This window comes from Chenopodium album, chromosome 24 (genome assembly GCF_948465745.1).
Source record: "Chenopodium album chromosome 24, dcCheAlbu1.1, whole genome shotgun sequence".
Classification (NCBI taxonomy): Eukaryota; Viridiplantae; Streptophyta; class Magnoliopsida; order Caryophyllales; family Amaranthaceae; genus Chenopodium; species Chenopodium album.
This window is the reverse complement of record NC_137857.1, coordinates 38325355-38469533: the sequence shown is the minus strand read 5'-3', so window position 1 is coordinate 38469533 and position 144179 is coordinate 38325355. Positions and strand designations below refer to the sequence as shown.

Sequence of the window (144179 nt, the reverse complement as noted above, 5' to 3'; positions counted from 1 at the left end):
GAATAAGAGTGGGTGGTTTTTTTTGGTGAATTTTGAACGTGGTGTATATAAGGGAGTTAGTAAAATTAAAGTGAGGTGCGTTTTTTTTTCGCTTTTTTTGTGGGAGGAGGGTGAATCATGTTTGGATGTTAATTGTAACCGTGTATGTTCCTCGTGATACTCCGTATATTGTTGATGCGGTGTTACCATGTGACTTTGACCATAAATTAATGAGTATTTTACATACGTACTACTTGTATTTAAAAGTTGAAATAAACTAAAATGTTGATTATGTTCATCAATTAGACAATTTGACAAGAGTCTGGCTACCTAACTTATATTGGAAGGGCGGATTTTAATCATTCCATTTATTTGGGATGTGAATCGAACGCCTCTTACTAAGTTACAAGGGTGGAAGGATCCACTAAGCCAACTGTAGCTCGACCGGCTAAATAACATGGTTCATGACTTCATGTACCTTTGTAAATTAAATACGTATATTAATGTTATATGTTTATTACTAATACATACCATGTGTGTAGTTTTTACAAAATAGGGTAATGTGCATTATGTGATTTCAAATTTTACAAGGTATTAAGAAAAAAAAAAATACATAGAGTCGAGTATATTAAATTAGGTGCATTCGGATACAAGGAATACATAACGGCTTGTCACTAGGTACAATAAAATTTTAAAAATGTTATGGATAGATTGTACGAGTAAATGTAAAAAAATAATAAATAAATAAATAAAAGGTGGGTTTATTTTGGAGGAGGTGTGGTGGGTCAAAGGAGGTGAACTTGTTAGTAGAGTAGAATGGGAGTGTGTTTGTTTGGTTTGATGAGACGATTCACGAGGTGTCGTTGATGATATCAAAGGGTTGATGTTTGATGTTTGTTTTATGTTCCCAATTCTTGGAAGCTCGTAATTACCAACTTCTTTTTGGAAACATGGTTACTTTACAAGGGTAATAAATTAGATACCGAGGAGCATTTCTACTTTGCCTAGTTTTTACTCACTTGAGTAATATTTTCTTTTGTACTCCCAAGTTTTATGGTCAATCTCCGTTTTTACCTTTCACATCATACATCTATCTTATTGTACTTTTTTTTTTTAATTATTGTTAATTTAGGAAGATATTCAACTTCTTTTGATTCGACTTATACATGTAATATACTACTCCAATACAACGTACATTCAACTTAAGATACTCTGTATCATATTTTTGTCTTGCAAAAATAACATTAAAAAAAAAACCCATATTTATTCAATTGAAACAATCATTTTTTTTTTAAAGTAAGAAAGCAAATATGAAGCCCTCTTTACAACAGGGATTCCTAATGTAAGAGCATGAACATCAATAAGAAAAAAAAAAAAAAAAAAAAGAAAAAGAAGAAGATATATATCCTTTTAGCTATAGATCATTATTGATACTCGAGTGACTAAAAAGATCCATATTGATGCTCAAATAGCTAAAACTATCCTTGTTTTTTCAAAAAATAAAAAAGGAATGATAGATTCAGGAAACTAATCCTCAACCCCTATGTCAAAATTTTGATTATTTTTATGTCTTTTTTTTAAAAAAAATAATTAATTATTAACTATATTAATTGGAGAGTAAATATATGGTGGGATATATGTAAATAAGAGAAATGTAGAAAAGGATCTTCATTGATATTGGAAAAATAAAACAAAGAGGATGTGAAAAGAATTGAGATAATCGGTAGTGAATCCTAGTGATATGAAGGAAATAGAGTATAATGTGTCAAAATGGGTGAGAAAATGGAAATGTGTATATGTATACTCACCACTGTTCATGCTCTAGATCTCTAATTGAAACTGCAGTTTTTTTTTTTTTAATGCAAATTTGCGATGTATTGCATTTGATAGATTGATAGAGTATAAAACATATAAGGGCCTGTTCTCTTACGTTGAAATTCAGTTTAGTTCAGTTCAGTTCAGTTCAGTTCAGCTGAGTTCAGTTCAGTTCAGTTCAGCTCAATTCAGTTCAGTTCAGTTCAGTTCAGCTCCTAATTTCCTTCTCTTATAAAATATTCATTTCAGTTCAGTTCAGTTCAGCTGAGTTCAGTTCAGTTCAGTTCAGTTCAGCTGAGTTCAGTTCAGTTCAGTTCAGTTCAGCTGAGTTCAGTCAATGAGAACAGACCCTAATAAATTGCAATGAGGAGGTAGATGAGATTCGAATATGTAACTCTTGTGTCACGTTAACTCTGATACCATGTTAGGGCCTGTTCTCTTCAGATTATTTTTAGTTTAGTTCAGTTCAGCTCCAATAAGTTCAGTTTAGTTCAATTCAGCTCCAATAAGTTCAGTTCAATTTTTATCTTATTTTTATTCTCTCATAAAATATTCAGCTCAATTCAGTCAATCTGAACAGACCTTTAGTGGACCAGTTTAACCATAATTAGCTTGATGGTTGAGGCTTAAGAATATGTTTTATATCTATCAGCATTATAGTAGTAGTTCATACAGTATTATTTTAATTACATTATAAAAATACTTCTTGTTTATAAAAGTGAAATATGGTCAAACTAATAAACAAACTTATATAAGTTCACAAACATAAATAAATCGAACACAAAAATGATTTCACGATTAAATGCAACTTGAACTTCTTTTTAAAACAAATTAAATACTTTAATAAAAAAAAGTTGGTTAGTAAATTCAGTGACAAGAGCAAGGAAACGTAGATGAATTAGCATGATTGTAAGGCTAGTGGGGTCATAAAAGAGAGAAAACGTTGAAGAAGTAGAGACAGTAGTACAAAGCAGATGCCTGTAAAAAAACTTGTGATGAATCTACAAAATAAGCGTGATCTGATAGCTTGTGTAAAGAAGATGACTGACTAGTGAAATAGTAGCAGTTACAGCATATACATTTGAATCTAATGGCCTCCAACGCACATTTCATGCCGCATTATGTATAGATTAGACTCTATTCCACTATACTCCCAGCTACCTCCTGTTTTGTTATGATGCATATTGCATGCATTTCATGCCCTCTTTCATGTTCGCCACAGTATTCCGTCTGTTTCTTAAAGACTTTTCATTAGCTAGTTTGTAATTGGACTTTCAATAATAGACTTACTCGTTTTCAGTTTAGTTGGTGTGGTCCCTACGATTCTTTATATCTTAATTACTGTCTCAAATATAAATTACTACGAGTGATAAATCTACGTACTAGTCAATACAACTCTTAATAAAGTGAAAATTGAGAATTAGTCAAACTTTAACCGGAGAGTAGATGTATTATTTGTGGGTGATTTAAAGTATTTAAAGACACATAACAATAACAATAACAGCATGCATATCATTTTGCCTAGCTAGTTTGGCTTTTTTTGTGAGAAAGCATGTAAATGCGTTTTGATTGTGTCATGTCTCTCCTTTTTCATGATCTTGTTTTTGGTTTACTCTATACATGCATAAAAAAACAGGAAAAAGTAAATGTGTTTGTATACTGTTATGAGTAACATATTTATCTTGCTTACATAATTACACTACTCATGTTTTTTTTTCATGTATGATTTCTCATTAGAGTAAAATTTACGAAATCATGCTATATGAAATATTATGTATCCTCCCTACTTAATTAACTTAAACCCCACCACCGTAACAGTGTTGATTACAATATCTTGGACAAATATTTTTGTTTCTTTTCTAAAAAATGATGTAAATAAAAAAAACTAAAATTAAAAAAAAAAAGTCAGGACTAGCATACTCGGATTACATTACAAGTGCGATTATGATTTGTGTTTTTGTGATGTCAATTAACAAAAGGCTAAGCTTAATGCGATCTCCTAAACTTGAATTTTATTACATTTTTTACAAGTGATAGGAATGAGTGTGTAACTCGTATATAATATTAACCCATATATTTTGGGATGCGATGGCAATAAGGGGAGTAGCCCTTAGCCTTATATTATAGTGGTAACTCTTGAATTCTTTCAATGTGGGATTTCATTACCACTACACTCCCCCTTTTAGTGTCTTTAGTGTAGGACAAGAAGAATGCTCACATGTGGGTTGTTCATGGGCTCAACAGACTCATTGCATGCTTACTCTAAAGCTCAGTCTAAGGTCCGACACACACAACAACATGTCATATCGTGTCGTGACTCAGTCCGACCCTATCTAGTGCTATCTTTATTCAGCAATACATTATCCATAGGATTAACCAAACATATCTCTACACATTAAAGAGTACTCCGTATTGTCCCCGTAGCTAAATGTAGAAACCCAAAGTGACCCGAAACACGTAGGAATGGCATTTGGTATCTTCATTAGCATGGGTTAGATTTTACAGTGGCGAGTGAGTGGAGTGACACTGCCAGCCAAAGCCAGAGTATGCAAGTTTAGAGTAAACAAACAAATTCAGTGAAAGATGACAAAAAGTGAGATGCACGTGCTTTCTAAGCTACCTGACAACCCTTCTCTTTTTATTTCTTTTTTACTTTTTTAAAAATTTTATGATGGAAGACAATTCAAAGTAGGATATTCGATGAAGATTTATCAGTGATGAATCGATAGATAGATGTCTCATTGCTTGCTTGGGAAATCCTAATTGCATTCAATATTTCAAGTGTTACCAACAGATCAAGTGTTGCACCGCCAAAAGGGATTTTCCGCCAAATTTACCAATGCTCTACTTTTTTTATTGTACAAATAACGAAATAAGTGAACATTTTATATCGGCAATTACTAGTACGGAGTATTTCAATATCTTTAATCAAAACTCGTAACAATAATGGATGTTATGTTTTTTTTGATACAACAATAACGGATGTTAATGTAATGGTATTCTTAAAATGACTACCACCATATACACTCATTTTTTTTTTTTTTTTTTTTGAACGGTACCACCATATATACTTTATCATTTTTAATAAGTAGACCAACAAACAAAAGTCAAAAACCAACTTATCAAAATTGAGTACTCATATATTGGTATAAATACTATTGTAGAATTACTTATTAAAAATTTTATTTTATGATATATTAAAAAGATGGTTAAAGTTATATAAAAAAGAAAGTAAAAAAAAAAAAAAAAAAAAAAAAAACATTGATCTTAGAACCGAAGGAGTATTATAAAAGAATATTTAAAAAACAGTCAAAGCATATTAAGGGCCTGTTCTCATTGACTGAACTCAGTTGAGCTGAACTGAACTCAGCTGAACTGAACTGAACTGAAATGAATATTTTATAAGAGAAGGAAATTAGGAGCTGAACTGAACTGAACTGAATTGAGCTGAACTGAACTGAACTCAGCTGAACTGAACTGAACTGAATTTCAACGTAAGAGAACATGCCCTAATTATTATGGAACAAAGGAAATATAATACTTTTATCATATTTTAATTCGCGTTCTTTCATTCCTCTTTGAGGCTTTCACACTAGTGTTTTTTGTTTTGTTTTGTTTTTTTTACATGCTCTTCTTTAAGGGCTTGTTCTGATTAACTGAACCGAACTGATTGGAGCTGAGTTGAAAAAAATTGTTTATGGGAAAAGAAAATTAAGAGTTGAACTGAACTAAACTGAAATGAAATTAAGCTGAAGTGATGAAGGCCCTTTTAGGCCTCCAGGAGTAGACCATATTAATCGCACCTACAACTATCAATTACCGGCCTGACTTGACTCTAACGCGAATTTGCCCCGATCCAAATAACCCGATCTCAACCCAATTTGACCCATATATCATATTTTGACAAATGATATTATATTTTTACGCTATTTGAGATCAGTGCAACTCAAAATATAACCCGACCTGATGACCTAATAATTAAATTGACATTTAGGGTCTGTTCTCATTGACTGAACTCAGCTGAACTGAACTGAACTGAACTGAACTCAGCTGAACTGAACTGAAATGAATATAATATTTTATAAGAGAAGGAAATTAGGAGCTGAACTGAACTGAACTGAACTGAGCTGAGCTGAACTGAACTGAACTGTACTGAACTGAACTGAACTCAGCTGAACTGAACTGAACTGAATTTCAACGTAAGAGAACAGACCCTTAGTAGGATAAAATGCATATTGTTATTAGTATATTCATGAATCTAAGCTCTGGATAATCAAAACATTAAACCTACCTTCAATAGGACAATAGGCCATCAATCTTTGAAGTAAAGCATCCAAAATTAAGATAGACATATTTTACGTTGCAGGAATATGCAAAACGTGACAATTAGTTAGTAGTACTCTTAGTAGTATTTAAGTACAATTATAGATTAGTGCCTATACCGCTATTCTTATGTTAGCTTTGCTTTTAAGATTAATTTTATCTCTTGAAAGGCTAATCTATACCAATAGATCTAGCTAATAATAGATACGGAGTAGTTTTCATAACATGATCCAACATTCCATCCACAATGCACCCAAACTAGAGATTCACTTCAAAAAGGCATCATATCTACCAAGTTACTTGAAATAATACCAATATGATGAACATTGTAGTAGATAATTCATGCATATATCATGCCACAAATTTGCTAGTGGTCATATAGATAGCTGGTCTATCAAATAATAGGTATTTATCTAGCATAACCTCTCACAAGGTTATAAGAACTTTACAAGATGACCAAAGAGGTTCACATGTGGGACAGTGTGGGTTGTTCATGAGCTCAACACTCCCCCTCACATGTGAGCCGTCCACAATTTTTGGCCCAGTATATATACTTTAGCCATTAATGCCCCAATCGTGAGATCGTGAACTTGACTCTGATACCATGTTAAACAGGTCTGGGCCACACCTGTCATAACTGTCCACTTTATACGACCAAGGAGGTTCAACTTAAAACCATATGGCAATGAGGGGAGTAGCCCCTTAGCCTTATATAGTGGTGTAACTCTTGAATTCTTTCAATGTGGGATTCCATATAGTGGTGGTAACTCTTGAATTCTTTCAATGTGGGATTCCATTACCACTACACTCTCCCTCTAGTCTTTTAGTGTGGGACAAGAGAATGCTTACATGTGGGTTGTTCATGGACTCAACACCCTCTCCGACAAATTCAAACTCAAAATTGATATCTAGGTTTGTGCTTCAGCTTTAACAACCCAGTTACAAAGGGAAAAAAAAAAAATGAATGTATCATATATCCTATTCTTATAAACTAAGAGGATAGATGACTAACATATAAGTTAATATGTTGCTCGTCCTATCACAAATTGTTGTTCATATTAAAGCCTATTTACTTTATACATGGTTAAAATTTCTTTTGGTGTTGGCTTAATTGGCCCAGTAAAGATTTAACAATTATATCGTCATGATGCCTCTTCTTTTTTATCTTCCAATATCTCACTCATTCACTCACATGATCACATAAATCTTAGCTTAATGGGTGCTCTTTATTTTTAGCAACAATGTGATCTTAATATCAAGTGCATTATAAATTATCTATTTCTTAACTCTAATTAAACCAAAAAAAGGAGCCCATCTACACATAGAATATTCCCTAATGATTTCCTACGCACATCTTTGTGACATTTGATAATATAAAGATGTAAGCATCAACTAATAAAGCATAGCAAAGCACTAAGCACCAACCCATTAGAGATTTAGAGTGATCATCTACTCCAGCATTAAAATTAAAATTTAGCAAAGAAATGAATATAAAAACTATAGTATATAATTTTATATACGAGGCAGCGGTTGACCGTATACTTTGCAAGATTAGGAGTTAATTAATTGGACCTACAACCAAGATATTTGGGGTCCATAACAATGCTTTATTGCAAGCTTGCTTTGAGGCAATAAGATGAAGATCTAGCCAATAATTTAAGTCCTCTTAAAAAAAAAAAAAAAAAAAAAAAGGGTTGTAATTTGGGTAAAAAAAAAAAAGGTGTAAATTTGTTTGGGTGATGCCAACCCATTTGAACTTGTCTCCATACCTCAATCATCATTATTCCTATCTCATGGCTTGGATTCCATGGCTCTTCAACTACTAGTGATATGTTGTGGATCAGGCATCAATATACTAACATTAATCTATCTATACTTTAGTATTTAAAAACTATAACCAAGAAACTAAGAAAGACACATGTCCTCATCCATTCTATTACACTTCTCTAACCAAAGTGCCACATGTCTTCTTACACTATTAATTTTTTATTGCACCATTTTTTTTTTAATTCTTTCATTAAACTTATACTTAGTCTTTCATACACACTTCATCTCTTCATCTTAATCTCTCCCCTTTAATTCAACCTTTTCCTATTCTCTCTTTAATTTTAGCCCTTCCACCTTCTATTTAAGCTTCTTTTTCGATTAAAGTTCCATAATTTTAATTTCTTTAATCATGTTTCCGATTACATATTATACCCTATAATGACTTACTGAATACAATTTTATATGAATAACCTGTGCATTGCACGGACTAGAAGACTAGTTATAGTGAATAGCGATACTCATATTATGATTTACCGTTGTCATATCAATGATCGGTGATATTAGTTGTAAATAATACACAGTATAAAGTATAGTGAATAGCGATTCTCATATTATTATCCAAGTCGGATTTTTCATGTATTCTAAACTAGCAATTATTTTATTTTACGGTCTTACCCTTCCTTCTAGAGGATTTGCCGGAGTGACGTGATAAGTCTGATAACTACTTGAAGTGCAACCAAACATTTATATTCCTAAAATATTTTCTTACAACTCTTTCAAGGAGGAATTTTCCAACTTTCACACTACTTTCTCTTTGTTCATGACAAGCTCTCTGTAAATGATTGATGAGTAGACTTGGAAAGACCGCAAAAAAGGATTTTTCCTCTAAATGAATACTTTTTTAGTCATTTGGTCTACTGTCTACACTTTGAATTAGTTAACAGTAAAAAACTAAAAATGATTATATTAGGCCTTGTTGAGGGTACCTCTTCTTGCTAGTTGTCAAAGTATTTTTTATCGCTATATATCATTTATTTATACGTAAAAATATTATTATTCGTTAAAACTAGCAATTGAATTATAAGATAACACTCATAACAGATAGTAACATTTTACTTTGCTAAAAAAAATTACCTTAATTACCTATCTACCTCCCAAAGGTACGTATTTTTTTTTAAGCTTCCTCGTGTAACTTTTATCACAAGAGAGGCATGTGACTACATGCAAGGTTACAACTCACATGAGCGTGAGGTTTTTGTGATTTATGGGATTAATCTTCATTTGTAAAAGCAAGGTAAATTTTCTAAATAAGTATTGACTTTTTCACATTTTGCTGAACTAATAAGAACTAACTTTGATAACTAACTCATAATCTAGTAATTAAAGGAAACCTATTCTTAAATTTTTAAAGATTACCATAAATAATTATGGCAGGTAACAACGTAACACCATGAAACAAGAAGATGTAGCCAGCAACCTAAATTTTTTTATTTTAATTATTTAACATTTTTCTTAACTAATAAATTAATATAGTACATATTTTTACTACTATGGATGTATATTATTCAGAAGCAGCTTACCAAATGATGATTATATAGTATACAAAATCAATAAATTAATTTAAAAATTGAAGATGATCTTTTTAGACCAAACTTTTGGACCATATGCTTAAGTTGGACCCTTGTTACACCTAATGCTAAGGAAGGTTCTATAATTAATATGTGTGCTTTTTAGTTAGTGAAATGAAATTATTAAAAGGGTTGTTTTTTTCTTCTTTGAAGTCACTAGACTAGACATAGTTTAGTGGCTTGATTTGATAGGCTTAGTTAAACGGTATGAAAATAACGTGTGATTAAATCCAAAATAGTGTTCAAAGCTAAACTTTGTCTTCATATTAAATACCACTAGTACAATAATCAAAGAAACAAGAGGAAGCTGAGATGCAGAAACCTTAGGCTTTAGCTAATCAAGGCCCACTCTTTAATAATAAAGATTGTAATTACTCCGTAGTATACACAACACACTGTTTCTTTGTGGATTTTTCTCATTCAAGCTAAGCTAATATGTACTCTTTATTATAGTAATCATGTTGAGAATGACAAATAATATGATAAATAATTTAAGGAAATTTTACATTAAACCACCTTTTATAACACTTTTATTGCAAGAAACCACCTTATAAAATTTTTTTCGCAAATACACACCTTAATTGTAAAATTTTTTGCAATTACACACCTTTCCCCGGAAAAAGGCCTTTGACTTGGTCTTCAGGGGTTGACCCGACCACGTGCGTGTCACGTGTCCCCCTAAAACCACTAATCCTCACTTTCCCTCCTTATTTCAATCTAATCTCTCTCTCTTTCTAACTGTTTCTCTCTCCTCTTATTACCCCGACCCTGTTCTTCGACATTGCTCAAAATTGAAGACATTGTTGCTCAAATTTCTCAGCGAATTCTCCAAGGAACTTCAATTGGCCCAGATAAGTATGTCTAAATTGCTTCTAGTTGCTTGAATTTGCTGAAATTAGGGTTTACTTCGATCGAATCCGAAAATTAGGGTTAATAATTGGGGGTTTTTTTTCGATTTCTTTGCAGCATGGATTTCAAAGGCCAGAAGTGTTTTTGCGGCATTCCTATAGGTCTTAGCACCTCATGGACGCATGAGAACCCTGGGAGAAAGTTTAAAGCATGCAAATTCTACAACTTCGAGACAGGGCATAGGGGTTGTAATTTTTTTGAGTGGATTGATGAGGATATTCTTGATTGGCAAAGAGATGTGACTAACATGCTATTGGCTGAGAAGCACAGACTAACAACTGATCTGAGGCTGTTACAGGAAAAGATGGATTGCTGCAACCATGAGAAACAAAGGTTGGCTGAACAATTGGAAAGGATAGAGAAGAAGCAATGGAAGCAACAGGACAAAGCCAAAGCTTCACAAAGATTGCAGACAGATCAGCTTGGAGTAATGGTTGCAGCATGTGTTATTGTTTCTGTTGTTGTTATTCTAGTTGTTGTTAAGTTGTTTGGTTAGGATTTGGTCATGGAATGATATGTTAGGTTGTATGAAATCAAAGCCATTGCATTTGGCTAACACTACTGTAATGTGTTGACCTTGATTAGGTCTTTTGAATGAAATGCAATCAAATGCACTCTATTTATTATTTGCTTTGTATTGTTTCAATTTTTTGAGCAAAATTTCATATGTTTGTTAATGAAATACCATAGACAAATTTGGTACTGGTTTGAATAAACACAAAAGGGGTGTAATTGTAGTGTTTACAAAAGAGCAAAAACTTGCTTAGTTTACTGACAAAAACAAGTACACTGAGTACACCAAACCATACCTAAGACATCATAAGCTAAACAAAAACAAGTAAACTAACTACATGTTATTCATGAACTCTTGCCTTGAGATAATGGAGCAGGATTGGAAGAAGCTTGGGATGATTGCACAGTCTGAGAACTTGACAGCAAGACAGCCATTGAAGAGGTTTTCTTTGATTTTTTTGGGTGCTGTTGCTTTGTTGTTTAAGTTGTAGTTGGTGCTGCTGCCTTTGCTTTTGCAGCTCTGGTTTTTGGTTGGGTTGCAGCCTTAGGTGGTCCTTGTTTTCTTCCCTTTGGTGGTGCTGTGCTTGCAGATGCTGTAGTGGTTGTTCTGGGTGCTACTGGTGCTGTTGTTGTTGTTGATACTGACTGACTACCAGCAGTTCCAGTTCCATCTCCACCAACCTGGGAAATAACTTGCTGGGAGGGTCCTGGTGTTGTCCATGTCTGACTAGAAGCTGGAGGTCTCCCTCCCTTGCTTAATGACTGAGGCATAGGGTCATTTTTGCACTTTGTTCTGTAGTGCCCAAGGCCACCACAATTAGAGCATTTGTTGCTTTTTTTTTGCCCTTTTCACCAACTCCCTTTCTTTATCTTCTCCTGGTTCTTTTTTCCTTTTCTTTTTGCTTGGTCTTCCTGCCATCTTTTTGTAAGGAGGGGGTAAAGGTTTGGGTAATGGTTGCACCTCCCACTGCCTAAAACCAGGCATAGCTTTGAACATGGGTGCATTGAAGGAGTTATGTCTTCGATAAGTGCAATTACTAGATATATCAAGGATCACTATTATGGAGATAATAAGTTCGTTCTTTTGGGGCGTCATCCTCTGTTGCTAGACTATGAGAGATGATCTTTGGACTAGTCAAATAGTCCAAAGCCCTTTAGAATGGATCCTATATTGGTCACACACAAGGGTATTGGGTTAAGCAAGTAAGAGGCCCATTAATGGGCCTCATGAGCAATTAACTAATCATGAATTGGATTGGGCTAGCATAGTTAGATTGGAATTAGGTTTTGGGCTTTTGACATGGGCTCTTATTTAGAGATGAGATCTATAAATAAGATCCATGCCTAGGGTTTGCAGCAAGCAGTCATAATTCACACACAGTGAATTTTGACATCAAGGCAACCAGTCCCAAAACCCTAATCCTCTCTCACATTCACGGCTCTCACTCCTCCCCCCTTTGGACTCACGGCCGGCCACCCCTTGGTGGCGCGTGTGGTGGTTCGTGGTGGTTCTTGGTTAGTATGTCGCTCTTCTCCATAGAAGGTCAATTGAAGGTTTCAATTGCAACTAACTAGAATTAGTGGAGGTCTTAATCTGTGCCCGTGGACCAAGTAGAGAAATCACGCTTGAGGTTCTTTATCTCCCCTTGTTCTTGCTCGATCGCACGTGGAATCACGCTTCAAAGGTACAATTATTTGTTCTTTATGTGTTATGCATTAGATCCTTGGATTAGGTACTGTATGAATATGATTCATGTTTATTTTCGCTGCGTAGTACCTATAAACTCCTACAGTGGTATCAGTTAGCCTATTGCATTTACGCATATTGCCAATAATTCTTTGATAGTCCACAATTTTAATTCAATTAGGAGGGAGAATAATTAATTATGGTTCAATCTTTATATTAAATGGAGATTTAATTTTTGGAATATGATTAAATATGATTTAATTGCTCAAATGTTCTGGTAAAATCCGAATTAAGCCCTAGTATTTTCGAAAATTTTAATTGAAATATAGCCCTAAAATTTTGATTTTTGTGCTTAATTTTGATTATTTTCGAATATTTATGCTTCATATTTTAATTAGATTGATTATATACATAAATATGATTTTTTGTATAATCAATAATTTGATTTAAAAGTTAAATTAAATTTTAATTAATTTTATGAAGAACCCTAGATTTGAAATTGAATTATGAATTTGATTTCAAAATTGAATTAGGCATAAAAGTTATGTTTTAATTCAAAAGACCTAATTTAATTTAATTTTGCAAAAGTTGTTTAATTAGATTAAATATCTCAAAAAGAAAAAAGGATTCAATCTTGGGAAGGGGCAGCCGTGGCTGGGTGGCCGAACCACCGTTAGGTGGGCCACGGCGGCTGCCAGTAGGTCGGAAAGGGTGCGCGAGTGAGGGCGGTGGCAACATGCGGCAGCAGGCGGTGCAACTGTTGCACTGCCGCAAGCTACAGCCTGCAGTCTGCTGGTGGCTGGGCTCCGGCCTAGCCGCGACGGACGCCAACAACCCTCGGTGAACAGACGCAGGTGGCAGGGCGCAGAACTCAGGTGGCTGGAACGGTTCTCGGCTAGCTACAGGTTGATGTCGTGGCTGGGATTCGTTCCTGGCTGCGGTTGTGCGTTGGTTGGGGCTTCCTGACTGACGCACAATGTGCGTGGTTCAGCTGCTTCGTTGGCTGGGGATTACTCCCTGGCTGACGTGGCAGCAGTTTTAATTTCAAAAAAAAAAAAATGTTTTTTATTAAATTATTTTGTTTTAAAGGTAATTCAAAATAAAATATGATTTTATTTTGGATAAAATCAAATTTCAAAAGTTGGTTTTTAATAATTATCCTTAATTAAGGTTGTTAATTTTGGATAGGATTTGTTAGAATAATTTGAGAATATTCCAAAAAGATAAAGATTGATTTAAATAATGTTATTATCCCATAATTATTTTTGGATATAATTGATTTAAAATATTGTGATTGGCTAGTAATTAGGATAGAATTTCCTAACTTTGTTAGGATAATCTTTGAGGATAAATATGATTTATCTTTTAAGATTAAAATAAGATTTGATTCTATCTCATGACTAATTTAGAATATATGATATTTCATTGATGATCATGAATAATATATGATATTATCTAATTACATTAATTAAAATATGAGATATTTAGATGCCATGTTTCCTTAATTGTGAACATTCGATGTTGTAGTTTAGGAAAGCATGATGAGTGATTTATTATGTGGCAATTTTATAATATATGATGTTGTTTATTGCTATATAAGGACTAGTATGGCCCAGTAGATTGCTAAATACGATCTGCGCATCGTGATGTATTTTTGTAATCTTAGTACGGTCTACGTACCGATAAAGTATTTTGTAATTTTATTTTATTTTATTTAAGTAGTAGATAGAATAGAGTAGAATTACAGGTTGCAGTTAATCCAAGAAGTCCATGAAGTGAAAGCCCAAAGGAGCAAGATGGATGCGATCCATGATGATTCAAGTGGGAGCATTTACTTTATTAGTTTTCTTAGGATTAGGGGCCATGCTATGTCTTATTTATGCATTCAGTATTTTATGCATATTAGATTTTATTGATGTTTTGTGATAATGCGCTAGAGTTCACTATTTAATCACAACATAATAAATCTAGATCCCAGTAATATTGATGCAGCTTTTCCAATTAAATACCCGACGAAAACCTTGATCGTTTGTGATGGGTCGGCCTCAGCAGAGCATCATAATATATCTTGGGGAAGTGGGGGTAGATCACGTTCTACACTTTTAATTGGTTATATTCAACAAGGTTACCTAAAGATCAGTTTAGAACCTTGAAGCTAAGGGTAATAATTAAACATGTGATGGTTAATTATTCAACCAAGAGTTACAAGAGTTGTAATCAGTAAAGAGTTTACTCACCTTGAAAATGTAATGGTTGATGGCAGGGCCTCAGTCCGGTTAATTATTGCACGAATAAAGGATCTTGGAATCACTTAATTCAAGTTGGGATCACTTAAATTGAATAGAGTGTTTTAAAGTTACCAATTTAATTCGCTTTTGGTACTTTAAATTTAATAAACATAATTGAATTTTGCGTTTACTTATAAGTAACATGTCGTTCTAATTTTATTATTATATATAATCTCCTCGATTGAAAATAAAGTTGAGAAACGTTCTCAAAAGGTTTAAAAGATAATCCATAAACCTGTATTCCAATTTTGCTAAGATTGTTCTAAAAGGCAAGTTTTAGAAATTCATGTCACATGTCTAAGGTTGGTTTTATTCAAAATTTTTGAGTAAAATACCAACACATCTTCATTTTGAAAAATGTTTCAAGGGATATAATGAGATGAGAGGTACAAACCCTCCAAAAGACAAGTATAAAAATCCAATAAAATCTCTTATCCTCAATATGATTGAATATAAGAAAGTGATTGAAAATCTCTATGATCAAAAGTTGATCAAATGACAATATTCTTCATCTACTTTATATAGAGTTTAATACTTGATTAAACTCAAATATAAATAATGATAGAATAGACTTAGCAAAATCATGAAAAGTGCTTAAAGTAGTTGAGCAAGGTAACATTTTGAACCTAAGAGAAATGTTCTAAGTGGCTCAAAAGGAAAGGTTTAGGAATATATGAGGATTGCATTAAGATGTTATAGGCCAAGAAATGCAAACAAGTTGCTACTTCTCAAACCTAGAACTACTTATATGCTAAAAGTTGTTATGAACAACAAATGTTTCAAATTAAATGGACCAATTCCAATTGATTAGAAACTACCTCATATAGTTTGAAGGTAAAAGAATGGAAATGTTCCAATTTAAGAAGTATACTATAGAAATTAATTTAGCATATTGCTACTTCTTGGACATATGATGTCTTGTTTAGATCACTCATTGCACAATCTGGTTGAACTAAAGGAAGAATTTAGCTAAATGAGGAATAAATCTACAAGTTTAGAAGCAAATTTTGCTACTTCACAAGTAGAATCTACAAGTTTGGAAGCAAAAGTTGCAACTTTACAAGTAGAACCTATATTTCACCTTACCTTGGTATTGGCTAGAATTAAATAAATGTTATTCATTCTTGCCATTATCAAAACACCATTCAATGTTAGTAATGACTAAGCATCGAAGATTCAAAAACGTGGAATAAATGTTATTCTATGCTTCATTGAGTCATAATGTGTTTTGAATTGCTAAATAGGTTTAAAGTTCTATATGATAGAAATAGTTAAACCATTTATATATATATATAACTTGTCTCTAAAATGTCAATTAATTCGAATGAAAATGAACATTGCATGCGAAAGATCCAAAGGGATGGACTTTCAATATCATTAGATTGTGAATCTATTGATATATGTAAATATCATTCTAATTTGAAATTTTGACTAAGTCACCATTTAGAGAAATGATGATGTGAACTCGAGGTTGAATACATATCGATGTAAGAAAGCCAAAGGTTCAAAGGTTAGAGACGACAATGAAACTTCATTTGTGATATGACTACTTGTGCTTAGTTGAAACACAAGGGTGAAAATTTTGAAATGTTCAAAATGTTCAGTATGAAGTTCAGTATCAACTTGACAAGATAATGATTACACTACAATATGATTGTAATTGTGAAAATTTAAGTCAAGACATGTACTTGGCAACACATTCAAAATATTGCAATATGATCGTAATAATGAGAATTTAAGCCAAGACCTTGATAAACATCCAAGAGTTGTGAAATCGTTTTACAACAAACTCCGAAAGAAAACCTTGTGAAGTGTTTATGAAGGAAGCTATCAATCTATATGAGATATATTTTGATAATGGATGTAAATTACCTATCTTCCAACCATTGTTCAAGGGATATACTTTTAAGATAAGCTACAAAACTAAACAAAAAATTACATAGGTCAAATCAGAATGTAGCAAACGCTTCATATGTGATATGGTTAAGAAAAGTTCTTATAATGTTTTTCTACAAAGCAAGGAATAAAACATGTATTAAACCGTTTGATGCACGTTCGATTCCTATATAGAGCATGGGGTACTACTACACAACCATACTTAGCACAAAATGTTTGTTGCTCAAGTAGGTGCCCTTATGGAAATTGTTCCAAAAGGTCAAGTGGGAGTAGTGTAAATCTCAAAAGAGTTCGAGAAAAGCAACAAACAAACATGGTTCAAAACCATGATTGGTTCACCCTATGCTAAATATGCCTCCTCAAAAGGTAAGTGGGAGTATAAGAACCTCGAAAAGTTCGAGAGCCTTGAAAGAGTTCAAGAAAAGTGATTTCGAAAATCTCGAAGAAATTTGAGAAGTTATCGAATAAAAGCAACAATATGAGCATGATTCACCTCATGTTACGAATGACAACGCGTGGTCTCATTAAGTGTAATGGGATTAATAACCATGTGTCGAAGGTAGTACATTCCAAGTACACATCCTCTATTGTCGTTTCTCATTGAAAACTAAACAAAGTTGTTGTATGAGTTTCAATTGTTGCATCAAACCCACAATGAGACTAGCATAAGTAAAACTTAGCTAAAGGAATATGATTTCATATTGACTAAGAGTTCTAAAATATTTATTTTGGAACATGATGATTATGCAAGTAATAAGGATGATTTGACGAGTTATAACTCCAAGTGGTTTAAAACCATGAAATCTGAAATAGATTCTAAGTCTGTAAGCAAGTGTATGACACTTGAGTAATTTGCCTAAATTGGGTGAAACCCAATATAAGCAAAGCAGACAAGAAAGAAAAACGTTTTCTAACTAAAGCAAAGACTTGTTAAGGGATTCAACAAATTCTTAGTATGACTATGACTGCGATGAAACCTTTACATTAGTCATGTTGCAAAGATCTATTAAAGATATTTTAGTGATTTTTACCTTATAAGATTTGGTAGATGGATTTCAAAACACTTTCTTGAAATTGTTCATGAAATAAGATTTGTATATGATACAATCAAAAGTTTGGAGATCCAATAATCCTAGGGATGCATAAAAGATCCATAATGGATTGAAGTTAGCATCAGGGAGTTAATGTTCTTAATTTTGTGAGTTAATCAAATCGTTTGATGTTCTCGTAAAATGAAGAAAAGGTCTTGTATGTACAAGATGTTTAGTGGGAGCTATGAAGTCTTCTTGGTCTAGTACAAAGAGCGATTATTTGTTTCTTGAATAGTCAAGTAATGGTTAATGCATTTTGTATGAAAACCTTGGAGAAGAAGATGAGTACATTTGGGATTCAAGATCTATATAGATAGGTCTCGAAGGATGTTTGAGTTTTGGTTAAGAAGCTTATATTGATAAGATTCTTATTAGGTTCAACATTATATTGAAAAGAGTTTCAATCCCTTGTAACATGGCACATTGCTTAATGATTCAATACTTTAAGAAAGGTTGATGAAATTAAGATTTTGAGTGATGATCCTTATGCAATTTGCAAAGGATGCATCATGCATGTCATGGACTATACTCGTCTATTTGGTTCACGTGTTTTAAAGAAAAAGTGATGATAGATTTCAATCGAAATCCAATGTAACGTTGGAATACAAATTAGAAATTCCTAAGTTCTTTGCGAAAGGGCGAAGGAAAATTCTTAGTGTATGAAGATGAAAATGATTATAAGGTTTAGAAATTGCAAAGTTCATGTTTATGAGAATGTCTCATGAACTCTACTTACTGAACCCCTTCCACGACCAAGGTATGAGAGTCATACTAAGGTTTTTGGATTGAAGCAAGTTATGTAATTTTAGTTGTGTATGTTTTGAGAAAGCATATTACAAATGTAAATACATTAGCTTGCAGAATTATGTTTATCAATTGAAACAAAGTTTCAATCTTATTTAATCGTGGTTTCAAGATTAAATAAAATGTCCAAAATAATTATGAATTGATGGGCTCACTAGGTTGATGACCTTTTGAATGAAACCCCACAGGTGAACTAAATTCATATATTATTTAAGTTCCTAGTTCGGAATCATTAAACTGGACATAAATGACTTCTAATAATGGACTAGCATGTTAAGATTGATTGGATAGCGCAGTTTCATGGGCTATAGGAGCGTAGTGATGCTCGGTCAATCACATGGATATGCATGAATGATGCATGATCGAACTATAGACCTACTTTGAAGTTCAAGTATAGAGCTTCCGGATATATTAGTGGATTCCTTTGACATGAGTGGAACATTGATCTCATTCAATGGATGTTATAACTGTGGTACATTCAAACGTCTGCCCGTAACTGGAGATTATAAAGGGTGTTTCCCGGTTATTTCAGAAGTTGAGTGGGAGCTTTGGTTGCCACAAGATTGGATTGAGTCTACCTATTTAATTAGGAATGTGTCTTGGCCCCTTGAAGAGGGAGACTTCAGAAAATGCATGGCCGTGCTCAAATGTGTTACATAGTAACCATTTGTTTTGTAATTCTAACTCAGATTTCAAGAAACGATTTGTAGATTAATATGATCACGACATAAGATGCAATCATATTATCAAATCGACACACATTGACTTAAGGAATTTGAATATTGCGCACTTGTCTCAGACAAGTGGGAGATTGAAGGAGTTATGTCTTCGATAAGTGCAATTACTAGATATATCAAGGATCACTATTATGGAGATAATAAGTTCGTTCTTTTGGGGCGTCATCCTCTGTTGCTAGACTATGAGAGATGATCTTTGGACTAGTCAAATAGTCCAAAGCCCTTTAGAATGGATCCTATATTGGTCACACACAAGGGTATTGGGTTAAGCAAGTAAGAGGCCCATTAATGGGCCTCATGAGCAATTAACTAATCATGAATTGGATTGGGCTAGCATAGTTAGATTGGAATTAGGTTTTGGGCTTTTTACATGGGCTATTATTTAGAGATGAGATCTATAAATAAGATCCATGCCTAGGGTTTGCAGCAAGCAGTCATAATTCACACACAGTGAATTTTGACATCAAGGCAACCAGTCCCAAAACCCTAATCCTCTCTCACATTCACGGCTCTCACTCCTCCCCCCTTTGGACTCACGGCCGGCCACCCCTTGGTGGCGCGTGTGGTGGTTCGTGGTGGTTCTTGGTTAGTATGTCGCTCTTCTCCATAGAAAGTCAATTGAAGGTTTCAATTACAACTAACTAGAATTAGTGGAGGTCTTAATCTGTGCCCGTGGACCAAGTAGAGGAATCACGATTGAGGTTCTTTATCTCCCCTTGTTCTTGCTCGATCGCACGTGGAATCACGCTTCAAAGGTACAATTATTTGTTCTTTATGTGTTATGCATTAGATCCTTGGATTAGGTACTGTATGAATATGATTCATGTTTATTTTCGCTGCGTAGTACCTATAAACTCCTACATGCATATGATGCACTGTAAGTGCTCACATGGTATGCAGGGTGCACAAAATCCTCATATTGAAGCCTCCTCTTCACAATACATGCCAATGCATGCCAACAAGGAATTCCTAATAAGCTCCACCTATAGCACCCACACTCCTTAATCTGCAAATTGACAACATAGGTGTCATCTTCATCATCCACCTCAAACTCATGTAAATCTGCCTGATTCACTCTCATACTTGACACCTTCAGCATACCTCTCTCAATCATCTTTACAACAGAAGGCATAATCAAGCCTTGAAACTTTTGCAACCCATCTCTTTTCATACAACACCTCTTCATTACATACCTCCTTATCCACTCCATAAGGGATATGATTGGTTTAGTTCTTGCCTCTCTCAAAACATTGTTAAAACTCTCACAACAGTTTTTTAGAAGCATACCAGATTTGCTTCTAGTGGTGAAAGCATGCCTTGACCAGTTTTGAGGTGGAATTGCTTGCAAGTATGTGAATGCCTCTGTGTTTATCTTCTTAATAGCTTTCATGTGTTGCTCAAAATGATGCTGATACATAAAATGGGATGCAATTAGGCACAGGACACTAGGGAACAAACATAACCACCACTATCTCACTGTAAATGTAGTTGTTTACCTTAGTGGATGACCTTGCAGCCTTCCAAAAGTGTTCTATGTATATCTCACCAGGAAATTTGGTTTTGAAGTTAGACCATATGTGTCTACAACAAAACCTTATATCTGCATTAGGCACTACAGATTTGAATGCATCCAACAATCCCTACAGCAAACAAAGCAAAGGAAAACAGCAAACTTTAGCAATTCAATACAGCAGATGAATACAGCAAAGTAACAGCAAATGAATAAGGTATTAGCATAATACCTTCTGTCTGTCACTCATGTAGGTCAGAGATTCATTCTCATGCACCCATGTCACTGACTGAGCAACTGATTCAATGTCTTTGATCAGAAGTTCAAGAAACCACTTCCAAGTATCAGCATTCTCTGTCTCAACTACAGCCCAAGCTACTGGGAATATATTATTATTCCCATCTTTTCCCACTGCTGTCAGTAATATACTAGGATAAGGGCCCTTCAAATGTGCCCCATCAACTCCCAAAATAGCCTGCAGCCAGCCATAAACCCCTCCTTACAAGGCTGTAGGCATATGTACATCCTTTGGAACAGAGGTGGTGGATTTTCTATGCTTACAACTTTAACTATTTTTGTACTGCCAGGGTTATATTTGCAAATAGCTGATGCATAATCCTATACCCTTTCATACTCTACTGCTGCATCACCAAACAACATTCTGAGGGCAAGTTGTTTGGCTCTCCAAGCTTTATGATACCCTATCTCAGCTTGTACTTCTCTTGTTGCTCTGCTAATGAAAGCTTTCATCTTCATGGTTGGATCATCTCTCCATGCATCTAAATATCTTTCAGCAAGATATAAAGAGCTCACTTTTGGATTCACATGTTGATACCCACAAATGTGTTCTGGTCTAAAACTCTTAATCTGAAAGCTGTCCTCACCTTTTACTTTCCTGCAATGAATCCTAAATCTACACTTCCTTTGCACCCCACACACACACTTGTACAACTTCCTATTTTTCTGCCATGGACATTCACACCTCTTTGCACAGTAGGCAGTCACTCTCAGCTTAGTGTTGTGCAAATAGTAGTAGTCATAGCCATTCTCAATGGCATGATACCTCAAGGCTTTTCTAAAACATGTGTTTGATGGAAATTTAAGGCCAAATTTGAGGTCTATTTTTTGTTTGAAATCAACTTCTGGGTTGAATATGGGGTACTCTACTCCCTCATCATCAGATCCAACTTCTCTCACCACCTCACCATCACTATCATTAAGGTCAGCATCATCTTCCACCTCATTAAGGTCCTCTTCATCACCCTCTTCCTCTATATCCTCTGCATTTAACTGCACTGCTATCTCTCTACACCCCCCTAAACTTTGCAACACCCTCTCACTGATTCCAGCCCCAACATTTTCAGCAAATAAGTCATCATCATTCTTGTCTTCACAATCATCATCACTCAAAATGGCATCAAATTGCTCACTGTCACTCCCCTCATCAGTACTCTCTTGCTCATCAGTCTCAGGTATGATGGGTAAATCCCTCACTGGTACATCAATTAAACATGAAACAGGTTGCTTACCTTTTTTTTGAGAGACAGTAGGGAGTTTTTCTCTTCTGGGTGGGGGTGTTAGTTTTCTGCTGGGAATGTGAGTGTTTTGAAGCAAAACTGAAGTGTTATCTTCAGATCTAGGGTTTGGATAGGAATCTTTGGTAAATGGGGCCCCCACACCTTTTGAATGTGCCTCACCTAAATCAGCTACTGCTGACTCACCAAAATTACTCACCCAACCTGCTGACTCACCTAACTCAGCCCCACCTCCTGCTGACTCACCTAACTCTTGCCCACCTCCTGTTGACTCACCCAAACAAATTACTGAGTCACTCCTACCTGATGACTCATCTTTAGTAAAGGTCCCAACACTAGAAACATGAGAATCTGTATAAAACCCCACCCCTGGTCCATACCTAAGTTTAGCCTGTTCTAAAGCTAAGTCTTTGGGGGGATGGTACAAGTACAGAATGTACCATTTATCTCTTTCTTTTGACTCCAAAAAATCTGGTATATCATCATCACTTAAGATTTGTTTTCTGCCAAAGTATAAAGTACACCCTTTCCTCCTATACCAAATCTCTCCAACCTCAGCATATCCTAACTCACTTTTTATCCAATGCACAAATTCAAAATAGCACACTTCAGACACATTAGGATGTAAGCTCAGTCCATAGAAATTGCTTTTCCCCTTCTCACATGTTGTTTTTCCCCTTTTAGTAACAAATTCACCACCATACATAAGCCTAATATTAATTGGATCCATAAATTTATACCAAGGCTCAAAAATATTTATCCTACCATTAATCCTGATACAAAAACAAACAAATATACCAATTTCAATGTCCCAACAAACAAAACACACAACTTAAAATACATATCATACAAAACACAAAACAAACACTAATTCCCAGAAAATTAATTAAGAAATTTAAAAACAACAAATTATCCAACCCACAACTAACACTAATCACATATACTACAATAAACAAGCGCATGCATGTGATTTCCCAACAATCAATCCCACTTTAACATAAACAATTTCAATTTTTTAAACCCTAACATTATAAAAATCGAAAATTGTACCTTGGTTTTTGAATGATGTAGTATCTGGTCCCACACTACTCCTTCTTGATGATGACGACGCAGCAGAGGTCCTTTTTTTACCCATGGCAGAAAGCGATGACATCCAATTAGCAGAGAGTACAAAATCCAATTGAAAAAAAAAGAAGGAGAGAGAAAATGAGAACTTACTTTCACCTGCCCAGCAATTTAACTCGAACCAGCATTCAATTCGTGGCAGCCATGGCAGAGCAGCAAAAAATTAATGAGGAGAGGAGGAAGAAATCGACTTTAATTTGAGGGGGGGAAAGCACAGTACAGAAGGAGAGAGAAAGAGAGGGAAAAAAAGGGGTAAATTGTCTTGGAGGGAAATTTTGGGTAAAATTAGAGGAGAGAGAAAGGGAAAGTGAGGATTAGTGGTTTTAGGGGGACACGTGACACACAAGTGGTCGGGTCAACCCCTGAAAACCAAGTCAAAGGCCTTTTTCCGGGGAAAGGTGTGTAATTGCAAAAAATTTTACAATTAAGGTGTGTATTTGCGAAAAAAATTTTATAAGGTGGTTTCTTGCAATAAAAGTGTTATAAAAGGTGGTTTAATGTAAAATTTCCATAATTTAATAAATCAAACACCGCCTCATTTGTTCTGGAATAATTTAATATTTAATTTTTTTTACTTATAAATTAATTACTTGTCTATTATATAAATCATACGTTAGTTTTGAGTGAATTAATAAGTGGAGAATAAAAGAAAAGAAAGTTAGTAGAAGGATAACGAGGACTTAATTTTAGTTCAAAAATATCAAGTTGAAAGTTACATGAAGTCATGATTATGATATGTTATTGTGAGGTTATTTTACTTAAAATGATCATGTATGGAAAAAAATGTGCAAGTAGAAATAATTTAATTCAAGATAAATACAAGTAATAGATAATTATTGAACTTTTTTTTTTAATAACATAAGGAGTAATATCAAGAGGAGTTCACCCCAACATGTAGTAAACCATGAAATATACAAATAAGGCTTGACGTATCTCTAACCTAACCCAATACTTCATCCCTAATACGAGTTGATTTTACTAATTTAAGAGAAAGTTGAATGGACTCAAATCGAACTTATCGATATACATTATCCTTTTATATATATATATATATATATATATATATATATATATATATATATATATATATATATATATATATATATATTTATGTAATTTTTTGTGCGATGAATCTCTGGTCTGCACATAATAGTCTAATAGATAAATGTTTAATTATACAATTATTTACTTAACTTAATTAGATATGTATATTCAAATCCCGAAATTAGTAAATTATACTATATAAACAATAGGAGTGACAAATTGAGAAAATACACACTTTGATCCTACATAAGAAAACAAGATTATGTTATGACTCAATAAGTCATAATAGTATATACTTATCTATCATTTTCTAAATCGTGGAATAATTAATTAAAAATTGTTATAAAATATGTTAATAATGGATGGTCATTATAGCTTGTAAATATCACTTTTATGACTATCTTAAGTATGGTTGTAATAGCACCCTTGTAATCCTCCTTTGTCATTAGGTCACATTAACCCTCTCATGAATGGACTCTTCATTGTCCATATAGGTTACAATGTTCTATCATGTATATATATAGGTGACTAATGAAATGGATGAATATAGACAACACAATTACCATCTATCTATCTCTCTTTCTTATATTCTTCTTTTCCCTTTATTTTATAATACGTTATCAGCACCATTGCTTTAGTTATCGGTAATCGGAGAAAACATTAATCAAACAATATAACGAGAGGATCATAATATTGCTGACGAAATATACACTACTTTGTACACATTTTTTTTTCTTCTCTCGTTGAGTGAAATATGTCGAATCTTGCCAAGCTTGAATTTGTGGCCCTTGATATTACCGGAAAGAATTATTTATCATGGGTGTTAGATGCTGAAATACACCTAGATGCTAAAGGGCTTGGTCAAACAATCAAAGAGGCTAATAAGGCAACAGCTCAAGATAAGGCTAAAGCCATGATTTTCCTTTGTCATCACCTCCATGAAGGGCTCAAAAATGAATATTTAACTGTGAAAGATCCACAAATCCTTTGGAGTAATCTAAAGGAAAGGTATGACCACCAAAAAACAGTGATACTCCCTAGAGCTCGTTATGAATGGTTGAATTTGAGATTACAAGATTTTAAATCTGTTAGTGAATATAACTCAGCTATGTTTAAAATAACTTCTCAATTGAAATTATGTGGAGAAAATATTACTGATGCAGAAATGCTTGAAAAGACATACTCCACTTTCCATGCTAATAATATTGTCCTGCAGACACAATATAGAGAAAAAGGTTTTAAAAAATATTCTGAATTAATATCTTGTCTTCTTGTGGCTGAGCAAAATAACGAGCTGTTAATGAAAAATCATGAATCACGTCCTACTGGCTCTACTCCATTCCCTGAAGCGAATGTGACAACCGGCCCATAACGGGAAAGAAACAAAAAACAGAGACTATTCCAGTAGTAGTGGTCGAGGTAGAGGTCGTGGTCGCGGTCGTGGCCAATGGCGTGGTCACGGTCGTGGGCGTGGTTTTAGTGGATATGGTAGAGGTCGTGGAGGTCATTACACAAATTATCATTCCCACCAGAAGTGGGAACGTAGGGATGATAAAGAAAAAAATGAGACCAATATATGTTACCGTTGTGGAGGAAAAGGCCATTGGTCTCGGGTTTGTAGAACTCCAAAGCATCTTATTGAACTTTATCAAGAATCATTAAAGAAAGGAAAGAAAGTTGAGGCAAACCTTGTTCTTGAAGATGGTGAAGGTGATTTTGATTTTGGCAATGCAAATCATTTCGATGTTGCTAATTTCCTTACTTCCTCGGAAGGGAATAATTTTGATTTCGGCAGTACAACTCATTTAGAAGTTGGTGATTTCTTCAATGCCCCGGAAGGGAATAATTAAATTTATATTATTTTATGTCAACTTTAAGTATTAGACTTTTTATAGTTATTTACTTATGTTATTTTCTATGGTTGTAATAAGGACTTTATATGCTTTATGAATTTATGAAATATTTGGGTGTTTTTATTGAATTATTTATTTTATCATCTTTATTTTTATGCTTTAACATTTTGACATATATTTTATTTCATGAAGAACATGGATATTACTCAAGTTCAGTTTGCTATGAATGGTGAAGAATTATGTCTTGCTGATAGTGCAACTACTCATACAATACTTAGAAATAAAAAATACTTCTCTACATTAATGATGAAAAGGATTAATGTGAGTACTATATCGGGTAGTACAAATATTATTGAGGGCTCCGGAAGAGCCACTATAAAATTGCCTTGGGGAACTGAAATTAAAATAATTGATGCTTTATACTCCCCATTGTCTCAAAGAAATTTATTAAGTTTTAAGGATATTCGCAACAATGGCTATCATATTGAGACAATCAATGAAGAAAATAGCGAATTCCTTCAAATCACAAAAATAACTCAAGGCACAAAACATGTTTTGGAGAAACTCTCTACATTCTCTAGTGGTTTGTACTACACAAAAATCAATACTATTGAAACTCATGCTATAGTAAACCAGAAGTTTACTGATAATTTTGTTGTTTGGCATGACCGGTTAGGCCATCCCGGTTCAATAATGATGCGAAAAATAATTACGAATTCCTGTGGACATTCTTTGAAGAGCCAGCAGATTCTTAATAATAATTTTTCATGTGCTGCTTGCTCAGTAGGCAAGTTAATAATTCGCCCATCACCAGCTAAAATTAATTTTGAATCAGTTAGTTTTCTGGAACGTATACAAGGAGATATTTGTGGGCCCATACATCCCTCATGTGGACCATTTAGATATTTTATGGTTTTAATTGATGCATCAACTAGATGGTCACATGTGTCCTTGTTATCAACTCGTAACCTGGCGTTTGCGAGATTACTTGCCCAATTGATTAAGTTACGGGCACATTTTCTAGATACTCCTATTAAGACTATTCGGCTTGATAATGCTGGTGAATTTACATCTCAAGCTTTCAATGATTATTGCATGTCCATTGGGATAAATGTTGAACATCCTGTAGCACATGTTCATACACAAAATGGTCTGGCTGAGTCATTAATTAAACGTCTTCAGTTAATTGCTAGACCATTGCTTATGAAATCCAATCTCCCAATTTCTGCTTGGGGACATGCAATATTACATGCAGCAGCACTAATTCGCATTAGGCCAACAAGTTATCATAAGTTCTCCCCATTACAATTGGTTTATGGTCAGGAACCAAATATTTCCCATCTAAGAATTTTTGGATGTGCGGTTTATGTTCCAATAGCTCCACCACAACGCTCTAAAATGGGTCCTCAAAGGAGGTTGGGAATATATGTTGGGTTTGAATCCCCGTCAATAATTAAATATCTTGAGCCCATAACATGGGATTTATTTACGGCTCGTTTTGCAGATTGTCATTTTAACGAGTCACTTTTCCCAACATTAGGGGGAGAAAAAAAAGAGCTGGAAAAGGAAATTAAATGGAATGAATTATCATTATCCAATCTTGATCCTCGAACTAAACAATGTGAACTGGAAGTTCAAAAGATAATTCATTTACAAAGTTTAGCGAATCAATTGCCAGACTCGTTTGCTGACCCAAAAAGAGTGACCAAGTCACATATTCCAGCTGTAAATGCTCCATTTAAAATAGATGTCCCGGAAGGACAAAATAAATTTGCTAATGAGTCTAAACCACGTCAGAAACGTGGAAGACCAATAGGTTCCAAAGATAAGAATCCTCGGAAAAGAAAAGGAGCATTGATTGATGATGGTCAAATTGAGGAAACAATTTCCGAAGGATCTCCAGAAGAGAATTTAGACATGATACAGGAAGAAATTCAGGTACCTGATAATGAAGAAATTTCAACAAATTATATCATGTCTGGAATTACATGGAACCGAAATCAAATCGACGTCGATGATGTTTTTGCATGCAATGTAGCATTAGATGTCATGGATAATAATGAGGATCATGAACCAAAATCCATTGAAGAATGTAGACAAAGAAATGATTGGCCAAAATGGAAAGAAGCAATTGAAGCAGAATTAAAATCTCTTGGAATAAGAAAAGTATTCGGACCTGTAGTCCGTACACCTGAAGGTGTAAAGCCAGTGGGATATAAATGGGTCTTTGTGTGAAAGAGAAATGAAAAGGGTGAAGTTGTAAGATATAAGGCACGCTTAGTTGCACAAGGATTCTCACAAAGACCTGGTATTGATTATGAGGAGACATATTCTCCTGTGGTGGATGCAACTACTTTTAGATTTTTGATTAGTCTGGCAATAAGAGAATGACTTGACTTACGTTTGATGGATGTAGTCACAGCTTATTTATATGGCCCACTGGATAATGACATTTACATGAAGCTCCCAGAAGGATTCAAACTGCCAGAAGCAGCAAAAACTAGTTCTCGAGAACATTTTTGTATTAAATTGAACAAATCTCTTTATGGATTGAAACAATCTGGGCGTATGTGGTATAACCGTCTAAGTGAGTATTTGTTAAAAGAAGGTTATAAGAATGATCCTATCAGCCCATGTATTTTTATAAAGAAATTTGGATCGGGATTTGTTATAATTGCAGTGTATGTTGATGATTTGAATATCATTGGAACTCCTGAAGAGATTTCAGTGACTGTCAATTATTTAAAGAAAGAGTTCGAAATGAAAGATCTTGGAAAGACAAAATTCTGCTTGGGGTTACAAATAGAGCACCTAGAGAATGGAATCCTTGTGCATCAATCAACATACATAGAAAAGGTTCTTAAAAGATTCTCTATGGATACAGCACATCCATTGAGTATCCCTATGGTTGTAAGATCACTTGAAGTAGATAAAGATCCATTCCGACCTCGGGAAAATGATGAAGAGATTCTTGGTCCTGAAGTACCATATCTTAGTGCAATTGGAGCGCTAATGTACCTTGCAAGTCATACACGACCTGATATATCATTTTCAGTTAATTTATTAGCAAGGTTTAGTTCATGTCCAACTCGGAGGCATTGGAATGGGATCAAACATTTACTTCGTTATCTTCAAGGTACGAAGGATATGGGTTTATTTTTCCCAAAGTTGTCCAAAGAAAATTTGATTGGTTTTGCAGATGCAGGTTATTTATCTGATCCTCATAATGGTCGATCACAAACTGTATATGTGTTCACATATGGTGGTACTGCCATTTCTTGGTGTTCCATGAAACAAACCATTGCAGCTACTTCTTCCAATCATTCTGAGATTTTAGCAATTCACGAGGCTAGTCGTGAATGTGTATGGTTAAGGTCGGTAATTCAACACATAAAAGAGGTTTGTGGTTTATCATCTGGGAAGGAGGCACCGACAACTTTATATGAGGATAATGCAGCTTGTATTGCTCAACTTAAGGAAGGATACATCAAAGGCGACAGAACAAAGCACATCTTACCCAAATTTTTCTTCACTCATGATCTTTAGAAGAATGGAGATATAAATGTATTGCAGATTCGTTCAAGTGATAATTTAGCAGACTTATTCACTAAGGCTCTTCCGACAGCAACATTTAAAAAGTTAGTTTATCGTATTGGATTGCGTCGTCTCAAAGATCTTCAGTGATATAATAATGAGGGGGAGTAATTGCGCGCTGCACTCTTTTTCCCTTATCCATGGTTTTTTCCCACAGGGTTTTTCCTGGAAAGGTTTTTAATGAGGCAGCATATATGCGCATTACATCTATTTTAGATAATAACCATCCAAGGGGGAGTGTTATAAAATATGTTAATAATGGATGGTCATTATAGCTTGTAAATATCACTTTTATGACTATCTTAAGTATGGTTGTAATAGCACCCTTGTAATCCTCCTTTGTCATTAGGTCACATTAACCCTCTCATGAATGGACTCTTCATTGTCCATATAGGTTACAATGTTCTATCATGTATATATATAGGTGACTAATGAAATGGATGAATATAGACAACACAATTACCATCTATCTATCTCTTTCTTATATTCTTCTTTTCCCTTTATTTTATAATAAAAATAGACATGTTTTCCTACTAAAATGTTCTAGAAGCTTTTTAATTTGCTAAAATCAATGATGTTTCTACCGACAATCAAGTCCTAACTGTAAAAACATACGAAGTATATAGTCTTATTATTGTTGCAAGTGTGACTGTGTGAAAGTTCTGCTACAATTCTACAAATGCTTTAGATGGAATTCTTCCGGTTTTAAGATTTGTTCTCTTAGCTAGATTCATCACCTTAACATATAGGTTGTTATTTTTTTCAGAATCCAATTAAATCAGATTAGATTTGAAATGTTTTGACCAAACTAAAACACATCATCTAATTGGAATTTTGTTTAGTTTATCATCAAATATCCGAAATTTCCTTAATAAAATCATGAAAAACATATAGATATTTGAAAAACTACTCATTAAGAATAATCTAACAAATCCCTCACTTGATGATATTGCGCTTCATATATATATATTACATACAAAATACAATCCGAACGGCTTTAGTTAAATCAAGTGGTATAAAAAATAAAATAAAAAACTAACCACAACCAGTAGTAGAAGAATTCTGACCAAATGAGAATAGGTACTAAAAAACTTAAACCAAAACATTTTATTTCAATAAAAAGAGTAAAGATTAATCTAATTACTATATTATGATAGCAATAGCTAATATACAAAGGGGGAGTTTGATTATATTTGAGTGGATTGTAAATCTAGGTTTGATATTTATGCTTGTTGATGTAATATTTGATAATTGACGTCTTTAATTTTAAATAAGTAATATTGTATAAAATGTTGGAACTATTGATACATAACAATAAGACACTGACAAAAATCTTTAGCAACACATTTTTAATAATTAATTTAAGAAAACTCTTTCAGAATTAAATTTATAAATCACTTAAAATAAATTATCACATCAATATTTAATTATACTTTGTAAAATTTAAATTAACAACATATATAATTTGTTGATACGGATAGTATGTACATCAAAGGTATACCTTATATAATTTATCCAGTGAGAAAATTCAATAGACACTAACCAATTGATAGTTTGTGTACATAGTTCGTATGTGGTTTAAAATTAAGCCAATAATTATCCATATACTACTCAAAGAGAGACAAGAAAGACGTCAAAATTGGCTTCATTGCTAAACTAATTAGTGGTTGCTTTCTACCATATCATATATGTGCATGTTGTTGTCCAAAAGAATACGAATCTTTATATAGAATAACATATGGTAAAATAGAATTTGAAATCCAAATAAAATAAACATTATTTTGTGATTTTGGGAGCAAAAAGATAAAAATAAAGTAAGGTGTGAATAATTAGAACGTACGTGTTCTAGAACTGAGACTAGATGAGGCTCCCTATATATGGTTTTGCCTAAGCTTTTGGAATTTTCTTGCTGAAATAAAGCTAATTTTGATGTGGAAATATGAAAGAGACAATAGACTTTAGGTTGACAAAGTCTAAACGAAATTGCTACTTATTGAGAGTGTCCTTGTGTCATTTTCATTGCTTTGGCCTTTTTTCTACTTCACTCTTTTTTCCTATGGACTGTGGATTATTGTGGTCTATGCCTTCAATTCACTGAATTTTATACTTTTTATAGCTTTCTAATTGTCTCCTGCCTTTTACTATGCAAATAGGCATATAGAAATTAGTTATACCGCAATTATAGATAATTGATGAGATTTAGTAAAGAATTGTAAAGGCTGAGAGTGCAATTACAAATAATGGATTGGATTTAGTAAAGAATCGAAAAGGTCGAGTTAGAGCGCAGTTATAAATAATGAGTGAGATTTACTGAGGAATCGTAAAGGTTGAGTTAGAGCGTAATTGTAAAAAATGGGAAAGATTTACTATAGAACATAAAAGCTGTAAACTCAAGTTAATTTCTCGTTTCCGTAAGGTTGTCTTTGCCAAATTGTCACTTTAGGTTAACTGATTAAAATTTCTCTATTTCTATTTTTAATTTAAGTCCCCATTATTTTATTTTTTTTTTTAAAAAACAAGCAGCGAATATCACTAAATAAGATCGATTTCCGCCAAAGTTGTAAGGCTTTGAGGAAAAGGACCAAGAGATACAAACTCATCACAACCCCTTGCATCCCAACGTGCTACATTATGTGCTAAGGTATTACCCGCTCGCTTGACATGGGAGATAGAAAAATAGCTAAAATAGGAGGACAAAGTAACAATATCATTATAAAGGAAAAAAACAGGGGAGAAGCCAACTAGCTTGTTCTTGACTGCCTTCACCACACTGATTGCATCACTCTCCAACTGCACTTTGTCATAGCCGACAGGCATACACCTGGAACAGCTCTAGCCACAACCTTCCCAGCATACTCATTGCTCTCACGCACGAAGTTTACCCACCCCCTAGCAATTTCAACAGCATTAAAAGAAGCTTGTTCAAAAATACCTTTGTTCCTGCAATGCCATGAAGCCCACGCTAACGCAGCCATAATAACAAGCTCACCCCTCGCAACATTTTTAGACATCCATAGAAAACGCTCCAGGAAGCTCGTTGTTGGGGCGGACTGAATCTGAGCACTATATGGGCTAGCATCCCATATCTCCTTTGCTGCTGTACACTCGAAAGTAGCGTGGATAATTGATTCTTCAGGAGAGTTGCAAATAGAACAAGACTTATCAGTTACAATGTGACGGTAGAACAAGCGTTCTTTCACTGATAGAAAGCCTTTGCAAGCCCTCCATAGAGAGTGCTTGAGCTTTGGGGGGCATACCAATGACCAAATAAGACGCCACACAGCATCCATATCCACCAAATTCGCAGAGCTTTGCAATTTTTTACACAACCAGTAGCCTGACTTAACATTGTACACACCATCCTTTGTTGGCCACCAATACATCTTGTCTGGTGGTCGAGAGTTTGACAACGGAATGGTGAGTATCATGGCCCTTTCATCTTCATTAAAGCTGCTGGCAATCACATTCATATCCCACGAATTGGAATGGTGGTCAATTAAGTCAATTACCCTCATGTCAGGATCACTAGTATTATTCGGGGTGGGAACAAGCGCTGATGTATTACCTGGCAGCCACGCGTCACTCCATACACTGATATCGCTGCCATTGCCAACCCTCCATTTGAGACCATCTAGTAAAAGTTCCTTTGCTCTCCACATGCTCCTCCACGCATAACTCGGATCGTACCCCACATTCGCCTTCAAAACATCACAATTTTTGAAGTATTTTGCCTTCAGAATAGAGTGTATGATAGTCCCCGGATTATGGTGAAGCCTCCACAACTGTTTTGCAAGTAAAGCCTTATTGAAGCATTTGAGGTCGCGAAAACCTAAACCTCCAGCAGCCTTTGGTTGGCATAATAAATCCCACCGTTGCCAATGTAGTTTACTTGCACCCTCCGTTGACCCCCACCAAAAACGAGCAAGCATGGAGTGTAATTCATCAATAAGGCCATCCGGGAGCTTAAAAATGCTCATCATATACGTTGGTATCGCTTGAGCCACTGCTTTAATCAACACTTCCTTACCCGGTCTCGATAACAGCTTCTCTTTCCACCCTTGTAATTTTTTCCACAAACGTTCCTTCAACCCTGCAAAAATAGCTTTCTTCGACCTCCCAATAATAGTTGGCAAACCCAAGTACTTCTCATGCCTTTCAACCTCCCGGACACCTAAAATATCAATAATTTCTTGCCTCCGACATTGACGCACCTTTTTGCTACAAAATACCTCTGTCTTGCTAAGATTAACTTTCTGACCCGATGCTATTTCGTATTTGCTAATAATATTAGCAATAGTTGAGCATTCTTGCGGAGTGGCTCTAGCAAAGAGTATGCTGTCATCAGCAAAAAATAAGTGAGATACCCGGGGAGCAGATCTACAAATTCTGGCACCATGGATGAGATTTGCATTTGCCGCCTTGGTTATCAGAGTAGAGAAAGCATCCGCACATAACAGAAATAAGTACGGAGAAATGGGGTCACCTTGCCGCAACCCCCTCGATGGAACCACAGAACCAGAAATCCGACCATTTATCTTGAAAGCAAACGACACACTATTAATGCAGGATATAACACGGTGAATCCAATTAGTCGAAAAACCCAGTTTCATCATCACTTGTTCCAAAAACACCCACTCAACCCGATCATAAGCCTTACTCATGTCTAATTTCAGAGCAATATTACCATCCTTCCCTTCCCCTCCTCTCTTCATAGCATGAAAAATTTCAAAAGCTATAATAGCATTATCAGTGATAAGTCGCTGAGGGACAAAAGCACTCTGATTCGGTGAAATAATGTCACCCAAAATTTTTTTCAATTTATTTGCCATCACTTTAGACACAATTTTATAAATGACATTACAACAACTGATAGGTCTAAATTCCGAAATCTGTTTTGGATCATCACATTTCGGAATCAGCACTACACATGTGTTATTAACACCTGCAATATCAATCTCCCCCCTCCACCAACTCTGAACATAAGCAACTATCTCCGAACCCACAATATGCCAAAATTTCTGAAAAAATAAAGCATGCATGCTGTCAGGGCCCGGGGCCTTACTTGGGTGCATTTGAAACAACGCTTCCTTCACCTCATCACCTGTTGGTTCCAAATCCAGTTCCACATTCATCTCTGGTGTAACCATCTGCTCGAGGCCTTCCATTGCTCCCTGAAACCCAGTAGGCGAACTAGTGGCGAACAAGTTAGAAAAATACGCCTCAATAAGCCGTTCAATATCGACACGCTCCCCCTTCCATTCGCCATTATCATCAACAAGACCCCTAATTCTGTTACGTGCTTTTCGTTGGCTAGCTTTATGGTGAAAATACTTCGTGTTTTTGTCCCCATCACGTAACTCATTCGCACGAGCTCTCATGAACCAATACGATTCCTCCATCAAGTACAACGAGTCAAGCTGAGTAGCTAATTCACCACACCTCCGAAGCTTATCACCATCCATCGCCCCCTCTTTTAGCAATTTCATCTCTTCTTCCGCATCTTTTATTTTTTTCTTTACAGCACCAAAAGTTAAGGCAGCCCAGCTAGCTAACCTTTCACCACACACAGCAATTTTTTGGGGCATACCCATATCAGCCGCACCCAACCACGCCCCTTGCACCACACTCCCACACTCCTCCTTCGCAAGCCAATATTGTTCAAATTTAAAACCCGTACCCCCCCTGTCTATAGAACCACAATTCTTAGTAGAGAGCACAATAAGAGCATGATCCGGCTTCAAGATTGGTAAATGTCGCACCACATAATCTGGAAACAGTCTACACCAATCGGCAGTTGCAAGAAAACGGTCAAGTCGTTCTCGAACCAATGTAGACATAGAGTTCCCTCTTTCCCAAGTATAAATACTACCTTTGAAGCCAAGGTCACGAAGAGCACATGTGTCCATAGCCTCACGGAAAGCATCCATAAGACTCTCCCTTCTCGGAGCACCACCCTCCTTTTCCGACAAACTCACAATCTCATTAAAGTCCCCGAACATAACACAAGGGAGATCATTTTCAGCTTTTAATTGAGACATAAGGGCCCACGTTTTATGTTTATTCGCTTGTTCCGGCCATCCATAAATTCCCATAGCACGCCAAAGGGGATTTTTGTTGTCATCAAGCACATTGACATAGAAGTGATGAAGAGAAAAAGAAACAATATCAATGCTAGCATCATTCCACCATAACCCCACACCTCCCGAACTACCAACACTACTTAGACAGATACCATTCATATAACCACAACGATTTCTGATTTTATTAAGAATACTTTCATGAACTTTAGTCTCCATTACAAAGACAATATTCGGCCTCTCCCTCCAACAAAGATCTTGGAGGGTCCTAACTGACCTCGGGTTGCCAAGCCCGAAGCAGTTCCAGCTCAAGATTTTCATTGTTTTTCGAGGGCTTGGTTATCCCCAAGACCCTCTACTTTAGACATTACATTACAATCAACAGTAGGAACAATACATTTTGACTTTTTATTCCCCTCACCACTACCCATGTCCATATGGACATCAGACAACAAGTCACTTTTTCTTTTTCCATTATTACCACTACACCCCACCTCAGTCATACAAGCATCATAATTGTTACCTACATTCTCACGGACAATTCTCTGCCAAGTAGCAGACTGTTTAGTATTTGGCGCAGGCACTATGGAAGGAGTTGGCAGGACTGTCGACATAGGTGGGTCAAGAACAGCAGCAACATCAGCCTCCTCTCTACTTGGAGCATTTGGGCATTGGATATGACGGGGCCTCAACACAGCCTTGTTGCTCCCGGGATCAGTCACAACCATCAACGCGGCTTCTCTAGCTTTAGGAGATACCATAGTCGAGCCTTGTGGGGAGTTGAACAGCAGCTTACGCGCAGCACTAGGAGGGCCAAGCCGGATTGCTTTAGGGTCATTATATTGAGGTCTCCGCAGCACTTTACCACGAGTCAAATTCTCCATCCAAGATCTCTCATTCTCACGCTCAATATCATTATTGCGAGAGCGCTGGAGTGGTGAGGCTGAGAGGAAGGGGCCATATTGAAACACCACACCCCCATCACCCCCATTATCTTCAAAGAACGGGCACTCCCTGTCAGCATGACCGAGCCTCCCACAATAAAAGCAGAAACCCCCGAGACGTTCGTACTTAAAGCCCACCCATTTTGTGGCACCACCCCCTATAGTAATCTTCATCCCCCTTCGAAGCGGCTTATCAACATCAATCAGCGCTTTGACTCGCACAAATTTTTCCCATCCAAGTGGATCAGAGTTATCGAACTCCAAAAAACCACCCAGACTATCCCCAACTTCCTTAGCAAATTTCACATTACGTCGGCTAAAGGGAACATCCAGCAGTCTAATCCAGAACGGGGAGAATTGGAAACATACTTCCGACGGTTGATCATCTCCATTAAGCTCTTGGAGAAGCAATAACTGGTTATCAAACGCCCACGGCCTTCCATCCAAGACCTTCTCCTTATCAGCAATATCAAAGAACTGGAACACAAATAAGTTTGTTTCGATCATTCGAATAGCAACATTTCCCGTCAATCGCCAGAGGTTCTTCAAAACCCTTTTCATCGCATCAGTATTGAACGTTTTCTTGGTCAATAATTTCCCCACCAAGGAAAGATCAATTTGAGTTTTCGAGATCCCATCATCAGGTTCAACCAAATCACCGCCATACACCTTATTCTCATCCTCAGTCAGGCAAAGTCTCTCCCAATATTTCACCAATTCGTCAGCCATCAGGAAAAGCACTATCACCAGAAGAAAATCAAGCAAAAGAGGGCAAGAAAGCACAGAAAATCAGGGCAAAAACACAACGAAGAGATCACTAGAAACGAAACCCTAGCAGAGACTCACGAACCCTACACGAGGGACTTTTATGTATTCAATTTTTTAAGTCCCCATTATTTAATCACTTGCACGTACTCTAAAATTATAAAATTGACTAAAGTAGCCTTATCAACTTGCAAATATTTTTCCTTAATACTTCCTCATTTTTTACTTGCAACACTTTTACTTTAGTACTTTATTATTTATTGTTAAAAATAAATATAATCATGTGAAATCTTGTAAGATACATCTCGATTTATACTTTCATAATACACACTTTTTTAATGATTTGGAAATTTGAAATATAAGTGATTGAAATAATGTCGAATTAATTGGCAAGCATAAAATAAGAAGTGTTACGAGTAAAAAAAAATTAATTAAAAAAAAAGTACTTATTTAGTAGGAATTTAGGATACGTCAACTACAACCACAACCACTATCATAAGAGATTATTGGTATATCGATAAAAGTCCTATAATGACCCTTCAACATTAAAGCCCAATTTAACCCTATCCATAAAAAAAAATAAAGATTAAAAAGAGAGAGAGAGAGAGAGAGAGAGAGAGAGAGAGAGAAGGGTCAAGAACTCATGAGTTAAGACCCTTTAATATGTGACCCGACCCTTTTAATTGGACAAACCTATCCAATAACCTCCTCTAGATGGTGGTGGACTGGTGGTATGTGGTTGTCAGGCTCATGATCGAGTTGATGGCGCTTGGTTGGCTTGTTGTGATGATGCGTGGTTGGCATGGGCAAGGAACCGGGGATGATGGCCTGGTGAGGTTTGTTAGGGGGTAATGGATGGTAACGTACATTATGGTAATTAATTGTTCGATCACATAAATTCTATGCATGTCATATAAAAGTGTAGCAACTATTTTGACACGGCGAGATTACCAATTAAGTATCATGTTGATAATCTCCTATGGTCTTCCTTAAGCAAAGAGTCCTAATTAGCGGAAAGTTAGGCAATCAATCATATAATAGATACTGGTAGGAAGCATCAAGCATGAAAATGAAAGGGAACAACCATCACATACAATGTTTGGGACAATTCATAATTATGATGACAAAGAAAAAAGAGAACAAGCATAAAAATTGAATCCTAAAATTCTATAAGGAACAAAACCTATAAGCATACGAATTTGTGCAAAAAGGGCCTTGCTACTCACTAGTACTACCAAAAATGAATAGCAATTGGCCCATTTATCATACTGTAACACTTTTATGGAATTATATGAAATGATGAAAATTAGTGATTTTTATTTTGGAGAAAAAGCACTACTCTTTAAGGGTTAGGACCTACATACTTATGGCACCTTTTCTTTTTATTTTTTAGCTCAAATCATTGATGGTGAATATATTGTCAAGACAAAATGATTTTACATTTCTGAATTTTAGGTAAGCATGATATAGAGAGCCAGGCAACCCTTAAGAAGCATTTGCAATTTTGTTTAGAGATGAAAAAAAATCTAAACAAATGCGGAACTCAGTGGCGGATCCAGAAATAATATTTAACGGGGTCAAAATGCATTTGATAAATATTTATGGGGTCATTCAGTTAAAAATATAGGTAATTTTTATATATATAAAAAAAAAATTAATAAGAATTTTTTTTTTTAAATATTCAAGTGGGGTCAAGGGACCCCACTAAATGTCCCTCAATCCGCCACTGACGGAACTGTAAGGTTGCTACGTATATAACACTTCGTATTTTCCAAAACTACAAAACTTATTCATACGTTGTGTAATTAGAAAAACAAATCCCTTGTCATGCTATCTAATAAGGTTATTATTGTTAATTACACATGTTGTTTGTTAAATAACATATGTTCGCCAAAAAACCTAATCCGGTTTTCTAAATTTCAAGAGATACCGAAGGAGCAAAACAGTTACACCAATTATTTGATTGCCATCTAATTAAAAAGAGTAAAACCTAAGCAAAGTACGTAGCATAATATATGTGGTTAAATTGTTAATAATAAAGTTCAAAAGATCAAGAACCTTTTACCTCCCTAAGTGAAAAATGTAGCAAAATTTCACTTTCGGTGAGTTGAGCGTGTAATATTCTAGCTGGGAAGATTTTGCTTTGCGTTCAAGCATTCTCAATTTGTACTGTCATTGATTCAGGATTTATATCATCATAAATATGTAATAACTTCAAATCTTCAATATATTAATCATGGGTGCAACCTTTCTTATTGTAAAATTTAACCTGTGATTAATTTTGTTGATCAAACAATTCATACAGGATTAAAGGGTAATTACTTTCGTGTCAACGAAATTGATTGGGCGGCTTAACTGATTAGTAGTCTAACCACATGTCAACCAATGTCATTTCGTATGAAAACAACGCTGTAATATGAATAAGATGATAATAACATTAGATAAGACAATTTTTTGGCAAATTACTGTAGCAATGAGATTTTAATTAGTTAGTTAGTTGTCGATTAATTAGGCCACTTATATTAATTGCCTTCAAAAACTAGTTTATTTGGATTGTTTGATCAGTTGACTAGTAAGGTTGGTTGTATAAGTTGTTTTGAGTATGTTGTTAATACGAGTCCAAATATATCAGGTTGAGTGGTTGACTATTTATCTTTGGGTAAATTAACATGTTATGGGCAACCTTTCCAATTTTATGTTTGATGAGAAGATATTTATTGATTTCTATCATAAATAAGAGATATCCACCGACCGACAACTACCAAATACAATTACAATTTAGTCTGATTGGATTAATTAAAACTTGAGGAGTTTTTGACAAAATTGTAAGAGATTGATAGTATATACGTTGTACTCGTGTAAAATAACCTTTGTGATTGAATTTATGAACATACAAAATACAACAAATACATTATTTATACTACCTCCGTTACATATTAGTTGCAACTTTGGGCAATATTTGTGAGAGATAAAATATTCCAAAGTTGCAACTAATATGTAATGGAGGTAGTATAAAACTAATAAATTCTACTAGTAACAAACATAAGTTAGAAGCAGCGAGGAGTAGGCAGCAAAAAACCTAACTTGTGAAACTACAATCAAATGTACGTTAGGAGTTGTTTAGCGATTTAGTATATCATTAATTATATTTGAAAATATAATATGACTAACAAGAATCCCCAAGTTCCATGTATTTCTAAAGATGAAACATGAGTAACGTATAAATTGTACTAGTACATAATTTCTACTTAGTTTATAATAAAGTCAAGATTCATTTCCTAACATCTAAAACTTTTTGAACTAAATAATTCTCCTATTGACGATCCAAGTGGGATAGAATGGCTAGTATTGATCTGCAATTTTGGATAATTGGACATATTCAAAGTTTGCTTTAATTATAGTATCCTATAAATTAGTTTGTTGAATTGTCAAGTTTGGAATAAATTAAAAGGGTTTTAACACATTGTTATAAAGAATGATTATGTCGAAATATTGATATGGAGTATCATAATAAGCAATGGCTAATAAATTTGGTCGTCTATAATTCAAAAAGGTTGCTATTGCCTATTCCTTGCTTGGTTGGACTTATACACTTAAACAATGAGGAAGAAACATTGAGAAATGGATAAAACATTCAAAACATTTCCTAAAGTGCGTGGTATTAATTTGGGAATGTATGCCTAAATCACGCATCAATCAGTGCAGTTAATGCTCTTTTTAATGTGATATTTCCACTTTTAGTTATTTTATCCAACGCTTCAGAACGTTCATTAGCATTTACCTTTAATAAATTTGACTAATTTTTTATTCATTATATGACATATGTCATAAACTACGACACATATAATTAATACTGAGTAATAATTACTACTCTGTATTATAGCATACCTTTTAATTATCTCACTCAATAGCTTATCTCATATCAAAGTATGTCTAATGACTTATGAGGGCTGCTATTAGGGGGAATTGGGCAGATTTTGAAGTTGATGGAAGCTTCTTCATTTTTAAAATTCAAAAAGAGGTTAGGAACTACTGTATGAAATAAAGGGAATTTTTTAGCAGCATTCGAAAATTCTTCGATCAGGAAATTGTTACAACCTATTGTCGGGAGGAGCATCACATCAATTTGGGTTTAATCAATCAAGTCTTTTTTAACTTATGGTAAAATTACCTGTAATCAAATTTTCACCCTTTTCTGTTAGCTATGAGCATGGATGTGCGACTTGAACATGTACAGGCAGTACAGATCATGTTTTACTAAAGTGGTCACTCACGATCAGTGTGATATTCCATCCATTTTTAAAGATTGTCTCATATCCTAAAAATAAATATCATTAAAAAAAAATTGCTCCATACCTGTAAATTTGTGCACTTGCAACTTTGCAAGAGTTGCAACCACTAGCTCTCTTTATAATCGGAATTTGAAGCAATCTCTTACAGATAAAGGGAGTATTTAACCATCTAAAAAGATTGTTTTTTAAAAATTGTGAACACATTCCCTCTCTTGATATATGCCTATATGGCGGATTCATTAGTAATATTTACCTTTAAAAATTATGGGTTTTTCTATTATTATTATTTTTATTTAATGTTTAGAAAGCCATAACGGCAATTGATAAAAATCTATGCTGAAATCACTTAAAATCGGAAGGAAAACTCTAACTATTTGACTACTTGAGCTATCCTTCGCATTTAAAAAAAGTTGGACAAATTAATTTTGTACGTGGAGAGTTATCTAGTACAGTACTGTATATGGTAGAGAAATTGGGAGTTTAAAAAATCAAAAAGGCCATAATACTTTGCAGTAAGACAAATTATAGTACATCAGTTGCAGCCCAAAGAAAATATTATTGGGTAATAAAGCCCATAGTACTTTTAAGCAAGCGTTTCTTTTTATCAGTCCATTTTTGTATGGTCTAACCATCCAAATCCAAGACATGGAAATAACGTTAGTTATTCATAAATTGGGAACTAGCTTACATTTAATATGTTCAATGTTTAAAGTCAAATGATGTCTAAATTCAAGTTCTTGCAGTTGCAAGCAGTGCATGAACTAGACTTTTTCTTCTTCTTCAATTGTAATACGAAATCTTTTGCCAGCCCTAAGTATACTTGAATAAACATAGATAAACGTCACCCGTCAAATAAATAAAAATTAAACGCCAATTGATCCTTATGGTAGCAAGTATTCTTTGAATTTCAAAAATGCACCACAATTTGCAAAAATTCTTCTAATGCTACCATAATAATTGTCAAAGTTCAAAAAAAAATTACTATTGGGGGTCAAGAACACAAGCTAGGAGCATGTCATCCGTTATGTAACTTTGAAATGAAAAGGTCAGTATCACTTCAAATACAAACTCAATTTTCATATTTCTTGCCATCACTTAAATATATTGCCATTAATCACTTATTAAATTAACCCAAATGTGCCATAATTCTGTTAAAAAATCATGAAAATTAAGAGCAAGCAAACCAAGATTAAGAGAAGAGTGAAGATGTCAAACTCCGAGCCTTTCCTCGATGATAATGAAGTTTTATCAGATACAATGATAAGGAGAAAGGGAAGACATGAAATTCTTAGTCAGACATTACAAGGCACAACAAACTTAGCCAATCTACTACCAACAGGAACTATCTTAACCTTCCAGCTTCTTTCTCCTGTTTTCACCAATCGAGGTGATTGCGACCATGTAAACGTCGTGATGGCTTCCACCTTTCTCGCGCTCTGTGCATTATCGGTGTTTATTCTCTGCTTCACTGACAGCTTTAGAGACAGACGTGGAAATATCTCTTATGGCTTCGCAACCTTTAATGGTCTGTGGCTGGTAGATTCTGAGGTACCTCTATCACCACGGCTGGCTTCCAGGTACCGTCTGAGAGTCCTGGATTTTGTGCACGGTTTCACATCAGTATTTGTTTTCACAGCAATTGCACTGTCTGAAAACAATACAGTTAGATGTTTTTTCCCATCACCATCAAGAGATTTGCAGCAGATACTCACCGCACTTCCCGTTGGAATTGGATTCGCCTCGAGTTTCTTGTTTGTTTTGTTTCCCACACAGCGCCATGGAATTGGTTATTCCTTCCATGCCAAATGATTTCTCTTGCTTGACATTAATCTGGTTTCTTGAATGCCCTTTCTGCTGCTATCCCCAGAGCTTCCAAATTTTGTAATTTCGGAACTTTAGTGTAAAACTCATGTAACAAGGTTAGACTAAAGAAATCTTGATTACTGTTAGGCAAAGATGATGATGATTAGAAGATAATCAATTAATCATTAACTTCCTCCGCTCTTCATTAATTGCATGAATCCATAATTAGGAGGCATTTTAAAAATAAACTTACTTTTGTTTATTATTATCCACTATTTCATTTATTTTCCAGCTCATAACTTTTATGTAATCGTAATCTCCTGTTAAATGAGTGTATACAACAACACATTTATGTAAGTCTCTCAAATGGTATATTCTTTTAGGCCTATGACATTTTTTTTAACTTGAAATCAAAGTTGGTAAAACATTCAGATTTCTTATGAGTACATAACGTATTTTTCCAAGAAAGTAAAATAAAAATCAATAAAATCGTCTCACTAATTAAAAAGTCAACGATAGACTCAAATAGTAAAACGGAATAATCCAATTCATAAAAGAAAACATGATTTAACACAATTCTCACTAATTTGGGATGGGATGGCTAAAATGATACAAGCATCCAAATAAATACAAACATACGCCAATATAAATGACGTCCCACAAAGGCACAAAGTAGGCATACAAAAAAGGAGCCGTTACGTTATAAACAAAATCAACAACACAAAAGGGATACAATCTTTATAAAAAATTATACTCTAAATCGTCTACTGTATTAAGCAAGTTACTCTAGACGTTTTAGAATAAAAGCAACACACCCACACAAACAAAAAAAAAATATATTATAAATGCAAACAAAACAACACAACTGATTTTTAGGAAAACATACCGTGCAAGGGATGAAAGTAATGGACAAACCATTATAAAATTTTAGGTTCTAAAATAGCCAAAAAGAGTTCGGTCTAGTGGTACGATTCCCGCCCTTACTGGATTTGGTGGTGAAAATTATCCCCAACACCCCCCCCCCCCTCTCCTTCCATCCTACAAAAATGGACTGAATTGACCTGCAAAGAGTATGGACTAGTAGAGACGCAGGACCCTTGTACCATCCCAAAAATGATAATTCAGTATCTACTACGTGTATACATGATTTTCATGTCTTAAGCAATAAGAATTCCAAAAATCTTCTTAATGAGCCTTATCAATATTACTAAATCATCAATACTTAACTTGACCCAAAACAGAATTTTCAAGAAGAAAAAATAAATTCGCAAACAGGTAATATCATACTTAGTACTTCGTATATCTAAAACATTTACGGCATCTGGTGATCACATGCTATAAGGAACCACCATAAGTTATCATTATTAATAAACCACTCTTTCAGGCCAAAATTAAAGGGTTACTTAAATCCAAGAGAGGATAAATTATCATCACAAAGTTTAAGCTAGCTGATATACAACCATGCAAGTAACTTTATCCAGAAGTTGCAATCAGCAACAAATTAAGTAGAAAATTAGGTTGAACTCCAAACACCAGACAAGAAATGGATGAGATATATCTAAAAGCAACCCTTAATTGTGGTTTACTATAAACTTTGGCAGAAAATATCCCTTTCAGATGCTCTATAATTAACATAATAGAATTTTCCAGCAGTTGCAAAAAAGATGCAATGGTTATACACAAAACATTGAAATAAGTCGAAGTCAAAGCAATCTCCCAAAATGTGTGCCCTCTCATCTTTTAGACCGGTATCAAATTAAGAAATGCATCGTTGCTCTTATAGTTTCATAACTGTAAACAATGGATATCTTTATTAACTAAATTACAGGAGCAACTTTCCCATGATTCTAATAAAGTAAGCTTTACCTCAAATATAACTTAGTTTCTTCTTTCTTGCAAGGCATTACTAACCAGCCCTCCCATTCCTTTTGCTCTACTCAATGCAATTATTAGCCATCCTCCCCCTCTTATATAGCAGTCAGCCTCTCAAAGACCTGTAAAAAGCAGAACAGAGAGCAATCAGAAGAAAGATCAAGAAAGCGAGACATGGATGTCAATGCAATTAGTGAGCAAGCTCATCAGAGTGATGAAGAGCAAAAGGTTCCCCTCCTCCGAGATATACCTTCTACAGGGGACAGAAATCCAATACAAGCAGCCATCAGCCAGACATTTCAGAGCACGGCTCACTTGGCCAATTTACTACCAACTGGAACAGTTATGGCCTTTCAGCTTCTCGCACCAGTTTTCACAAATCAGGGTGAATGCGACCCAGTGAGCCGAACGATGACTTCCATCCTAATTGCTCTTTGTGGGTTGTCATCATTCCTACTAAGCTTCACTGACTGCTTCAAGGATAACGATGGGAAAATCTATTATGGGTTTGCCACTTTCAACGGACTGTGGGTGATAGATGGGCCAGCAACTATTCCATCCCAGCTTGCTGCCAAATACCGGCTTCGGTTCATAGATTTTCTGCATGCTTTCATGTCAGTATTGGTTTTTGCAGCAATTGCCTTATTTGACAAGAATACGGTTCAATGCTTCTATCCAACGCCATCAAAAGAGACCCGGGAAATTCTTACAGCACTACCTGTAGGAATAGGAGTACTTTGCAGTATGCTGTTTGTAGCATTCCCTACCCAACGCCATGGGATAGGTTTCCCCGTAACTGCTAATTGATCATTTGATGTAACACGGTCGTCTTACACATGTTCTTCTGTGACTAATTTCCAAATTGTATATCTTCAATGTGCATTATATTGTAATTGTATATAACTCCAGCTGCTTCTCTATCTCCATTGACCCTATAAAATATTCACATAAGATCAATTCATCCTATTACAGCTTTTATCATTGTTAAGAAATTACTACAGGAAAATTCATAAATTGTTCAAAATAGAAAGGTATCACAAGATTCCTAGTGCTATGAACAAAAACTGGGAAATAAAGAGGAAATTAAAAGTTATAATCTATACTAGGAAAAACCAATGAAAAATAACACAGCAATATATTTCTTTTTGTGTAGGAGGCCCTAAATAATTAATATCATTTCATGAATACAAAGGATACTAGCACAGCCATAAGATGATTTCACACCTCTTAGCTCTAGTCACATTCATTTGCATTCAGATCTCAGAATATTAAAAAATCAAGCATTTCTACTTTGACATGGTCTCATTTTTAAAGTATATGTCATACATTTAGTGCTGATAACATACCTTAATATTCTGAGCATTGGAACTAACAAAAACTACCAGACTAAGGTATATTTTGCACCAGATCTCATGCTGTAGTTCAAAACTGACTTTGTCAAATTAAATAATCCTTACAACTAAAAAGATGTATTGAAAAAACAGTCAAGACATAGATTCACAGTAGTACCCTGGAAAGAACTGAAAGAAAACAGACCTGTAAATAGCAACCCACCTTGCAGGAGATATCCCTTCAATCAAGATCATTGTTGAAAGGCAAAAGCTACTAACAAGGAGAGCCATCAAAACTTTAACCCACTGAACTACTACATACTTAGTCTTGAACCTTTATATTTCATAGGTATTTTTATCTACAGATAACTTCAAGCTCATCAATATTCTGTACCAACAGCATGTGAAAGCTTTCAATGGTCTCCAACATCTTTCTTTGATCAAGAAAACCTCTTAAGATAGTCTTCCATATCTCCTCATCTGGTAGACAACCATCACAAACCATCTCAGCAAGAATGCGGCAAACATTTTGCATGTCTCCTTTCTTGCAGAAGCCTTTGATAAGAGAACTAAACACTTCAGGTTCAACAGATAGACACCTGGTTCTCATACTTAGGTACACATGAAATGCTCGATTGAGATCAACCACACAAAGTCCTTTTATGACAACAGCATGAGTCCTAACATGAGTACTCCAAGTTAACCTATTGGGTGAGATTCCTGCAAGGACCATTTCATCGAGGAAATTGGCTGCCTCCCGGAACTTGCCCAAGTCAGAGAAACCACTAATGATCTTAGCATACAGTGCAGCATCAGGTTTAAGACCTTGAAGTTTCATTCTGTCAAAAAGTTTTACAGCTTCACAAAGATTCCCATCTTTGCAAAGTCCAGGAATTAGAGTGCTATAAGTAATCATGTTGGGAGAAAGACGTCCGTGAAGCATCTTGTCCAGTAGATCTAGCGCATGTAAGGATCGTCCATGCTTGCAAAGACCATCCATCAATGCACTGTAGGTAAATACATTTGGCTTAATGTCTTTGCTTCTCATTTCCTCAAACAAAGTCAGAGCATCACCTAACTTTTCAGTTTTGCACAGACCATGCATCAGAGTAGTGTACGTAACAACGGTGGGTAGGCAACCCTTTGTCTCCATTTCTCTAAAAAGTTCATTTGCTTCATCAACTCTTCCACATTTACACAACCCACTAATCAATGTGCCATAAGTGTAAGAATCTGGAGGGCACTGACGATGTGGCATTTCACGAAATATATTAATTGCAGCACCAATTGTATCACTGCTCTTACAAAGGGCTTTAATCAAGATGTTAAGAGAAACAACAGATGGTGGAATACCCTTTTTCTTCATGTAACGGTAAAATCTCATGGCCATCTTTAAATGGTTTTCATCAACAAGAATGGAAAAGATAGTGATGTAAGTCTTCTCAGTGAGTTCGCATTCATATCCTTTCGCGTTCTTAAAAATCCTAACAGCCTCCAATGGCTTATGAACTCGACCATATCCTCGACAAATGGAGAGGATTATATCTTCATTAACCTGACACTTCTCTTCCTTCATTTTGTCAAGAAGCTCCTCTGCAGGTCTAAACTGATTCGCAGAGACTAATCTAGATATCATACGCCCAAAAGTAGTGTGGTCATGTTTAAAGCCATTTTTGTACTCAGCTGTTGCCGAATCAAATATTGCAATAGCCTTAGACAAGTCTTTTTCAGCTCGAATTAGCTGTTCCACCTGTGATGTCGTAATCTTCTTAGACCACTTCAATGCCGCCTTAGTTCCCATGATTGCAACTATTCAAGATCAACCAAACTCATATCACGGCTCAAGTCGTTCTACATAAAATTAAGTCCAACAACATGTAACATAACCTGCAGAAACGGAGAATGACACACTGATAACTGATTCAAATCCTTTCCGATATCTTTGACAAAAAGTCGGCATATGCATTCACTAGGTATTCGATAAACCAATTACAACAGTTAATTGTTTTTAGCTGTATACATAAATTTACAGTCAAATTCCAAGCACATTATGCATACATAACAACAAGCAGACCCGTCCCTAAGCCGAAAGGGCGGTCGCGATGGTACAGGGAAAAATAAGGTCATAAACAACAGCTTGTAACACATTAGCAATTACATTCGAAACAATTATCAAATCAAGCTCGAAACATCGCATAATAATCATCTTGCTTACAAATTAAGATAAATTGCACATTGCAACATGCTAGCAACATAATCGATAGTACAATAATAATCATTCGTAAGTTCAGCAATTATAACCAATAGTTCAACAATCGACATTAGAGGAACCCTAAATTGACAATATTGCTATTAAATTAACGATGAATTCTAGATTGTGAAAATGATATTTGATGATTTGGAAAAGAATAATATAAATGAATAAATAAAACACTTACCTTAGAGGCTGCTTCAATGGAGGAGAGGAAGCTCAGAAGCTGCTTCAATGGAGGAGAGGAAGAGAGGTGAGTGTAGAAGTGAGAAGCTCTAAAGGAGAAAAAAAAAATTAAATTGAAAACGGAGGAAGAAGATTTATGACACGCATACATGGAGTACTATCCACCGTCAGATCTAAGGTTATGCTCAATGAAATTTCTATGGTACACTTACAAACCCCGAAGAACATCGCACATAAGTATAAAGAACACGAATAAAAAAAATATTACCTTCAGTCCAAATTACTCGCAACTTTGAGTACTTCCTCCGTTAACTATTAATTGCAATATATACTATAAATGGATGCTAACTATTATATGCAACAAATGTTTTCTTTTCTTTTTAGGTAATCATTTCTCTCTATCTCTCTCCTCATCACATGCACCCAACTTTTTCTCTCTCCATTTTACTCCCACAAACAAATTTTGCCTAGGAGTCCGCAAACACCCCCTTTGTTGCAAATAATAGTTAACGGAGGAAGTATTATTTGTGAGATATAAAATATTTAAAAGTTGCGAGTAATTTGAACCGGAGGTAGTATTACATTCATTCATAAAATAACGCAATCACAATATGTTTTTTGAGTTTGATCATTAGGTTACTTTGAATTTTCTTAATAGTAACATCAATCAATCAATAAAAAGACATACAATATCTGCACAAAATAAATATTTGAATTTGCATAATATATTGAATCAAATAAGGAAATGTTCATATAAACTCTATGTAAATCTAACATCGTGAAATATCTCCCCTTATTGTTGGAATATAGAACACTTTTGAGGAGACTATCTAATAATTTGTTGTAGCCGTTTGGGTTTTCATCTTAAAGTATTCTAGAAATTAATAAAATTTACGATTCCACATAAACTCTTCGCCAATGAGCAGTTCACGATATCAAAGCAAATCCCTCAAAGTATATCCTATAGAAAAAGAAAACCTTATCATTTAAGGGAGAAAGCTCTCTTAGAAGAATTAGAGTTGTTACAAACCTAAAAACAAACAATATTAAAGAGACAAACACGCAAGAACAAAAATTTAAGCTTTTCACAAGTTATTACAAAAAGTAGGTTATAAAGTATTTATTATAAGAAGCGTGAAAGATGAGCTAGAAACAACCTGGGAAGCAAGGTTGTGAGCTTGCGCAGGCCTGGGTTGCTCAAAGCTTCAGCAGCATCGTGCGCTCATAACTCGACCCCATGTGCGCCGACCAAGAGGGTATCTTCCCCTAGAGTAATGATCATGCATGAGGGCGCAAATCCTCGTGATAGTCACCAATCATAATAGATTCAAAATAACACTTTTGTGGGTCAACACCACACGGTTTGAAAGCGCAAAAGCTAGAACTTGGAGCATGCCATTTTCTTGCCTTGTGAACTTTTCAAATGCTATGAGCTTGCGCCAAGAGCCTCTTCCAACCCAGAAAGCCACCATGATCAAGTCTCGAGCCTCGTCTAATACCTACAAACAACAAGAAAAGAGGGAAAAGATTAAAATAACCACAAAAGTGAACGAAAACACAAAATAAGTAAGATTAAAGAAACTAATGAACAAAACTAAGCAATTATATTAAGAAAGAAAGCTATAAAAGGAAGGGAAAAACAACCTAAAACACTACTAAATGTGTGCTATATTAATGACACTCAATACATTACTAACATGTGATTTAAAAAAAACATGGATTTCTTCTATTATCAATAAGCAAATGTTATATAAAAGTTAACATATATTTGAATAACAAACGTTGAAATGGTATAAAACACAAAATAATGTAGAGCAATTTATGTAAATTGCTTTTTTTGTTTTTTGTTTTTGACAAAAAGAAATTGTGTTGAACTAAATGTGTAAACTGATGTAAAACAGAGAAAGACTCTATTTGATAGTAGCGTTTGAGGTAGTGGGTAACGTTTTGACCAATCAAAACAATACTAGAAAAAACAATAAGGGTGTTTTTGGCAAAGTAGCGGTTCAAGTAGCGGTAGAGTTTAGGTAGCTTTTCTTAAACGTTGAAACTAGTACGAGTAGCATTTATAAGTAGCGGGTATCATTTGTCCAAGTATCATTGTTTATTTTTTAAACAATATGTAAACGCTACTTTTGCCAAACACTTGTAATTTGAACCGTTTCTTTGATAGCTAAACTCTAGCCACTGCTAATTGACAGCTACTCGCTACTGTAATATCTACCCGCTACTTAATCGCTTAAAGTTATCTGCTACTACTAGTTTTGCCAAAGTAAGAAGGTAGCAAATTATGTTGGACCTTGTCTGTGTCCTCCATGCTCCAGCAAATTTTGTTCCCTAAGGGCCTGTTCATATTTACTTAATTGAGTTGAACTGAACTGAACTGAACTGATTGGAGCTGAACTGAACTGAACTGATTGGAACTGAACTGATTGGAACTGAACTGAATTGAGCTGAAATGAATATTTTATGTGAGAGGGAAATTAAGAGCTAAACTGAACTGAACTGAACTGATTGGAACTGAACTGAACTGAACTGAAATTAAGTAAATGTGAACAGGCCCTAATTTTTTTTCCCTCAACCTATGTAAATGAGTGTAGTTCCATCACATTTTTTTTTTTGTTTTTTTATTTATTATTTTTTTAAAGCGCATGCGCGCGCGCACACACATATATATATTTATTTATTTATTAACGATAGCTGAGCTGCCTGAGCATTTAAAGTATACTCCCTCTACTTTCTTTTATCATGATCTTTGTTATTGATATTTTATAAGCACACATTTAAGATAAACATATTCAATGAAGCACTTGAATGAAAATATAAAAAGCTAATAATATAAGACTATACATCGATCAAATGGGAATCATACAGAACCATACAACATAAATTGTTCCTTTTATATATTTATCAAACCAATAATTTTAATTTGCCATGTATTAAAATATCTACTTGTATAAGAAATCTAAATCAGCAATAAAATGGAAATAAATAGATCAATAAAATTAATACGTCGTATGATTGTATAACAAAACACATCAGTTGCATCACATTTACAAAGACACCATGTTCATATACGGAGTATTATACAACGAGTTTAGGGCCTGTTCTGATTGACTGAAATCAACTGAACTGAACTGAGCTGAGCTGAACAAACTGAGCTGAGCTGAGCTGAACTAAACTGAACTGAACTGAACTGAACTTATTAATTAGTGATTTTTAACTACGGATTAGTGCTCTTTGATTATATATTACTATACCTATGTGTATATTATTATTATTATTAATTATTATTATTATTATTAATTATTATTATTATTATTATTATTATAATTAATTATTGATTATTATTATTAGTATTATTGTTATTATTATTATTATTATTTATTCATGATTATTATTATTATTTATTGATAAAAATAATAATAATAATAATAATAATTAATTATTATTCTTATTATTATTAGTATTATTATTATTATTATTATTATTTGTTGTTTTTGTCGTCGTTGTAATAAGAGCTTAAAAGAATGAAATTTGGCTTTATATCATTAGCAATATCATTAGACATAAGAGTTGAACTGAACTGAACTGAACTGAACTGAACTGAACTGAATTTCAACGGAAGAGAACAGGCCCTTAATAATAACACAAATATCCTACTACGAAGTTGACGTTCACATGACTGAATTAATTTTTTGTTTGGCCATTTACTTCTTTTAAACTAATTTTTTGTTTTCCTTCTAAACAAAATTCATCTTATATACAACAATCAAATCACAACCAAAAAAAAAAAAAACATTAGATAAGGAAATTGAAAAAAAACAAGAATTCAAAAATTATGATTGGACAAGAATCATACAATCACAAGACAAAACAATCCACACCACTCACTCACTATAGAGTGAGCTTGGATAAGGTTATCACGAACATCCCGCCATCTTTCATCCTTTCCATTTTCTTCATCCAAACACACCCTTATTCTCCACAAGATCCTCTACACTCCATCCTACCTTCCATTTCCCTGCTCCCTTAATCTCAACCGTCCATTTCTCAATCAAAACCCATCAATGGGTCCCTTAATGACGGTCCATTTTAATTAACATGAGTTTGGGTGTACATGATAATAGATTTCATAAAATCAAAACAAAATATCAACCGCTAGTTTTAAGCTTTGTTTGGATTCCAATGCTTTAAAAAACTCAACTCCACAAACTTCGCCATATATTCATATTCATTATAATTTCTAGTGTTAGTTTTTTGCTGAATTGTTCCCTGTCTACTATGGAGTCGCGAGTATTGTCGCGCACTACGGCGATCGCCGCCCTCCCGAAGCTATTCCGGCCATCGAGAGAGGCGGCGAGTTTGGGTGTCCCCACCGGGGTGAAGACGCCGGTTGGATTGATTAAGGATGGTGGGAGTTTGACATGGGGAAGGCAGCTTAGGCCGGTTTTGTTGTTTGACCCGGTTCAATCCGGTTCAGTTTGTGGTGCTACTAGGAGGGAGAAGACAGCGGTTCAGCCGTGTCGTGCCGCTAGTGGCTCTTCCGGGTGAGGTTCGTTTGAATTCGTTCTGATCCGGTTTGTGTCGGGTTGTCGTGTTGGACTAATTTGTTTTTTTTTTTTTTTTAATGATCAGGGAAGCTAAGGTTGGGTTTTTTGAGAAGTATCCGGCTCTTGTCACCGGTTTTTTCTTCTTTATGTGGTATGCATTGCATTATTTTTGTGTTTTTCATTAGTGTTACTGTGTTGTTACGGTTCATTTTAATTAATGTTGCTAATGTTTGGTAGTAGGAATAAAGTGATGTTATTATCCGAAATTGATCAATCTCACACACTTATATCAGTCATATATATGTTACGTGTATTAAGCAATATTACTATTTATGTATGTGAGATGGATCAATCGTGTTTTGCTTATATTAGTGATTATGTTTATTTTAGGATAATAATATTCAATTGGGATATGAGAATGGAACTTATGACCAAACCTTGGTACTTTGGAGCATAGAAGTGATTCTCTTTTCTTAAAAAGTGTGTAAGCTATCCTTGAATAATCTTGAATAAAATACAACCTCAAATAATTAGTCAATTTTATTTGATATCTTGGTTACATTATCAAAAACATTTTATACAGTATTTTATCTAACTTTGGCTATAATTGAAGAATACGGAGTATTTATTATTTTGATCAAAAGAAGTACAAATACTTGTATATCTCTACTTAATGAAAATTAATTAAGGTTTTTTTTAGTTAGTCTCTAACAAAACAAATTTGAAGTACTGGTATTAGTTAAATTTAAGTACGTTCTTAAATTAAGAAATAGAAATAATTTGATGTACGGAGTACTTAAAATAATAAAATACAAATTTTACAATAATTTAAGTGGCAGACAGGCCAGAAACTTGCTGGTCTGGCCGGTAGTATCCAAGTTTTCAAAGCTTTCTTACTTTATTCGACAACTAGTTTTCGGCAAGAATCGTGCACATTTGCAGAAATACGCCATTTTGGCAAGTCAAAACGTATTTTGAACTCAATTCCTATTAATTGAATAAGTTAAATCTTATTACCCATGTAATTACAAATACAAATTTTTGTATGCGGCTGGTCACATACGGATACGGCATGGGTTACTTTACTTACTTGTAGGGTGTTACTATAGGATATTATTGTTTTGGTCAGGGGATAATAGTAGGGTGTTGCCGGTAAGAAGAGATGCAAGAGATTGTCTCTAGTACTGATTGTGTTGCATAATTGCTAGTTTAGTAGTATCTCATTATCAGGTAGCTTATTGGAATCCATTTCAACTTTCAGGAAGCATAACTCATGTTTCCAGTGCACATTTTGATTCTTCAATAATTTAACTTAATTTGCAAAAGTTAGAATGGAATATTTCACCTTTTCAATTTCTACAACAGTCTGGTCAATTTGTAACTTTGATAAATGATGCTAAAAAAGAAGTAAAATGGTTTACTTTTAAATCTCTTGTTATTGTTGTTTTGTAACATGCGACAGAGTTGCAATAATTTATTTTTTTTTATTTTTTATTTTTTATTTTGTTTTATTGTGCTCCACATAGTGATGTGCCTAAATCAATTTTAGTGTGCCAAAATCATTTTCCTTTTTAAGGCGGACCTTACGCTAAACTATACAAGTCAGACTTGTCTAAAGCTTGCTATTCATAATTCTTTGTAAGATTATATAGGGCCAACATTTATATCTTTCTCCCGTGTGTAGGTACTTCTTGAACGTCATATTCAACATACTTAACAAGAAGATCTACAATTACTTCCCATATCCTTAGTAAGAATTCCTGCCCTTATTTCTTGTTAATTTTTGTAAATATCTGTAACATTTTCTTGGCCATAAGTGAGTTGTGACTAAGATATATTTGTGGTGTTGCAGCTTCGTGTCGGTGATCCATTTATTTGTTGGTGTGGTGTACTGTTTGGTTAGCTGGAGTGTGGGCCTTCCAAAACGTGCTGTAAGTGAATTTCTCCACAAAAAGCCCATTTACTTTCTTTTTTCAGTCCAAGTAGCCCAAATGTCCAATATATTTGGTGGTGCATATTGTTTCTTTTCTTCGCTATGAAATTTCTGCCACTACTTTTCTTTCTTCTAGGCTCCATAGCTTGTGCATAATCATGTTTGCCTGGACATTTAGTTACTTGTGTGGATTTTGTTACTACCTCCATCCAAAGATGTGTTCACTAACTGTAAACATGTAATTAAGTAAAAACAAAAAATTACTCGGCGGATATTGGCTCTTTAGGGCCTGTTCTCTTTAGCTTAATTTCGTTTGAGTTCAGTTCAGTTCACTTTTTAATTTCCTTCTCATATAAACAATTCATTTCAGCTCTATTCAATTCAGTTCAGTCCAGCTCCAATCAGTTCAGTTCAGTAGAGTAAATCATAACAAGCCCTTAATCGAGATATTTTAATTCGAATGAAAACATAAAAAATAATAAATTGGTTGTTCTTCAGTAAGAGCTACAATCCATAGTGTTTTAGGCTCTATTCTTGTAAGGTTACTAGCAAATGAAGTAATTTGCATAAAAATTAGATTATCATAAGCTGCATAGAGTAATCATGTGAATCTCTGCTTAATATTGACCATGAAATTTTCAGAAAGATATCCACCATTCTAACATGAGAAATTTTGGATATGTTTGTAGCCTATCGACTCAAACCTTCTGAAGTTGCTCATTCCAGTTGCAGTATGTCATGCGGTAGGCCATGTTACCAGCAATGTCTCTTTTGCTGCTGTTGCGGTTTCTTTCACCCACACTATTAAAGGTGACACTTTGACTCTAATTTCCATTGGGCAAGCAGTACGCTACAATCCTTCCGTATATTGTCTTATCAACTTCTGAACTACCAGTTTGGATCTATATTATCTGTTGTGATCAGCCGGTCTTTAGAATGGACACTGGTTGTGTAAAGTGTAACTATGTTTGTATTTATAGTCTATAATTCTTAATATGTGCTTCTCTTTGCTATCATGCAGCCCTAGAGCCCTTTTTCAATGCTGCTGCTTCTCAATTCGTGCTCGGACAGTCTATCCCCATTACTCTCTGGCTCTCCTTGGCTCCAGTTGTGATTGGTAGGTATCTCTTCTTGGCTATCATCTTCATTCTGTTAAAAACGGGAAGGGTAAAGTTACTACTTACTATGTAGTAGTGAGCTCTCTTGACTTGAAGATTTTGGTTGCCGATTTTGTATTGGATAAATATGAAGTAAAAGATAAATTACATAAACTCATGCATAAAACTTTTGCAAAAATACCATGTAAAAAATAGCAAGTAAGAAGTACAAGGATACTACATTATTACATAGTTGACAGATACCCCTTGCGGCTTTATCCAATGAAATCTTGTATACAAACTCTTACGAATGGTAACTTGTTGAGTGCAGGTGTTTCCATGGCTTCCTTGACTGAGTTATCATTCAACTGGCTTGGCTTCATCAGCGCTATGATTTCAAATATTTCCTTCACCTACAGGAGTATCTACTCAAAGAAGGCCATGGTTATGCTTCTCTTGCAACTTCTTCCATCTGCATTTGGCTTTCGCTTCCTAAGAAATTAGTCTTTTTGGCTTTCGCTTCCTAACAATTTTGCTCTCCTTTTTCAGACTGATATGGACAGTACTAATCTGTATGCCTACATTTCCATAATTGCTCTTTTTGTCTGCCTTCCCCCTGCAATAATTGTAAGTACACTGATTTTGTTCTTCTTTTGATAATATTGCGAGTTCTATCATTCTAATTGTCGTTTTTTGTTCATGTTTGCTATGTATGATATATCCAGGTCGAGGGTCCTCAACTTATCAAGCATGGTTTCAGTGATGCCATTGCAAAAGTGGGGATGACCAAATTCATATCAGACCTCTTCTGGGTTGGAATGTTTTACCACCTCTACAACCAGGTCCATTTTCGTCATCTTCTCTTTTTATTTTCAGTTACTTACATTATTTTCATGCTAACAAAGATATTTGACCTCTTTCCTGTTTGCAGCTAGCTACCAACACCTTGGAGAGGGTAGCACCACTTACCCATGCAGTTGGCAACGTTTTGAAACGAGTGTTTGTCATTGGATTTTCCATCATCGCCTTTGGTAATTATCACTTTCAAACCATTTTCTCTGTATCATTTATTTCTTTGGGGAGAAAATGTCTTCTCGGTGATTTACATGTTTCCCCTTGCAGGCAACAAGATTTCAACACAAACCGCCATTGGAACAAGCATTGCTATTGCCGGTGTAGCCATGTATTCTTTCATTAAGGCCAAAATGGAAGAAGAGAAACGAGTAAGACACACTTAACAGTTTAATGTCAAAAATCGCTACCCTGTAATGGCATTCAGACATTTAGTTAACACGATTTGAAATTGTCGTTTGCAGCAAATGAAGACCACTTGAGTAGAATGACTTGGCCCGAAACTGCATTTTCTTGGAAGGTGCTGTAGATTTGATAATTTTCCTTCCTGAAAAGGAGAACAACAAAAAAAATGTTGTAAAATTAATTTTTTTTCGTGTCAATTTATTCGATTTGGAGAATGAACCATTGCCAATCTGTAATCTTCTTGTATTCAATAATAAGCATATATCGTACTGTCTTTGGTCTCTCAACTCGAGGCAAGTGTTTGATTGGGCATTAGAGAAGCAGCATATTGTTATGGTTATCTTAGGAGATTTTGAAAGGTTAATCACATTACAGGTTACCCTGAATCATGGTGTATTCTGATGGTTAAATACTTGAATCATTATATACTTGAATCTTAGGAGTTGAACATTCTCTAGTTTGTTAAAAGTAAGTTTAAAAGGGTTAAACAAAAGAGCTGAGCTCGACTTTCTCAAACTTGAGCTCAAATTTATTCTCCCAAACGATATGAATCATTTAATAGGGAGACGATTTTTGCTTAAGAATTGGAAGTTGATGGCCTCATTAACCTATAAAAAAATAATTATTAATCCAAAATTCGCTATTGAACATATTGCATAGCTACAAACCCAAGAAGCATATTTTGATTTGAAGTGTAGCTTTTAACCAAAAAATATAAATTTAACCAAGAAAACAGTAACTATTGATTAGAAATTCATATATTCAAGTATTTACTAGATAATTTATGCAATTATTTCAACTTTTCAATAACTTAAATATGGAGTATATCATATTTACGTATATATTTAGGTATTCTCAAGAAAATTACAAACAAGCAAGAATGAATTTCCAAACGAACTGTTAGCAGGCCTAAATGAGTCGATACATAGTTACTTGAGTTAGGGCCTGTTCACATTTACTGAACTGAGCTGAACTGAATTGAACTGATTGGAGCTGAACTGAACGGAATATTTTATGAGAGAAGAAAATTAGGAGCTACACTAAACTGAACTGATTGGAGCTGAACTGAACTGAAATTAAGTATATGTGAACAGGCCCTTAGACTTGTTTAGTAACCGTCCTAAGACTCCTAACCGAGCCTAAACATCCATACACAAGGTCATATAGCGAGTTAGTGCAAGATTTGACCAAATTTTAACTAGACTTAATTTACATTCCTACGTCGGCTACGTGACTGTGAGATGACAATTGAAGAGGGGATTCTCTCAAATCAGTCCTATGAGATTTGACCCCTAGACCTTAGGGATACGAGGTGGAGCAAATGTCATTACTCCATTACCTCAACCTCAGTTTGCGACTTGATTAACCTTGCAAGATAATCAAGGAAATAAACTCGTACTCGGTATTCTTTTTACCCCGTATTTGTTTTTCATAACGAGAAGAACAGAATTGAGAGGGAAGTGGGAAGTCAAGACTTGAAGAGTAGCAGCAAAGTGGCAATGGCGATGACCTCACCGACGGCGTACCTCGCAATCGCATTCTTCCTCTCTCTCTCTTCACCTCTCTTCTCCTCTTCCAATGCTGCCACTGTTGATCTCACTCATCCTCAATTTCAAAATCACCAAATTTGCTCAAATTCTGACACTAATTTGGAATGCGAAATCCAGGATATGAAGCTCAAAATTGCTCGATTAGGTATCTCTTCTCGATTTCTTCGTAATTTAACAATTTTCTTCAGTGCTGATTATTACAGTGTAATTTCGACTATATATATGTGTTTTTGATTGAGATTAATCTGAAAATTTTCCGTAACTTTGATTTGATTTGTGAGTAATTATAAATTATTGAAAATATGTGCATTATTGATTGAATTGGTGTTGTTAAATGGCATAGTAAATCGCAATGTAATGTACAAGTACTTCGTAAATTGGCTTATAATTGAAAATTGATTCTTAATAGTGATATTTGATGTTGCAGTCATATTGTAAAATGATTTAATTTCTTGCAACAGAAGAAAATTGAGAAATGACTAAGATTTTGAGTAGAAAGTAGAATAAGAATAGCTAAATTCTCTTGTAATTTGGCGTTTATGCTGATTTCTGATTACTTTGCTTGAATAACAGCTGACATTTGTCTGCAATTTTGTCGATTCTAAAACTGATTTGAATCCAAATGAGCAATGTTAAATTGATGATATAATTACTCCGTAATAAAATTATGTAGTCGTATATGATGATTCAAAATTCTCTGTGTTTCTTTTTCCTGTTATTACAAACCATTGATAATATTTTGCTAGACTGATAGAATAGATAAACCTGCTGATTGTCTTGGTTCAAGGCTTTAACCAAAGATGGTTTGAAACGGATTATAGAAGGCCGCAATCTTTTTGCAAATTGCGTTGATAAGGCTTATCTCTTTTCCTCAGCTTAAAGTTTGAATAGATTAAATCTGTTGTGCCTTTTTGTGTGCTGATTTATTATGTTTTTCTTATGTTTGTGGTCACTTTGTTACATTGGTATATAAATTATTGCAAAACTTGGAATTTTCATCATTTATCGTTGTTTTAACTTTTAAGTTCAAATTTGCTTGACAATTTGGTTATTATTCCTTGCAGTCATTTTAATTACTCCAGATATTTGTCGTTAAAGATATCTACTCATCTATGTTGTGGATCAATATTGCTACAGAACATTTAAGTGAGATGACTGGCCAAGAACTTGACAGTAAAAGCCTTCTCATTGGGAATTGTGAGATGAAAATTGAGGAGCTTAGCCGTACTATACAACACCTGGAGTCTGATTTGTCCAACTTAAAGGTCAGCAGCTTCGTACCTTTTTCCATGATCTGGAAGTTGTCAGTTGTCATTCCCTTTGCTCCAAAATAAATGTTGTGTTAGATTGTTAGCCACTTAGCCAATCTTTTGATCCAAATGTTTGTTACTTTACAGTCTACAATGCATCGTTACATGTGATTTTTTATTTAACATCAATAGAAGATTGTAGGTCATTTCATGATATCAATGTAATATTAGACACCACTTTATCATGCTAATGCATTTTTAACTAGATTGAACTGTATTCCTTACAAGTGTATGAGATTAGAGGAGTATATCATTTACACATCTGCATTATTGAGTTTGATTGGCTATACAAATATAGATATACCCATGTTGTCTTTGCGAAGTTAGGAGGAAAGGGGAAAAGAGGTGAGAAAGCCATGATACGCCAATACAAATGTTTATAATGTGATAACACTTGTATAAGTTTTTATGATTTCGTAATATGCTACATCAAGTTCACATGATTTGTGAACTTACCCATGCGCCATGCCTAACCAAATTAAAGTGCCTGAAGTGATAATTATTCTAGAGACTTTCCAACTATGTTGATGAGCTCGTTAACATTGCAAAGAGCTTCTTGATATTTCGATGATTGAATGGCATCTAATAATCAAGTTCAGGCGCATTTAAAATTAGAACTATCAGGGGATTGAAAACTAAGCTTATTTTCATAACTGTTCTAGCTACAGCTTCAACAAATTAAAGTGGAAGGATCAATATGCAGCTTAGCAGTATCTTGTTGGATTAGTACTTTTACTTGTAGCTTGTTTCCTCTGCCTTGGCTTGGTCATTTACAGTGATTAGCTAGCCATATCTTCTAGATTGCTCTTTTTTTACGGAGCTTTTCAGCTATAGTCTTAGCTTTCTATGTTTTCACTGCTTTTGGTTCTCATGGTTGGCACCTTAGCTGTGAAAGAAATATTTCCAGGAAATGGATTGCTTCCATCTGTGTTATACCTTGGCTGTGGATGGCAAAAAGGTGACTTTTGTATGGAAGATGCTCTCCTACATTTTTGGAGTGACTGGTGTTATTCTTCTACTTTTAGAGTTCTCCTTCTAGAGAGAATGAATACATTTGATATTTTTATTTCCCTCAAGTTAATTCATAAAAATTAAATCGCATCACTGTGAACGTAATTGTGTGCATATTTTAAAAGCTAATATTGACATTAGCGCTTTAGGATTGAGCATTATAGTATATCGTAAATATATATGGTAAAGTTTTCCAAATAATTTAAAAGAGTAAACCTACTTACATCTCCAAGAAGAAGACAAGGAAAACAAAATCCTATTGTGCTTTTTTCATTTACACTGTCTGTAATGCAATCAAATTATCATATACCATCTCAACCAGCCTTCTTTATTTCAGCAATGGGTTGTCAATTTAGCTATGTCAACTATTGACTAGAGAATGAATATTAGTTATGCTAATAAAATCTGCAAGTACATAAATGGATTCATTTTTATGCACATCCCAGTGTATATTCTTGGTTGTTTTCTGCACATATCATCCACAGACCAAACAAGAACGACACAAATGTTCCAACAAAAATCAAGACTGTTTGCTCTGTAGATAAAGTGATTTTCTCTTGTAACAAATTGATGCATTTTTACCACTAGTTCATTATGCAAGTGTTTTTGGATGTGGGTTATCTGTTAATGAGGCTGGACAGTGGTTCAAGGGTCTCAGTTATCATGTATGATTGATAGAGGCGGCAAAATTTTCATGCGAGCCAGGATTTTTGTACCCTCCAAAATTTGAGTGTGAAAGTTGTTTTGATGGGATAGACTATAGAGCCCTGATAGCGAGAGAAAGGCAAAATGCCAAGAGCATGAAACCTAATAGAGAATGTATTTTAGTCATGATAATAAAATCTACAGTACATAAAGTGGGTTCGTTTTTATGCATATCCAAATGTGTATTCTTGGTTGTTTTCTGCACATGTCATCCTTCATTGTTTAGTTGATATAAAAGATCGTTATGAGTGTTGACTATTTTTTTGGCATAAAACTTTGCCGAATAATTATGACCTATGGAAGCCTTTATTTGTTTCATTTTGTCTTATGTGATTCAATGTTTACTAATTCGTACTGTATTAATGATAAAATAAGCTGGTAGCATTGGTGTTCGGATGGGTGTAAAGTTTATCATCTTTACTCATTTTGTAAGATTTTTTGCAGGATGCGCCAGACTATGAGGAAATGATAAAGTTGCTTGAAGAACAGGTATGCTAAAGTTTTTTGGTTTGGTGCCTTTTATATTGGTTTTTCCTTTTAATGATTTATTGAAAACATTGAAAGGGAATAAATTCCACTACATTTATTCACTTGGGCATCCTTAGGTACGAGAGTTGGAGGCTGTCGTGAGAAGAAATGACTTGAACATCAGTCAATTGAAAGTCAGGGTTAAGGATGACAAGAGATTAGTGGAATCGCTTGCTTCAAAAGTTGAATTGGTAAGGCATAAGCTAGAACAGAGTAATTTCATCAATGCATGCAACTGAAATGTTCTCTGAGACTGTATAGTCACTTTTGTAAAAGTAAAAATTCCGTCTGTCACATTGACATGAAAAGTTCATCCCGAGTAAGTCATATGCAGGTTTTATAGAATGAAAGCAAAGTTAAGAAGAAAATTTAATGAACAGTACTGCCCAATCTAGCAAGTAAGTCTTATTGATTTTCACATAATACAAAATGCTTAAAACACTAGTATTTTCTGCCTGCAAATTGTCGTACATTCCATGTGTGCCAACAGGATCTGATTTAATTTTAATTGTTTTTCTAGCATGCTGCCCATGCAAGATATTATACAGTTTGTTTGTGACCTCTTAGGTTCTTATTGATGGTATATTCCAAAATACTTGTCAGTATCCTAAAGTTACAATGCTTCTGAGATTGTCCTCCTTTCGTAAATCATGTATGGAGTATATGCCTTGTTGTTACTGATTAACTGTTGAAATTGTTACGCTATTATCGTACATTTCCTGGGTGCCAACAGGTTTTTTGTTCGTGTTTTTAGTAAACAGTATGCCGTATCAGCTATTTCATTCCTAGCCTCATCTAATGAGCTCTGTTTCACAGATGGCAAAAATCGTCCCAGAACTCTGGTTTCATGTTCAAAAGCTTGAACAGGCTCGCGAAGTCATAGAAGTATCTCTCACCTACTGAAGTCAATGCTTTCTGCTCACTATTATCTTTTATGCTGCCTACTGAGTTTATAACTTTTGGCAGAGAAGAACAGGGGAGCTACGACGGCACTTACGCAATGAAAGATGTTTATTCTTTAAGGTTGTAGCTATGCACGTTTTTGAACTTTTTGTTTGATTCTTTCTCCCCCTCCCCACCCCCCTTCCTCTTTTCTGTGAAAGTTTTATATGTTAAATGTGTAGTGCTTAGTGATTTAAATGGCAGCTTCCCTTTGACTACTACTATATGTTTTACATGTTTTACATTTCCTTAGTTAACCTTTCTGCATCTCTTGTAGTTTATTAACAAATTACCTGGTAGAAGATATCATGATATGCTAGTTGCCTACTCTTCAGAAGCTATAAACCTACTAAGAAGATCATATACAGCTATCAAAAAGTATCACCATCAGGTTTGTCATCTCTTATTCACTCTGTGGCCCCCTTTTTTTCCCCCTTTTTTGTTTGGGGGTGCGGGTTGGGAAGGGTGGGGAGGAGATCTTTCGGAATTGCTTGTTGATGCTTTGGCGTGAGTGTTTTTTTTTTTTTTTTTTTTTTTTTTTTTTTTTTTTGTTAAAATATGCCTTGATTTGTTTGCTTCTATAAATAAATTTAATCATCAATATAGTTGATGGAAATCAATTCGATCAATCAAAAGTTACTTAGTTCAATCAAACAAAATTCATACGAGAATAGCAGATCTTACATGGGAACTAGTTACATTGTGTGATCTCCGGGCTAATTTCCTGAGGTTTTGACCTAGCCTATTCCATGATTTTATTTCACTCAAGATCAATATAACATCTTGCTTGTTGGTGGAGATAGCTAACACATTGTTAGTGAAGCATGTTTATCTTGTTCTTTGTTTATGTTCCTTGCATCTGTCACAACAGCAATCCTTAAAGCTAAACTACTTGTTTGTGGACTTATAATGACTCAACTTACATAGCTTTTCCTTGCTATCATTCACAAACATCTCTTGTACAGTTTCCCTAGAAAGATAATGCAAGGCAAGCCCTTTGTCACAAAATTCAAGAGGTGATTAGGATTTTTGGCTAGCAATTTCTTCACTGCAGGTACCTCTGCCTGCTGATAATGATTCAAATTTAGCATTTTCAGAATATTTATTCATATCAAGCCATAGGGACATGGTTTACCTAAAACATAGTACCCCTATTAAGCATAATTTATTTTTTCTGTAGGACCTAAACCATGTGGCCTGGTGTTGGGAGTAGTATCTTACAATCTTACATCCAACTTTCATCTTGAAATGAGGATTTGATTCTTATTTGATGTGGGGATATTTCCCCAATCTTTTACTCCCCAGTTCCCACCTCATGACATCAGATGTCGTCCTAGTTCCTACTTTATCTCTTAATTTTTGGTCATCTATTTTGATTTTCGACAGTACAGAGAATGAAATGCAAAACAAGTAAACTAGAAAAAGGTGTGACATAGCTCCAATCACTCTTCTAGTACTTATCAACATAGCTCCCTTGATTTTCTCTAACTACAGTAATTTGGACCCTCTGCTCTGCTATTTTATTTACCCTTTAGTCTGGCAGAAGCTATTATAACAGTTTTTCATTATAAGTGAGACAATATCTCATCTTTTCAATGATAGGTGAGCTCACCAAATGGACTTGCTATGACTTTTAAGTGCAATAGTCTCTTAAATAGCAATGTCGGATTAGAGGCTTATCTCTTATGAAGTATGTTATAGTCTGCCAAATCACTAAAGCTTTATGGCCTATCATTTAGCAAGGCATGATCAAAGAATTACTAGATTGGTTTTTATTGAGCTATACATCAAAGTATGTAACTTTTGATCTGGTTGAAGCTTACATCTCATAATAAGGCAATATGAGCTAATGTGATTTATGTCCAAAATTAAAATTATGCATGAAAAGCATGCTGTGTTTGACATTAGATTGAATAATTGAACTCTGATATATTTCAGGCTTTCTTGTTGGGTTTAGGATACTAATGAATTCTGGGTTCTGGTTTGAGGCTAGTTCTGTCACTCTATGCTTCTGTCACATATTGTGTATAATGGTGATAAAGTAGTAAAGTCAATGTTGATGAGATTTGACCAGAAAATCAGATTCAGCTTATTATTCTGTAATGGAGGAAAATTCACTATGCTTTTTCTCTTGCCTATTTGGATCCTTATTCAGGGATTTTACGCTCTTGGCAGTTGTTAGACAGTAGCCAGGCACGCTTATAGCCTTAGCGTGATGTATACCTGAACTGTGCATGCTTTCCTACTGCTTTCTTGACATTGAGCTTAACGTATACTATATATAGTTGTGTGCTTATTGCTAATAGATATGCTTATAGTTGCAAGGTTTTATCAGACAAAAGATGGAGATAAATGATTTTACTGCTGTTTTTGCCAGTGAAGAGTTGGTGTTCTATCTGGTAAGTTAACATACTTTACTAATGGACTCTTAATAAACAAGTCGTCTCATAATTGAACTGATATTTTTGAGTTGACTTATTCCAGGTGTCTGTTGTATTTGTATTTCCTACCATTCTTGCTCTGAGATGGTTGTTATCAGTGTTTTTCTCTCTGGTAAGTTTATGACGAGCCTGGATTTTTACAATTCTTTCTCGTGATTGAGCTGAAGCAAATCTCGAGTTTGCTTATCGACTTATCGTAGGCATCTTCTGTGGCTGTTTTCCTGCTTACACTTGCCTTGAGCGTGTTGTCGTTGGTGCCCTTTCTGGTAAGTCAAATGTGGATCTTCTTGTCTGGTGAATACTCTCTCGTAAAGTCATAATTAAGCTGGAAGCTGATCTTAAGTTGGATTTAATACAGGTTTCTGCTCTAGCTGTTTTCTACCTCTTGTTTGCTTTGAGATGATTGTTGTCACACTGACAATAACTAAGAACAATGCACATACAAAAGAACCCTAGAAGAAATGAGACAGTTTTGGCGTTGATAATACGTGATTCAGGATTATAGATTGTAGGCTAAATATATCATTACTGCTATACGCGAAATTTTAGAGTAACAATGTTAATGTGCAGACTATTACAGATTGTGCAGTGTTTTGCAAAACATGTTCTCGTGATTATCATATTGTGGCGGTTGTCTTCAGTTTGTCTCAGCGCATGGAACACGAGTAACATTACTAGGAGGAAGCCTTTTGCAAGCTTATTAGTTATTAGATAAGAAAGCTGCGAAAAAGAAAAATATGGATTATGTCAGTCTGTTCGGCTTGCCTTTTCACTTTTCTTCTTGTTTCAGGTATCATTCTTTTTACGGTTTCTTCAACCCTCCTGGGCTATTGAAGAAATCTAATTAATGAAAAGCTTCAACAAATTTTACTTGGTCCTTTAGTGATCTATCCAAGTTTTTAGTTCAAAATATGAAGTACTTATAAGCGTGCAAGTTTAGTAAGCACTAGCTCAATATCAAGCTTATTAGAATTTAGAAGACCCTATTCAATTCAATCAAGTATAAAAAAGTATCTGACATGTTTGGGGTAAGAAATTTCAGACATAAGGACAATGAAATGTGGACGCAAATGAGACGGAACGACACTAATGGAACACATTCCTAATTTTAGAATACTCTACTCGAATTGCAACTATATCGTAAAAATACTTATGCATACATTTTAAGCTAACTTGATTGTCAATCTTGTTAAAATGGTATTTGAAGTCTATTTGTAGCACATATTCTTCTTTATGTTTAATTAATTTCTACATTTTCTATGGTTTTGTGGTTAAAGATGATTGAAGCATCTAAGTGAGCATCGAAGTATAATGTAAGGATTTCATGCCCTCATCTAAATGTCGAGTGTCCAACATGGATACAAAATAGAGTCGAAATAACATACTTTGACATGACACAATGTATAGTATTAGCACGACATACATATCAAGTAGTACGGGCCGGGCTTGGCTTATCCAACCATAAGACATACACGGTGGCCACGACTGCGCGAGGCATAGCCCAAAGCCATCTTACACTTAACTAATGAGTAATGACTACAAGATTAGACGTATGGAACAAAAAATTCAAACCAATACTCTCACTTACTACTTTCATTCTAGCTATCTTTCAAAACAACAAAAATGGAGGATACAACATGGGAGCAAAAAATTGTAGCCCTAACACACATCTTAACAAACCCAACAACAAACCCATCACTCCATTCTCAATACTTGATTGCTAACCAAATCCCCTGTTATCTAAACTGGGATTACCCACCTTTACTCTGCCCCAAATACCAAAACAACCCAACATTCAACTTTAAATGGAGTTTCTCTCTCTTCCTTAAAAGATTAAGGGCACCCCCTATTTCTTGGAGGTCAAAGTGCCCTTACAGTCAACCCCCACCTCTGATTTTGGCCAAAGGAGTTGAAGAAGCTAAATGGGATGATGAAAGTAAAAGATTGTATTTCAGGAAAAGATTGTTTAGAAAGAAGATATTGAGTGAAGTTAATCCTTTGATTCCAATTTTGGTTCCTAATATCTTGTTGGTTTGGGTCCTCTTTTGGGGTCCGATTCCTCTCGATGATCCTTGAAGGTGTTTGATAATGTTGGTTGATGAAACTTTTTTTTTTTTTTTTCCCTTTGTTTTTGTGTATGTGGTGGAGAAAGTCTCTTGATTATGTTGATAATGTTGAGTTGTTGACAACTTGCACATTTCAATGCATGAGGACTCTATCTAGAAGGAATAATAACAATATTTATGTTTTTAATCAAGTAATTAGTTTTTCAAATATGTTTACAAGTTGGTCTCTATCAAATTCCATTTCACAAACTTTTAAATAAAACGGATGTTCAGTAAATTACTGAACATCTGTTATAAAGTGACAATAAAATGTGCAAAAGTTACACTAAAACGCACAAAAGTTACCGTGACATATATAAGAGTTATTTATGTTCCATTGATAAATTTGATAAAAGTGACACTAAATTTGACAAAAGTGTACCCGATGTACAATAAATTACTAAAAATTGGGTGTATACAAAAGTTTTCCATTGTATTTTATCGGTTATTTCTTCATCATAGTTACCGAGTTACGTAAATGTTAGGCCATTGTATTGAATTAAATTTCTTATCATAAACACATACCAAAATGACCGAAGCCCAATAGTCACCACTCCTTTTTCTTTACTAAACAATTTAACTCACTTTCCTCTTAATTAGCCCATTAGCACCTCATTACTCATTAAGTCATTAGTCATTTGTGGGATGTGCCAAATTCCTAAACAATTGAACCGAATATACAGTTTATCGTTTATGCAGGCAACTGAACCAAACTACTAGGATTAGGAACGAATTATTGAGAGGTATCTTGTGTACATAAAAATTATGCCTTAATTATTATTAAGAAGAGATATCATGCATGTATCTCTTGGTATCTTGGTCATTGTGATATCATAAGTTAATATTGTGTGAATACCATTGATATTATTCTTAGTAATCGTAAATGTGTATCTTAATAACTTCATACAATCTTAGTGATTATTATGATATACTAAAACTCCTATTGTATTATTTGATAGATATAATCAAGCTTTCGGTCAAAGGGCAAATTCTAAGATAAGTTTTTTTTTTTTTTTTTTTGAGTTGATCTTTATTCTAAGATAAGTTATTTTGTCTATTTGTGCACATTTATCATGAACGGTTACGCCGTTCCATTATTCTCTAATCATGACTTACACAGCGGAGCTTTGAAAACGGGTTTTCTTGAAAACCAACCTCAATTCTACCATATTTGTATACAAGTAACAAGCAATCAAAATAAAGCTTTTTTAAGGGTCTGTTCTGATTTACTGAATTGAATATTTTATGAGAGTAGTCAATTAGGAACTGAACTGCAGAAGAGAACATGCCCTAACTCTACAAGATATTAATCCCAAACTTTGGCGATTGTTGTATACTTGAAACAACTAGAAATGCTGTTGTCAAAAAAAAAAAAAAAAAGAAACAACTAGAAATAATATGATAGGTTGAATCAACATCACCAAAATCACTTTTTATTAGGGGGCTAGGGGCTCTCTTATAGGAAAAGTACGAAAAAGTACTGCAATTTCACTTTGTATTAATCTTCTTTGTATGTTAAGCAACAAATTAATGCAATCATACCCTCCGCTCATCACGCAAGAACTTTGCACACAATCCAAGACAAGAAAAATAAGAGGTTGGTTGTGCAAAGGGTTAGTAAAAGTTAGTAACCCTCTATAATTTGGGTCATCAATCACACATATATATTTTTTGTCCACCGAATAAAAAATAAATCACTCCTTCATTCAAGCAGAGAAATATTTCAAAAAGGAAAGACTTTTTTAGCATTGAGTAGTAATGATAATTTAATTAGTAATGATGAATTAATTTTCAATACTACTAATAAATATAGTATATCTTGTATATAAGTAATCTTGTATAGTTTAGTATTGTTTTGACAATGACTAAAGTAAATCGTTTTGTTTAATACTTCCATGCATTCATTATTTGTTGGTTAGTTAAAAGCTGTTGAAAGATTAGGTTTTGAAATATTGCATTGTTGAAGGGTTGATGAACTAAAATCTGATAAACACACATGACACTGTACTGTGATAGTCCAATATATCTAAATCCCATGGTATGGTACATGTCAAGCTAATTACTCCGTAAAATATATTTGTGTTGATATAAATTCGTACTCTTACCTTTTGCGCTACATAATTTTTTATGTGAAATAAAAAGCACTGCCACCGATCCAATAATAAAAAGCTACTCTAATGGCAAGCTAATTGTCAAATTAGTTTGCCATGCTACCTAAGATTGCAAAGCTATTATTCCTTCTAGCTAATTCATACCACAATGGTTAGGCTAATTAACATTTAGATTTTTCAGTTTTATTTTTTAAATAATTAGTATTTTACTAGAGACAATTATTTCTAAGCTAATTAGCTTAGCTAAGCTAATTTGCTTGGCATTAGCTTGACCAAGCTAATTATTAAATATACTCCAATGGTTGGGCTATTAGCTTGAAAATTATTTAAATTGCAAGCTAGTCCCTAAAAGCAACCATTGGAAGTAGTGATATCTTGATTAATATTATGGTGTAGATAATGGATTGTTTTTTATTTTTTACAAGGTAGTAAATGGATTATTAATGACTTCGCTGTCCGTTAATTAATGGGCCATTATAAGTAGTGACTTTTATTTTATGGAGATAACATATGATCGAGAGTTATTGGCGCACCCATCCACTATTCTTAGCACTCATTGGGAAAATGTTGGTACGTGGAGTATGCCTAATTCCATAACACCATGCTTTATGTGTACTCAATATTCAACGCCTTATTTATTTGGTAGTCCGATTTTTACCTGCTCAGCTCTGTTTTTTCCTCAATAACAGAACAAAAAGAGGACAGAAAATGTTGAAATCAATGATGTAATTTCATACTCGTACTAGTATAATATAGAGTCTATATCACTTTTCTCATGTGTTTGTCAATCCACAATTCACGCATTATGGATTTTTTATTTTTTAAAAAAGTGGTACTTAAAGTAATTATTTGTCCTTGGAAGGTTTTAATAAGCTATATTAAAAATATTTTAAAATGGTTCATTATTAGAGATAATTTCTACTACTCGGATAATGTTGCGGAAATTGCCATAATTAAGATGTGTGAAAAAGTTATGTATATTGTAAATGTCAACTAGCTTAGTTGCTTAAAGTTTAAGGGGTGATACATACTCAAAGCATGAAATCGAATTATTTCTACGGGCCTGTTCTCATCCATTTATTTTCAGTTGAGTTCAGCTCTAATAAGTTCAGTTCAGCTCCTAATTTCCTTCTCTTATAAAATATTCATTTAAGTTTAGTGCAGTTCAGTTCAGCTCTAATAAGTTCAGTTCAGTTCTATTCAGTTCAGTCAATGAGAACAGGCCCCAAATCATTGCCTTTGTGGCTCATTTATACGAAATCACGGAGTACCATAAACTAGGGATGTTTAACAATAAGACTTAACAAATCAACGCTGTATACTCGCCAACTCATATTATCAACCATAAATTCCCACAATGAATATGATTTGCAAATGCAGGATCAAGAATGATACATTGATCCTTACAAGTAATTTTTAATCCTATGAGTAGAAAGACAATTAATGATTTCCATTTTGGCATATACTTGTATGGAACCCTATATACATAGACCAATACACTACGTGCATTATTCTATTCTCTCCAAAAAAGGACAAAAACAATTCTTATGTTGGTTTAACTTATGTGTATAGATTATCTTACTTCATTATACTAACCAAGAAAGGACATACACTATACTTGATGTACACAATGCTCAATGTTCGTAACGTAATAATCAATTCCGGAAAAACTAATTAGAATTGTAATTTATACTTATTACGTTGGTTGTTATAGTTTGCATTGCCATAGCGTATGGGGCTAGCCATCATTAACAATTAATAGGAGTCGTTTAGTTAGCCTTTTAGTTATGTATAATTGGGTAATACAAAGTAAGATAACGCATATACTGTATTCAATATGAATGAAACAGAATCACAAGAACACTTTAAAAATATTATGAAAAGAAATGTATTTTCTAATTTAAAGAACTTTCTTCATATTTATTTCTTCATATTTATATAAAAATTATGTTTGTGTCACAAAAAAAAAAAAAAAAGTTTGTCAAAAATATTCTTGAAAGATTCTACCAAGTACCAATGAGGAAATTTACTTTGTTTATGCACCATTGCACTAATATTTTAGTAGAATAGATTGGAAAAGATAGTGTTCTTAAGTTGAATATACAATATTATTCATTTAGCCAAATATACAAATAAAGAAAATTGTTTATACTTTAATTTTTACTTAGGGCATGTAGTGATGATACAATAGGATGTGGGAGGGATGAGTTTGGTTTAACTTTTCCTGTTGCTAATTAGCTAGCCTTGTCAGGGTAAAACTTTAAAAGATTAGTAAATTAGTACAAAAGTAGCTTAACTACTGAAAGTAATTATGCAAACCAAGTGAATAAGTGATGGGCTTTGCAGGGTTAAGCGCATGAGTCACGTGACTTTCATTTCATACCCAACATTATAAATTATTTTCTACCACTAGTTAAGTCACCAAAGAACAACTCTAATCGGCTAATATACCGGATTGATTACCGGGTATCTTAATATATTATACGGAGTATCAGATATTAAGATATCGGATAGCTAAATGGTTAACACAATCCTCAAATCAAATTCTCACAATCAATTATATTGGCTATCAAATTAAGTAGAGATAATTCATGAATATATATTTTAACACAATTAGAGGATCCTTTTTTATTAAATTCCTATATTTGTCAATTCCTAAAGATATCCACCAATTAAATTTGATTGTTGGATATTGACTTTTTTACTTTACTTGTTTTTATTTGAAATTTGAGCACAATAACCATAAACCAAAGAGAAAACTTTCCAGTACAGTAAATTATTTTTTTTTCAAATTATTTGATAAATTGATTTTTAAGTGAACCGAAAAGCCACATTGCAAACATGTATTTTGGCTGATATATGAAAATACAAAAAACAATTAAGAAAATCTACCAAAAAAAAGCCATTTATCAATTTATGTACTAACCAATTACTTTCATTCAAATTTAACTTTATCACCATCTCAGTCTCAACGTAAGCCATTAAAACACAATTAATACTCATCATCAGTCAGTCATAGTTAGATTAAAATTCACTTAATTATTATATATAAATATATAATAAGACTTAATAACACTACTAATAAAGTTTTTTTTTTTTTTTTTTTTAAAAAAAATCCATTATTCTTGTATGAAATGGAGAAAAATTTTAAGCATGCTCGCAATCATGACCCATTTTGTCTTCCCAAATGGACAAATTATATTGAAGACAGATCTTACCCACCCAATTTTAGGGAAAAAAAGAAAAAGAAAAAAAAAAAAAAAATTGTACAAAAAGAAAAAGACAACCAAAAAAAAAGAATAAAAAGGAAAAAAGAAAAAGTGTAAACTAAGGCTCTATATAAAGGGCTTTTAGACCATCAAAGTCTTATTAAGCCACTAAACCCTACTTCTTCTCAATTTTGAGCCACTTTCACTCATGGCTTCCTCACCAAAATTTGTGTGCCTCTTTTTTCTTCTTACAATCTTAGTTTGCTCAATCCAAACCTATGCTAGAGATAGCCAATTCTTTAGCAAGGTTACTCGAAACCGCGACGATGCCACCACCACCACAACCATCAACCCAAACACTAACAACAATTATTTCACCACCAACAACAAAGTAGATGATTTTGTACCATTAAACAAGCAAGAAAAGAAAGATGAACAACCCGTTTTCCTCCCACAAACCTCCGAAACCGGTTACGGCCTATACGGGCACGAAACCGGCCTAGATGCCCCTTCTACCACCACCACCACCACCCCAAATACCTTGTACAACATGGATGAAAACAACAACCAAAAGTACGAGAATTTCAACAACTACTACAAGAACAGCAACAATGAAAATAATTATGAGAAGAATTACACACCCGAGTTGAAGGGTTTATCCGGTACTACCTACACCGAAAAGACTCCAATGTCATACAACAATTTTAACGATGAAGGTAAGTACTACGAAAACAACAACAACAATGAAAATAATTTCAATTTCATGAACAACAACAATGAGTATCAACATGAGAAGAATTACGAGCCGGAGTCGAAAGGATTGAGTTACAACAACGGTAAGTACTATGGTGCATCATTTAGGTACAATAACGGTGCGGTGGAGAAACAAGGAATGAGTGATACAAGGTTCGTTGAAAATGGAAAGTATTTCTATGATGTTAATGCTGAAAATAATAATAATGGTGGAAAATATTACTACGATGTTGATAATGTTGAGAATAAGTATACTAATGGAAACAAAGAGACTAATTATTACGAAGATGTTTACAACAACAACAGGTTCTTCAATGGAAATGGCATGCAAGAGGAGTTTGATTTTGATCAACCTTAATTAGATTAGATTATATTATAAAGTATGATTTAATCTTCTTTACATGGATGGTTAAGGTTTATGTTTATGTATGTTATTTGGGGTTAATTAAGCATAGATGATATGATACTTTTTTTTATATATAATTATGGAGCTTATTGTAAGATTATGAAAATTATGTTGGTCTTTATTTAAGTTTTTCCATGTTTTGTGGGTTGTGGATAGTTTATTTCATGCTGAAACAAAGTTGAGTGTGAAAGTGAAAGTGAAGTTGTATGGTTTAAATATTTTAATTAATGTATATTTTTGTTCAAAATATGTTGTTGCTCTTCTTTTTATGTACTTAGCCATATAGTCAAGATAATCTTACTTTAGAAAAAATAAGGGAAAAAAAGTCATGAAAGTTTGTGGCATATAAAAAAGTAATGACTAGCTACTTGACTAGTATGTACTAAGCTAGCTTTGTACCATAATGAATTTGTTTAATGTTGAATTTTCCGACTCTATGCCTAAGTATTAGACGTACACGGTACACGTATGGCTTTACCTTTTATAATTCTCACGAATATGCGATGTTGAGTTACTCATCCATATTTGGCACTTTGGTGAAGTATTGAATTTTATGTGGGCATGGAGTAGTAGGAATGATGAATCCATTTGGTAATATTATTATGTTATACTCAAAGAAAGTAATTATAATGGTAGTTGTGTGATTAAGGCAAAAGCAATAGTAGAAATTGATTGCTTTGATATTTCAACGAACCAAATCACATCTTCAAATGGCAAAATGGAATACTGTTATATTTCATCCAATAAAAGTAGGAAGCTAATAATAAGAAATCATCTTATTTTGGTTACAAAATATTATGAGTCTTCCTTACGTGATCATGAATCTTGATAATATTCTTACGACTTTTTACAGTACAAATTATATCTTATAAATTTTATATTAGGAAAATATAAATTAATGTTTTTATTGTGTATGTGTTTAAAAGTTTATATGAAATCTTTTATGTTTAGAAAAGTGTGAAAATAATCAGAAATTCCTATATTAAGAATTGTGATCTTCAAAATAATTTCTAGACTATTTTAATTGCTTATGAAATATATAATGTTCTAATATCTCTAATTAAAAAAGTGAAATTTATTGTTGGCGTACATTAAAGAAAATATTGATAATTGATATTGACATATTGTTGATGTACACTAAAATTTTGTACACAAAAAAGCTTGAGCAGTATTGATAATTGATGTTTGTATGTAATAACTCTAGTTTATTTTCTATTTTTTTTCTTTTGATACATTAGGAATCCCCCTCGTGAAGAGGGCTTCCTAATGAGTATTTAATTTTTCTTATCTATTTTTTTTTTTTTCCAAAAGAATGTATTGATAATTGATTAATTGATCAATGTTTAATCAAAATTCTTATGGAGTACAAGTTAGTGCATAAAAAACATATAACATGCAATACTTGACTAAAGATAATATCGTGTTTGCAGCAATGTCAAAATTACTCACTAATGAACCTTGCACTAGTTGTCCCCCACTATTTATGCAATGGGCAAAATTATGTACAGATGTACTCCGTGCCTCCGTAACATGTTTGTATGCCAAATTGGACTGTTTAAAATACTTGCATGGTGGGGCTTTGAATTTTTTTTTATATACATTCGAATGTTAGTGTATTCAAGGTAATTTTTGCTAAATTAATAATTAAATAAATAATACGAAGTAGTAATCATCAAAATGAACAAAATATATCATATGTCTAGATGTATATAAAAAGGCTATCCGGCTGTGCCTATGTATAAGAAATTTAAAAAATAAAGTATTAATAAAATGTTTTCATTAATTACACTAATTTGTGCATGATTTTGTCATTCATTTCTGAACTAATATGTAGGGCCTGTTCTCATTGACTGAACTCAGCTGAACTGAACTTAAATGTGAACTGAACTTAAATGAATATTTTATAAGAGAAAAAAATTAGGAGCCGAACTGAACTGAACTGAACTGAATTTCAACGTATGAGAACAAGCTCGTAGTATCAAATAAGAAAAGATATTTAATGCATATTTGTAACTCTAAAGGCTATATATAACATTAGGGTCTGTTCTCTTCAACTTATTTTCAATTTTCTCCTCCCATAAATTAATATTTAGTTTAGTAGATCAAAACAGGCCCTTAATGCATTACTCATAAAAAAAATATCCGAGTTGAAAACAAATTTCGCCTAAATCTACTGTAGAGTATTCTTTATAACTCTCTTTAAAACAGAAAACAACAAAATGTCAATACGGTCCACCTCATGCTCCAAAGTTTAAAAAATCCGATTAAAATATCATCTCTAATTAACTTCATTGTGATTTAAGGAACATAGCAAATTCCCTACAATGGTCAATGTGGGGATTTATCTTTAATCCCCGTGATTGGCGGACCAACTTTTAAACTGTCCTTTTGACTTACAATCAAAAATATTCTTTTGTTTACTTGCATAACACATTGCATTTGATAAAGACGAGTTGGGGGAAGGACCCTAATATTGGTCACCTAAGCTAGTTTCCACTTCTTCTTATTTATTTATTTATTTAATTATATATTTAATTATTTAGTATTATTTTTTATTTGGGGGAGGGAGGATCCTAAGAAAGGGAGGTATGTGTATGTCAATGACTATATAATTAAAGGTGCCATATCCTTATTAGTGAGTAGTGAGTACGTACTATATGAGTTGTGCTTTACATAATTAGTCAATGTCCCTCACCACTATTATTAATTTTGTTGTCTAAGCAATTTGATGCATAGCATAATTATGATACTCCTTGTTTGTTTCTTCTCTTACAATTTATCTTTCGTTGATATATATGTAGGTTAGGCATTGTTTGGGAATCTATTGTTGGTTGTATGCTATTGATTGATTCACAATTTCACATGATTTGTTTGATCAACTGATAGTAACGGCAATATTGTATGGGTTATTTAGCTTTAGTTGTTATCATACAAGTAATTTAGTTATTTGATTTGGTATTTCATATGATCAATGGTGATTGTTATTGTTTATGTATATAATACAAACAATGTTAAATTTTGAAATAATATGAAATGTCACAAGTGGATTTACAATGGGTTTCAACACTCTCCATTACTTGTGAGTGTCCTAGAAATTCAGAGTTAACTGATGGAAAGACCATATCAATAATCCTCTTAGGGGCTGGACATTCTGTCAAGGTAAATCTTTATCGAGTAGGTATTAAATACCCTATTTAGAAGAGATCAAGAGACCCATAAACATGCTGGACTCTAATACCATGTTAAACTTTGAGTGATTATGAAATGGGTCTGGACAACCGAACAATGAGGAGGAGAGTTTAGTCCACAAATACAACCCAAGAAGATTCCATATACTAAAAGGGTAAAACCAATTGGTTTTTTTTTTTAGGTGTTCCACCCAGTTCACCATTTGGGCTAATCCGGATTCGGGATCAGCTCTGGATGATTAGGTTCCAGTCCCAATGTAGAACACTCACAAGTGGATTTCAATGGGTTTCAACAAACAATGTATGTATCAAACAACCAAAAACTAAATAATTAGTAAATATAAATTTCAATCATCAAAATTGTAGTTCACTTATAATAATATAATGCATTAAATAGATGAGCAATGTATGAACTAAGTTCACCTCCTCTAACACATGGGCTTAAAACTTAAATTAACAGAATTGGGGAGACCTCTATTATGCATGCATTTGGCCTCGAGCTTCGAATCATTAAGAATATGTATATATCAAATTAGCAATACATATTAACGGTATGTTCTAGAAGACGAGTTGCCGTGGAGACAGGGCAGACAGCAATGAAACTCAAAGTTGTTAGGTCAAAATAACCATTAAGTTCTAAGTAGATCTTGTTCAAATGGATGGAATTTATATAGCAAAGACAAGTAATTTCAGTGAATAAATGTTATCCAATGCAAAAGAGATGCTAGTTTGAGTTTCATCGAAGCAGAAGCGCGATGCACGATTATTTAAGCCAAATGCTTATAGTGAGAACAAAAACATCCAATGGCGATTACAATCAATTCAATGGCCATCTGCTTGTTCTAATAACAATTTTACTCGTTTATTCCACGAAAAGTTTTAGCTGTGATATATGATCAAAATTGTTATACGGAGTAGGAAACATTCAATTACATTGCTACATATTACAAGATATATTATGTATGAAAATTACTAAATGCAAGTTTAGACAAGTAGATAAGCATTATGTCTTATGAATATATAGATGTTACAAGTCTTATTTTTTTTCATTTGCTTGGTTATTAACAGAATCAAAACTAATGAGTTCTGCCAATGTGTGATGTGTTAAAAGTAATTTTAACCTTTGGACTTTGTTTTTAAGACTTAAAAGTAAGCCAATGTCTGATGTGTTAGGCCTGTTAACCTTAGGACTTTGTTTTTGGGCTTATTGTTGTTAATGTTGAAATTGTCAGATCTCTTGTTACTTTGTTACTATCATATCATGCAATGCATTGAAGATTGGTTCAATTCTTTTGATGAGCTAGTATTGCCACATACATTGAAGATTGGTTCTCCTCGGAAATTGATTTTGACATACTTTCATGTGAGAAGAGTATATCTGTATATCGTGTTTTTGTAGTGGGTGTTCCAAAATTTATATTTGGTGTACCAAAATCATTTTCCGTTCTCCTCACCGTATTCTTTCTTATTTTCAAACCTAATAATTTCACATTCCCAAAATTCAAATAAAATAAGAGTTAATAATTTGGCTAAGGTAATTAATATAAGGGTTCAATAGTTCCAATAAAAGGCAAAGTGAAAAAAAGGTCCAATAAGATAATACTTCCTCCATTTCTCACTAAAATTGCAACAAGTTTCATTTCACATTTGTCAATTTCAATCATTAATATATTTAACTATTAATAAGTATAAATTATGAAAGTATAAATTGAGGTGTATCTAACACAACCACACATGACTATATTTTTACTTAACTGTAATAATATAAATTAGTCAAAATAAAGTATATAGTGTGAAAGTGTTGCAATTTTAGTGAAGCATAAAAGTATGATATAAGATAAGGATTGATAAGTTCGTATAAGATAATATATGTGTTGTTAAGTTTATAAGGTTAATAGGATAATACAATTAAATTACATATGTAGAGAACAATACTATGTTATTTTTGGTTGGTAAGGAGAAAGGCCTACCGGATCGGAACCTCTCACAAGTCCTCCCATACTAAGTCAGAGAACTATGCCATGCATTCCGCAGTAAAGTAAAGAAAACATTAAAAATTACACGTATAGATTGTAAAACTTTTCTTTTTTCCTTTTAAGGCTTTATCAAAATCAAATTGAAGCAAATGACAAGTGATGACTCTAGTACCATAATTATACCCAAATAAAAACACCATGAAACTTCTGGAATGACCCATTATAGAAGCATGTAGAAGTGTAGAACTCAACCCAAATTTGTAGGTGCTACTTCTTTCAGTGTTGCATACACAACACAAACACACTCCCTTTTTCACTGTTTTTCCCTTGAAACCAAAAAAAAACACAAAAACAAAAAAAAACCTCTGCTTGACTCATTCCTCAACCAAATATAAACCTCACGCTTTACACTTTCTCTCTCCTCATCGGAAAACCACTCACTCTATTTCTCTTTCTGTCTCCTCCGGCACCCGCCAAAACGACGTCGTCGCCCGGCGTGGTTCCGCCGTTTTCCGGCAACTCATATGGCCATTTCACCTTCATGGGCTGCTCAGTGGGGCGTTCGCCCCGTACTTATGTCAGGAAATTCAATGGATACTAAATTCTTCGCAACATTTTCAACTTGGTGAGCACTTTAATTCTATACATTTCATGGAGAAACAATTAATTGTTGTAATTCTATAATTTTATGGGTTATGATGTTGATATGCTACTGTTTTAATGTGAGACTGTATTATTTGTATATGTTTTTTTAATTGGAGAAGCAATTGTTAAAAACTTTGAAGTATATCTGTTGGCCTAGGAGACTAGGCATTTAAAGTTTCATATTATGTAGCGAAATCGGATATGTACTTCGTAGATGGAATTAGTTATGCGTTTCAAGTACTGTGTCGGATTTTCGATACTTGGACATGGATATGACGTTTGAATTGGGGAATAAAATAGCTAAGTCGGACATTTGGACATGTATCAGACACCGGAGTCTATGTAAGATAGATTTTATTCTTGATGATTTCTAGGATGTCCATGTCTAAAAATATTGCCAAATTAATGTTAATGGGCATGGAACCTTTTTTTTCATCATCATTAAAAAAAAGTCTTAAGAATGAGGATTAGAATGAGGGTTCCAATGCGTTGATAGACAAAAGGAGAAGGATGTGGAGGCCGACGTGTGTGTTTGATAGAAAAAAGGAAGAGCCGAAGAGGATATGGAGGCCTAAACTGGGAAAAAAACTATAGGGAGAAGTAAGAAGTAAAGAAGTTCATTTCTTTTTTTAGGGGGAGGGGTAACCAGGTAAGTACTTTGGTGGCGGTGGTGATTTGAAACAAAGTTGATTGGAGGGAGTTAATATTGATTTGAAGAAACTCAATTTACAGGAGCAGGCGTATAGCTCGAGTGTAGTAATGTAGTGAATGATGAATAGAGGGAGAGGATCTTCGTTGGCGACCAGTAGAGATAGTTGGGACTTGGGAGCCATAATTAGATTTATTTGATTATGTTATTTTATGTATGATGCCAAAGATACTTTAAATCAGAGATGGACAATGCACCTTTACATGTGTGTTATTCTCAGTTTCTCGTTAAAATTATATGATCTGATCCTATAATTTTGTACTTGAAAGTGATATATTGGCTGCCTTATTGTTGTCTTTGCAGTGGACCTAGCAAGACAAGAGCGATTCATTCCCTGAGTTCCAGCATTTTTTCCCCAGAACCAGTGCATTTATTATTTAACGTGAATTCAGCTCGAAGTCCATGCCAGAAAAGGGGTTTCCGTTTCATTGTTAGGGCTGAGTCTGTGAGTATCTCATTCCAAATTCTGTATTTCTTGTCTTCTTTGCTATTATGTTTCTGTTCGTTTTATTTTTATGAATATGTGTGTACTCATACACGTGTATATACAGGACTACTACTCAATCCTAGGAGTCTCACGGAATGCCAGCAAATCAGAAATAAAAAGTGGTGAGTTACTTTTTCGCTTCATGACTCTATATCATCAATGATGTTTTTAATTAGAAAGATTCTGAATTTACTATGATGCTCATAATAAGGTAAGAATATTTGTATTCATCAAAATTTATTCTCTTGACCACGAGCTGTGCCGCACAGTCATATTATACCCTTGTAATAATGACAATTGTTGGAATGTGAAACTCTTGTAAATGCAGATTCATTCTTAAAAATAAGCTTACATAGGAGAGACTAATTTGGTTTTACTCTAATTAAGAATATGCAATATAATTTTATATGAATGGATAGGGGCTGTTTTGCAAATTTCATGAGAATATTGAAATTTAAATTGATAACAAGGCAATTGAAGGAATGACATACAGACTACCTAAACCAAAGAGGTATCATATCAGAAATTCTTGTACATGTAGATTCATTCTTGTAATAAGCCTAAGAGCCTATTCTCTTCGGATTATTTTCAGTTCAGTTCCAATAAGTTCAGTTCTTAATTTCCTTCTCTCATAAAATATTCAATTTAATTTAGCTCAGCTCCAATAAGTTCAGTTCAGTCAATTAGAACAGGCCCTAAGTAGGAGACTAATTTTAGTTTTACAATGTTATGCTAATTTTGAATGTGCAATAGTTGACCTGCTTTACGACTGAGAAGTACAAGGGATGAAGGGACTTATTTTTTGTGAGAAGATAGTAGGAGCAACAGCTTTCTTACCCCTAGCTTGGGAGACTGGATATGGTAGAGGATGGGACCTCTACAATTTTAGCTAACTATCCTGCAAACCAGTGAACATATTTCCACATTTTAAAGAGTTGTCAAAGTAGATGAATGCATACATTCTGTGCAAATTATGATAGGTTGTAAATAGGTGGTCTTGTTAGGAAAGTTGTAGGTCTTGGATGCAGAGTCTTTTGGATATTACTTTGGTACCAGATTAATCACGGTTGTGGGCTTAAGACCAATTTTCTTAATGTGCTTAGTTGATTCTTTTGTGGAAGTTCTGCCACACCAAAGGGACAGGCATTCTAATTATGTAGGTGAGGTGAAACAAAGATACCCAGGTTTAGCACTGGATCTCTGTTATTTCACCTTTTGTGGAAATTCTGCCATACCAAAGGGACAAGCCTTCTAGCTCTAACTATATAGGTGAGGTGAAACAAAGTTTATGTAACCCAAGTTTAGCTCTGGATCTCTATTAGTTCGCCTTTTGTGGAAATTCTGCAATACCAAAGGGACAAACCTTCTAACTATGTAGGTAAGGTGAAACAAAGAGTTTATGTAACCCCTGGATCTTATCTTGTTGTCAGATACCTTCTTGTAAAATCTTACTAGTGAGCTTTGTTGGATAAATTCTGTTAGTGAGCTTTGTTGGATAAAATGAGTTAGAGGCATTGAGGCTGTCTTTTTATTGGAAGTAATTGTCTATCATAGATGTTTTAAGCTGCTCATGAAGAATGTGACCCCCACTTTGGATTTTTGTTAGTGTCAATTTACTTTTGGTCTCTGCTGTCTTTATCTCTTAAGAAGCGAGTCTTTGAAACGTGACAATTGGTTTTCAGTGTATGTATTTGATGAAAATAGGATTGTCTATGAAATTGGTCAACAGACACTTGTTCACAATCATAGCAGATACGGAGTAGTTTTTTGCCAAAGAACTATGTTATACACCCTCCATTTTTTTAAAAGCTAAACTTGCTATTTTTATCCGTTATTTTTTGAAAGCTACACTTCCCCTTTTTTGGAAATCCCTTACAATTTAATAATATATCTTTACCCACTAATGTCCCTGCTCTTTCTTACTTGATCATTTCTCACTCCTCCAATTGTCCCCATTCCCTTTCACACCACTTTACTTTTCAATATAATAATAATAATAATAATAATAATAATAATAATTATTATTATTATTATTATTATTTTATCTACCCCACTAACATCTTATTTTATTAAACCCCTTAAAACTCCGCGCAATTACAACCCTAGCTTTTAAAAAAAACGGAGTATTTTCTTTTGCTTTTGCAAGTAGTCAGAATGGAATATCAGCTTTTTATTTATCAAGAATAAAGTCATTGCCATTGATCCTTATTTGAACAAGTCATGTACCTTATGGGTTTTTCATTTCAATATTTTATTTTTTGATGGGTTATTTCAGGGAGATAAAAATATATTGAAAGGCTTTATTATCCAAGTTTTGTTTTGTGATCCTGATCTGTTATAATGTTCATACCCCATGCTTATATATTGAATTTTTCCTTCAAGGGTTACAATTATTTCCCTATAAGGAACTAATTTTGTTTTGTGTTCAGCTTATCGCAAGCTTGCAAGGAGTTGCCATCCTGATGTTAACAAGTGAGTTTATTCTTCCCATAATTGTTTTCCTACACATGCTCTCCATCTCACTATGATTGCAGGTGATATAATATTGTTATGTTTTGAGTAATTATTTAGTATTTTGGCTTTTCTGTAAGTCTAATGCTGTTTATGGTTCAGTGTGCCTGTTGCATTTTTATTTTTATTATTATTAGTTTTGTGCTTTGAATGTTAATTTGTTATTGTCAGCTCAAATTTTATAATCATCACATTGCATCATTAAGGGTAATTGGGAGATAGAGTTTAGCCTGTCCCCGTAAAAGTTGTTTGAATGTTTTCGTTTGAAGTAGATCAGCTTTCTCTTTAATACTACTCTCACAAGAAGCATCCTTGCTGATTGTAATTCTTGCCTTGCAACTTCAGAGTTCCTCACAAGCATAGGTGAATTTTGTTGTAATAACCTGCCTGTTCTGTTTGAATCCTAAAGGCTTTCATTAATTTACTTTGGCCAGTCTTCTAAAGTTTTGTTGGGAAAATGTGATTTTACAGCAGCCACACCTTTGTTGTAGGCGTAGACAAATTGCTGTTTAATTTGGTCCACGTTGTTCCTTCTGGATTCTAATCAGTCTATTACTTTTGACTAAAGAACCTTTCATATGAAGCAGGGATTGGACATATGATTATGGAGTGAAACTCTTATGGTCTTGTGAACTGTGAAGTTTCTCTCTCTCTCTCTCTCTCTCTTGATGAATATGATGATGGGTGTTCCCGAAGCCCATATTTAACATGATATAGGGCCATGCACCTTGGTTTTAAAAGGCGCAAGGCGCACCAAGGCGCAAATGGTCCTTGCAGCCTAGGTGCGAGGCGCAAGGCGAAGGCTAAGGCACGCACCTTTTGTATGCAAGGCGCATGTATTTATATATTTATTTCAAATTATATTTTACTTTGATTGTACTTGATACCATTTAAAAAGATTCATAATAAATTAAATAATGATATATGTATATCTAAGGTAGTCTGAATTTGAAAAAATGTCCACCATTCTTCAAAGTATAACTTAAACCTTAATTATTTTCCTTGAGGCGCAAAGGCACACCTTACCCAAGGCGCTTTGAGGCGCGCGCCTTCCGTAGGTGTCTGAGCCTCGACTAGCTAAAGCCCATTTCCCAGAGCCTAGGCCCGAGGCGCGGTTTTTAAAACCAAGCCGTGCACATGATAAGGACCTTCAGTGGCTACTCCTATTGCCATATGGTTTTGAGTTTTTGACTATGTGAGACACCCCCCCCCCTTTTTTTTTTGAGGTTGAGTTATAAGTTTAACTACCAAACTAATATATGAAAACAAGTCTAAAGAATTGAAGAACGCTAAACAATATGATGCAAAAACTAGAAAAAAGAGATCAAGGTATAAATGAGGTAACCAAACAGTGTACAACCACTGATTTAATCAAGGAAAAACCAATTAAAAGGTGAATTTTATTCCAATGTCATATGACAATGGGTTTTGTTGATAAAGATCAAGGTTAAGCTAGGGCAGATGCTGCAAGGTGTTTCCATAGCCCTCTTCTTATGAAGTCTGGAGCAGTCATCTCACCCTGATTGTTTCCACTTCACTTTCTCTTCAATGGCTCCAAGCTTGGGTCTTCATTCTAGTTCCACAATGCGATGCTTTTATAAGACATCGTATAATAAAGACTCACACAAGTTCACAAGGAGGCATGCAAGATAGGTAGGGAATCAAGGGTATAAATTGTCCAAACTCGTGCAAAACACAACAAGGGCTTACAAAATAACCTAATTAAAGAATCCACATTAAAAACAAATTATATGGGCACAAACTCATGAGAAAGAGGCCAAATCAAGGGTATAAAGCAATGTTATAAGTGGTCTTAAAGCCCACTTATCAGGTAGTTAGCAAATTGAAGCAGATTGTCACCTAATTTAAGAATTAAAGTCTGATTGTCTGAATGCTTTAGGTATTTGGGCTTTAATCAAGTAGTGCAGTATCTTGTGGGATTGGAGGTGCGGTACAAGGCCTGTGATGGGACACTGATGTCTCGATAAGGCCAACTCAACACAACTGAGGAACGGTACTGGGATTGAAACTAGTTTGAACTTTCAAGCATCCTTTTTTGTCTTTCTTAATGATTTGGGATCATCTGTGAGGAGCATAAATAATGTTGTGTGGTCATCCAACACCTAATGACTGTGTGACCTTTGCCTTGTTGAGACTCAGGAAGTCAGGAGTGGCACCCTTAGCTATACCTGCTGCTGATGTATGTCTCAATATACATGACAAAGTCACAACTTAATCCTGTTGATGCTGACATACCTCACTGATCTTGTGTTCCTTTTTTTAAAGCTCTGATAATGCTGATGATACATGCTACTGATTTTCTATCCTCCCTCTATACATGGAAGTTATATACGATTTTCATAAATATTTCCTTCTCTTACCAAGGATGTTAATCATACCCTGATTTGTGGTTCATGGCTTCATGCCATTGGCATGTTCAACTGTTTGTTGATCTTATTAAACCGATTGGTCTCAAAAAGATAGTTTACTTGAACATTTGTTTCAGGTGTTCCTTTCTTGTAAGTTAATCTTGTGTAGTTGTGTGCCTTTGAGTTGTGAACAAGTTTGATTTTCTTTCTTTGCTTTATATAGGGATCCTGGAGCAGAGCAGAAATTCAAAGATATCAGCAATGCGTATGAGGTATGTATGCCAACTATTGCATAATTTATTTTGCCACCCTTCATTTGTCATGTTATCTAGTTGTTGCAAATTTTCTTTAAGCCACTTATATGTTAAGAGATTTACTGATCTTAATAGACACAACCCCGATGAAGGGCATCCCAGTATTTATGGAAGGAAACAGCCATGTAATACCCACCTGGCCACCTGTGAGGCTGGGGGGGAATGAGAGTTATACAATCAACCTCATGGCTGGAAGATGGGAGCTCAATTATGATGCTTGTTTGAGCCACTTTGATTGTTATAGTCTCCCACTTCAAAAATTAAGCTGACAATTAACCAAATGTGTAGGTCTTGTCAGATGATGAGAAACGGTCTATATATGACAGATATGGGGAGGCTGGCCTTAAAGGAGCTGCAAGTGGCGGTCCAGGGGTAAGTTATATTTTAAACATTTCATTGATTTAGTTTTGTGGCTGTAGTTCTGAAAATTTTACAATTTCCAACAGGATTTCACCAACCCCTTCGACCTATTTGAGTCTATATTTGACCTTGGGGGAATGGGGGGAATGGGAGGAAGAGGCAATAGAAACCGGGCCACTGAAGGTGAAGACCAGGTTTACAATCTGGTGCTGAATTTCAAAGAAGCCATCTTTGGTATTGAGAAGGATATTGACGTAAGCCGTCTGGAGACCTGTGGTACTTGCAATGGATCAGGTGCCAAACCTGGTACCCAGCCAACCAAATGCAGCACATGTGGCGGCCAAGGGCAGGTCATATCTGCAGCACGTACTCCCCTTGGGGTGTTCCAACAAGTGTCCACTTGCTCGGCCTGTGGTGGGACTGGGGAAAATTCAACTCCTTGTAATACCTGCAATGGTGATGGACGGGTGAGAAAATCTAAGCGCATCAGCCTGAAGGTTCCTGCTGGTGTTGATGCAGGCAGCAGACTGAGAGTTCGTGGAGAAGGTAATGCTGGAAGGAGAGGTGGGCCTCCTGGAGACCTCTTTGTGGCTATTGATGTCATCCCTGATTCTGTGTTGAAACGGGACGATACAAATATTCTCTACTCCTGCAAGGTTTCTTACATCGATGCCATCCTTGGGACAACACTGAAGGTCCCAACTGTGGACGGGACAGTAGATCTGAAAATACCGCCTGGCACACAGCCTGGGACAACATTGGTTATGTCTAAAAAAGGTGTGCCAATGTTGAACAAACCCAACATTAGAGGAGATCAGTTGGTCAGAGTGCAAGTTGAAATTCCAAAGCGTCTTAGCGATGATGAAAGGAAGCTTGTTGAGGAACTTGCTAATCTAAATAAAGGTAAGGCTCCCAGCACAGCCAACAGTAGAAGATAGCTGAAATGATAAAAGCTAGGAAAGTTATTCTTGTGTTGATGGTGTTTTTGCTCGATTTCCCCCTATTTGATTGATCTCATGTTGCAAGTACAAGTGTACAACTGTACAAGCCCAGAAATTTATCCCCTTGCCCTATGTTCTTAGCTGAAATAGTTGGAATGGGGATATATCCCGAGGCAGATATAATTGTATGACATGTATGTATGGTACAAACTTTTTAGAGGAGGAAACAACTTAGGTAATATACCTCATTTTCTTTATCTTAAGCCACAGCTTTTTGTTTCCAGTTTTTCTGAGCTTGCTGGGAATACTGTAAATCATTGGTGCAATTAGCGATAATCACTGGTGTAATGCTCTCTTATGAGCAAATAACAGCTGCAAATATTAGCAATTTATACCTTATTCTGGAGTGATGAACATGTTCTCATGCCTTTCATTTCATCCTTTTAATAATTTTATTAGCAATTTATCAATTTCATGAACTTTCCAAGTACTGAAACATGCAACCCTTTCGGAACGAAGTCAGATACAGTAACATGCTATGTTTGAGTACCGTTGCTGAGAGTTTACTGTGCTAATCTAAGTAGAACAATATCACAACCCCTTTATACCATCAGTAAATGAAATATAAAAGGAAAAAAGGGAGGTATTTTAGAATACCTCTTCTATGGTTTTAAACCATTGCTTTTTAGAGAGGAGAGACAGAGAGGTGGTACCAATGCTTGATCCCTGGACCTAGACTTCAGAGGTTTCATTCTCTTACCACTGGTCCACAAGGAAAGCTGGTGTAAGCTACGTTACAGATTTAAACTTAAAAAGTTTCAGTTTTGTACAGATGACATGCATTGAGGTTTTTTTTTTTTTTTTTTTTTTTTTTTTTTTTTTTTTTTTTTTTTTTACTTAGATATTCATAACAATGAATTTAAGTAAAAAAAACACCTTCCCTTTTGCTTGAAGATGTGAATATAAATAATAAGAAGAAGAAAACAAACATTGATAATGTATTTTCTTTAATGGGGAGGGAACCTTTTATGTATCAAGGTCTTTTGGTCTAGCATTTGCAAATTAATTGAAATGAAAACAAAGTCTTACCTCCAAGTCTCCGGTCCTTTACCTGGTGAAATTCGAACCTTAGTCTCTCGATACCCAAACTTGGGAAAATTCAATTTAAACCTCAAAAGGTCAAACCTGGCCTATAGGATAAAGGTCAACCATAATGAAATTTGTTTAAGGTATAAAGAGAGAACGAACAAGACTTGATCTCATATTTTGATATCATTATGATCAATTGTATTGATAAATTAAATTAGTAATTTTATCAAATGTCCTTAAATAAAGCTAATACTATCAAATGACTCAGTAATTAGTCCAATGCAAGTGAATTATTGATAGCTAATAAGGTCATAATTTACAATTAGACCCTACCTTTTTTTCCCTAAGAACTGATCATTGAAGAGGTATTTGTACAGGTAGGTTACCTTTACGTGCCGCAAGAAATATGGTGATGCATTAAACAGTCTCATTAATAATCCTTAATGAGCGCATTTAATATGAACTTTCTATGTTCATTTGGGTCCGACACATGCCACATGCAACTGAATCTATTCCATTTTTTTATTATTTGGATGAAAGGAGATCTAATTGATTTGCTTAGGATAGTGCCCTGATTGGCTAAGAAATTTTATGCTCGTATATAGTATGATTTTAATATGAAATCACTAATTTATATACAATTGATAATAAGTCGTACACTGTGGAATATCTTACACACACATTGTCATCTGATTCAAGAAATTGAATTTGAATTATCACTAACTATTTGTGATCTTGCATAACTTTTTATTAATGAGCCAAACCTATACTAAACTAAACACACTATACTAATCTAATCCGAGGGGCACTAGCTAACTGCACTTACACAATAAAACATACTACTATAAAAACAACATGAATGCTTTTTTAAAAAAATAAAATTAAAAAACACGCACCCAAATTCTAAAGAAGCTAGACAAGTTTTGACATAATTAAGAAACCTTAAGTTTTTAAAATATTAGAGAGGAAATGGTGAAGGCGAGTGAGTGGCTACGTTTTTCTTAGTTGGTTATTTTTAGTTAAGCCTCTTTTTTATTGTAACATTAAATAATACTTCGTAGTAATCAGTAAATACTACGTATAAAGTTATAAAAGTATCCTAATTTAATTAATTATTCAGGAAAGAATATCCGGAGTACATTTCTATTACACTAATTAGATAAATTCATAAAAACGAATGAAATACACTATTTTAATACGTGATAACTTTAAGTGAGTAAAACACCGATCCACCAATCTTCATACTCGATTGCAAGATTAAACCTTATATATGTAATCATAGATATTCAATTCCTCATCCCCTAACTCCTATTCAAATCTAAAAAATATAATATGACCATCCAATAAAACTTATGGATTCAGACCGGTACACTACACAAATCACGTATAATAATGTCGGCACAAAATAATACGAGTAGATCTTAAATATGAATGCATGGCATGGGTGTGAACGTGTGTTACTGTGATCTACTCGTTTATATAATCTCCATTTCTAAAAGGGTTGTACTGTATTTTTAAGTGTTGTATAATTGGCTTGATGTAATGTAAGAAAATTATTGGTTAAATTAAACTGAAACTGGTATAGATTCTTCCGCATTTGCATGCCACACGTGCAACTACCAAAATAAGTGCAAGCTTCGTGGATTGCCCGTACTGTACTCTTATTCTTGTTTCCAATTTTCTCTCTTACAATTTCGAGGTAACACTTTATTTATTTATTTATTTATTTTTTTGAGAATGATTCTTCAATTATCCTTGCATAAATAACACGAGATTGGGTTTTACCTTGCTTATAAAATAGGTTTTGTACATGTCTAAAGTCTTAAGAAATACGAAGTAAGAATTAAGAAATATAATCAAGTGGTTTAAACACTACTGTAATGAACATAAAAATAGTGATCTAAATCCATGACTCAATGAATTTTTATTATTACTATTGACCTTTAATTAATTAAGAAAAAGGGAAATAACTCGCTGAATAGAAGAAAAAAATTCCATATAATATATCAGGCCAATTGAATATATGATGCTAGCAATTCTGTTTGATAGGGCTATCTTGCCTTTTAGTAGATATTCATGGCATCATATTACATATTGGAAGAGAAACAATGTGGTCGACTAGACAAGGAGGTCCTATGCTTGCTTAGCTTATGTGAATGTCAACTGGTTTAATTTAGTTGGTTAAAGATTTTGGGTTGTACATTCAATCTACAAAACTATTAAATCACATCTAATAATACAACTTATCAAGATGAAATGACACAAAAATAACATATACATGTGGCTTATTAAGGAGATCTAGAGGAAACACACTCTTATCTTACTCCCTTCGTCTCACTAAAATTGTCTCATTTAACTCATTAAACTCTCACAAAAAATAATCAAATAGGACAATTTATTAGTGTTTTTTTTTTTCATTCATTGCCTCACTTAGCTTGTAGAGCCAAAATAAGATTAGTTCACTATTATATCTACTCATTTTATAAACAAAAATCAACCACTAACATAAAGATATATAGTATCATCATCGAAAAAAATTGATTATGTACCAAATAAGTCATTTTCAATACATATAACAAGTATTATTATAGTACTTTTAAATTATTTAATAACTTTTCATAAATCAACTTTTTGGGCATCAAATCATGAGGTTGAGCTAGCTTTGAAAGGCTAGTCACTACAACATTAAACCGTTGAACTAACATGTCATTAGTTAAGTTAGTAGATGATTAGTAAGGGTGAACTACTTTGTTTCCTTGATGTGGGGTCATTTTTGATAACTCCTCTCAACTTCTACTTAATTAAGGAAGATGCTTTATTTTACATACCCATTTCTATTTTTTCCACCGTACCTTCCTATTCCTATTTAATTCCCCATGTTTGAAGGGCAAGTTTATTATTTTAATCGACCAACTACCATAATACCTTTATATAAATATGCTTCAACCTCCCTCTTTTTAAGGTCTTTTAAACTCTTTTCTTCATGGAGGTATGTACCTCTTCTTATCCCAACTTTCTAATTCTTTAATTTATTTTCTCATTTAATAAAACAAAAAAAAATTAGGTATCTATATTTATATCATCTTCTAAGGTTTTTTTTTTTTTTTTTCGTGAAACTTATTTTATAAAACTTATTTAGTACGAGTACGTACATATTCCCCGTATGTGCTAAAATGATTTCATATAATTTGTTATTTCCGCGGTTTTGCTATTTATTGTGGTCATAAACCTTTGTTTTTAATGGGTAATTTTAACTTTAGTTATTTGTATTTTTGGGTGCAGAATAGGGAAAGGGGAATAGGGTGGCCATTAGGGCTAGGGAGCATGTACATGAGGCTGAGACTGGTGGAGGGTTTGCCAGTTTCTGCAACAGATCATGCTAGATCTTCTTTTTGTTTTCCTTCCAGCAGTTTTTCTTCCTTCTCTTCTTCCAATCTTGATACTGAGGTATTTTCTTCTTTTACTTTTTGGTTTCATAGATTGAAAAGAAGGTGTATGTACTATTTAATTTTTTATATAAGCAAAATAAATATATTTAGACAAAGAAAAAAAAGGTTAGATTATTTTCAGATCAGATTGTAGTGAAAGAAATATAGTATATTAACATTATTTTATACACACTATGTAGATCTAAGTTTGTAATATTCTTGTCAAAAAAAAAAAAAAAAAAAGATTTTGTAATATTACAAGCTTAATTACAACCATAAATGTCCATATGAGAAGTGAATGAACTAAATTCTTCAAATTTAATTTCATTAATTTTATCAGCTTTATGTATTCCTATGTTCAGTACCATAAAGGGTTCACAAAATATTTTGTACGGAGTATTATTTAAAAGGTTACTATATACAATATATTTTTTAGTTTTTTTTTATGCCTTCCTTTTCTTTATATTTGGTTGAATCAAATCATATTTCCTTATGAGCAAGAATGTAAGAGCGGGAGATTTTCTAAAAGAGAAGTGTATAAAGAGTCATAAAAGACATCAGTTTGTAACATCGATATTCTCAAAATTTCATCTTAGTTAGCTAGCATCACATAGTGGCACAATTATGTACTGTTACCACTAAGGAAACTTGTGGTATATCCTTTAGAAACATCAAGAAGTTTCAATGATGGTTATACATGACTTGTATGTGTAAATTATTATAGGATTAATTCTTTATATAGTCAAATACTAAATGAGAAAGTACAACACCAAAATTATTATTGTCTCATTAAGAGGGATTATTATAATGCAAGAAGTAGTGGACAACTATGTTTAGTATTGTGGTAGCTTAAAAACCAAATTTCAATGTCAAAGTCTTCATACTTATTATCATTATTAGTCTTTCTTGCTCAATCATTTACATACTTTAGTTTTGGTTCATTTTGATTAATATACAATGCAGTCAACAGCATCATTCTTCCAAGACAACAGCAAGTCCTTAGGCCGTATAATTGGAATTAGACCACGCAACAATAGATCAGAGTTATACTCATCAAGAAATTCAACGGTCGATCGATCCGAAACAACACATAGATTGTCTAACAGAAGTTCTTCAAAGCATGGAGATGAATTGGATATAGAAATGTGCGATGGAATTTGCATTCCTCTATGTCTAATAGCTAAGATGAACAAGAACAAAGACGGTTCAAAGCAATGAACTCACTTTTTAGTAGGAAAATCCATAAACACATACATTTTCTTTCATTCATATAGATGAAATTTGATAAACATACTACATACCATTGTTTACATTTTTGATGCTTGGATTAATTATTGTAGAATAATGTATATGCAAACAAAAGAAAAGATATGATTCTTTTCCTTCATATTATACAAATTGATGTAACTAAAAGTTTGACTTTGTAGTTGTGATTTGATCCATTTTGATTTATATTTTTGTACGTACTTATAGAGTCACAAATATCATTTTTAAATTCATGTTTTAATGTATCTAAGTATCTTTAATTGCATAAGTGAGATGTTAGTTGTTACATGTTAAAAGGAACTCACTTTTTTTTTTTTTTTTTTTTTACCAATGCATTGTTAAAGATTTTTATATTCAGATTAGTGCATTAGAATATCATGAAAAAAATGATGCAACTATTCAATAACGACACAAGTAATTGGCTACACCAAATGATAATACAAACAAAATATTGTGAAACTAGGTAATTAGAGGTGATCAAGTGGTTGGGTGGGGATGATTTGGGCATGATCATGCCAAGATAAATAAGGTCTAGGCCAAAAATGAGGGATCAAATTCAAATTAGATTAGGATGACTAGTCAAAAGTTCAAATGTTGAATTGAGTTTGCACTTATAATATAGATGTAGAAGTTTAGCATATGCTAGTAAATACTATAAGCATTTGTCTAATATCGAATTGACAATGAAAATGGACCAAATATAGCTATATCTCAAAATAATAATGATAAAATTAATCACGATGGTATCTTTTTTTTTTTTTTGAATAGCAAAAATATTTCATTAATTAAAAGTCATACGCCATCTACAATAGAGATTCGACGTTAACAAATACATAAGATATTGAATCAAATAGAATTTTCCTTCATAAAAACTACGATCGTCGAGTAGATCTTGCACTGCGGAGCATCTCCCGCTTATATCGCTGAAAATTACAGCCTTGTTGGAGAGACAATCTAACGATCCTTTGTAGCCGTGAGGATGTCTTCCTTCTGATTCATCTGTCCGTATTCGAGAACTTGATGACTTTTTCACCAACGAAATAATTTCACGACAATCCATTAGATCTGCTACCATGGATTCAAACCTAAGAAATTTCTCCCTCGAAAAGAGGAGATAAACCTTGTCTTTCGAAGGAGATTGAAAAACCCTTGTCTTTCGAAGGAGATCGGAAACCCTTTCTTTCGAGGGAGAAAAGTTCCTCCCAAAAGGAGGAAGCATTATTATAAACCTAAAAAAAACAATAGAGAAACAAGGATTGGGGCTTTCCACCGATTAAAATCGATGGAAGCCCCTTCAAAATTCAACAATGGAGGCTAGGGTTTTGGAGAGAGAAAGGAGGAGAGAGAAGTCAAGTAATCACGATGGTATCTTAAAACAACAACCTCTATGAAATACGAACTTAGTCATTATTTTTTTTTAAGATAAACTTTAGTTAATTTAAACAGACAACAAGGAATAATTTGTTTGTCACATTTGTAAAAATCAATCATTTAAATATAGCAAAAAAATATTTCAATTCGGTAAAATCAATTTGTGAGACCGCAAGACACATAAATGACGACTCGAATATTGGGTTGGGTACTTGGGTTGGGATTTGGAAGAGGACACATAAATCACTATGACTCTTTGCATAACACATTCACCAAAAAGCCCACAAAACAAGCTAATCACCCAAAACACCAAAGTGAATGTTGAAAACCAACCAAAAACCTCAGTAGAACCCTCAATCTTCCATCAACAATGGCTTCTTTCGCTGCGGCAAGGTCAATCCTCCGCTCCTCTTCCGCCGCTCGATCCGCCGCCCCACGTTTCTCCGCCGCCGCTAAACCAAAATCCAACCCATTTTCTCCCTCTTCATTCAACCTCCCGAAGCAAAAGACTCTCTCTGCCCCTCGCATTTTCAGGTAACAATTCACTCATTTAATCTTGTTTATTTGATTTTTTGACATACCCAGAAAGATTAACAGCATTATTTTGATTGATTCTTTGTTTTTGTAATCTGGGGTTGTTGATTTTTAAGGTCTCCTGTTGAATTGAGCTGCTGTGTTGAATCGTTGATGCCGTATCACACGGCTACTGCCTCTGCGCTGCTCAACTCCATGCTTTCTGCTGCGCCCCGAAGCGCTGGTTGGACTCCTGAGGGTATGGTTTCTCTCTCTTATTGTTTAATTCTTTATTTGAATTTCTGGGTAATTTGTATGACACATTTTTGGATGAGTTTTATTGAATTTGGGGTTCCCCTTTGATTAGTTGATATTTCTATGTTTGGTTTCTGAATTTGTGTGCATGATACTTGTATTTGTGTTGTTGGGGAATTAATTCTTGTATGAAGTATTGGGGAAATGCCCGAGTGGTGAGATTCACAAAATATGCCGAGGAGCTAGTAACCAAGACTTAATTTTGGGGTTCCTGAATCCTTGTAATTGAGTAATTTGTTAGTGATCTCGATTATCGAGATGTGTGGAATTATTTCTGAATAGTAGTTGAAACCTAAGGTAGAATAAAATTGCAGCATTCGATCTCATGTAATGCTGGTATTGCTAATAGGCTAATGATGGATAAGGGTTTGGAGATATGATGATCAAGTAGTGGCTAGATTGGGTTAGCTATTGGATCACTGGGTTCTTGTCAAAATGACGGAGTGTTGTAATGCAAGCTTTTTGATGTGATGCTTGAGATTTATATCTTTTATAGGACTGATAGTTTGGATCACCAATGTTTCACTTAAAGTGATAGGAGTTAGTTTGCCATATCAACTAGGTCTTGTTTGATTCGATTCATGTGGTCATACATTAGCGTATGTTTTTTATGATTAAAATTTTTACTTATGTAGATCACCTTCACTCTACCATCTTTCTCTAAAGGAACCATACCCTCTTTGCTCTTGTAGGGAAAGACCAGACTAGATGAAGAGCAAGCTAGCACAGATGGGAAGACTCGTGGGGTTGAATTTTGTGAGTTTTGTGCTGCTTAAGTAGTGGAGTGTAAAACATTGTTATAGGTCAAGAAACTGAATGACTAATGTATGCAATTTGATCTAAAATGGCAATTATCATATTTCTTTGTTTGAATTGTGTTATGTAAAGGTGTAGGTCAGGTTTAATAAATGTTTCAATCACCTTTATCTTGACAATGGATATATCTGATTCCTTCAATTTGGAGTTTTGAACCTTAAATCTAGAAAATAGGTCATCAACATTACTTGCATGAAGTGTAATTTCTTTGCTAGCTGACTACATTTCTTTGTATTAACACATTAAGATTCAAGGATAAGTAACATTTTGAGCTTGGCAATATCATCATATATTATATTTTTTACTAGAACGTAAACCGATATTTGTGTTTCCAAAACTATAGATCTTGTGTCTTTAGGTAGTTTTTAGCAGATCAGCATCACCCTGCTGGTCCCAAACTTATGGAAACTCGAACTTGTTAATTGTTAATCTTTATTGCAATATGATATAAGACTCATACTAATACGTCATATGCATTCAGATTGCAATGATGATGTATGATGTATATCAGATGGTCGTGCAAATCATAATGTACATGGACTTTGTGCATTGGTGATATGCTAAGGGTTTTCAAGGGCATTCGGAGAAGCCAGAGCTGTTTCATCTTTGTTTTCATGCTAAACTACGAACTAGATGATTCTCGATTCAATCATAAATTTTGGAATATGTATCTCAGACTCTTTAGAATCTCTATATACCCCCTTGTTTGGTTCACTGTCCTTTGGTTATTGTGCTATTTCTCACTGTTTCATCAGTATTCACTGTTGCTGTTGTGATTTCTCTGTTGCAACAACTCTTTTCTTTTTCAGCTAGTTCCCTTGAAAATAAAACCATAGATGTGGTTGATAGATACTGTCACTGATATGGAGTTTGAGGTGAGAGTAGTGACAACTGAAAACTGACAAGTAACTGCTATTGCTTTGAGGTTACAAATCTTGTTAAGGCATTGGTCATTGGGATGATGATCAACCCACGGAATCTGTTTATTACAAGTTATTCTACCCATATTATTTTCTTCTGGTATTTACATCAATGGATCAACCTAGGATTGAGTCTGAGCTATTAGATAATATGTGTGTTGAGCTGAATTATTGTTTTGATTTTGTTTTGACTGAGCTACTAGATGTAGATGTGTGTTCAGGGAATCTGCTCTGTCATCTGTACATATTGCTTATGTTTTATTCCTGGCTCATCCAAAGAAAAACTATATGTGTCCTGGTACTTGGATAGGGCAGTGCAATTAAGCCTGCTATTTAAATTAGACAGGAATGGGAATGCTTGGGCAGAATTTGGGAACTCTGTATCCCTATGTACAAATGCTTATCTTTGAGGATACGATCAATCAGGAGAAGTTTGCATTGTTTCATTAATGGTAAAATTTTCTGGTTTGTAGCTTAGATTTATGGCTGTGTGATATTGGGTTCTAGGTCAAGAGAATAACACAGCATGTTATTTGATACAGTCAGAAAGGTTAATGTAGGATTCTTCAGTTTTAGGTGAAGCTTTAGGAAAATGACATGGTCTAACAGATGTGAGATGACCTCAAAGGCTCAAACACGGGAGGTAGAATGTGTTATACATTTTTTCGTATAACACATTAAATTCAAGGATAAGTGACATTTTGAGCTTGGCAATATCATCATATATTATATTTTTTACTAGAACATAACCAAAATTTGTGTTTCCAAAATTATAGATCTTGTGTCTTTAGGTAGTTTTTAGCAGATCAGCATCACCCTGCTGGTCCCAAACATATGAAAACTCGAACTTGTTAATTGTTAATCTTTATTGCAATATGATATAAGACTCATACTAATACGTCATTTGCATTCAGATTGCAATGATGATGTGTGATGAATATCAGATGGTCGTGCAAATTATAATGTACATGGGATTTGTGCATTGGTGATATGCTAAGGGTTTTCAAGGACATTCGAAGAAGCCAGAGCTATTTCGTCTTTGTTTTCATGCTAAACTACGAACTAGATAATTCTCGATTCAATCATAAATTTTGGAATATGTATCTCTGACTCTTTAGAATCTCTATTATACCCCCTTGTTTGGTTCACTGTCGTTTGGTTATCGTGCTATTTCTCACTATTTCATCAATAATCACTGTTGCTGTTGTGATTTCTGTGTTGCAACAACTCTTTTCTTTTTCAGCTAGTTCCCTTGAAAATATAATAATAATAGTAATAGTAATAGTAATAGTAATAGTAATAGTAATAGTAATAGTAATAGTAATAGTAATAGTAAAAGGCAGAGATGTTATACTTGAACACAATGTGGTGAAAAAGTTTCTGTCATGCAGAATTATTCATTTGAATAGGATCTTGCACATCAATGTATCCTTATTTCCCTCAGTGAACACATATGTGACTTCTTTTGGTTCACCCATAGATGTGGTTGATAGATACTGTCACTGATATGGAGTTTGAGGTGAGAGTAGTGACAACTGACAAGTAACTGCTATTGCTTTGAGGTTATATATCTTGTTAAGGCCTTGGTCATTGGGATAATGATCAACCCACGGAATCTGTTTATACTAGTTATTCTACCCATATTATTTTCTTCTGGTATTTACATCAATGGATCAACCTAGGAATGAGTCTGAGCTATTAGATAATATGTGTGTTGAGCTGAATTATTGTTTTGATTTTGTTTTGACTGAGGTACTAGATGTAAATGTGTGTGGAGATGAATTATCTGATCTGTCGTCTGTACATATTGCTTTTGTTTTATTCCTGGCTCATCCAAAGAAAAACTATCTGTTTCCTGGTACTTGGATAGGGCAGTGCAATATAGCTTGTTATTTAAATTAAGACAGGAATGGGAATGCCTGGGCATAATTTAGGAACTCTGTATCCCTATGTACAAATGCTATCTTTGAGGATGTGATCAATCAGGAGAAGTTTGCATTGTTTCATTAATGGTAAAATTTTCTGGTTTGTAGCTTAGATTTATGGGTGTGTAATATTGGGTTCTAGTTCAATATAATAGAAAGACGGCATGTCATTTGATACAGTCATCAAGGTTAATGTAGGATTCTTCAGTTTTAGATTAAGCTTTAGGAAAATGACATGGTCTAACAGATGTGAGATGACCTCAAAGGCTCAAACACGGGAGGTAGAATGATGCTTCCCTTCCCACAGATTGCTGCTATCTCTTGCTTTAAGGAAAGAGTTTGCTTTGTAAATCTACTGCAATATAGTGGAGGATAGTATTGATTCTGAATAAGAAAATACTTGGGACATAGTATATGGAAAAGTTTGTTGCAAAAGCAAATGGAGACCGCAAGAGATATTATTTCTCTTAGCTAGCTTTTGTGTGTTGAGGTTTTGAAGGCATGCAAGGCTGCAAGCCTCACATTGACAATGTGTTTCATGCATGGCTGCTAAATAGCTTTTGCTGGATTATATCATAAATCTTAAGGTCGTTCTAGGATTAGAACCTAAAACTCTACCGTAAGTACTAAAATTTTCATCGTCATTTTTTGCCTTTATTTGTCTGAAATTATTAGAATATATCCTATTCCCTTGAAATTTGACTTGGGCTTTCCTCTGTTTAGGGCCCTGATCACACCTCCCTTGGCTTGTTCTGGATGTTAATCTTGTCAATCTGAATGCTGGTGTAACAGTTTAGTTGTTTAATGACTTCCATATCGTAGTCCTTTTACTTTTTGGACCATGTAAGTAAGTATATTTTTTCTTTCATTGTAGATGGATGAAATTTGTGTTGGCATGGCGGTGAATTGGCCGTAATTTCTTTGGATTGTGATTTGGACTTTGTATACCAGCTACTAGAAGTATTCCCTTTCATGAAATATAAAGGTTCCTGAAGCTCCATAACTGTCTTCTGTGCAGGTTAACTCCGTCTGCTTTGTTACTTCTCTATGAACATCTGTGTCAAATCGAATGGAAATTTTGTAAAATCTAATTCCTTGTTTCTGATTTGATTCAATTTTGTTGATGAGTGTTTCAGATTGGGGTCTGAGGCCTATTGTGTTCCACATTATATTGATCACTAGAACATTAGACAATATAAAATTTTCTGGCTGTCCACGATTTGAAAAATGGAAATGCAGGCTAACTTTGGTCATGTGTGAATGTGCTCTCAAATGATCCTTGACCAGCTCTAGAAAATTGCATACATCTAGACTCTAGTCCATTGTTGTGTAAACTAGGCCATTGGCTTAAACTGTGTTAAATGATAGGGTTGTTTTCTCCTGACCGGGGTTAATTTTCCGGTAAACGCTCAGTCAGTGGCTGTTAGTTTTGTCAACTACAAGCTCAGTTAGCTGCTGTCAGTTCGTCAACTATTAGCAGTGTAAAATATCTGTAATCTGGTTTGATCATGGTGTTCTGTGGGTTTGGATCGGACTACAACCTGAACAATAACGCTTTTCAACACTGCAAACAGACTGGATTTCTTTAAGGTTCAAACCATTATCTCAATCTGGTCTGATCATGGTGTTTTGCGGGTTTAGATCGGACTAAAACCTAAAATACAACATAATTAAACAATCGTCATATTAGGCTATTAGTATTTGAAAATTGGAATAATAAACGATATGGATACGTGGATCTTGCGAAGACTTTAGGTGGATAAGGGCATCAATAAAAGGACTAATTGGCCACATTTAATTTATGTTTCCTTCCCCAAAAAAAAAAAAAAAAAAATTATATTTCCTAGTAGGTCTGAAATTTGATACTTTATTAAGTCACCTAATTTTCATTAAGGATAATCACGTTTTGCACATTGTGAGGTCAAGATTCAAGAGAATGTAGTTGTGTAAATTACTCCATTTCCGTGAAATTGGGTATTTATTGACCCACAACTTAGAAGTGGATCTTATCTAATGCAGATTTCAATGCTGGACGTCAATTCTAGAAGGTGAATTGTAGCCATTAATTAGACATAATCAAATACTTGTAAAAAAAATATATCAAAATACTATGGGGTTGTTTGGCAATCGACAGTTGGCGGTTGGCGGTTGGTTGTTAGCTTATTTGACTAGCTAGAAGTATTAATTGTATGGATTGGCTTTTTAAGTTGGTGTTTAAGCCAGCTGTTTATAAAAGTGTTTGGTAAAAATCCGTAAAATTATATATGGTTATTAGCTGTTTATTAGTAATAAAGTGGGTCAACAAGCCAAAAGTCAATAGAAAAAGTTACTCCTATTAGCTTTTGGCAGAAAAGCCAGCTTAAAAGCCAATAAAAAAAAGTCAGTTACCAAACATATTTTTTTGGCTGTTTGACCAAACTAAAAAGCCAAAAGCTAGGCAAAAAGTGAATTGCCAAACACTCCCTATAAGAGTACAATATGCCTCATTTTATCCTAAAATGTATTGATTTGTGTGCAACTATTTTATTTGCCATGAAACGAGGTACTTATGTTAATTTTTTGGCAATTTCGAGTTCAATTTGGATCCTTAAGACTTAAAATGGTCCCTCAAACTTTGACTAAATATTTTTTGACATGCAAATCGATGGAAAAATGGAATTGGGTGGTAATTAACAATTTATTACTCCGTAGTATTTTTGGAGTGTAATTTGCAACTTTTATTAAAATGGCAAATTTAATCACTAGTATAATGCATTCAAGCTGTAGTTATATCGTTCATAATATTTTGTACCTTAGACAAGCCAAATCTCGTTTTCAAATTAGTGATTTTTGAAGGACATCAAAACCCAATATCTATAACTCAATTTGTAATTTCTCCAATTATTGGTAACCTTGATACCCCAAATTTCCAACATAGAAAAAGAGAGACATGTGGCTTAGCGAGAGAAGAACGAATGATTTGTTTTACCAATTAATTAATACTTACGGATTACCAAATTTGTTTACCTTGATAGGTAAGATAGATATAGATATTTTACCACAAATATACAACAAAAGTACACACAACACACCACCAACCTCATTATATACTACTCCCTCCGTCCCCTTTTGATAGTTTCTTATGGGCAATTTTCACGGGAATTAATAAAACACAAATAAGAATAGTAAAAGTACATTAAAAAAATAAATTGACATTGGGTATGCAAAAAAGTAGAGAGAGAAAGCAATAAAAGTATATTGGAAAACAAAATTTACATGAGAAATTTAAATTTGCACAAGTATTGTAGCAAATTGAATGGAATTTTTGTAAAAAGTTAATATTGATGATTGTTGGAAAAAGCAAATGGGGTGAACATTTTGGGACTAAAATTTGCCCATAAGAGACCATCAAAAGAGGACGGAGGGAGTAATATTTTTTTCTCTATAGTAAAAAAAAAACATTAATAGAACAAAATTAATAATACGTCAAATTCTTCCTCAAAAAAAAATAAAAAAATAAAAAAAATCCGTCAAATTCTAAAGAAAATGCAAAGTAGGAGCACGATGTATAAACGCAAAACACACGCACAAGTTGAAAAACACATCAGTACATCACCCCGAATCTAAGCCTCCCTCTCGCATTCTAACACGCTTCCACCACCCACCACCCATTTTCTCAATTTTTATTTCACTATTTTTATTGATTAATTAACCAACAATTTTTATTACTATTACATCTTCCCCATAAATTTATCAACTTTTCTTTCTATTTCTATAAAAATACTTCGGTTTTTTCTCTGACATTTTTTCTGCCTTCCATTGACTCTCTCTTCCTCTTTCTCTCTCTTCAAAATCAAACCTTTTCATCAATGGATTCTGAGTTTTGGACCACCCGTTTATCCGCTGCTAAGCGACAGTTTAATATGCAACACCAACTTCATCATAACTCTTCTCATCTTGGTTTGTTTCTTTCCTTTTTAATTTGTTTTTGTTGTTTCCTGTTTTTTAGATCTGAAAAAATGTTGCTTGATTGTTGTTAATTTGGTTGACGGTTTCTGGGTTTTTGTTGATTTATGATTTGGTGAAATGGGTATGTTTTAGATCGGTTGAATATGGATGATTTTGAGATGGAAGATGAGATTCGACCCGATATTCCATGCCCGTATTGTTATGAAGAATTTGATATTGGTTCGCTTTGTACCCATTTGGATGATGAACACTCTTGCGAGTCTCGAGCTACCGTATGTTTTCTCTTTCCTCATCTTTGTAATATTTAATTTTTATGAGGCTTTGGTAAAATGGGAATTTGGATTTGGTTATTTTTAATATGTATATAATGGTAAAGATGAAAAGTTGAAAACTTTTGACATTTTGTTCTACAAGTTTCTGGATTTTTGTGCTTTTTTTTTAAGATTTTTTTTTTATTTTTTGTATTTTGCAATTTTTGGATTGATATTGATGGGTTCCTTTTGGGTGCTATGATACAAATGAGATTGATTTTGATGATGTTATGAGAAAATTGGGGGTTGTGATTAATTGTTTATTATTAATATGTTAGAAAGTTTTATGATGATGGAAGTTAGAATATAGGACTATATGTGCACCCACCTGTGGATGTAGATTGATAGAATAGTTTATCAAATGTTTATGATGGAAATAAATGCGATGATCTATAGGATACGTTGGAGGTCAAATGGTCAATGCCCCTTTTGTTCATTTTAGTCTTGAGGATTTATGGGTTGAGGATTTATGGAAGCAAAAGGAGTATGAACTGGGTTAAACATTGATTAATCATTGATAAGGGGATTTGAGGAAAGCTTAAAGTTTGGTACTTTCCAAAGTGCAATAGTTTGTGCAGTACAATTAATGTTGATTCTAGTAGCAGTTTTATGATGGTAACAGTTTGATTTTGTATCCTGGATTCCTAGTTGATTGAAAATCTTCCTAATGAGAAATTGAGGACAAAAAACTGTTTTGAGAAGGATATGAGTCGACTTTTGTGAAGGGATGGATGGGTTTTCTTTTATCAAGGGTCTGCTGTCTGTTACAGAGAAAAGCTGCTATATACCGGAGATAATTGGTTCAAAATATCAAACGAAGTCTACACAACATAGCCTTTTTAAGCTCTTATCCAAAGTCTATTGTGTAGTATTTGGAACAGCCAACTTGGGTTACTAAGGTGTAGTCTGTCAAGGTTGTTCTACAAGACTTTCAATGGTCTGTTTTTAATCAATATTGGTTGATGAATATTCTGTGAAAATATGCTGTTGGCGGGCCAAACAAATTGATATTAGTGGCACTACTTGAGGATCTGGATTCTGGAGTGAATAAGTTCAGGGAGCCCAATCTTAGTTGCTGAACTCAAGCACATTTTTATGAAATTACCAATTGTTATTTGGTGGAGTGGCCTAATAGGTTATTTGTGGTGTTTATTTGTATATATGTAATTGTTCAAATAGGCTCCTACGTGTGTGTAGAGAGTCTTGAGTATTTGGGATGGGCCTGCTTTAGATGAGTATAATGATGTAACAAATTTGTTGATTGATAGAAAACTTTTGAACAAGCAACAAGCTTGATTGAAGAAATGATAAGCAAGCTCCTCTTAAATTGTGACGTGTATAAAAAAATTTGTTTTATTTTACGGACGGTTCCATTATGACGATTCATTTTAGCCAACCCCAAATCATTTTGGGACTAAGACTTTGTTGTTGTTGTTTGCTTGCTATAGTGTGTTATAGGCTCCTATAGCTAACTATTGGAATACTCTGTACTTTGTAGCTAGAAAGTATAGTAGCTTTAAAAAATTGATGCGTAGAGCCAAGCTATAATACCTTGTAGAGTTGTAGCTTAGCATCAAGGATGCTCTTAGCTAGTTTGGGCTATATGCTGCATTATCCTTTGATGACTTCTTCCCATTTCTTGTCGCTTACATGTAACCAATCGAGGACTTACTACATCAGTACATCTTGTTCTTGGTCTCAATGCTTGTTTTGCAACATAAGTTTTTACTGTAAACTTATATGCTCCTAATTTGTATTGAAGGTGCTTTAAGATAAATTACTTTGAACCAACAACGCATATATATTTTTTAACAAGAAATTTATGTGTTTATTTGCCAATTCTTCAGGTTTGCCCAATATGCTCTGTTAAAGTTACACGAGATATGCTGAGTCATATCACGTTGCAGCATGCACATTTATTCAAGATCCAAAGACGTCGTAGATTGCGCAAAGTTGCAATTCCAAATAGCCAAGCACTTTCCCTGCTTGGTCGAGACCTTCGTGAAGCTCACCTACATGTGCTTCTAGGAGGAGGTGGATTTCGATCAAGTAGTACACATGCCTCTAATGCTGCAAATGATCCATTCCTTTCATCACTGATCTTAAACTTCCCTGGATCAGAGGTTGATGAACTTACCAAGTCCGTGGCATCCAGCATTGAGGATACAACTTCAAGAAATACCTCAACAGATCGTTATTGGAAACCAAGGTAGTTGGAATGTTCCTTCTCTGCATTATTAGAATTTTGCTGTTCTTTTATTAACAATCAATCAATCAATCAATCTAAGCCTTAATCCCATAAGTGGGGTCGGCTAACATGAACCAAATTTGATTATTCCATGTAGTCATCGACATAAATCATCCTCCTCCATCCCTTCCGATCCAATGCTTCATCCTCATGCAAATCCATATACTTCATATCCTTCCTAACTCCTTCCAACCAAGTCATTTTCGGTCAGTCAAAAATAGAACATCTTTCAAATTGATGTTCATTTGAAATTGTTATTGGATATAAAGAAGACCTTGTGTTTGGCATCATGCATAGGCACTAGAATATTGACCAACATAAGCAAAATCTTAGACTCCGATGCCATCAAGAGCCTAAACAAACAACTACCAGATTCATTCTTTTTTGTTTCTATCAATCTAACTTGTCTTTAAATCCAACATCAACCTCCTTGTATAGATCTGTTATTGTGGACAGTTTTCCATAAGTGTTAGAAGTCCATCGATAATTGATTCAATGGCAAAATTGACTTCTAGAATTCATCAAAGTTGAAAGATTCAGTAAAACAAGTGGCATAATTTCCTGATTAATACAACATTGTACGTCTCTCCTAAACTCTTCTTTGATGTTGAAATTTGATACAAAATTGGCCTAGCCTCATATGCACAGAGAATATCTTATCTATAAACTCAACAGCACACTTGAAAATTTGAGGAAAGAACAATTGACATTTTATGAGGAAGCAAAGCGAATCAAATCAATTTAAATTATGTGTGGGTATTTGCAAATTGTAATGTGTGAAGCATGCAAAGAGATTTTAGAATCATAAACATGTTTCTTGAATGTTATGTTCCCACACTTTGGCTGGGTTGACACTTTGATATGTACTCGTACAGTCGTACCTAGCACGTGTCAGATGTTATGGAATAGTAATGATGCAAGGTTATATTTGAGGAACCTAATTTGTAAAATTTAATTGCTCAGTACTATAGCTAATATCCCTCTCTTTGTATTTTATTGCAGTTTTGATTCTTCATTAAGTTCTGAAGAAAAAGAGAAGAGGATACATCAGGCAGCTGGTAGAGCTGGCTTTGTACAAGATCTGCTCCTCTGCACCCTACTGAGCGATTAGTGAAGTGATAAGTTATCAAAATAAAGGTAACTGGGATTTCAAGTAGCACAATGAGTGTAAATTGGAGGGATTAATTGTATTATTTTTGCACTTGCTGGCTTCTAGAATCCTCGTGTGATGAGATTCCAAGTTGCTTAACCAAGCTAGTGCTTACATCAAAACATCCCTTCAGAAAAAAGAAAATATAAATCTCAGCTACATTTTGAAGAAACAACAGTCTTTCATGACTATAGTTTCTCCGTTTGCAATTTGCTTTTATTCCTGCTGCTAGTTTGTGGGTATTAGCGCGCAGGATGGCTGATATGTACTTGTAAATGTCGAAAGGTGTAACAGCCTTCCTCGTGCGAAATTGGAGGATGTGCCTGCTTGTTTGCGCTCCCCTTTGCTTCCTTGGGGAAAAAAGAAGGGATCATAGGTTTTACACCTACTCTTGTATAACAATTGCTAATTGACTCGTTCTTTCATTTAGTTATAGTAGAAATGTAACTTCAAATTGTTGTATTCTTACCAAATTAGACTTTGTTATAGTGCTTATCTAAGCATAACAGTGTAAATCATACATGCGGAAGCATTTTTTCGTTTTGATAGTGTAATTTGAACTAATAATGCGATGACTAAATCCTAGTAGAAGTAAAATAGTTGTATTTAGAACAAATGTGCATCTTATCTAATCTAAAATGTGATATGGTCAGACTCTTATTAATGGAAGTAAAAAAAGATTGTCTTACTGAAAGTTTGCAACGAAAGATTTAGCAGGATAGAATTCAGTGAAGTAAAACTTACTGTATTTCTATAGGCTTTTATTGACATGAACTTGACTTTTTTTTTTTTTTTTGAAGGAGACATGAACTTGACTTGACATTATAGGCAATCGTGTAAAAGAAGTTACCTTTAAAACAAAGGAAGTTGATAACTTGATATATACAGTATTTCGGAATTTCCTAAAAAAAAAAAGGCCTAATTGTCTAAGTTGTGTAAGTTACAAGACTTATAAGTTATAACTAAGAACCTGTTCACATTTACTTAATTTCAGTTCAGTTCAGTTCAGTTCAGTTCCAATCAGTTCAGTTCAGTTCAGCTCTTAATTTCCCTCTCACATAAAATATTTATTTCAGCTCAATTCAGTTCAGTTCAGTTCAGTTCCAATCAGTTCAGTTCAGTTCAGTTCAGTTCCAATCAGTTCAGTTCAGCTCAGTTCAGTAAATATGAACAGGCCCTAACATATTACCTTTTTTTTTTTTTTTTTTTTTTTTGACTTTTAAGATATTACTTACAACATCATGCCATGATGTGTTAATAATTGTCTAATTGATAATATTTCTGTAAACAAGGTCTAAAACAATATACTAGAAATTGAGAAGTTGTACCTAATTTTTACTAAAATAATATTGTTTACATTCACTAATTATTGAGTGTCCCTATAATTAAGGTAGATATTTCTAGTAGTCCATTACTTTAGTATGGAGTATACTTGTAGATAAGAATATAAGATGATTCATTTTTGCCATTATTGAAGATTAGCAAAGTAGCAAGAATAACAAACATTAATAGGGAAACAAAATTAGTTAGTAATGTTGGCGGCCGTATATAATAATTGATGGCGGTGAGGGATAAGGACGGTTCGGTGCGGTTATTGTTTATTTGGCGGCACCAAACATGTTTCTATGTTTTACAAACTACTCCATTTATTGAGAATAGTACTCCCTCCGTTTTTAAATACTTGTTCCACTTTCCTTTTTCGGTCATTTTTTGATACTTGCTCCATTTTCTTTTTTTGGAAAGCTTTTACAATATTTAATTCTTTTCTCACACTTGGTGGACCCAATATAATACTCTCTCTCCTTTTATTCTTCCACTACTTTTGCTTTTTACAATTTATTATTTCTCAACTACCCCACTACCTCCATATTTTATTACTTTCTCCAATTTTCTCCTAAAACTCCGTGCATGAAGAAATGGAGCAATTATTTAAAAACGGAGGGAGTATTATATACTCCTGGAGTACTATAGATTATGGTACTCCTTACACAATATATTTGAGTTATTTTGCGTACACTTTATGTCTTTATGTTATTTTGTTTACAAATTGTGTTATTTTGTTACAAAAATATGTTATTTACTTTGTATTTATTACTTTAAACTCAACTCATGTTATTTTTAATTTAATTTAACATGTACTTATTTAAAAATAATACTTCCTCCGTTTTCTTTTACTTGTAACACTTCCCTAAAAAGGAAATGACACAATACTTGCAACACACTATAAAAGGAAAGTTACTTTAGGGAAAAACTATACTATTTCCCTTATTGAAAGCACCTGGCCCACTAAATTACACTCCTAACAACCACTCATCCCATTTTAAAGTGTATTATATCATGTGAACCCCACATTTCTTAAATACCATGAAAAAGTGTGTGTTGCATCTAAAAGATAACGAAGGAAGTATATACTACCTCCGTTTCACATTATCTGCAACAAACTCCCTTTCACATTCCCCAAGACAAAATTTCTTAAGCAAAGATTAGTAAAATAAAAACATGTGATTAATTGGATGAGAGAGAAAGTAAATACCACCAGCACCCACCCTCTCACCACCACTAAGATCTGAAACCCCACCACACCACCACCCAAAACCCACCTGACCAAATCGCACCACCACCAATTAGCTCACACCACCACCCAAAACCCACCCAACCAATCGCACCACCACCTATCAACTCGCACCACCACCCAAAATCCACCCAACCAACCCAACCAGCCACCAATCAACTCGCACGGTCGCACCACAACCCAACAAAACCACCCAACCAACCTGACGAACCACCAATCAACTCGCACCACAACCCAACAAACCCACCCAACCAACCCGACCAGCCAATGAACCCACCAAACCAACCAACCCGACCACTACTAATTTAGATCTAAAACCACAACTTACCACCATCCAATTTCGATTTTGAAAAGGGGCGAATTTTGAATAGGGGAAAAGAGGCGGCGGCGACGGCTTTGATAAGGGTAAAAGAGGCGGCGGCGGCGAACTTGCAAGGTGAAATATTCGGTGGTGCAGTGGATAAGAGAGAAGATAGAAGAGAGAGAACAGAGAGAAGAGATGGTGTGGTGGTGGTGCGGTGGAATGGTCGGTGGTGTGGTGGATCTGGGTGGTGGTGTGGTGGATCTGGGTGGTGCGAGAAGAGAGTGAAGATAGATAAAGGTTGGTGCTGGTGGTGGTTTACAGGGAGGAGAGAGAAAAAATGGTGATGGTGGTGGTGGATATGGTTGTGAGGGAGGAGAGAGAATGTGGGTTAGGGTTTTAATTATGGGTAAATTAATTTGGGTTAAAGAGTTAATATGTTGTTTATTAAAGTTAAGTGCAATTTAGTAAGGGTATGGTGGTAATTTTACACAGAAAAATTTACTAAAAGAGGAAACTTTTTTTTTGTTGCACATAATGTGAAGCTTCCCTAAATGGAAATTGTTGCAGATAATGTGAAACGGAGGTAGTATATAAATTGAAATAATAATAAATTCACATTAAAATAACATTAGTAGTGTTGAGTTTTAACTTTTAAGACATCGTGAAGAGAATCAAGCACTTTAGAATATACTAAATTTCTAGACATAAACACATTTAAACCCTTAAATTACCTTCAAATCAATTGATTTCTAAGAAACTTAGAAAATTAGAAGAAGAAAAGAGGAGAGAGAAAGTGTGTTTGATAGAGTTGGAGTACTGGGAGGAAGAGAGAGAGAAGAGAGAGAGAGAGGGAGTGAGAGTGAGGTTGATTCTTAGAAAACCCAAAAAATTGGAAGAAGAAAAGAGAGAGAAAGTGTATGATTTTGAGTTGGTGTAGCTGAGAGGAAGAGAAAGTGAGTGCGGGAGGAAAATGAATGAGAAAAAGGGCGAAATAACATACATGTATTTAAAAATAACATATATATAATTTGAAGTAACATAGAGCTAACATCAAAATAACAATTTTTTTTTTTTTTGGTGAAGCCGAGGGGCAAGTCCCAAAAACGAAGAAAAGAACTACAAGAAGAAAACCAAAAAAACAACGAAAAATAAAAGCAACAGAAAAACAAAGAAACTACTATTATTCTCCTAGCTAATCCTTCGGCTTAGGAACCATCCTCGGAATAGCCACACCACCAAGGTCCTCCAATAAAACGGCCTGAAGATCCTTCAGGACCGCTTCAAAGATAACCAGTTTTTGCTCCAAAGTCACCCCTTAGTTAGTCAACCAATCCGCTACCCTGGCCTATTGGCTTCTCTGTAACAATGTCCGATCGTGACTTCCCAACCAATTCTCATGATTAGAGCTTTACACTTTCAGATGATATGTATAAAAGGAGAGTTAGATGGAGTCGGATCCACTAACAAACAAACCACCACTTCAGAATCTACCCGAACCTGCACCTTTCTATGCACCACATCAAAACAACATGAGTTTTATAAAACCTGGAGTACCGTGTCACCGTGTTCATGGTACTCCAGGAGTATGATAGAAATTGCGCATTCATTGGTGGGGGGTGCTATGTGACTAACCATCTTTTTAAAAAAAAGAATACTAAAAATTATATATAGAAGCAAGATAAAAGGAAAAAAAAGTATATTATTTTTTTTTGAATGGAAGTGTATTATTATTATTATTATTATTAGATGTAGTGGAGGCATTTGTAAAATAAAAATAAAAATAAAATAAAATAAAAAAAAAAAGTGGTGGAGGTAAATGTTGTAAGAAGATAAAATCATAAGAATTTTGTGTAAGGGAATGAAGTTGAGAATTAAACATAATGATAAGATGTGAGTGAAGGGGGCATTTTATGCTTTAAAGCTAAAACATGATACGGAGTAAATAATTATCGTATGTGTGAGATCATAAAAAATTAGAAACATCGTAAATAAGGAAAATTTGAAAATAACTGCCCTAAAAACTACTTTTGGGAAATATCCATCTTAATCTATTATTTGTTTTTTTATTTTTTATATCAACTAACTTATAAATTCCATCTTAATCTTATACCTATTATTTTGGAATTTTTTGACTTTTTTTTGCCTAAAATAAAAATTGCCGAGATGTTTACCATGATTCCTAATATCCTCTAGGAGTCCAATTGGGTGGGTGGAACCATCCAATATGCCTTAAAACGGTCAATTTACTCGTTCCCAACTTTCACTGATTTCTTGAACTCAAGCCTACCATGGACATTTATGTCAGTATATAATGGTCATATATGGTACCAAAAGACATTATATGACCCTGAGATATATCCCCTAGAGTCTCAAGACTTTTTGCCACCAGGCCCCGTAACCTCCGAAATTCCTCAAAAAGCGTGGATAATAGCCTTCAATTTTAGATTTTTTGACCTTTTTTCGCCTGGAAATAAATATTGCCGAGATAATTACCATGATCCCTAATACCCTCTGGGAGTCCAATTGGGTGGGTGTAACCATCCAATTTTTCTTAAAACGATCAATTTACTCGTTCCCAACTTGCACTGATTTCGTGAACTCAAGCCTACCATGGATATTTATGACAACATATAATGGTATTATGGTAATATATGGTTCCAAACGACATTATATGACCATGAGATGTATCCCCTTGGGTCTCAAGACTTTTCGACACCGTGCCCCGTAACCTGCGAAATTCATCAAAAAGCGTGGATAATAGCCTTCAATTTTGGAATTTTTTGACCTTTTTTTGCCCGAAAATAAAAATTGTCGAGATGTTTACCATGGCCCCTAATACTCTCTGGGAGTCCAATTAGGTGGGTGGAACCATCCAATTTGCCTTAAAACAATAAATTTACTTGTTCCCAACTTGCACCGATTTCGTGAACTCAAGCCTACCATGGACATTATGACAACATATAAAGGTCATATATGGTACCAAACGAAATTTTATGACCATGAGATGTATCCCTTATGGTTTCAAGACTTTTCGCCAAAAGCTCCCGTAACCTCCGAAATTCCTATAAAAGCGTAGATAATAGCCTTCAATTTTTGAATTTTTTGACCTTTTTCGCCTGGAAATAAAAAATTCCTAGATGTTTACCATGGTCCCTAAACCCTCTGGGAGTCCAATTGGGTGGGTGGAACCATCCAATTTTCCTTAAAACGGTCAATTTACACGTTCCCAGCTTCCACTGATTTCGTGAAATCAAGCATACCATGGACATTTATGACAATATATAATGGTCATATATGGTTCCAAACAGCATTCTATGACCCTGAGATATATCCCCTAGGGTCTCAATAATTTTCGACACTGTGCCACGTAACCTCCGAAATTCATCAAAAAACATGGATAATAGCCTTCAATTTTGGAATTTTTTGAACTTTTTTCGTCCGGAAATAAAAATTGCCGAGATGTTTACCATGGTCCCTAATACCCTCTTGGAGTCCAATTTGGTGGGTGGAATCATCCAATTTTCCTTAAAACGGTCAATTAACTCGTTCCCAACTTGCACCGATTTTGTGAACTCAAGCCTACCAAGGACATTTATTACAACATATAATGGTCATATAAGGTACCAAACGGCATTTTATGACCCAAATGTGTATCCCCTATGGTTTTAAGACTTTTCTCTAACGCGCCCCATAACCTTCGAAATTTCTATAAAAGCGTAAGTAATAGCCTTCAATTTTTGAATTTTTTGACCTTTTTTCGTCCGGAAATAAAAATTGTCAAGATGTTTACCATGGTCCCTAATACCCCCAGGCAGTCCAATTGGGTGGGTGAAACCATCCAATTTTCCTTAAAACGGTCAATTTACTCGTTCCCAACTTCCACAGATTTCGTAAAATCAAGCCTTCCTTGGATATTTATGACAACATATAATGGTCATATATGGTTCCAAACAACATTGTATGACCCTGAAATGTATCCCCTAGGGTCTCAATACTTTTCGACACCGTGCCCCGTAACCTCCGAAATTCATTAAAAAGCGTGGAAAATAGCCTTCTATTTTGGAATTTTTGACCTTTTTTTTCGCCCGGAAATAAAACTTGCCGAGATGTTTACCATGGTCCCTAATACCCTCTTGGAGTCCAATTTGATGGGTGGAACCATCCAATTTTCCTTAAAACGGTCAATTAACTCCTCGTTCCCAACTTGCACCGATTTTGTGAACTCAAGCCTACCGTGGACACTTATTACAACATATAATGGTCATATAAGGTACCAAACGGCATTTTATGACCCAAATGTGTATCCCCTATGGTTTTAAGACTTTTCTCCAACGCGCCCCATAACCTTCGAAATTCCTATAAAAGCGTGGGTAATAGCCTTCAATTTTTGAAATTTTTTGACCTTTTTTCGTCCGGAAATAAAAATTGTCAAGATGTTTACCATGGTCCCTAATACCCTCCGGCAGTCCAATTGGGTGGGTGAAACCATCCAATTTTTCATTAAAACGGTCAATTTACTCGTTCCCAACTTCCACTGATTTCGTAAAATCAAGCCTTCCTTGGATATTTATGACAACATATAATGGTCATATATGGTTCCAAACAGCATTGTATGACCCTGAAATGTATCCCCTAGGGTCTCAATACTTTTCGACACCGTGCCCCGTAACCTCCGAAATTCATTAAAAAGCGTGGAAAATAGCCTTCTATTTTGGAATTTTTGACCTTTTTTTCGCCCGGAAATAAAACTTGCCGAGATGTTTACCATGGTCCCTAATACCCTCTTGGAGTCCAATTTGGTGGGTGGAACCATCCAATTTTCCTTAAAACGGTCAATTAACTCCTCGTTCCCAACTTGCACCGATTTTGTGAACTCAAGCCTACCAAGGACATTTATTACAACATATAATGGTCTTATAAGGTACCAAACGGAATTTTATGACCCAAATGTGTATCCCCTATGGTTTTAAGACTTTTCTCTAACGCGCCCCATAACCTTCGAAATTTCTATAAAAGCGTGGGTAATAGCCTTCAATTTTTGAATTTTTTGACCTTTTTTCGTCCGGAAATAAAAATTGTCAAGATGTTTACCATGGTCCCTAATACCCTCCGGCAGTCCAATTGGGTGGGTGAAACCATCCAATTTTCCTTAAAACGGTCAATTTACTCGTTCCCAACTTCCACTGATTTCGTAAAATCAAGCCTTCCTTGGATATTTATGACAACATATAATGGTCATATATGGTTCCAAACATCATTATATGACCCAAAGATGTATCCCCTAAGGTCTTAATACTTTTTGACACCGTGCCTCGTATTAGGATTGTAGAAACGCAGATTCTACGATCTGGATCGCGATTTTGATAACTATGCGTATAACGGTCAATTTACTCGTTCCCAAATTGCATCGATTTCGTGAACTCAAGCCTACCATGGATATTTATGACAACATATAATGGTCATATATGGTACCAAACGACATTATACGACCCTAGGATGTGTCCCCTAGGGTTTCAAGACTTTTCGCCACCATGCCCCGTAACCTCCGAAACAACTCAAAAAGCATGGATAATAGCTTTAAATTTTAGAATTTTTTGAAATTTTTTCGCCTGGAAATAAAAAATTGCCGAGATGCTTACCATGGTCCCTAATACCCTCTTAGAGTCCCATTTGGTGGGTGGAACCATCCGTTTTTCCTTAAAACGGTCAATTAAATCGTTCCTAACTTGCATCGATTTTGTGAACTCAAGCCTGCCATGGACATTACAACATATAATGGTCATATAAGGTACCAAACAAAATTTTATGACCCAAATGTGTATCCCCTATGGTTTCAAGACTTTTCTCCAACGAGCCCCATAACCTCCGAAATTCCTCAAAAAGCGTGGATAATAGCCTTCAATTTTTGAATTTTTTTGGCCTTTTTTTCGTTCGGAAATAAAAATTGTCAAGATGTTTACCATGGTCCCTAATACCATCTGGTAGTCCAATTTGGTGGGTGGAACCATCCAAATTGCCTTAAAACGGTCAATTTACCCGTTTGCAACTTGCACCGATTTCGAAAACTCAAGCTTACCATTGACATTTATGACAACATATAATGGTTATATATGGTTCCAAACAGTATTACATGACCCTGAGATGTATCCTCTTGGGTCTCAAAACTTTTCGCCAGAAGAACCTGTAACCTCCGAAATTCCTCAAAAAGCGTGGGTAATAGCCTTCAATTTTTGAAATTTTTGACCTTTTTTCGCCCGGAAATAAAAATTATCTAGACGTTTACCATGGTCCCTAATACCCTCCAGGAGTCCAATTGGCTGGGTGGAACCATCCAATTTGCCTTAAAACAATCAATTTACCCGTTCGCAACTTGCACCGATTTTGTGAGCTCAAGCCTACATGGACATTTATGACAACATATAATGGTCATATATGGTTCCAAACGGCATTATATGACCCTGAGATGTCCTAGGGTCTCAAGAATTTTCGCCACTGTGTCTCTTAACCCCCGAAATTCCTCAATAAGCGTGGATAATAGCATTCAATTTTGGAATTTTTGACCTTTTTCGCCCGGAAATAAAAATTGCCGAGATTTTTACCATGGTCCCTAATACCTTCTAGGAGTCTAACTAAGTGGGTGGAACCATCCAATTTGCCTTATAACGGTCAATTTACTCGTTCCAAACTTGCACCGATTTCGTGAACTCAAACCTACCATGGACATTTATGACAACATATAATGGTCATATATGGTTCTAAACGACATTATATGACCCTAAAATGTAGCCCCTAGGGTCTCAAGACTTTTCGCCACCGGGTCTCATAACCTCCGAAATTCCTCAAAAAGCCTGATAATAGCCTTTAATTTTGGAAAATTTTGACCTTTTTTCGCCCAGAAATAAAAATTGCCGAGATGTTTACCATGGTCCTTAATACCCTCCGGCAGTCCAATTGGGTGTGTGAAACCATCCAATTTGCCTAAAAACGGTCAATTTATTTGTTCGCAACTTGCACCGATTTCGTGAACTAAAGCCTACCATGGACATCTATAACGACATATGATGGTCATATATATTTTAAATGGCATTATATGACCCTAAGATGCATGTATCCCCTAGGATATCAAGACTTTTCGTCATCGGGTCCCGTAACCTCAAAAATTCATCAAAAAGAGTGGATAATTGCTATCAATTTTGGAATATTTTGACCTTTTTCACCTAGGAATAAAAATTGTCGAGATGTTTACCATGATCCCTAATACCCTCTGGGAGTCCAATTGGGTGGGTGGAACCATCTAACTTGCCTTAAACGGTCAATTTACTCTTATTCGTACACGGCTCTTGTAATTACTATAAGTTTTCACGAGGCATGTACGTAGCCGAATAATGGTCATTTATTGGTCGAAACAATATTTTATAGCCCCGGGGAAGCACCTCGTAATGTTCCGTGAAATTTCGACGCCTGGTCCCAACACCTCCTAAATCGCTCCGATTTCGTGTATAGCCTTCATATTTTGTTTATGTATATCATTTTTTCACCCGGCGAGATTATGCATCCAAGTACTTCCAAGGGTTCCCAAAGGGCTTTGGGAGTCATTAATAGTACTTGGAACCCTCTAATTCATCCTTATTAATCATCATGTCTTAAGGGCCTTGGGAGTCGTAAATAGTGCCCGAACCCGGTATGCCTTGTCCTTGGGTGTACATGTGTTGCGCACACGTCACACGACCCCTTGTACCATCGTCCAACATCCCAACACTTAGGCTTTGTAACTTGTCTTAATCCCGTACTTAGCTTTTTTTAGGAAATAGGGTAGGGGAGGGACGAATCAAAGAGACATAGGGCTGAATCTCAGTAGATCGTGGAAACAAGGATACTCTGCCACTTACAATACCTCGTCGCGTATTTAAGTCGTCTGCAAAGGATTCAACACGCCGCTCGGTAAAAATTGTACTTCAAGGCAGCTCTCATGGCGCATCCATCGTGCGAGCTTAGCCTACGACACGTTGCCTTGGGGCCGAAACCCCTACCGTAGGACGAAAATCGGGCGACAGGTGTATGCGTCGCTTCTGGCCAGGATTCTGACTTAGAGGCATTCAGATCAGTCATAATTCAACACACGGTAGCTTCGCGCCACTAGCTTTTCAACCAAGCACGATGACTAATTGTGTGAATCAATGGTTCCTCTCGTACTAGGTTGAATTACCATTGCAACACTGTCATCAGTAGGGTAAAACTAACCTATCTCACGATGGTCTAAACCCAACTCACGTTCCCTATTGGTGGCTGGACCAATACTTGGTGAATTCTGCTTCACAATGATAGGAAGAGCCGACATCGAAGGATCAAAAAGCAACGTCCTATGAAAACTTGGCTGCCACGAGCCAGTTATCCCTATGGTAACTTTTCTGACACCTCTAGCTTTAAATTCAAAAAGTTTAAAGGATCGTTAGGCCACGCTTTCACAGTTCATATTCGTACTGAAAATCAGAATAAAACGAGCTTTTACCCTTCTGTTCCACACAAGATTTCTGTGGTGGATTTCTATTTGATGCGGTTTGCAGGGAGGGTGAATGTTGGTGGGGTTTCGAATTTCGCTGGTGGTGGTGGGTATTAGGTGGTGGTGGGGTTTCATATTTCGTTGATGGTGGGTTTTAGGTTGTGGTGGGGTTTCTAGTTGTGGTGGCCTGGTGGGGGTGGTGGTTCAAGTGAAGTATGAACAACAACATACTGGTGGTGAAGGGGTGTCAACGCCGGATTCCGGTGAGTCAACGCCCGAAAGTGGGGGTGGTCATCGTTAACAAAAAAAATAAGGTTCGACTTTGCCAATAAGAAAGATTTAAAAGGTTGTCCTAGACAAAAAATGTCTTTTAAAATGTTGTCCTAGACAAATAGTGCTTTTTCAAACGTGATTTTTTTCAAATACTGTTTTTTTAAACGTGATTTTATTCAAAACTTCCCGCAAAATAATGATCAAATAAAAAAATTCACAGCGAGATAAAAGAGATATAATATAAAATACAGAGAGATATTGTTATAAATGAAGTATTACACTTATTTAGAATTAGATGTGTCATAACATGACCCGATTGACTCGACCCGAAAAATATCCGATTTAGATTTTGACTCGCATGGACATTACAATTTAGCATGACTTAAGTTTTAAAATAGACCCAACTTGACCCGAACACCCGAATTGATACCTCTATTTAGGGTACGGTGCGTTCTATTCACCTGATTTTTACTTATTGAACTGATCTGAACTTATCTGAAGAACTTATTTTAGTTATAAACTAGATGAAAGCCCGTGCGATGCACGGTTTTTTCATATATAAATCTCAAGAAAATATATTTTTGTATAGATTCTATGTTTTTTTTTAAAATTATTTGATTTATTTTACTATCTAATAGTTTCAGACAAAAAAAAAAAAACACATAATATTTTAAACAAAGTGTTATTACAAAAGTTTTTTTTTTTTAAATGTAATTTATGATTCGACTTTTTTTATTGTTGTTTTGTATTTTATTGTGGTTGTTAATGATATGACAACTGAATTTAAAAATATGAATAAATTGTAAATATGATATCTTTCAAAAAAAATTTGTAAATGTGATATTTTATCTGTTACATATTAGGATAAAATCTTTAATATGAAACGATATTTTTTTATTTTTAAATAATTTAAATCCTAAATCATTATTCGTTGTTTTTTAAAAGATAAAAATATTAAAAAATAATAAAATCATGTATACTATAGATAGAATCACCAACTTCGTTCACACCCATATCTTTTCCATCTAATCAAAATGGATATATAAAATTTACATAAAATTAATCTTTATAGTCTTATAAAAGAAATCAATATATATATATATTTACCGGAAGTGAAAAATTGTTGTGAAATTGATCTAAAAATTTTAATTGTACAAAATCAAATCTAGATCTATGCATTGGAATTTTATCATCATCCTCAATTGGCCGAACAATAATATTTTAAAAAATTAAATCATTATTCGATGTCACTAACAATGCGTGCGATATTGCTTCTTATTTGTAGCGATTGAAAAATATCTAATGGCGTAAACTTTTCTTTCAATTTATTTTGGACGAAAAGCTTTAATTGAGGCATGAAGGCAATCATCTTGTAATTAAAAATAAAAATTAAGTTAATTTGATGGCTTGATTATGCTACCTAAATCACAAAAAAAACTGTTTTTATCATAAAATTAATTAATAAAAACTAAAAAGGTTTATAAGAAATTTTAAAAATGTAAACGATTTATAAAGATATAATACCTCTTCATACTTTGATTTTCCAATCATTTTTGATTGAATTTAATTCTCTGATTTAATTAGATCTACGTGTAAAAACAAAATTCAATAAACAAAACATAAACATATAATCATTAAGTTTTCCAAATAAACACAATGTAAGCAATAATCACAAATATATACATTTAACACATGAAATTTAAAAATTAAACTAAGAATTACGCAACCAGATGACCTAAAACGGACACAAAATTCGCTTGATTTGGTTTTGTATTGATATGAGATTTTATGTGTGTCGTAGAATGCGTCAATTTATAGTGGTAGGCATCACAAATTTTAAGTTAATTACAATTTAAAAATAATTTTTATTTCTTATCATAAACACTATAAAGATTATCTTAGATTTATAAATCCTATATCTAAAGATGATTTTTTTAAAAGATAAATTTTAGTTTTTTAAATAAATTAAATCCTCATGAATCATTATTCGTTGTTTTTACCTACGTGGCAAATTTCTTAAATCTCATTCGTCGCTTTTATTTAGGTGGCAAGTGAATTTTTTAATTCTAAAATAAAATAGAATTCTAATTTTTAATTGGTCAAAAATATACCTTTGCTTATATGGCGCGCCGAATGCTCTCCAAAAATGCCTACTTTATTTATATATATATTAGATTGAACCTGGGTAGCCCTGATTAGCCCTAATCACGACTTAATTATCTGAACTTATTTTTCTTGAACTTATTTTATCTGAACTTATTAATTTTGATTTGAACTTATTTTTCCTAAAATAAGTTAAAATAAGGTGAACAGAACATGGCGTTAGAACGAGCGATGCCCTTACAACTTTACAAGCCCCAACCACAAGGGTGTTGCGATTCATAAAAAGCAGCATATCGCCAAACTGGCAAACTCATCTACTGTCTCACTAGTCACTACTTCTCCATTAACCTCTCTCTCTCTCTCTCTTTTTCGTCAACCTTTCTCCTCTCTCTATAAAACATTGGAGAAGAAAAATCAGTTAATAAAAATAGAAAATGGCGGTAGAATTATTTGTGTTAGGATGCACTGGTATGGTCATGTTCTTCCATGGTGCTCATGTACTCTTCCATGTCCTCTCTTCTCATCTTGCTCTTCGTTCTCTCAGGTTTCTTTTTCTCTTTATTATCCCTTCAATAAATTCGATCATCTTCATAATTTGATTTTATTTATTTATTTATTTACATATTGCAGTTTCCTTGGATTTGTTGGATGGTGAATTGATCAAGAGATGAGAGGTGGTGATCAGAAGATATAATTAGTTTTAATTTGTAGATAATCATTTTGTATCCCTGTTCATTGGATTAATAACTAGATTATTCTTACTTTAATTTGTAGGACTAATTAATAAAACCTATGTATTATATTTTATAAACCATTTGAAAATACATTTGGTTTGATAAATATAACGATTTCATTCTTTATATTTAGCACTGCACTTTAAATGTTTTTTGTGGGTATTTTAATGCACAATATCTGACCATATGTACATCGAGTCATCGATTTCATCATTTGGTTTGGACCTCGGTATATATAATAGAGAATTAGTAAAAATTATACTCCGTATTAGTTTGCTGGACTTCCGTATGTTGAGATGTTTCTTTTACAAATTTGTTTCATGGTTGATTAATGGGTATTCACTTATTTAATTGTTGGCATTTCTTTTCATAACCTTGTTCAACCATCTTTTTTGGTGGTTGGTACAAAAGGTACTTCCATACTAGTCCTAGTTTCTTTCCTAACTCTTTTTACTCCTATTGTGCTTACTGCTTAGCCATTTGTGAGTTTATCATCACTCATAAGGTTTTATATATGTGTACATTGTACAACCATATACTGCTTGGTTACCCAAATTTTGCAAAGCCAATCTTCAAATATAATTGATGTTTACTCTGTATGTGATTATTTAGGGTGACTAAGTCTGTTGTATACAAAACACGTATAATACATCTTAACAAAAATGTTGATATTCAAACAACAATGCCTCTTGTGTATGAAGCACATCATGGTGCTTGAAGAAGATAGAGTTGTAGCTTGTAGGTCACTAGGTTGTTGGTTATGTTGTTTAAGTGGGAAGTAACTACATTAAAAAGTTAAGAGTGTTATTTACTTATACTCCTTTATAGAATTTCTAAGTGGCTTACCTTTAATAACCACTTTTATATGTTCATAAAATTTTCCTAAAATCATCAACCTAAACGCACAAAAAAGGTTGGTGTTAATTCTTAATCAATTTACTAACTTTGTGGTGTTGTGTTGATGTGAACTAGTCAAATGAGATGTGTGGTGTGGCTAATGGGGCAATTTTGCATTTTTAAGATATGCAATGAATGAGTTGGTGCTGACAATTTCTAGATTATCCATTCAACCTAATCCAAATTAATTATGGTCCAATACGTCTTTGCATTTTATACAAACATTGGAGGTAGGGACCATGGCATATTTGATCGATAAACCAATAATTATATGGATATATACTGTATAAAAGTTATAATAGTTTCTTTCAAAAAAAAAAGTTATAATAGTTGACAATTTTATTTTGAAAGATATAATAGTTGACAATTAATTAAATTATTGTAATAATCTGTGTGGACTGTGTCCCCAAAAAAAAAAAAAAAAAAAAAAAAAAAAAAAAAAAAAAAAAAAAAAAAAAAAAAAAAAACTATTTTAATAATCGGGCTTTTTTTTTTTTTATAAATGAAATACAATGTAGAATATCAAACCCAAAAGATAAAATCTTATCAATAATCAATCAATTAATATAACTTTAATATTAAAAGCGAAACCAGTGATGACACATGTCATTCACTGGTTAAAAATTTTCCCTCCAATTTTTCTTTCCTTTTTTTTTATCTTCTTTTTTTTCGTCAATTTTCCATGAAAAGTATTCATAACTTGTAAATGCTCTAATATTCTCTTAATGAAATATTCTTATATGTATATATTTTATACAAGTATTAAGTAATTATTGTAATAGTCTCCAATATTTCTATAATATTCTCATGCTAATATTTCTATAATATTCTCGTGCTAATATTTCTATTAGGAAAAGCCTTACTTCTATTAATAATCTCATGCTAAATTTTTTTTTTTCTCATAATAGTATTTAATGTTTCATTATTTTCCTCAGTTTACTTATATATTAATATATTATAATAAAAACATAGACTAGCTCACTCTTTTTTAAAATTTTGATTTTTATATATAGAAAAATAATGTTGAAGTTAATTAAACTTGTATAAACAAATGTGTATATCAAAATTGTATCAACAAAATAGGGACATGATATATAAGATGGGTTCTAAACAATCAATAATTCCTAATTTTTTGTTTTCATATTTATAAAGTCTAACACATCAATAGCCTTTACATGCATCATTGTAAAAAAAAAAAAAAAAAAAAAAAAAAAAAAAAAAAAAAAAAAAAAAAGGTAAAACAATTATTTAAAAGTTTATAAATGTAATTCTTTGTTAATATATAATTGTTAAATTTATGTTATAGTTCGTTAAATAATTTAATACCCGTGCATGGCACGGGACTTTAACTAGTATTTACTATTCCGCATGTAATAAGATAAGTTATTTTGTCTCTTTTTTTTTCATAATCTCCTCTCTCATTCTAATTTTAAACCTTCTCTTTCCTAATCTTTTGAGCCTTCCAAGCAATTATCTTCATTTGTTTCACCTCTCACTTTCACTTCAATTCAACAAATTTCTTAGTTCAAACTCATTCTACTTCATACTCTCCCCCTTTTATGAGAATGAGGGATAACTCAACTGGTTAGCGCTTCCCTCCCGATCCAGGAGATCAAGGGATCGATTCTCATCGCCCCTGCCCTCGTGGCTCTCTAAGCACCAAACATGCTCTCCCCCTTTTATAACTCACTTTGACTTTTAGCATTCAAATATATGTTTCCACACATGTAACAAAATGTTAGTGTGTCATTTTAAAAAAATAGAGAGAATACTATGTAATTTGATGTATTTTTCATCCATCCTCCATCATTTACATGTTACATAAACAAACAAAGCCGATTTTTAAAATTACGAAACTCATTTGCATCTCTTTTTTGGATCTCTTGATAAAAAGTTATTCTTATTCTATGTTTAAGAAGTCAACAATTTAATTATCGTTTTTTTTATTATTATCGTATTTTTTATAATGTTTATGTCTAATCTAATTTGAAATCATTCATTTGGGAAATTGGGGAGGGTTGGGGGGAGAGGGTCCTTATTTGATGCTCACAAACCAAATAATTGGTCCAAACCCAATTAATTATCACTTCAAACAAATAAACCCATTTACCTAAATGCTACTAACTTAAAGCCAAAGTCAAAGCCATGGGTCAAATCCCTACCACTTAAGATGTGGTCCAAAATAAAAAGGCATATGATATGATCTATCTAGTATTTAAGTATGTTCAAGTGGGGCACGAAAAAATACATTATTCTTTTTTTTTTTTTTTTTTTTTTTTTTGACAAGAACAATGCATTTGGATTCTTGAAGATATTGGATGAAAATTTCAAAAAGGAAATTGACCTGATATGAAATATGATTATTTGATTGTCATTTTGCAATTGTTGATGACCATATCCCATCCCATGCCACATCAAGCCATCAAGGGAACAATAAAGTGACCATTTACAAATATGTTAGTCTCTTAAAGGGGAAAAAAAATAATTATAGATCGTAATTGATCGGCCTTAAAAGTTGAAAGAAAAAGCTCTTCAAATATTTTAGAGATGTTCGAGTTTATCTTTTTTTTTTTTTCACCAACCTCTAATAAAAACCTCTGAGTCTCTATAAAAAGGATTTTTGGTACTTGTATAGTTGTTACTTCAAAAACTAATAACATAACTCCTAGGTCAACCAATCCCTTATTGGGGGGATTCTAATGTAATCATATGACTTTTGACTATCACACTTTTTAAAAAAAAAAAAAATGAACAGCTGAGATTATTTGTTTTTTTTAATTTATTTTGTGAGTAAAAATAAATCACTTTTTTAAAAAAATCAGAGTTTCTTATAACAATCAAAAGAAGTTAAGATTTTGTAACATATCTTTAAAACCAGAACTTAATCACTCTTTCCAATGTTTCTAGTGAAGCATATATGCATTGATTTTTCATTTATGTTTCATATTGTTAAAAAAACATGTAGTGTCGAGAGAGCCACAAGGCCCACAAAGATATGTACTCGTAGATACTACTCTCTCAGTCCCTTTTTGTTTACACAATAGATCCACTTTTTGTGAGAGCTTTTTGGGTCAAATGGTGCAAACATTAAGAAATAAATGGAGTATTTGATTTCGCCCATTTCAGGTATTAAATACCACACTTCCTTCAAGCGACTAAACTAGTTCTCATCCACTCACTTGTTACCAATTTGTCGAGCATTGATCTCATATATTGAGGATTTGAGGCACATTATAAGTTGCCACTTTCAACATTGGTTTTACAGTTTTACTTAATTGCGTTAGTTTGTGTTGGAGTCAACTAATGGATCATGAACATTCGTCGTCTATTTTCCCTCCAAGCAACCCTTAACCAACGATTTTACCTGCCATTCAAAAGTTTCCCTCTTTTTCTCTCCCCAAATTCAATCTTCTCTCCAAAAAACTTCCAAACATTACCCAGATTTTGCGAAAATCATCAATCTGATATTTTCAATAATTTAGCTGAAAAGGGTAGTGTTTTTCCGACCTTTGTACCCTTTTCTGAGCATTTATCATATTGCTGCCAGACCAAGTCCCTTGGTCCTGGATTACAAGTTCATGCTCAATTAACTAAATCTGGGTTGTTGATCGATGTGAAACTTCGGAATCATTTGATTAATTTATACTCGAAATGTCGAGTTTTCGGGTATGCCCGGAAACTGCTCGACGAAAGTCCTGAACCAGACTTGGTTTCTTGGTCAGCTATTATATCTGGGTATGTCCAAAATGGGATGCCCAAGGAAGCCCTTTTGGCTTTTCAGGAAATGCACTCTTTGGGTATTATTTCTAATGAATTCGCATTTTCGAGTGTGCTTAAGGCTTGTGGAATTAGGGAGGATTTGAGGTATGGGAAGCAAATTCATAAGTTGGCGTTGGTTGCTGGGTTTGGTTCTGATGTTTTTGTTGCGAATACCTTGGTGGTTGTTTATGCAAAATGCAGAGAGTTTGAGGATTCGAGGAGGTTATTTGATGAAATTCCCGAAAGGAGTGTTGTTTCGTGGAATGCCTTGTTTTCTTGTTATGTGCAAGGGTACTTTTTTGAAGAGGCGATTCGTTTGTTCAATGAAATGGTTTCGACTAATATGAGACCAAATGAGTTTAGTCTCTCGAGTATGCTGAATGCCTGTGCAGGAAAAGGGGATGGTACTTTGGGAAGAAAAATTCATGGGTACTTAATAAAGTTTGGACATGAAACTGATCAGTTCTCAGCAAATGCACTTGTTGATATGTATGCTAAAGTCGGGGAAATTAAAGATGCCCTACTTGTATTTGATAATGTCAAGGAGCCAGATATTGTTTCTTGGAATGCCATTATTGCCGGTTCTGTGCTTCATGAAGAACATGAATTGGCTTTGGAATTGTTTGGTCAGATGAACAGTTCTGGTGTACATCCAAACTTATTCACATTATCAAGTGCTCTAAAAGCTTGTGCAGGATTAGAACTGAAAGATTTGGGTAGACAGCTTCATTCCACTTTGATTAAGATGGATACAAATGCAGATTTGTTTACTGGTGTTGGTCTGCTTGATATGTATTCCAAATGTGGTTCAATGGAGGAGGCAAAGACTGTTTTTAAATCAATATCAGAGAAAGACTTGATTGCATGGAATGCTATGATCTCAGGTTACTCATCAAAAGGAGATGATAAAGAAGCTTTAAGAATTTTCATTGAGATGTATAAAGAGGGAGTAGGTTTTAATAAGACCACATTATCAGCAGTCCTCAAATGCATAACTAGCTTGCAGGAAATCGAAGTTTGTCAGCAAGTTCACGCAATTTCCATAAAATCAGGTCTTCAATCTGATAATTATGTTGTGAATAGCCTTGTTGACTCATATGGGAAGCTTGGCAACATAAAAGATGCGGCAAAGAAATTTCATGAATCTAAAATAGGAGATTTAGCATCTTTTACTTCCATGATTACGGCTTATTCTCAGTTTGGACTAGGTGAAGAATCGCTGAAGATTTATAAGGAAATGCAAGCTATAGGTGTATTGCCAGATCCTTTTGCTTGCAGTGCTCTCTTAAATGCTTGTGCTAATTTATCTGCCTACGAACAAGGAAAACAAATGCATGTTCATGTATTAAAGCTTGGGTACATGTCTGATACCTTTGCTGGGAATTCCCTTGTTAACATGTATGCTAAATGTGGATGTATAGATGATGCAACCCTTTCCTTCTCAAAGCTAAGTGAGAAAGGAATAGTGTCATGGTCTGCTATAATCGGAGGACTTGCTCAACATGGGCATGGAAAAGAAGCACTACGCTTATTTAATCAGATGGTTGAGGATGGTGTTTGCCCAAACCATGTTACTTTAGTCAGTGTCCTATGTGCATGCAGTCACACAGGTTTGGTTGAAGAAGCCAAAGAATACTTCCAATCAATGGAAAGATTATATGGCATAAAGCCTACTCAAGAACATTATGCTTGCATGATTGATATCCTTGGTCGAGCTGGGAAATTAGATGAAGCATTGGAGCTTGTGAACAAAATGCCATATGAAGCTAATGGAGCAGTATGGGGAGCACTTCTTGGTGCTGCAAAAATTCACAAGAACGTGGAGCTAGGGCAACGTGCAGCGGAGAAGCTTTTTGCCCTTGAACCAGAGAAATCTGGTACGCACATTCTGCTGGCCAACCTGTATGCATCAGCTGGAATGTGGCAGAATGTTTCAGAAATGAGGAAAATGATGAAAGAAACTAGGGTTAAGAAGGAGCCTGGAATGAGTTGGGTTGAGGTGAAAGATAAGATTCACACATTTATTGTAGGAGATAAAAGCCACCCCAGAAGTGTGGAAATATATGCTAAGTTGAATGAGATTAAAGATCTCATGATGAAGGAAGGGTATGTACCTATGCTGGAGACTGATCTCCATGATGTTGAACAAAGTGAAAAGGAGTTGCTGCTGCTTTATCATAGTGAAAAACTCGCTGTTGCTTTTGCACTTATAGCGACCCCACCAGGTGCTCCCATTAGGGTCAAGAAGAATCTTCGGATTTGCTTGGATTGCCATACGGCTTTCAAGTTCATCTGTATGATAGTCTCTAGAGAGATTATTGTCAGAGATACAAACAGGTACCATCATTTCAAAGATGGTTCATGCTCCTGTGGAGATTACTGGTAATATAGAATTGCAGAAGGTTACAGGAATCACAAAAATGAAGAACAAAACATTTTCCTTCATTTACAAATGTTTAGTTCTCTGTTTTAATGTTAGACAGAGTTGTTTTTTGCTGTATATGTATAGATATAGAGATGGAATGCTTCAAATGTTTCTCCAATTTGTTTTAAGGAAGGATCAGCTTATTTTGGAAAATGGTACTGAAAGAATCCTTTAGCTGTGATTGCTTCTAACTCTTAGTTTTATGCATCTAATGTGCTAATACTAGCATATTACCTCTAGTACATGTGCCAGGTACTTGATGCTCCATAAATTTGGACAATCGGACACTTGAAATTAGACCATAAGCATGATGTTTTAACATTGTAGCAGGGTTTGCCATTTGCATAATACCTGTCGAGTCAGAATAACATAGACTACAATATATTCGGCACATATTGAGAGTACAAATATATTCTCTAGTTGCTAAGACATTAATACAGAATTGCAAGTACATAACATTTGCCTGGATTCATAGAACTACATAAGTTTACTGGCGCATTGAATGGAAATATATATTTACAAAACATGAGATAGTCTGCACCTTGATAACCTGATATAATACAGAGGTGTTGGGCAGTATCCTCCCACCACAAACACACAAATATTGAAAAAAAAAAAAAAAAAAGGGAAAAAGAATAGGCCAACACACAACATACTATAGGAGGACAGGTATTCTTTAGTAAACCTGCTCCTGATGAACAATTGGCCACAAAAAAATCAGGAACCTAATGAAATAAACTACCAGTATATGAATCTACAGTATTTACTTACAAAAAAATCTGACTAATGTAAGACATAATTTACATAGACATTGAATCCTCTGAATCTGCAATCATGGTCAACAATGAAAACTTAGCTTTCATACTGATCTTTCCACCCTGCATACACAGCTTTGCTCCGGTGATCACCCAATATCCAGGATGGTCTTCTGGGCCTCTTACCATTTCCTTGGAATCAACAATACTTGACAGCTTTGGTGTCGAAGCAGGAGCAGGAGGGCCACCAGGATAGAGGCCTGAGTTTATATCCGGCTTCTGGGGTTCTGGTTGTGGGGTTAATCCTCCACTAAATCGTCCACTGATCTTTGAGAACATACCTGATTTCCGAGATAAGGTGGTTGATTCATCCCACTCTGATCTGCGAAGTCTTGCAGAGGCCACCATGGAAAATCCAAGCCTCAAAAATAGAACCTTTTTCATGCCAACAGGTTTGACCTCAAACCATGCCCTTGTTACGATTGGGGCAGTATCATCAGTAGATAAATGATTATGCTCAAGTGGGGCAGTGTAAACATGGGAAAACATACTCCACTTGATTGGTTCTATGTAGTCTTTTTCTAAATGTTGATCACTATGTTGGCTGCTGTGATCATCAGAAAGTTGGATGATCTTTGGAAGAGCTGAAAGATGCTGCAGATGGATTGCAAGACGGTCACTCTTCTTACCTTCCAGGAAAAGCCGTATTCCAGTAACAGGTCTGTTTCCAGTGTCCACCGGCACAACATTGACATAAAGCTTAGGACCCATTAATGCATATGGCAATGATGGAGATGCATCTTTCTTTCGTCTAAGGCTTAATGGAAGATCACCATATGCAGGAGCCCACTGCCGAGGCAACTGGTACTCAAGAAATTCAGCAAGGTCATCAATAGGTGGCTTATCTGCACATAAGCATATAACTTACTTTTAGTGTTAATACATATGAGACATAAAATGCCAATTATGTTTAAGCTACTTAGCTAGTTACTTATAGCATCCACCAGGTATTTAGGTCTAAAAATCCGGGTGAATTTGATCAATAGATTTGGTAGGCTTGTTTCGCTTCAACCTTAGACATAAAAGGAAAAGTGACAAGTGTAGCAGAACACTCACATCTGAGATACAGATTTACAGCATGAGTGAGAAAACCACAGCCCTGGACTCCAGATAACAGTGAGGTTATGGGCACAAATGACATGGATATAACATTTGGTGACTCTGCTATAGTTGAAAGCCACTGTTTGTGATTTCCGATATCAACACCTCCCCTACGAACTGCAATGCTCAGAAGATCCTGTAAATATATGACAATACTGGTTTATGTCTAATCTCGTGACACAATTCAATTAACAGAATTTACATTCACTAACACATAAAATAATCACATAAATCTCACCTCGTTCTTTGAATGAGAAGTTACAGAAGGTCGAAATGATTGAGCCAAAGATGCTTGGAGCTGCCAGTTAGTCCGGATTTTCTCCTACAAGAACAAAAGGAAGCCAAGAAGAGTTAATTCTGAGGAACTCATACCCTAGAAGCTTCATGAATAATAATTGGACAATTGAAGAAGATATATCATATTGTAGGTTGGGCAGAATTTGCAGACAAGCATTCAGAGGACTAAAACAATCAAAGTTTAGAATGTGCATACAAACTAGGATATTTACATATGTATACATACATAACAGCAATGATCTACAAGCACTTTATTTTGTTAGTTTTAACCCAAGAAAAGAAACACAATAGTACAATGCGATAAATATGCAGCAAGAGACCAGCAAATCTTAAAAGGCTGGAAAAGGGAATAAGCAATAATTAAAATGGATTCTAAGGTACAGTCTTGGCTTGAACGTTTGAAAATTCATAAACGCAAGGTTGGACTTGGTTAGTTGTCTGATAATCTGAACACTTTGTATGAGGTGTAGGTTTATGCAAAGAAACATAAGAACACTCTAGTAGTTAGCATAAAGTCCTGACTGAAGCCTAGAAAGCCTAATGCTTCTAATGAAATAAACCTGAGTATTTCATCAAGTTATGATCAAGAAACCTCCAATTTCAAACTTAGGCTCGAATGACTATCGAAATTTGCAACTCACAAGTCACAATCCCAAGCTAGAATGGCCCCTTCTAGACTGTGAGCTATAAAGCAATTTGAAGGACAGAAGTCATGAGTTATACAGAGGTTTGACTTACAGTCCCTCTTACACTCCAAGCAAATAAGTTAAAGTACTTGAGTCCTAACTTGTTATTTTCAGGTACCGATAAAGCAATAAGAACACCCTAGCTATTTTATAGGGTATCCCAAAACCATAATTCAAATTAGCATCCACCCAAGCATAGGTTGATCAAGTAACTTATAAGTCGTTACAAGCATTCAAAGCAGTGAATTATGAGCTTTAATGTGGGTAATTCTTGGGACCTGAGGAGGAATGACACTGGGCTCTGACCTCAGGAACAAATCATGTGATCTAGTAATATATGCTTAGAAGAAACTCTTTCATTCATCATCAGACATTAGATTGCTCTTTGGTTGCTGATTAGTTTACTCAGCTTTGAGGATGCCGGCTTGCAGAACCTTGTAAGCCATGGATTCCTAAGGATAAAAGCCGAGGCATGATGTATTACAGTCCATGGCAAGCCATCCTTACACCCTCCCTTAGATGGCAAAAACTTGGCTAATCTACAACTTAAATTTCAGCTCAAAACCTTGACATATTTCAGTATAGGGATAGGAAAAGTATAGCTGTGTGTTTCTCTTCAGAAGTCTGAGGTGATTGTTTAGCAGAAAATGAGCTATTTTTCTGTCATAAGGTTAGTGAAGAGTACTGCATCATCTTAAAGGGATCCAATCAGCATTCTTTCCCCGATTGGTGCCAGTCAAATCACATGCAAACCGAATGCATGGTGGCAACATTTGAAGCGACATTCAGAAAGCTATGCAGTTGAAATTGTAACAAAAACAAATTTATAGGCAGTAAGACACAATGTACCTTTGGCTTTCCATGTGCTGCAGGGCTCTGTAAATCTTCCAAAAACCTTTCATCAGCAAGCTTCTTGAGTACATTCTGCACCTCAGCTGGTTCAAGGGATGAACTTTTTTGCTGCTTGATGTGTATTACATCTTTACCTCCCATCTTTAACCCAACAACGATATGAGTACCATATTTTTCAATGAACCTGAAATACAAATTACTAGAGTGGTAAGACATATAAATAGATCCCCACATGAAACTGTATTGAGCAATAATATTCTGCTCGTGGAGATTTCTGCTGTAGCATCAACAAGACCCATAAAAGATACTTAAGAGAAAAAACAAACTCGTTCCACAACAATATATGATCATTAGCCTTTCAGAACAAAATTTCGACAGATGAATGCTTATCATTAACTCTTTCCGAGCTAATCATACATGCAACAAAAAATGAGAGCAATGTACAAAGTAGATCCTTACGCAGCAAGAGCAGCAGGGTCCCATGACAAAGGCACTTCACGTTTAATATCCTCCGAAAGTGTAATGTGGGACTTTCCAAGCTCAATAGTGTAGAGAGTGATGAAACAACCATCATAAGCAAGGGTTTTCGTTACACCTGCATCCTTCTGCCAGCAGCCTTTGAAGCTGAACATAACATTGAAATGGCCTGAGGGAATTTTACCAGATAATGAATGGTCCTGATTGAAGCGCTCTGACATCTGAAATACATAGTAATGCAGAGAATTAGGTAATAATTTACAGGTGCATTTTCTTCCTGAGGTCACTCCTCATGTAAAGGGTAGCTCCCCATATAAATTAACTCGTCGAGTCTTGGCAGGGAGCTGGTTAATGCTTTGCCTTCAGGACGGCCTGTCAAGGAAGATAGGCATTTCATGATTGAACTATATTATGAAACCATAGTACAGTTAACATAGAATTCTCTGTAGAACAAACCTTCTATGTAAACCAGTGTTGCACATAAATTATAATCACAATTGCTTATCTCATATTGTTCCGTCTTTTTGTTTTTACACACCAATTTACATCAATATAGACATGCTTCTGATACCATGATACTTCGTATGCAACGTTGCTATACATTGACATCCACTTGAAACTAACAACAACCTGTGTCGCGGATTCTTCAGGGCAGACATTATATACACAGCCAAACTCTAACCGGGCAAGACGTATATAAAAAAAGCAAAATTGACTGAACTGAGCTGAATTGAATATTTTATGAGAGAAGGAAATTAAGAACTGAACTGAAAATAATCTGAAGAGAACCTGCACTAAGACTGCATCATTCACACATTAAATACACATTTTCAATAAGATTTTTCTCTCAAATATTCACTCTCCTTAGTACTAGTGCAAAAAACATGTTAATTTTATTAAGGTATGTGCAAATATATTTAATTAGTAACAAGTTTCTTTCTAAATGTCTAGTTTTTCATCATAATTTCATGGTGCTTTTGATCCTAAAGCTCTATAATACCTGGTAAAAAATAAAAACAAAAATACCAACTGCAAATGTACGAGAACTTTTTAGGTCCACAAAATGTATCGATAACATGCTACACCATGATTTTCTATCCTTAATTATGTGACTTACTTTCTCTGTTTTCAATACTTGCAACACATCTTTTATGAAATACTAATTACGGAGTAATTAAACTAGATAAATGAATTAATTAAGTTATGAAATATTAACCATAGCAACTTATCCTTTTTTCTTATCGATGGTAAAAATTTACAATTTAATTTATCCGTTTATCTAGTCTAATATCTCCGCTAAAATACGTGCCAAAAAGGTGTTGTAAGTAAATAAAAACGGAGGAAGTGTATAGTATATGTCCCGAGTTGACCATCAAAGTACATTTACTTTATTGGTCTAGAGAACGCTGACGTGGCCCTCGGGGATCCTAGGAACTCATCAACCATACACAAATTTTAAAACTTACTTCTCAAATCCCTAAACGAATTTTGATCAAATTAATACTCCATAGTATATAAAAACACAAGTCGAATAACTAACTATTTTGCATAGATGTCAACTAACTTTAACGGCTTTTAACTCTTCTCACCTGAAATCAAATTTCGTCTACATAAAGAAAAGAACGCATTATTACCTGATTAAAAGACAGGACATCGGACCGAAATCGAGTACGCTCGCCCTTATCAGACTTAATAGAAGACGGAACATTAGGAACAACAATTCCACCAGGCAAAATCAAATCTCTAGTCAAACTATGATCAATTTCAATCAATCTTGAATCAAAAGGACCAGCTTTACACGAAGTTAATCGGAGATCCGCAGTAAGATCATACCCGTACCCGATTACTCGAACCGCCGTCTCGGCTATCGATTGAGGGTCCATATTTCTCATACTACCCATGTTTTTTATTTTCTCTAAAATCAACCAAAACACTAATAATTGTTCAATGAAAATTCTGTTTAGAACTATAAAAGGGGTTGTTAGAAAAGTGTGAATTCGAGTGATTATTAAAGTAAGCAAAAAGACTAAGGAGGAGAGAGAGAGAGAGAGAGAGAGTGTGTTGAATAGTCAGGGTGATGCGTGTTTTGGGTGGAAGCGTAGGTTCAATGCAGGTTCCTCTGTTTTGACTGAAAATATTTGATTAAGGTTTGAAATTCTGTTTTGTTTGGTTGAATAGTGGAGTGTAAACTACTTTTATATGCGTAGGTCAATTATTTGAATTAGTAATCATTTATATTTATTTATTTGTTTTCAATGATTAAAATTATTTCTCATATTTTTTTTTTTTTTGTCCAATCTTTATTTCAACGTAATCTCTACGTTTGGATTGTTCAGAGTGTGTTTTATTTTCTTCCTTACTTTTCAATTATCTGATTTTAGTATATATAGTACAAGATTATTAATAGGTAAAAATTTATACGGAATTGAAAAGGGGTTAATTCTCCTATTACAAACAATTGAATTACGTAGTATAAGAGTATTTCATTCATGGCAACAAAACAAGATGCCTTACATTTTTTTTATCCAATATGCTACTCTATTTTCTTCTCTATATAGAAATGGTAGATATCTCAATGCTTGAACTTTTGAAGAAATAGTTTAATTTATGTCTATGATGATGTTTTGAATCTTCCACGGGGTACATATACTAATTCCCTTTAAAAGATTTTGTTGAAGGTTTTTTCAAACAACATACTTAAGTGTCTGACTTAGATAAAAGATGAGATAATTAAACATTTTATACGGCTAAGAGGTTACTCTTCATATTATTTAGACTTGTGAAATGGACTCTCGACGAGCCAGATCAGCAAAGTGACAACTCGAGAGCGCTCTCTTTTGATGTTGGGTGCAACCTAAACTCGTAACTAATAGTCTTCAATCTATCTTAATTCTTGGGATGCCTTTGGTTGATGGCAACTTGTAGACCTTGTCTTCTATCATAATTCTTGATGAGATGCCTTTGGTTGATGGCAACTTGTCGAACATTTTGAAGTGCTAGACTGCTAGTGCTCTACGGAGAAAGTACTAAAAACCATGCATGACTCATTGATACACGCTTCTTCTTTCTGTCGTTAAATACTTGCAACAATTGTAGTTTTACTCATTCTAATACACTATTTAACTTTTATTGTCAACAATTATTATTTATACATATAAAAAAAAAACTATAAATAGAATTAAAAATCCAATTATTACAATTATTATAGAACAGATTAGTATGAATATAGCATATCACACACGATAATGTAATAAAATTAGCTAACTATTTGGCTGCGAAATTCTAAACTCAATAGCAATATTGACGCGGATTTTTCATACACGCTAACTTGTTAAGAAGGGCAAAGAATGTCTAGAATTTGTACTATATTATAACGTTGTCGTTATTTTTATTTTGTTTGTTTGTTTGGAGGCTTGTGGATCGAAGAAAGTAGGCTTACTAGAGCAATATTAAATCCATCTTCTACGTATCAAACAATCTCATGTAGAATTGTTGATACAAAAAGATTACTTTTGTTTTTTCTAATATTACAATAATTATCATGATTCACAAATATTGCAACAATTTTATTTTTAATTACATGTTTTCTCTTTATCTTTCACTTCACTTATGAGTCTATATTATGTCTTTATTTTACTATATTTCTCTCCTCGCCCTATAATTCGTAGCTACCTCCCTTAATTATAACAAAGCTAACTTATTTGATAAATCTCTTATATTTAATTTGTGGTCTGATGAGTTCTCAAATCTTGTAACTGAGATTTTTTAGGGTAAGGGTCTTCTTACCTTTCGCTCATATTCTCAAGTATATATGTACCTAATTCAAGATCAAGAAAACGGAAATGTTAAGATATGGCTCGATCACCCATGTCTATAATAATTTCACTAAACATAGCTAAAGGGGTCCATGAGCGAATTATCGAATTCTAAGACAATATACGAGCTTGACATGATGTACAACTTACAACTATCTTTAAATTAAAGGGATAAAAATATAATACTCCAAATATATATAAGATCGAATAAAGTAAGATTAAAATATGTAATTTTAGGGAAAGATAACATGACCTAAGGGTCTGTTTTGATTTGACTGAATTGAGCTGAACTAAACTGAATTTATTGGAGCTGAATTAAGAACTGAACTTAACTTAACTTATTGGAACCGAACTAAACTGAACTAAATTGAATTGAATTAAACTGGACTGAACTAAAAATAATCTGAAGAGAACAAGCCCTAAATGGATAAAGGTCGTAAAGTTGAGCTAGTTGGCAAGTGAGGTTTTTTTTTTTTTTTTTTTTTTTGAGGGCATGTGAGGTATTAGATTAGCATATCAAGGATATTATGTAGAGTAATAATAATATGATTGGTGCCCTCAAAAAAAAAAAAAAAATATGATTGGTCAAAAATATCAATTCGGTGGTTAGGAAGTTTTTTCACGTTTTTGACGCCCGCGTTAGACTTTCTTCACCATTTCTTTGTTTATTTATTTCTTGGTTTATTTTTTCTGAAAAGTTGAAATGAGAACATTTGACAAAATTCGAAAGTGACGAGAGCTTTAAGTAAATGGTACTAGTAGCATAGCAGCCTCATATTATCATTTATTTTGTCGTTTTAAATTGAGGGGACCTTTGCGTACTAATTGGGGCATACGTATTACGTGACTTTGACCAAATTATCAAAAGTCTTTTTTACTAGTAGTTACTAATATTTCTTTAGCTTTATTTTTTCTCTCATAAGTTAACATTCGAGTCATGTATGGCTGTAGTTACAAATATTTCTTTTTTTAGTTTTGTTGTATATATACTTAATATCAACTTTATACCGATGGTACAATAAGGAAATTTTGTATAAAACTACCCTAATGATAGGGTTATTTGTGAACAACTACCCATTTTTTTTATTTGTTTAGAACTACCCGAAAGTTTGGAAAAGCTTGGGTAGCACTACTCACTAACGTTTTTCATCCAATTAAAATGTTATTTTGGCCAAATTTTTCACTTTTTTCAATTACAATGGCCAATTAATGCTAAAATAAGTAAAAACCCCAATTCAATTAAACCCCCAAACCTTAGAAATCAAAATCCCCAAATAATACTAAACTCATGAACCCTAAAATGAATTCTAATTAAAACCCTAATTAGGTTAATTAAGGTAAATTGAAACCTTTAAACAAATTGGAAGAGTTAATTGGGTGGGAAAAGTGAAAAAAGTGGGCTCCGATAACATCTTAATTAGACGGAAAATGTTAATGGGTAGTGCTACCCAAACGTTTTCAAATTTGTGGGTAGTTCTAAACAAATAAATAAAAAATGAGTAGTTGTTCACAAATGACCCTATTTTTAAGATAATTCTACACAAAATTTCCGTACGATAATGGTCTTACTAATAATAGTAGTGGATAATAATATGGTACAAAAATTATTCATTATTGACAGATATACGAAGTATTAGTTTAGAGGTTGGTCTTATGTATAACTATTACTTCATCCGTTTTCTTTTACTTGCAACACTTCCCTAAAAAGGAAATGTCACAATACTTGCAACACACTATAAGAGGAAAGTTACTTCATGGAAAAACTATATTATTTCCCTTATTTAAAGCACATGGCCCACTAAATTACACTCCTAACAACCACTCATTCCATTTTAAAGTATGTTGCATCTAAAAGAAAACGGAGAAAGTATGTGTTTCTTCTCGTGTTGAATTTGAGGTCATCATAGATGTTATAAGATGGTAAGTTTTAGATGATTTATTGGAGGTTACTTTCATTAATAGTTCAAGAGAACATATTGGGTCGTACGCATAATTACGTGCGGCCGGCTTATCTATTACGTTTTATTGTTAGTTGATATGTTTCATTTGTTGGTTGATATTTTTTTGTACTGGCTAATATATTCCTTTTGTTGGTTGATATTTTTTTTTTTAATATTTGATATGTTCCTTTTGTTGGCTGCTATCAGACATCAGTTAACTGATATGTTTCTTTAGTTGGCAGATATGTTCATTTTGTTGGTTGATATATGTTTATTTTGTTGGCTTATACGTTGCTTTTTGTTTGTTGATTTTATGATTTTGTTGGCTGATATGCTTTATTTGTAGGCTGATATGTTCATTCCGTTGGCTGATATGTATCTTTTGTTGGCTAATATGTTTCTTTTGTTAGTTGATATGTATCATTTGTTGGCTGATATGTTCCTTTTGTTTTTTTGGCTAATATGTTTTTTTTTTTGGCTGATATGTTCTTGTTAACTAATACTTCCTCCGTTTTCTTATACTTGCAACAGTTTGACTTTTACACTATTCATGTACTCCACTTTGACTAGCTTTAACGATTTATAGCTAAGAAAAAATATAGTCATGTGTGATCTTGTTAGATTCGTCTCGTTTTATACTATTTTAATGTCTAACATTTATAATTTTTACATATTGCTAATTAAAGATATAAACGATTGAAATAATGCATCGACAAACGTGAAAAGTGAAGTGTTGCAAGTAAAAAAAAACAGAGGAAGTACTTTTTTATTGATGTCTGATATGTTTCTAATGTTAACTGATATCAGACATTAATTGGCTGATATGTTCATTTAATTGGCTAATATTGGTCTTTTGTTTGCTGATATCCACATAATTAACCGTTTCATCCAACAAAAAATCAAATATGTTATACGTTAGATACTAGAATTCGGGCAAACTGCGACAATTTGATTAAGACTTATTTTAACAAGAGGTTAGGTGTTTGAATCTCATTATCCTAACCTCTTGTTTTTGGGTGATGTGCCATAATAATTAAGGTTCATTGAAAGGTGATGTGGCATAATTAGAGGTTGAATAGGTGACGTGTAGTATGAAAATGGGTCTATGTGACACATAGACGTTCTTGAGAACGTCTTTTAATAGATTAGTATAGATAGTTGACTACTTTATATTAATAAACAAATCATTAAACAACTACTTACTCGCAATAATATGATGTAGTATGTCATTTGCATTTCTCTTAGTATGTCATTTGCATTTCTCTTATGTATAATGATTTTTAAAGAGAATAAAAAAAATAAAAAAATAAAAAAAAAACCAATAGGCTCTATGTATAACTAATATATGTCCCATACAATGTATGGTTTTATCAAATTTTATAAATTTACAACAATTTGTAACTTTAACAATTTTGTATACTACCTAAATAATTTTTTCTCTTATCAATTCGACTATAAGCATAAGATATTTGACTTTCCAGCATTAGTTAAAATGGATAAGATTACAAAATTATTAGTGATGTGAAGAAAATTAAATTTCATTACCCACATTAAGCATCTGAACATCTATCATGTTTTATGGGATATGTCCATGAGTCTTTCTTAATACGATAAGGTTAAAAAAAGAATTCGTTGTTCATTCACACTCTCCGAATTCTATTATGTTGATTTTTTAACTATAAATATTGTTGGAGAAATTAACAAAAAGAAAAGTATTAAGCTACTGAAGTGCACACAAAATCCTTTGCTGTTTTAGAATTTAGAGGCTAGAAGTGATTTAATTTAATTGTTTATACCTTTTTCATATATATGTTGTATTTCTGAGGATATTTGTCAAAATTAAATGATCGAGATCTACCAACTATAATGGAAGAAGTTTAATTTTTTATCGTTCTTTTATTTATCACCTCATCATCCATTCCTTACACGTCATTCGTCGTGTACGATTGTGACACATTTATTTTTGTCGCAGCTTGCGAATTTAGCATTTTCGTATGAATGGTGTAAAAGTCAAATTATTGCGACTATTACATAATAAAGGTAATAAAAGTAGTAAAAAGTGGATAACATGTGGTGAGTACTTAGTATGTAGGAAGACTTGTGTATGAATATCGCTTCTTGTTTGTATTGTTTGAATTCTCATGACCAATATTTATAGCTGAAGGTGTAGATGAAGGTTGAAAACGGCTATATAATTCTAAATATTCAAGTTTTTCTGTGGCAATAATATTCTAGAATATTCCGGAGCCATGCCAATAGTATGTAGTTTATTCTCCAGTATTATATTCAAGAACTTTTTAGAATTCTCAAGGAGCTTGCATGTAAATAATTCTAGAGAAATTGTGAGCAAACAGGAACCTTGCTTGATTTATCCGAAAGCTGTTAAAATATGTACTAACACTCCACCAAGATATTGGGCCTATAGATTTGGGACATACCTAACACGTCTACATTATTGTTTCACTCTAAAACATGTATCACAAGTCAAGCGATAGAGTATAAAATATGTTTTTTGGGCCTCAACCATTACATAGAATGTAAACCATATTCCTGGACCTCAAACATATTGCAGATATTGCAGTTCCAATTTTTGAGCACATTGCAATTTTGCTCCTTAGGACCAAGCTAACTAGCTAGTCCTCCAAGCATGAAGTTAAGATATGAGTCTACCCTCAATAATCCTTGTCATGTACATGATGCATCCGATTCAAAGCTCTAAAATTCATAGGAAAATCAGTGTGAAATTGTATCATGTCGTGGTCAAAGCTACAATAACACCCTTCAAATTAAATGATCATAGTATCCTAACTTCCTAAGCAATTACCAACAATTATCTTGTGTTTCATTATTACCTTAATCTTATACTTGTCACTCTGCTAACAATTATCAACCAAGTCATATATCAGCTAGTGCATCTGTAGTCTTGTACTTGTCCTATTTCGATGAAAAAGATCCTCGTTTGAATGTAATATGTATGTATAATTCAAATTACCATGACAGGGCTGGGAACCAAACAGCAGGAATTTACAAATTTTTGTTAGCCATAAAATTTGAGGCTTCTTTTACGACAGTGTAACTGTTTACTCCGCATATATATGTACAGAATACAGATACAGGTATGTTCTTTATCAAACACTATATGTTTTTTCCGCCTTTTTTTATTTACCCAGGTGTACCATGCACATGGTGCACCTGGGTGTATTATCTTATTTTCAATATTCTTGTACAATGGCAGAATGAGTGATGGTATAATGGTATATAGGAGTAGTTGCAATATTATGTGGATATGTTTTAAGGCAGGCAGTAAGCATGGCTGTTATTGGAAATGGGAATGGTGAGTGCTATATTTCTATTTACTTTAATTTGTCTCGAATAATCAGCCTTAGCTTTGATCAGATCATCAACTTGATGCATTGCATGATTCAAGATTCTATCTTAAACTGCCACAATCTAATAAGAGTTGTATGGCACGGCTCTCAACCTGTGACAGGAAATTATTTAGATGTTCATCTTGATGACAGTTCTAGAAAAAATTGCGCGTTACAACAAATACAAGAAAGATTGAAGAAAAATAGAAAATCAATAGACAATAACACATTTTAAAATTCATGTATTTTTATGAAGCTCGCTAACATGATATTCTAGTAATTCATGAGGAGTTCCGAATACTATAGCTTGTAAAGCATAAGGGATTTACGAAACGTAGTTCACTAACAATAATGTATTGGATCACTCAAATCACCAAATTTAGGGCAAAGAAGGGTTGGTCTATAAACTAGTCAACTTTAATTCGCTTTTATTGGTGGAATTGAAGATGATTCAGTGAAGTATATATTCAAAGATTTAGGGCATGTTCACATTTACTGAACTGAGCTGAACTGAACTGAGCTGATTAGAGCTGAACTGATTAAAACTGAACTGAGCTGAAATGAAAATTTTATGAGAGGGGGAAATTAAGAGCTGAACTAAACTGACTGGAACTGAGCTGAACTGAACTGAATTGATTGGAGCTGAATTGAAATTAAGTAAATGTGACAGGCCCTTAATTTTGTCGAAAAGCTGTGATATTATACAACTTAGCTAACATGTTGGAATTATGTTTATTATGTGGTAGTACCCGGCCATTGGATAAGTTTAAAATGTCAAAAAATAAAGACAGTTATAATGGTTGGTACAGCAATAATTATTTAGATTGTTTTATTGATTCTGTGTTCTTTAAACTTGGTGTAGAATCTAATTAAAAAAATTAAAAATTTAAAAAAAAAAAAAAAAAAAAAAAAAATTGGTGTAGAATCAAAA

General features: G+C 34.2%; 9 protein-coding genes, 1 long non-coding RNA gene and 4 pseudogenes across 22 annotated transcripts; 12 read left to right on the top strand and 2 right to left on the bottom strand.

Annotated features, from left to right (window-relative positions):
• The first annotated feature begins 43312 nt into the window (after window positions 1-43312).
• LOC145610543 (protein DMP4 pseudogene) lies at window positions 43313-44106 on the top strand (annotated as a pseudogene).
• Window positions 43378-49442, bottom strand: LOC145610541 (pentatricopeptide repeat-containing protein At5g46100 pseudogene; annotated as a pseudogene). Of its 6 annotated transcripts, none has more exons than XR_014106296.1 (5): window positions 47406-49442; window positions 46102-46783; window positions 45846-45973; window positions 43889-44045; window positions 43378-43824 (listed from the first exon to the last, which is right to left on the bottom strand). The product of XR_014106296.1 is annotated as a pentatricopeptide repeat-containing protein At5g46100 pseudogene, transcript variant X5 (transcript). The 6 variants fall into 6 exon arrangements; XR_014106295.1 differs by having other exon boundaries at window positions 43378-43769; XR_014106297.1 differs by having other exon boundaries at window positions 43378-44045; window positions 46102-46451; window positions 46570-46783.
• LOC145610544 (protein DMP4 pseudogene) lies at window positions 45999-46783 on the top strand (annotated as a pseudogene).
• A 4341-nt stretch (window positions 49443-53783) lies between the features above and the next one.
• Window positions 53784-58746, top strand: LOC145610103 (triose phosphate/phosphate translocator, chloroplastic-like). Its single transcript, XM_081665365.1, has 12 exons — window positions 53784-54169; window positions 54258-54323; window positions 55857-55922; window positions 56025-56103; window positions 56795-56915; window positions 57127-57222; window positions 57534-57646; window positions 57752-57829; window positions 57928-58044; window positions 58134-58233; window positions 58325-58425; window positions 58519-58746. Exons 1-12 carry the CDS (start codon window positions 53904-53906, stop codon window positions 58534-58536), a joined length of 1221 nt encoding a protein of 406 aa, XP_081521491.1. The 5' UTR covers window positions 53784-53903; the 3' UTR covers window positions 58537-58746.
• A 1171-nt stretch (window positions 58747-59917) lies between these two features.
• LOC145612534 (uncharacterized) lies at window positions 59918-67641 on the top strand. Its single transcript, XM_081667887.1, has 11 exons — window positions 59918-60154; window positions 61147-61274; window positions 63480-63524; window positions 63641-63754; window positions 64380-64448; window positions 64530-64586; window positions 64783-64896; window positions 66824-66904; window positions 66990-67058; window positions 67147-67212; window positions 67305-67641. The coding sequence occupies exons 1-11, from the start codon at window positions 59959-59961 to the stop codon at window positions 67347-67349; spliced, it is 984 nt and encodes a 327-aa protein (XP_081524013.1). The 5' UTR covers window positions 59918-59958; the 3' UTR covers window positions 67350-67641.
• Window positions 67642-68569: 928 nt separating this feature from the next.
• LOC145611046 (uncharacterized) lies at window positions 68570-69022 on the top strand. The gene has a single exon (XM_081666282.1). It carries the CDS (start codon window positions 68570-68572, stop codon window positions 69020-69022), a length of 453 nt encoding a protein of 150 aa, XP_081522408.1.
• A 5557-nt stretch (window positions 69023-74579) lies between these two features.
• Window positions 74580-75482, top strand: LOC145611045 (uncharacterized). Its single transcript, XM_081666281.1, has 2 exons — window positions 74580-75087; window positions 75190-75482. Exons 1-2 carry the CDS (start codon window positions 74580-74582, stop codon window positions 75480-75482), a joined length of 801 nt encoding a protein of 266 aa, XP_081522407.1.
• A 5537-nt stretch (window positions 75483-81019) lies between these two features.
• Window positions 81020-89429, top strand: LOC145610090 (chaperone protein dnaJ A6, chloroplastic-like). The gene is made up of 7 exons (XM_081665352.1): window positions 81020-81319; window positions 82352-82493; window positions 82600-82657; window positions 84965-85007; window positions 87639-87687; window positions 88018-88101; window positions 88176-89429. Exons 1-7 carry the CDS (start codon window positions 81219-81221, stop codon window positions 89025-89027), a joined length of 1329 nt encoding a protein of 442 aa, XP_081521478.1. The 5' UTR covers window positions 81020-81218; the 3' UTR covers window positions 89028-89429.
• Window positions 89430-93036: 3607 nt separating this feature from the next.
• LOC145612462 (uncharacterized) lies at window positions 93037-95001 on the top strand. Its single transcript, XM_081667832.1, has 3 exons — window positions 93037-93108; window positions 93402-93566; window positions 94511-95001. Exons 1-3 carry the CDS (start codon window positions 93103-93105, stop codon window positions 94763-94765), a joined length of 426 nt encoding a protein of 141 aa, XP_081523958.1. The 5' UTR covers window positions 93037-93102; the 3' UTR covers window positions 94766-95001.
• Window positions 95002-96481: 1480 nt separating this feature from the next.
• On the top strand, window positions 96482-101706 carry LOC145611239 (protein NUCLEAR FUSION DEFECTIVE 6, mitochondrial-like). Of its 7 annotated transcripts, none has more exons than XM_081666545.1 (4): window positions 96484-96718; window positions 96835-96956; window positions 97705-97768; window positions 101548-101686. In XM_081666545.1, the coding sequence occupies exons 1-3, from the start codon at window positions 96555-96557 to the stop codon at window positions 97722-97724; spliced, it is 306 nt and encodes a 101-aa protein (XP_081522671.1). In that variant the 5' UTR covers window positions 96484-96554; the 3' UTR covers window positions 97725-97768; window positions 101548-101686. The 7 variants fall into 7 exon arrangements, with proteins under 7 accessions (XP_081522673.1, XP_081522674.1, XP_081522675.1 ...); XM_081666544.1 differs by lacking the exon at window positions 101548-101686 and adding an exon at window positions 98310-98554; XM_081666547.1 differs by lacking the exons at window positions 97705-97768; window positions 101548-101686 and adding an exon at window positions 99663-99896 and having other exon boundaries at window positions 96482-96718.
• Window positions 101707-104268: 2562 nt separating this feature from the next.
• Window positions 104269-108732, top strand: LOC145611779 (protein DEHYDRATION-INDUCED 19-like). Its single transcript, XM_081667148.1, has 4 exons — window positions 104269-104612; window positions 104754-104893; window positions 106780-107141; window positions 108183-108732. Exons 1-4 carry the CDS (start codon window positions 104522-104524, stop codon window positions 108289-108291), a joined length of 702 nt encoding a protein of 233 aa, XP_081523274.1. The 5' UTR covers window positions 104269-104521; the 3' UTR covers window positions 108292-108732.
• Window positions 108733-122336: 13604 nt separating this feature from the next.
• On the top strand, window positions 122337-122966 carry LOC145612521 (uncharacterized). The gene is made up of 2 exons (XR_014106631.1): window positions 122337-122626; window positions 122713-122966. It is a non-coding gene; the product is annotated as an uncharacterized LOC145612521 (long non-coding RNA).
• Window positions 122967-126993: 4027 nt separating this feature from the next.
• LOC145612012 (pentatricopeptide repeat-containing protein At3g12770 pseudogene) lies at window positions 126994-130044 on the top strand (annotated as a pseudogene).
• A 265-nt stretch (window positions 130045-130309) lies between these two features.
• LOC145612054 (MACPF domain-containing protein NSL1-like) lies at window positions 130310-136270 on the bottom strand. The gene is made up of 6 exons (XM_081667431.1): window positions 135760-136270; window positions 134108-134346; window positions 133646-133832; window positions 132052-132135; window positions 131769-131949; window positions 130310-131557 (listed from the first exon to the last, which is right to left on the bottom strand). Exons 1-6 carry the CDS (start codon window positions 136024-136026, stop codon window positions 130698-130700), a joined length of 1818 nt encoding a protein of 605 aa, XP_081523557.1. The 5' UTR covers window positions 136027-136270; the 3' UTR covers window positions 130310-130697.
• Between the last annotated feature and the right edge of the window lie 7909 nt (window positions 136271-144179).

Bases quoted from the DNA above. Each gene is read 5' to 3' on its own strand.
- LOC145610103 (XM_081665365.1), top strand. From the start codon at position 53,904: ATGGAGTCGCGAGTATTGTCGCGCACTACGGCGATCGCCGCCCTCCCG. The intron at 56,104-56,794 runs GTAAGTGAATTT...ATATGTTTGTAG, and splicing joins TGGGCCTTCCAAAACGTGCT to CCTATCGACTCAAACCTTCT. The intron at 56,916-57,126 runs GTGACACTTTGA...GCTATCATGCAG, and splicing joins TTTCACCCACACTATTAAAG to CCCTAGAGCCCTTTTTCAAT.
- LOC145612534 (XM_081667887.1), top strand. From the start codon at position 59,959: ATGGCGATGACCTCACCGACGGCGTACCTCGCAATCGCATTCTTCCTC. The intron at 63,755-64,379 runs GTAAGGCATAAG...TCTGTTTCACAG, and splicing joins TTGCTTCAAAAGTTGAATTG to ATGGCAAAAATCGTCCCAGA. The intron at 67,059-67,146 runs GTAAGTTTATGA...GACTTATCGTAG, and splicing joins TATCAGTGTTTTTCTCTCTG to GCATCTTCTGTGGCTGTTTT.
- LOC145611046 (XM_081666282.1), top strand. From the start codon at position 68,570: ATGGAGGATACAACATGGGAGCAAAAAATTGTAGCCCTAACACACATC.
- LOC145611045 (XM_081666281.1), top strand. From the start codon at position 74,580: ATGGCTTCCTCACCAAAATTTGTGTGCCTCTTTTTTCTTCTTACAATC. The intron at 75,088-75,189 runs GTAAGTACTACG...CGGAGTCGAAAG, and splicing joins CAACAATTTTAACGATGAAG to GATTGAGTTACAACAACGGT.
- LOC145610090 (XM_081665352.1), top strand. From the start codon at position 81,219: ATGGCCATTTCACCTTCATGGGCTGCTCAGTGGGGCGTTCGCCCCGTA. The intron at 81,320-82,351 runs GTGAGCACTTTA...TTGTCTTTGCAG, and splicing joins TTCGCAACATTTTCAACTTG to TGGACCTAGCAAGACAAGAG. The intron at 82,658-84,964 runs GTGAGTTACTTT...TTTTGTGTTCAG, and splicing joins CAAATCAGAAATAAAAAGTG to CTTATCGCAAGCTTGCAAGG.
- LOC145612462 (XM_081667832.1), top strand. The intron at 93,567-94,510 runs GTATTTTCTTCT...TATACAATGCAG, and splicing joins CTTCCAATCTTGATACTGAG to TCAACAGCATCATTCTTCCA.
- LOC145611239 (XM_081666545.1), top strand. From the start codon at position 96,555: ATGGCTTCTTTCGCTGCGGCAAGGTCAATCCTCCGCTCCTCTTCCGCC. The intron at 96,719-96,834 runs GTAACAATTCAC...TTGATTTTTAAG, and splicing joins TCTGCCCCTCGCATTTTCAG to GTCTCCTGTTGAATTGAGCT. The intron at 96,957-97,704 runs GTATGGTTTCTC...TTGCTCTTGTAG, and splicing joins CGCTGGTTGGACTCCTGAGG to GGAAAGACCAGACTAGATGA.
- LOC145611779 (XM_081667148.1), top strand. From the start codon at position 104,522: ATGGATTCTGAGTTTTGGACCACCCGTTTATCCGCTGCTAAGCGACAG. The intron at 104,613-104,753 runs GTTTGTTTCTTT...GGTATGTTTTAG, and splicing joins TCATAACTCTTCTCATCTTG to ATCGGTTGAATATGGATGAT. The intron at 107,142-108,182 runs GTAGTTGGAATG...ATTTTATTGCAG, and splicing joins GATCGTTATTGGAAACCAAG to TTTTGATTCTTCATTAAGTT.
- LOC145612054 (XM_081667431.1), bottom strand. From the start codon at position 136,026: ATGGGTAGTATGAGAAATATGGACCCTCAATCGATAGCCGAGACGGCG. The intron at 134,347-135,759 runs GTAATAATGCGT...TATGTATTTCAG, and splicing joins ATGTCCTGTCTTTTAATCAG to ATGTCAGAGCGCTTCAATCA. The intron at 131,558-131,768 runs GTGAGTGTTCTG...GCTTATGTGCAG, and splicing joins TGTAAATCTGTATCTCAGAT to ATAAGCCACCTATTGATGAC.